General features: G+C 45.0%; 5 protein-coding genes across 7 annotated transcripts; 1 reads left to right on the forward strand and 4 right to left on the reverse strand.

Moving 5' to 3' along the window:
* Positions 1-24,330: 24,330 nt before the first annotated feature.
* On the reverse strand, positions 24,331-64,270 carry LOC117966786 (epsin-1-like). 2 transcript variants are annotated; one of them, XM_059018324.1, is made up of 11 exons: positions 64,057-64,269; positions 37,170-37,714; positions 35,061-35,219; positions 34,052-34,286; positions 31,149-31,333; positions 30,653-30,733; positions 28,816-28,899; positions 28,164-28,425; positions 27,915-28,055; positions 26,833-27,072; positions 24,331-26,604 (listed from the first exon to the last, which is right to left on the reverse strand). In XM_059018324.1, exons 2-11 carry the CDS (start codon positions 37,236-37,238, stop codon positions 26,159-26,161), a joined length of 1,902 nt encoding a protein of 633 aa, XP_058874307.1. In that variant the 5' UTR covers positions 37,239-37,714; positions 64,057-64,269; the 3' UTR covers positions 24,331-26,158. The 2 variants fall into 2 exon arrangements, with proteins under 2 accessions (XP_058874307.1, XP_058874308.1); XM_059018325.1 differs by lacking the exon at positions 30,653-30,733 and having other exon boundaries at positions 64,057-64,270.
* Positions 64,271-72,808: 8,538 nt separating this feature from the next.
* On the reverse strand, positions 72,809-82,261 carry LOC117968568 (zinc finger protein 628-like). Of its 2 annotated transcripts, none has more exons than XM_059018400.1 (5): positions 82,135-82,261; positions 79,636-80,404; positions 77,219-78,731; positions 76,809-76,982; positions 72,809-75,428 (listed from the first exon to the last, which is right to left on the reverse strand). In XM_059018400.1, exons 2-5 carry the CDS (start codon positions 80,098-80,100, stop codon positions 73,045-73,047), a joined length of 4,536 nt encoding a protein of 1,511 aa, XP_058874383.1. In that variant the 5' UTR covers positions 80,101-80,404; positions 82,135-82,261; the 3' UTR covers positions 72,809-73,044. The 2 variants fall into 2 exon arrangements, with proteins under 2 accessions (XP_058874383.1, XP_058874384.1); XM_059018401.1 differs by having other exon boundaries at positions 82,165-82,249.
* A 5,810-nt stretch (positions 82,262-88,071) lies between these two features.
* On the forward strand, positions 88,072-95,367 carry LOC117410143 (probable N-acetyltransferase 14). Its single transcript, XM_059018425.1, has 3 exons — positions 88,072-90,354; positions 93,438-93,538; positions 93,762-95,367. Exons 2-3 carry the CDS (start codon positions 93,458-93,460, stop codon positions 94,608-94,610), a joined length of 930 nt encoding a protein of 309 aa, XP_058874408.1. The 5' UTR covers positions 88,072-90,354; positions 93,438-93,457; the 3' UTR covers positions 94,611-95,367.
* A 10,796-nt stretch (positions 95,368-106,163) lies between these two features.
* On the reverse strand, positions 106,164-113,232 carry LOC117410120 (serine/threonine-protein kinase SBK2). Its single transcript, XM_059018437.1, has 4 exons — positions 112,777-113,232; positions 111,346-111,490; positions 108,866-109,068; positions 106,164-107,496 (listed from the first exon to the last, which is right to left on the reverse strand). Exons 2-4 carry the CDS (start codon positions 111,488-111,490, stop codon positions 106,558-106,560), a joined length of 1,287 nt encoding a protein of 428 aa, XP_058874420.1. The 5' UTR covers positions 112,777-113,232; the 3' UTR covers positions 106,164-106,557.
* A 13,952-nt stretch (positions 113,233-127,184) lies between these two features.
* On the reverse strand, positions 127,185-140,697 carry LOC117410079 (zinc finger protein 70-like). The gene is made up of 3 exons (XM_059018402.1): positions 140,497-140,697; positions 132,551-134,338; positions 127,185-130,381 (listed from the first exon to the last, which is right to left on the reverse strand). Exons 2-3 carry the CDS (start codon positions 134,212-134,214, stop codon positions 129,940-129,942), a joined length of 2,106 nt encoding a protein of 701 aa, XP_058874385.1. The 5' UTR covers positions 134,215-134,338; positions 140,497-140,697; the 3' UTR covers positions 127,185-129,939.
* Between the last annotated feature and the right edge of the window lie 3,482 nt (positions 140,698-144,179).

Consider the following 144,179-nt stretch of genomic DNA (forward strand, 5'->3'; position numbering starts at 1 on the left):
TGTAGACTTAAGAATTTAAAAACTCCATGAATTATTGATTAGCTTATGTGTTTGCATTAATAGGGGTGCTGTTTTAATTGCAATCCGGGGATACAGAGCAATAAACCGCGATGAGCTAGTTAGTCAGGGAGTTACTTTTTTCTGTGAGTAATTCTTTAGTGACAGAAAGATTGAAGTCAATTCGCTGTTTTCTGAATCATTAACTGCCAGAGAACTCCATCTCGATGCTTGTCGCCATGAAAGGGTATTCCTTGTCTGCCAAGGAGTCTGATTGAACCAAACAGCATACGCAGAGCTGCTTTTGCCATTGTCTGCTGTTGTACAACCCCTTCAGATAGAAGGGCACTAATCGGTGCAAGACCCAGTCCAGCGATCTTTTTTTACAGCTTCTGTGTGAAATTTTGCTCTCTCATGTTCGTTGAATTTTTCAGTTGCTTTTTGCCAGTTTATAAATCCATCCTTCACAAAAGTTAGCTCACGTCGCACCCCTTCACCTATCAGCGTTTCTTTGGGTTGCTTCCATGCATACAAAGCATAGCAGATGATCGTATTCCTTAACATAATGCAACCAAGTCCACTTTTCAAACAAAGCTGATTTACAGCATCGAGTGAATTTTTCATTTCCAAAGCAGCGAGTAGGAAATCTGTAGTCCTTTGGTTGAAATGCCTCATACAAAGGTTCAGTGGACACAGCTGGGGGTGTAGTTGCGGCAGTTACAGTAGGTATCGGTACTGGTGGAGCTGCAACCTCGGTTATTATATTTGGCAATGCATTTTCATATGGGGCGCTATGTGTAAAAAAAAACCGTTAATATTGTAACACGTCTTTTTTTCTAGGTTTAACTTAAGTATTTTTCCCAAGATTTATAAATGAAAATAAATAAATATATTTTTTTAAATGTGTACATTCAGATATCATTTATATATCTAAGTATAAGAATTAACACTTAGCTAAATATTGAACTAAATCTTAAATCTCTTAACAAGATTTAACATTTAGCTAAATCTTGTTTCCCTATTAGCATTACAAGGGCCAATCAAATCACGTGAAAGCACAAAATGGGTGGAGCTCATTTGCATACAATATTCAATATACAATATTGTCTTGGTAGAACTGCTTTGGCAGATGTGGTGGTGTGACAGAAACAGAATGATTCTTGGTGGCAAATCTCCTTCCACACCTGTGAGGGTGCTAAGGGAACAGAGTGGCAGCAGTGTGGAGTAGTGGTTAGGGCTCTGGACTCTTGACCGGAGGGTTGTGGGTTCAATCCCAGGTGGGGGACACTGCTGCTGTACCCTTGAGCAAGGTACTTTACCTAGATTGCTCCAGTAAAAACCCAACTGTATCAATGGGTAATTGTTTGTAAAAATAATGTGATATCTTGTAACAATTGTAAGTCGCCCTGGATAAGGGCATCTAAGAAATAAATAATAATAATAATAAAATAATAATGTACCCTGGACTGGATGGCCTGATAATCCATTCCCTGGGTTAAAAGGAAGTCGGTCATCTAGAAAGGGGGTGGAACTCCAGTACACAAATCATCGACCCGGAAGGGAAACGATGTGGCAGCCGCAGATTGGAGGAGAGGTTGCAATCATTAACCAAGGGGTCATGAGTGACGGTACAAACAGTGGACGGAGCAACGTGATCTGTTCCTTCGTTTATGGTTAAGAAATGACCCGGAAGGACCAGTATTTGTGAAACGTATCATGAGTGTTTTGTTTGTCTCTAATTGTTACTTGTTTGTACCTGTAGCACGATATCTTGTATTTGCACCACAAGCACTTCAGCACCCACCCAGGACTGGTGACTGTGTTTGTATTTTGTGGATGTAATAACTGTGTTTATTATTTGGGACTGCAAACCTGTTTTATAGAACAGTGCAGTACGCATTGCTGTGTGTTGCCTGGGATTATTGTTTCCTGTCACCAGACCTGGATTACAAATTAAATATTTTTCTGATTGGAGTATCCCTGTCTGTCTCTTCCTTGCACACTGCATCACTCTGTGGCGGAGTGTCCCGCCCCTATATATATATATATATATATATATATATATGCACTGTTTTATTATTATTTGTATTATTGTTTGCGGCGCGGATAAAAGAGCCGCGTATTTGTTATTGTTTTTATATTTTAAAAACCTCGTGAGGATGCGTGACTGATCAGCTAGTGATTTATTTAGCTAGCTGACAGTCATGCATCCTTATTAAACTCGTGCAGACGGTGACCATCTCCCGGTTAATTCATTGATTAATTGTTGCTAATCGGGAGATGGTCACTGTATATAAACCTGCAGCTCTCTACCCTAGCGGAGAGTGTACTGAGGAGAGTACGGGAGAGCGAGCTAGGAGAGCAAAAAACAACTGTTAAAAACAACTGCTAAGCACGATACTTATTTGTTTATTTGTTTGGCCAACGTGCCTTTTTGTTTTGTGTTTGTTTAAATCTTTTTTGTTTTATTATTTAATAAAATAGCTGAGCGCCGTAGCTCTCAGTTTCACCCGCTAATTCCTGAGTCTGTGTTTCTGGTCTGACGTCATCACTGAAGCCATCCTGTTCACACACTCCTACACCTGTACCCTGCGAACCCTGGTGTCAGGACATGGGATTATGGATTGCACTGCATTAGCGGACCTGCTGGAGGCGCTGGACAGCAGACTGGAGGCCGAGGAGAGAAGGAGAAAGGAGTGATACGCTGCGCTCATTGAGATGGTAGGGCTGGCAATAACGCCACACCCTGCAACAGCACCCGTGATGTCGGCCCCAAAGGCATGGGCGTTGAATTCGGAAGCGTACCTGGTCACCTTGAGCAGCTGACTACCACCGCATCATTGCCGCAGGAGTTGTGGGCGAGCCAGCTGGGACCCTGCCTGATCGGGGAGGCTCACGCAGCTTACCAGCCTATGACTGATGCTGAAGCCGCTGATTACGACCTGGTAAAGCTCCGTCACCTCAATATAACATCAGAAACTCACCGAGTACAGTTCAGGGAGTACCAAATGTCCCCGGATACACGCCTGTACGTATTATTTATTTATTTATTTTTGAAACGGGGTTCCCCCCTCCGCCCCTGTGCAGATTATTGTTTTGTGTTTGTTTGTTTTATGATTTAGTTGTATATTTGTCGGCGAAGCGTCGTATGTTTTGTTATTGTTTTGTTTAGTGACGGCGTAGCCGAATGTTTGTTTCATTCTGTTTGGTAGTGTGGATGGGAAGCCCCATCCACTATTATAAAAACCTCGTGCAGAAGGTGGCCATCTCCCGAATTAATTAAGTGATTAATTTGTTGCTAAATCGGGAGATGGTCACCTGCATAAAAGCCTGCAGCTCGCTGCACTCAGGGTGGGTGTTAGATCGGAGAGAGTGAGCGAGAGGAGTGAGAGAAAAACAAAACTAAAATGTAAAGGATCAGTGAAGGCTATTGCCCAGCCTGATCGTGTATTTTTTGTTCTTGATTTTGTTTCTGTTTAAACCTTTTATTTTGCTCTGTGAGCAAGTCTTTTTTGTTAAAACTTTTATTTATTTTTGTATTAAAATAAAACGGCGCACCGCGTCTTTATTATTTAAAACTGCAGACTTGGTGTCAGTATTTTTAGTTCCTGCCTGACGTCAATGCCCAGCCAGCCTACCACAACGCCCCAGGGTGGTCACGCAAAGGTTGTGTACACTGGTACATGGTACACTGGCTGACCCCCACCAAGAAAACCAATCTGTAAATGGGGGAGGCGATAGCGATGGAGCAGTTTTGCCATGTGGTCGGCGCTGAAACTCAAGCCACACCCTGGAAGAAGCCGTGAAACTTACAGAGGACTTTGAAGACTCCCTGGTCTCCGCCCGGACAGGCCTACTCATGGCTCCTGCCCACCGCAACAGCCGAGCAACACCACCTCTCTCTCTCACCACCACCACCAGTTCCAACACTGGCACCGGGATCGAGACCTCTAAGACCGCCGGCCCCAGTGGGCCCCCTTGCCTCCCCTTCTTGGAGACCAAAGTTGGCCCCCAGCTGGGGTAGAGCTTGCCATACCAGCAGCGGGACAGATACTTATCCACTGTTCCTGTATCCACTTCCAGATCTACATCAGTAAGCTCAGACGATGCTGCCATTCTGCACAGTGGTGAGTGCTATTCATCCACGCCTTCCCCTTGATTCTGATGGGCTTGATGGAATGCGTATGCCTCAAAATCAATATTCTTTTGTGGAGAGAAATATTTTGTCAACGCATCTTTGGCATTACTGTAGTAATCGTCATCAGCAGTGTCAGGTAGGGTTACAAAGACATCATAAACCTGCTCTCCAGCATAATGATGTTCTGATGGGGTCAATAATTGGAAGTGCTTCTGGATCCAATTGTCCATCTAGGTCCAGGGCTGTATGTGAACTATGCACTTCAAAGACTGGTAAATTGGGTAAAGTAGACCTTTTCTCTCTCTCTCTTTTTTAAATTTATTTATTTATGTATTTTATTTTTTGCTGCAGTCAGGACGCACAGTATACTGTGATCAATGATCACACAAGTCATTCAAAATTCAAACATTCAAAATCCTAAAAGGTATAGACAATGTCAACCCGGGGGACTTCTTTGACTTGAAAAAAGAAAAAAGGACGAGGGGTCATAAATGGAGATTAGATAAAGGGGCATTCAGAACAGAAAATAGGAGGCACTTTTTTACACAGAGAATTGTGAGGGTCTGGAACCAACTCCCCAGTAATGTTGTTGAAGCTGACACCCTGGGATCCTTCAAGAAGCTGCTTGATGAGATTCTGGGATCAATAAGCTACTAACAACCAAACGAGCAAGATGGGCTGAATGGCCTCCTCTCGTTTGTAAACTTTCTTATGTTCTTATGTTCTTAAGTCTGTTGCTAGGAGATTTGTTGCTAACCGAACGTTCAGAACAGCAGTTCAAAGCAGTGACGTAAAGCAAAATCAAAAACAATGGAGGCCTACTGTATTTTCGTGGAGTGCCGATCCTCGGTCTTGGGTGAGTTTCCAGGATGGATGGAGTTGCAGAGGCAGTTCAGCACACGGTCAGTCATCTGTGTGGATTTCATCCTCCGTTTTTTGTTTTTGAAGTGCTGAAAACTCGTTTGGTTTGGGTTGTGTTGTGTTGTTTGTTTTGTTTTTTTCAGTGGAGCAAATGTTGTTTTTGTTTTATCATTTTTTTTAAATTGTATTCTTTTTTTTATTTTTGTATTATTGGTCCGGTTGTTTCCTCGTCGCCAGTGTGGTGTCTTGCTGCGTACGTACAGAGAATGAGACAGACACCATGCTAGGTTGAACTGTATACAGGTTTACTGGCAGTACATTACAAGTACAAATGCAGCCATGCTGCTGGTTCGGTATCAGTGTGCAGAATGACCCCTTGAGCAGGAGGGAGGCTTATACTTCAGTACAGCTACATGCAACATATGGAGCTGGACTCCGGAGTTGACATGTCAACACTACAGTCAGGAGGGGCTCAATTCATTCTCCTGGTTTGTATAAAGGATTCACAACGGTGCTTTTTGTATATCTACATGAAATGGAGGTTTTTCCATTGCTTCTGGAAGCTAATGCAGCGCTCACGAGCAACCGAAACAGAGAAAGAATTTACCGATCTACCAGACGAGGACGTAAGGGTTAGGTTCAGACTAGACAAGGCTGCGATTGTGGATCTTTGTGATATCTTTGTGAGGCGATTAAGGATGATTTAGGGTGTCCATCAGAAAGGAATAGAGCTACCTGTCCATCTAAAGTGGTATCAGCTTTGGGTTTCTATGCCTCTGGGTTGTTTCAGCGTCCTGGGGGAGATAGGGTGGGCATAAGTCAAGCACCCATGTCCTGTGCTAGTAATGAAGTAACAAGGTTGACCCAGGGGACTTTTTCGAACTGAAAAAAGAAACAAGGACCAGGGGTCACAAATGGAGATTAGATAAAGGGGCATTCAGAACAGAAAATAGGAGGCACTTTTTTCCACAGAGAATTGTGAGGGTCTGGAACCAACTCCCCAGTAATGTTGTTGAAGCTGACACCCTGGGATCCTTCAAGAAGCTGCTTGATGAGATTCTGGGATCAATAAGCTACTAACAACCAAACGAGCAAGATGGGCTGAATGGCCTCCTCTCGTTTGTAAACTTTCTTATGTTCTTATGTTCTTACTGCATTGGTGAAGAGGACACAGGATTATATTGTGTTCCCTCACAACCAAAGGGTTTCCATCTGCCCTGGGGGTATAGATTGCACACACTTTGCTTTGCCATGTTTTTTTCAGTAGGAAGAACTTTCCTTGGTTAAACATGCAGGTGGTGTGCCATGCCAGGTGTATCATCACTCATGTGTGCGCCCGCTCTCCAGGATCTTGCCATGATTCATATATACTGCAAAATTCCAGTCGTCAAGGAGACGAGAAGAAATATTAATTGGTAAATAATACAGAGGCAGATAATAGATTTGATTTACTCCCTTGTATTCACAATCAAATATATTGATTATTTAAAAAAAAAAAAAAAACTGTTATCTAGCTATATATTATTTACCAGTTAATATCCCTTCTGGTCTCCTTGGTGACTTAATTGCTGAGCCTTTTCTTAATGAATATCATAAAAGCGTTTTTGAACATCTGATGCTTTTCTTTTGGCAGAAGTGGCTATGCTATCCCATATTTTACTTTTCTCTTTGGGTCCCGTCTGTCTGTTTAAACAGCGCGGTTTTATTTTGATTTGTTTTTATCATTTTCTAAAATGTGGTCGCTTCCTTCTCACTTTGACAACTTTGGGCTGCACATCTGGGGTATTACCAAGTGCTGATTCAAACCAATTCGAATGTTTGAGAATAGAGCCCACAGACTATGACAGATACGAGGAATATGTGCTGAGTCACCTGGCTGTGTTCCAAGACAGGCTTCTGGACTTCAAATCCAAATAAAATGACATCAAATTATTTGCAACACCCTTTTCTGTAACCGTTGAAGGCTTGTGAAAAGATTCAGCTTAAATGAATTGAACTGCAGTGCTCTATGGAGCTAAAGGACACATTTAATAGCGTTGCCCTGCTGGATTTTTAGGCTAGTTTTAGATGCCCGCTTTCCTAATCTGAAACAACACACGCAGAAAATGTTCACTGCATTTGGAAGCACATGCATTTGTGAACAAACATTCTCTCTTGATGAAACTCAACAAATGCCAGCACAGAAACTGCCTCTCTGATCCCCACCTGAGAGACATTTTCACTGTCTAATGGGAAGGCTGACGTTAACAAGATCATCAAGCAAACATGTCAAGTTCACAAGCCTCCCTGAAAAGAGGATTTTGCATTTTAAATCATGTTTTTTTTTTTCAATTACACAACAAACACATTTGAATTGGTACAAACAGTAATTCATATTTATTGCACGATTCTGACTGGTATAGCTTCCTTTAATTCACATGCATAGACGAAGCATACTATTTCTTGCTTTGCTGAAATGATTTCATGTAAATTGGACTGTCAGTGGTGTTCTAGAGTCTACAGTTATGAGATGAAACTGCCTGGTTATGCAAATTGTGAAATCCGTTCTTTTATTTATTTATTTTTTCTTTTATTTAAATTTAGTCGTCGCCAATCTTTTTACCCCAGTGTTCTCCCCAATTTAGCATGCCCGATTATTATCTGTATCCTCGGCTCACTGCTCGCAACCCCCCAATATTTTTGTATTATTGGTCCGGTTGTTTCCTCGTTGCCAGTGTGGTGTCTTGCTGCGTACGTACAGAGAATGAGACAGACACCACGCTAGGTTGAACTGTATACAGGTTTACTGGCAGTACATTACAAGTACAAATGCAGCCATGCTGCTGCTTCGGTATCAGTGTGCAGAATGACCCCTTGAGCAGGAGGGAGGCTTATTCTTCAGTACAGCTACATGCAACATATGGAGCTGGACTCCGGAGTTGACATGTCAACACTACAGTCAGGAGGGGCTCAATTCATTCTCCTGGTTTGTATAAAGGATTCACAACGGTGCTTTTTGTATATCTACATGAAATGGAGGTTTTTCCATTGCTTCTGGAAGCTAATGCAGCGCTCACGAGCAACCGAAACAGAGAAAGAATTTACCGATCTACCAGACGGGGACATAAGGATTAGGTTCAGACTAGACAAGGCTGCGATTGTGGATCTTTGTGATATCTTTGTGAGGCGATTAAGGATGATTTAGGGTGTCCATCAGAAAAGAACAGAGCTACCTGTCCATCTTAAAGTGGTATCAGCTTTGGGTTTCTATGGATCTGGGTTGTTTCAGCGTCCTGGGGGAGATAGGGTGGGCATAAGTCAAGCACCCATGTCCCGTGCTAGTAATGAAGTAACAAGGTTGACCCAGGGGACTTTTTCGAACTGAAAAAAGAAACAAGGACCAGGGGTCACAAATGGAGATTAGATAAAGAGGCATTCAGAACAGAAGATAGGAGGCACTTTTTTACACAGAGAATTGTGATGGTCTGGAACCAACTCCCCAGTAATGTTGTTGAAGCTGACACCCTGGGATCCTTCAAGAAGCTGCTTGATGAGATTCTGGGATCAATAAGCTACTAACAACCAAACGAGCAAGATGGGCTGAATGGCCTCCTCTCGTTTGTAAACTTTCTTATGTTCTTATGTTCTTACTGCATTGGTGAAGAGGACACAGGATTATATTGTGTTCCCTCACAACCAAAGGGTTTCCATCTGCCCTGGGGGTATAGATTGCACACGCTTTGCTTTGCCATGTTTTTTTCAGTAGGAAGAACTTTCCTTGGTTAAACATGCAGGTGGTGTGCCATGCCAGGTGTATCATCACTCATGTGTGCGCCCGCTCTCCAGGATCTTGCCATGATTCATATATACTGCAAAATTCCAGTCGTCAAGGAGACCAGAAGAAATATTAATTGGTAAATAATACAGAGGCAGATAATAGATTGGATTTACTCCCTTGTATTCGCGATCAAATATATTGATTATTTAAAAAAACAAAAAAACTGTTATCTAGCTATATATTATTTACCAGTTAATATCCCTTCTGGTCTCCTTGGTGACTTAATTGCTGAGCCTTTTCTTAATGAATATCATAAAAGCGTTTTTGAACATCTGATGCTTTTCTTTTGGCAGAAGTGGCTATGCTATCCCATATTTTACTTTTCTTTTTGGGTCCCGTCTGTCTGTTTAAACAGTGCGGTTTTATTTTGCAGGATCAGCTCGATTGTTTTATCAAAGATACGAGGAATATGTGCTGAGTCACCTGGCTGTGTTCCAAGACAGGCTTCTGGACTTCAAATCCAAAGAAAATGACATCAAATTATTTGCAACACCCTTTTCTGTAACCGTTGAAGGCTTGTGAAAAGCTTCAGCTTAAATGAATTGAACTGCAGTGCTCTCTGGAGCTAAAGGACACATTTAATAGCGTTGCCCTGCTGGATTTTTAGGCTAATTTTAGATGCCCACTTTCCTAATCTGAAACAACACACGCAGAAAATGTTCACTGCATTTGGAAGCACATGCATTTGTGAACAAACATTCTCTCTTGATGAAACTCAACAAATGCCAGCACAGAAACTGCCTCTCTGATCCCCACCTGAGAGACATTTTCACTGTCTAATGGGAAGGCTGATGTTAACAAGATCATCAAGCAAACATGTCAAGTTCACAAGCCTCCCTGAAAAGAGGATTTTTCATTTTAAATCATGTTTTTTTTTTAATTACACAACAAACACATTTGAATTGGTACAAACAGTAATTCATATTTATTGCACGATTCTGACTGGTATAGCTTCCTTTAATTCACATGCATAGACGAAGCATACTATTTCTTGCTTTGCTGAAATGATTTCATGTAAATTGGACTGTCAGTGGTGTTCTAGAGTCTACAGTTATGAGATGAAACTGCCTGGTTATGCAAATTGTGAAATCCGTTATTTTATTTATTTATTTTTTCTTTTATTTAAATTTAGTCGTCGCCAATTTTTTTACCCCAGTGTTCTCTCCAATTTAGCATGCCCAATTATTATCTGTATCCCCGGCTCACCGCTCGCAACCCCCCCGCCGACTCAGGAAACGGAGGCTGAAACACGCGTCCTCCGAAACGTGCTCCTGCCAAGCCGTCATTTTTCGCACTGCAGATCCACAGCAATGCCACCAGACCGATAGTGCCGGAGGACAACACAGATCTGGCGGCTCCGCTGCAGAACCACAGGCGCCCTATCGGCCACAGGGGTCGCTGATGCGCGGTGAGCCGTGGATTCCCCTGCCGACCTAAGCCCTCCCTACCCGGGCAGTGCTCAGCCAATTGTGCACCGCCCCCTAGGAACTCTCGGTCACGGTCGGCTGTGACATAGTCTGGATTCGAAGCTGCGATCTCCAGGCTATAGGGCACATCCTGCACTCTGCACGGAGTGCTTTTACTGGATGCGCCACTCGGGAGCCTATTGAAATCCGTTATTGTGTGTTGTACAGCCCTCTACCTTTCTTGAGTAAGCTAATGTGGCTGCAGTAGGAACAAGTTTGGCCAACCCTGCACTGAAGTCTTTCTCAGTGTCTTCAATGTAAATTCAGTGACAAGCGTTTCCACTGGAGGTCGTTCTCAGTGTCTTTAGTATAAATTCAATGACAAGCATTTCAACTAGAAGTCTTTCTCAGCGTCTTCAGTGTAAATTCAATGGCAAACGTTTCCACTAAAAGTCTTTCTCAGCATCTTCAGTGTAAATTCAATGGCAAACGTTTCCACTAGAAGTCTTTCTCAGCGTCTTCAGTGTAAATTCAATGGCAAACGTTTCCACTAGAAGTCTTTCTCAGCGTCTTCAGTGTAAATTCAATGGCAAACGTTTCCACTAAAAGTCTTTCTCAGCGTCTTCAGTGTTACTTCAATGGCAAACGTTTCCACTAGAAGTCCTCGGTGTAAATTCAATGGCAAACATTTCCATTAGAAGTCTTTCTCAGCGTCTTCAGTGTAAATTCAATGGCAAACGTTTCCACTAGAAGTCTTTGGTGTAAATTTAATGGCAAATGTTTCCACTAGAAGTCTTTCTCAGGATCTTCAGTGTAAATTCAATGGCAAACGTTTCCACTAGAAGTCCTCGGTGTAAATTCAATGGCAAACATTTCCACTAGAAGTCTTTCTCAGCATCTTCAGTGTAAATTCAATGGCAAACATTTCCATTAGAAGTCTTTCTCAGCGTCTTCAGTGTAAATTCAATGGCAAACGTTTCCACTAGAAGTCTTTCTCAGCGTCTTCAGTGTAAATTCAATGGCAAACGTTTCCACTAGAAGTCTCTCTCAGCGTCTTCAGTGTAAATTCAATGGCAAACGTTTCCACTAGAAGTCTTTCTCAGCGTCTTCAGTGTAAATTCAATGGCAAACGTTTCCACTAGAAGTCTTTCTCAGCGTCTTCAGTGTAAATTCAATGGCAAACGTTTCCACTAGAAGTCTTTGGTGTAAATTTAATGGCAAATGTTTCCACTAGAAGTCTTTCTCAGGGTCTTCAGTGTAAATTCAATGGCAAATGTTTCCACCAGAAGTCTTTCTCAGCGTCTTCAGTGTAAATTCAATGGCAAACGTTTCCACTAGAAGTCCTCGGTGTAAATTCAATGGCAAACATTTCCATTAGAAGTCTTTCTCAGCGTCTTCAGTGTAAATTCAATGGCAAACATTTCCTCTCCCCTCTCTCCTCTTTCTCCGCTCAATTCTCTCCTATCTCCTCTCCCCCACCCCCTCCCCCTCCCCCTCCCCCTCTCTCCTCCCCCCTCTCTACTCTCCCTTCTCTCCTCTCCCCTCTCTCCTCTCTCCTCTCTCCTCTCTAATTGTAGGGAGTAGTTTGTTTTCTCTTCCTGTTTCTCTGATAGATGTTAATTGCAGGTTTCCTTCAGTCTGGACTAATGGACTTAAAAAAACATTAAAAACAAAACAGCATTCTGAAGAGAGGATGAGAAAGAGGGAGGGAGGGAGGTTGGGGGTATAAGTAGACACTTCGGTCGTCAAGAATTTGAAAAAAATAAACGATAGAGGAGCGCAGAGAAATAATTTACAAAAAGAAAGAGAAGAAATAAAGAAGAAAAGAACAAAGGAATAAAGATAGAAAGAAAGAAAGAAAGAAAGAGAACAGAAAGAAAAGAACAAGAGACAGAAAAAGAGAGAAAGGAGGAAAAGAGAGAAAGAAAAAGAAAGGAATAAAGAAAGAAGAAAGAAGAAGAAAAGAGAAGGTAAAGAAGACGAAGCAGAAAGCAGACTCAGGTGAGTTTCTTTCAATAATTTTGTTTTGTTGTTTTTATTGTAATGAATTGGGAGTGTGAGAGAGCGGTGGCTTTCTGCCTCTCTCTCTCTAACCACTGAGATATTCAAAATCACTGCCTACCACACTGCAGCCCAGCAATTTCTTTCTTTCTTTCTTTCTTTCTTTCTTTCTTTCTTTCTTTCTTTCTTTCTTTCTTTCTTTCTCTCTTTCCTTTTCTGTCCTTTCTTATAGTATAGTATAGCATGGTATAGTAGGCTTGCTGGTCCAGTGGTTAAAGAAAAGATCTTGATACCACGAGGTTTAAATCCCGGCTCAGCCACTGATTCACTGTGTGTGACCCTGAGCAAGTCACTGAAACTCTTTGTGCTCCATCCTTCGAATGAGACGCAAAACAAACGAGGTCCTATTGGAAGTGACTCTGCAGCAGTTGTGATGCATAGTTCACCCTGAGTCTCTGTCAATTATCCATAACTTCAAATCACACAATAAAAAAATAAGGTAAAACTTCTAACTTACTACAGTAAGTTTGCACAGTAATGTTGCAGTATTTTTCCCATGCTTTTTCCATGGTACTTTACATTTACAATATTACAATTTGCTTTAATATACCTCTCTGTGCTTTACAATGCTTCCCTATGTTTTACCATACCTCTCCGTGCTTTACAATGCTTCCCTATGTTTTACCAGACCTCTCTGTGCTTTACAATGCTTCCCTATGCTTTACCAGACCTCTCTGTGCTTTACAATGCTTCCCTATGCTTTACCACACCTCTCTGTGCTTTACAATGCTTCCCTATGCTTTACCACACCTCTCTGTGCTTTACAATGCTTCCCTATGCTTTACCAGACCTCTCTGTGCTTACAATGCTTCCCTATGCTTTACCAGACCTCTCTGTGCTTTACAATGCTTCCCTATGCTTTACCAGACCTCTCTGTGCTTTACAATGCTTCCCTATGCTTTACCAGACCTCTCTGTGCTTTACAATGCTTCCCTATGCTTTACCACACCTCTCTGTGCTTTACAATGCTTCCCTATGCTTTACCAGACCTCTCTGTGCTTTACAATGCTTCCCTATGCTTTACCACACCTCTCTGTGCTTTACAATGCTTCCCTATGCTTTACCAGACCTCTCTGTGCTTTACAATGCTTCCCTATGCTTTACCACACCTCTCTGTGCTTTACAATGCTTCCCTATGCTTTACCAGACCTCTCTGTGCTTTACAATGCTTCCCTATGCTTTACCACACCTCTCTGTGCTTTACAATGCTTCCCTATGCTTTACCAGACCTCTCTGTGCTTTACAATGCTTCCCTATGCTTTACCACACCTCTCTGTGCTTTACAATGCTTCCCTATGCTTTACCACACCTCTCTGTGCTTTACAATGCTTCCCTATGCTTTACCACACCTCTCTGTGCTTTACAATGCTTCCCTATGCTTTACCACACCTCTCTGTGCTTTACAATGCTTCCCTATGCTTTACCAGACCTCTCTGTGCTTTACAATGCTTCCCTATGCTTTACCAGACCTCTCTGTGCTTTACAATGCTTCACTATGCTTTACCAGACCTCTCTGTGCTTTACAATGCTTCCCTATGCTTTACCAGACCTCTCTGTGCTTTACAGTGCTTCCCTATGCTTTACCACACCTCTCTGTGCTTTACAATGCTTCCCTATGCCAACAAGATGCTCAACAAAAAGGCCAACAAGATGCTCGGATATATTGTGAGAAGTGTTGAATTTAAATCAAGGGAAGTAATGTTAAAACTTTACAATGCATTAGTAAGACCTCACCTAGAATATTGTGTTCAGTTCTGGTCACCTTGTTACAAAAAGGATATTGCTGCTTAGAAAGAGTGCAAAGAAGAGCAACCAGAATTATCCTGGGTTTAAAAGGGATGTCGTATGCAGACAGGCTAAAAGAATTGAATCTATTCAGTCTTGAACAAAGAAGACTACGCGGCGATCTGATTCAAACATTTAAAATCCTAAAAGGTATTGACAATGTCGACCCAGGGGACTTCTTTGACCTAAAAAAAGAAACAAGGACCAGGGGTCACAGATGGAGATTAGATAAAGGGGCATTCAGAACAGAAAATAGGCTACTATTCTAGGTGGGTTTCATGTATTTTACTGTGCTAGGTGAGCTTTGTGTAGTTTACTATGCTAGGTGGGTTTCATGTATTTTACTGTGCTAGGTGGGTTTCATGTATTTCACTGTGCTAGGTGGGTTTCATGTATTTTCTGGAGCATCTGCTGCCTCATTTGCTGTGGTACTATCGGTTTTGATCCTTTGACTAGCAGTTGATCACAGTAAGTGATTTCTTCATGAAACGTCCAATAGTTCCTAATTTCTTTGGCTATTTTTTCTTTGTCTACAGGCCATCCATTTAGCACAACTTCTTTGAGTCTTTGTCAAGTCTTTGTCAGCGGCTGGCTGGAACTCCTGCAGTTTCTCTGCTGAGATGAATAGTTGAGTTACAATCAGGTTTATTTCCAGCTCTTCATCTACCAAATCCTCAGTCTCCTCTCTAAGATAAGCTCTGCAATGTGCATTTCTTTTCCTGGCTTGTAGTGAACTTGTAAGCTGCACCTCTGAAGTCACATGAGCATCCTCTGCAGTCTTGGAGATGCTTGTACTAAAGGTTTCTTGAAAATTGCCTCTAATGGACGATGATCTGACTCCACTTGCACTAGCTTCTCATATAAGTATTGGTGGAATTTTTCACATCCATAGATAGCAGCTCTTTTTCAATTTGAGCGGACCTCTTCGGGCAGTCAGTAAGAGCTACTGGTTTCTCTTCTTACATTACCACTGCCCCCACGCCTTCAGAGCTGGCATCCACAGACAGTGTTACTGGTTTAGTTACATCATAGTATTTGAGAACAGGCGCATTGGTTCGCAGAGTTTTAAGCTCTTCAAAGCTTTACTTTTGTTGCTCTTCCCAGTGCCACAGGACTCTGATCTCCAGCAATCTTCTCAGAGGTGCACTTACTTCAGAGAGATTGGGAATCGATTTTGCTAGGTAATGAACCAGCAAAATTGAACCTCATTAGAGCTGGATTGTCTTCTGGCTCCAGCATTTGCTGAAAACACTTTGGCATCCGGCACTCCAGCTTCTACTTCTTGCACTGTGCGCAGGGGCAGTGCTCTCGTTCAGGTCTTTTGGATCAATGCCTATTGTAAGTTTATTAGGCTTCACTACTGTTACCATACTGTTAACCCAGGCTGTAGGCTCGGTTTCTTTCGCAAGGACTTCTAGCTTTTCCATTCTGTGGAGGTCCGCTTTGATTCTGTCCTTCTGCAACACAGGCACTTTCCTGGATGGGTGCTCTACAGGTTTGACAGAGGGCTCTATTTGAATAAGGTGTAGTCCTGGTACATACCCTACACCTGTGAATCAGTCTTCATAGTTATGCAGTATGTTCACTGCAGACCACATACATCAAAGAGCCTCTTCAGCATGCCTAACTGCAAGCATGTAGAGCGACCCAATATTGCTGGTGCATCCTCCTGCTCAATTATTTGGAACTGGATGTCATATTTCTGGCTTTTGTAGTCAAATGTGAGCACCTATTGCTCTTTTGGAGTAATCTGGAGTCCTGAATAAGTCACAAGTTCATTATTATTATTATTATTATTATTATTATTATTATTATTATTATTATTATTATTATTATTATTATTATTTATTTCTTAACAGACGCCCTTACAATTGCTACAAGATATCACATTATTTTTACATACAATTGCATTATATTTTACACATTATTTTTACATACAATTCCCCATTTATACAGTTGGGTTTTTACTGGAGCAATCTAGGTAAAGTACCTTGCTCAAGGGTACAGCAGCAGTGTCCCCCACCCGGGATTGAACCCACGACCCTCCGGTCAAGAGTCCAGAGCCCTAATCACTACTCCACACAGTTCATACTTGGATTTGCTCATCTCATCATCTTTCAGATTCAGCATTTAAAAAAAAATTCGAGTGGATATTACATTACATTCAGTGCCAGCGTCGAGACTGAATTGACCTGTTTTATGTTTATTTGAAGGGTTTCTGTCCAATCCTGTCTATCATCAGTGAGCTCACTAACATTAACAGCCCCAATCTGCACTTTGCTTAATCTGAATTGTGCCGATAAACATTTCATCTGTGGTGTCGTCTTCGTCTAACGCGTGTATTTTCTTATGCTGTGTTCTGAACATTCTTGCAAAGTGTTTTTTCTTGAGGAAGGCCTTGCACGTTTGTCCAAAGGTAGGACATTTACCCCTTTCATGTGTATAACCACAGCTACCACATTTGCTTTCATCTTTTTTGTATTCAATTGTATTTCATGAGCTGTTCTGTTTAAAATGACTCTTGTCTGGCATAACTTTCTTAAGCTTGTGAACTTGTATTTCTGCTTCATCACTGAGCGCTTTCATTTGACTGTGGCTGACTTCACTAGCACGGCATATATCCACTGCTGTTTGTAGTGTGAGCTCTGCTCCTCTGAGCAGTGTGCCTCTGACCTGCCCATTCCTAATGCACTCACAATTCTGTCCTGTGTCAGTGACTCGGTTAGCTGCCCGAGATCACAACTCTTAGCTTTGTTTTTTTAGATCAGTCACGAATGCATCTATCGTTTCAGACAGTCCTTTGCTCTCATAAAGAATATGTGTCAAATAAACGGCATGTTCTTTCCTGGCTCACAATACTGTTCAGATGTTTCGTTCAGTACTGTTAACTCATCTTGGTCTTCTGCATCATGAAACTGGAGCGTATTAAATCCCGTATTTCTTCTTCTCCAGCGACGTGCAGAAACGTGGCACACTGTACCTTCTCCGTCTTCTCCACTATTCCGCTCGCCATCACAAACAGTTTGAATTTCTGTATCCATGTTCTCCAGTGTTCTGACAGTTTGAATTTCTGTATCCATGCTCTCCAGTTTTCTGACAGTTTTGATTTCTGTATCCATGTTCTCCAGTTTTCTGACAGTTTGAATTTCTGTATCCATGCTCTCCAGTTTTCTGACAGTTTGAATTTCTGTATCCATGCTCTCCAATTTTCTGACAGTTTGAATTTCTGTATATATTATATATATATTATTATTTCTTAGCAGACGCCCTTATCCAGGGCGACTTACAAGATATCACATTATTTTTACATACAATTACCCATTTATGCAGTTGGGTTTTTACTGGAACAATCTAGGTAAAGTACCTTGCTCAAGGGTACAACAGCAGTGTCCCCCACTGGGGATTGAACCCATGACTCTCCGGTCAAGAGTCCAGAGCCTTAACCACTACTCCACACTGCTGCCCTATCCATGTTCTCTAGTTTTCTGCCAGATCGCCATCTAGACACAGAGTATTTGGAGGTTTAAGTTTCTTCATTTATTTTTTCCCTTTGTCTAAAGAATTTTGTTCAGTTCTGACCCCATGTAATGGATGCAACTGCATGAGACTACGTAGCTTCAAGAACTGAACTTTATTGACAGGTGGGTCAAGAGCACAAACAATGTATTTTACATTTGTGGCTTTTGTCACAGCGCCACCAGCTGACAACCTCCCATGCAGGTTTCATTCCACTTTATCAAGCATAATTAGTTCATTCTATATGCAGAGTGATGACATTAGTTTCGGTGTCTCTCGACTCAACGCTGTTTCTCTATGAAGCGTGTTTATTTATTTATTTATTTAATCTCTTCCTGTGTCTGACAGGAAATGACCAAACAGGAAGCAGCAGCGCATTTCGACTCTCGACAGGAAGTTGTCACCCTGGGGGGCGTGGCCTCATCGTGGACAGGCATCGCCGTGGTGACAGGAGGGACGGAGTCCTCCTGGGGGGCATGTCTGCTGGCTTTCGGAATGTTCAGCATTGTGATTGGAGCCTGCGCCACAGGGGTGGGGCTCTGGAGCCAATCACAGAGTAGAGATGTGCAAGGGGGCGGGCCTGATGTGCTCCTGGCCCTGGGATTGGCTGTCCTGGGGGCGGGGCTGCTGTCCGTCATGGCAATCTGTCTGTGGAGGAGATTCCGTGGAAAAAGACAAGAGAAAAACAGAGAAGGGAGGAGCATGCTAGTGAGAGAGACGGAGGAGAAGAAATACACTGTGTGAACTGTACTAAATGCACAGATAGCCATGGGAAAAGCAATGCAGATTCACTGTGCTGAAGGATTTTATGTACACAGTTATATAAATATTACTTTTACCGTTAATATTCCCATGTGAAAAGCAGGAATACAAGTCTGGAGTACAATATTAGCCAGGCATGCTTCAAAAAGAATATAATTTCTATCTATCTATCTATCTATCTATCTATCTATCTATCTATCTATCTACAGACGTGCTCAAATTTGTTGGTACCCTTACAGCTCATTGAAATAATGCTTCATTCCTCCTGAAAAGTGATGAAATTAAAAGCTATTTTATCATGTATACTTGCATGCCTTTGGTATGTCATAGAATAAAGCAAAGAAGCTGTGAAAAGAGATGAATTATTGCTTATTCTACAAAGATATTCTAAAATGGCCTGGACACATTTGTTGGTACCCCTTAGAAAACATAATAAATAATTGGATTATAGTGATATTTCAAACTAATTAGTTTCTTTAATTAGTATCACACATGTCTCCAATCTTGTAATCAGTCATTCAGCCTATTTAAATGGAGAAAAGTAGTCACTGTGCTGTTTGGTATCATTGTGTGCACCACACTGAACATGGACCAGAGAAAGCAAAGGAGAGAGTTGTCTGAGGAGATCAGAAAGAAAATAATAGATAAGCATGGTAAAGGTAAAGGCTACAAGACCATCTCCAAGCAGCTTGATGTTCCTGTGACAATAGTTGCAAATATTATTAAGAAGTTTAAGGTCCATGGAACTGTAGCCAACCTCCCTGGGCGCGGCCGCAAGAGGAAAATCGACCCCAGATTGAACAGAAGGATAGTGCGAATGGTAGAAAAAGAACCAAGGATAACTGCCAAAGAGATACAAGCTGAACTCCAAGGTAAAGGTACGTCAGTTTCTGATCGCACCATCTGTCGCTTTTTGAGCGAAAGTGGGCTCCATGGAAGAAGACCCAGGAGGAATCCACTTTTGACAGAAAAACATAAAAAAAGTCCGACTGGAATTTGCTAAAATGCATACTGACAAGCCACAATCCTTCTGGGAGAATGTCCTTTGGACAGATGAGTCAAAACTGGAGCTTTTTGGCAAGTCACATCAGCTCTATGTTCACAGACGAAAAAATGAAGCTTTCAAAGAAAAGAACACTGTACCTACAGTGAAACATGGAGGAGGCTCGGTTATGTTTTGGGGCTGCTTTGCTGCGCCTGGCACAGGGTGCCTTGAATCTGTGCAGGGCACAATGAAATCTCAAGACTATCATGGCATTCTGGAACGAAACGTACTGCCCAGTGTTAGAAAGCTCTGTCTCAGTCGCAGGTCATGGGTCCTCCAACAGGATAATGACCCAAAACACACAGCTAAAAGCACCCAAGAATGGATAAGAACAAAACATTGGACTATTCTGAAGTGGCCTTCTATGAGTCCTGATCTGAATCCTATCGAACATCTATGGAAAGAGCTGAAACTTGCAGTCTGGAGAAGGCACCCATCAAACCTGAGACAGCTGGAGCACTTTGCTCAGGAAGAGTGGGCCAAACTACCTGTTAACAGGTGCAGAAGTCTCATTGAGAGCTACAGAAAATGTTTGATTGCAGTGATTACCTCTAAAGGTTGTGCAACAAAATATTAGGTTAGCGGTCCCATCATTTTTGTCCATGCCATTTTCATTTGTTTTATTATTTACAATATTATGTTGAATAAAAAATCAAAAGCAAAGTCTGCTTTCTATTAAATATGGAATAAACAATGGTGGATGCCAATTACTTTTGTCAGTTTCAAGTTATTTCAGAGAAAATTGTGCATTCTTCGTTTTTTGTGGAGGGGTACCAACAAATTTGAGCACGTCTGTATCTATCTCTCTACCTGTAGTGATACTATAACAATTCTAATACAACCACATGCTGACATAGAAAAATGATCATTTTACAGATTAAAATACCTTTTAAACCTGAAATTATGTTTATTTATGTATCTACAGCTCTGGCTAAAAGAGTAACAGCACCTAGAATTTTAGGATTGAAACATAATTTAAAAAAAACAAACAAACTCTATGAACATAATTTAGATGTTTTATTTAACATCATGTAATCAAAAAACTACCGAAAGCCATAATAGTAGTACAGTATTTCATGTTAGATTTCCAAATGTCACGTTTTTCGTTAACTTCAAAGCGGTGTGTAATTCAATATCTAAACAAGGTCACATTATTCAGCAGATTTTATTCCACTTTATGAAGCTCAATTAGTTCATTCTATATAGAGGATGATGATGCAACACTTTTGGCCAGAGCTATAGTCTAGTGATCTCAAACTGCAGTTACAGTGTGATTCTAACTGTCTGCCCCACAATCCTGTTCAGTTTGACGCTACAATATAATCCCTTCTTCTTGGTGTCTGTGTTAATTTACTACATTCTGAAAAGAGTTTAGTTTCATTAAAGCTGCAGACAGACAGACAGACAGACAGAGCCCCACAATCCTGTTCAGTTTGACGCTACAATATAATCCCTTCTTCTTGGGGTCTGTGTTAGTTTACTACATTCTGAAAAGAGTTTAGTTTCATTAAAGCTGCAGACAGACAGACAGACAGAGCCCCACAATCCTGTTCAGTTTGACGCTACAATATAATCCCTTCTTCTTTATTATTATTATTTGTTTATTTAGCAGACGCCTTTATCCAAGGCGACTTACAGAGGCTAGAGTGTGTGAACTATGCATCAGCTGCAGAGTCACTTACAATTACGTCTTACCCGAAAGACGGAGCACAAGGAGGTTAAGTGACTTGCTCAGGGTCACGCAGTGAGTCAATGGCTGAGGTGGGATTTGAACCGGGGACCTCCTGGTTACAAGCCCCTTTTCTTTAACCACTGGACCACACAGCCTCTTCTTGGGGTCTGTGTTAGTTTACTACATTCTGAAAAGAGTTTAGTTTCATTAAAGACAGACACACGCAAGTCTAGTAATCTTAAACTGAACTTCTAGTAGACTGATGATTTTAAAGTACAAAATTACAACTGAATCTGTATATTTGACAAAACCAGTCAAGTTACACTCTCTCCGTCTTCTCTCTCTCCCCTCTCCCCCTCTCCCTCACTCCCTCACTCACTCACAGGAAGTTGGTAATTCGTTCCCGGGGGGGGCGTGTTGACGGACGGACCCCACTTAAGCAATTCCTGTTGATCGAACTATTTCCTTCTTTTATCCGTTTAGGCGAAACTGAAACAAAAGGTGGCATTCCTGGAGACTAGTCTCTTGAAGCTGCACTTCGCACACTGTAACAGCTGCTTCGCACACTGATTTACACTTGCTGTTTTAAAAAAAAGAAAGACAGAAGACGCAGTCGTTGAGTATGATGCTGCAGTTGCGGTTTCGTACCACTAGAGGTCAGTGTTGCTTTATTATTTCTGGCCACGCAGTCAATTCTTTAGCTGCCGTAGTCGCATCTCAAAGTGCGCATTCTTGAACAATGAACATAAGAAGAACATAAGAAAGTTTACAAACGAGAGGAGGCCATTCAGCCCATCTTGCTCGTTTGGTTGTTAGTAGCTTATTGATCCCAGAATCTCATCAAGCAGCTTCTTGAAGGATCCCAGGGTGTCAGCTTCAAAAACATTACTGAGGAGTTGGTTCCAGACCCTCACAATCCTCTGTGTAAAAAAGTGCCTCCTATTTTCTGTTCTGAATGCCCCTTTATCTAATCTCCATTTGTGACCCCTGGTCCTTGTTTCTTTTTTCAGGTCGAAAAAGTCCCCTGGGTCAACATTGTCTATACCTTTTAGGATTTTGAATGTTTGAATCAGATCACCGCTTAGTCTTCTTTGTTCAAGACTGAATAGATTCAATTCTTTTAGCCTGTCTGCATATGACATGCCTTTTAAACCCGGGATAATTCTGGTTGCTCTTCTTTGCACTCTTTCTAGAGCAGCAATATCCTTTTTGTAACGAGGTGACCAGAACTGAACACAATATTCTAGGTGAGGTCTTACTAATGCATTGTAAAGTTTTAACATTACTTCCCTTGATTTAAATTCAACACTTCTCACAATATATCCGAGCATCTTGTTGGCCTTTTTTATAGCTTCCCCACATTGTCTAGATAAAGACATTCAACATAAACTCCTAGGTCTTTTTCATAGATTCCTTCTTCAATTTCAGTATCTCCCATTTATAATGCACATTTTTATTGCCTGCTTGCAGTATTTTACACTTTTCTCTATTAAATGTCATTTGCCATGTGTCTGCCCAGTTCTGAATGCTGTCTAGATCATTTTGAATGACCTTTGCTGCTGCAACAGTGTTTGCCACTCCTCCTATTTTTGTGTCGTCTGCAAATTTAACAAGTTTGCTTACTATACCAGAATCTAAATCATTAATTGTGACGTGCACAGCTGTGACCAAATGTTTAGCATCACCTAGAATGTGTTTCAATGTGTTTGACAGACCCGGGTAGTGTAGTTCTATGTTTGAATTGCCGCCCGTCCCTGTTTTCCCCGGATCATCCTGGCTTTGAGGACGATGTTTCCCAAGACTCTGAAAGATGCTGGTTTTTAATCTTCGGTTTCCACACGAATGTATATTATACAGCAACACCGTGTAGCCAGCGACCTAAACTGAGCACAAGTTACATCAGTCAACGCTGCCCGTGACTCGCCTGCCCTCAGCACCACGTTACTGGATCCTCAGCTGATGCGCTATCCTTGCACTGCTATCATGTCATTGTAGATATAACTGATTGTAATCCTAACTTGCTGCATCCTAGTTCATATTGTATTCTAGTAGTATTGTAACCCTGTACTGCCCTGTAACCCCTGCAAGTCGCCTTGGATAAAGGGGTCTGCCAAATAAACTAATAATAATAATTATAACAATAACAATAATAACAATAATAATGGAATAGATGCACAATATTAATTGTCAATAGTATAGTAGTGATATTATCAATGCGACCTGTTAGATACATCATATAGACCTGAATACAGCAGTAACCTGTAACACTCTGCTGCCCCTTGTGGATGAAAGAAATTCAGCAGTAATAAGTTGTGACCCCCCTCCCACCCCTTTCCCTGCTGTTGCCAGTCATTCCGAGCTCTTTGTATCATTGCACTCAAACTCAAACACTGTGTTTTGTTATTTGTTGCTCAGCCTGTGTTGCTTTGACTGTGCTCTTCAGATCTAGCGGCCTGTGTAACACCGGCTAGATCATCTTTATATAAGTGATAGCGCCGTCTAGTGCACAGCTAGAGTATTGCCAGCAACTCTAAAGGAGACTTGATCCAAAGTGTCAGACCACTAGATGGCGTTGGCTCTTACTAATTTCAAGATTATCTAGCATGTGTTACACATGTACGTGTTCTTTTAAGAGAGTCTCGTTTAAAATGTCACTTTAATTGTTTTTTAGGCCACTTTATTAGGACCTGCTCGTCTCTGTGTGCCTCAGTTTGTATGTGTGTGTCAGTGTCTCAGTGTGTTTGTGTGTCGGTGTGTCTCTGGGGGTGGGTTTGGGGGGGGGGGGGGGGGGGTTGTATTCAGTATTAAGCCCCTCCCCTGCATTCAGGATTGAGTTTCTGTCTTTATATAAGAACATAAGAAAGTTTACAAACAAGAGGAGGCCATTCAGCCCATCTTGCTCGTTTGGTTGTTAGTAGCTTATTGATCCCAGAATCTCATCAAGCAGCTTATTGAAGGATCCCAGGGTGTCAGCTTCAACAACATTAAAGGACACACACACTCTGTTATAATAGGAGGCTGTGTGGTCCAGTGGTTAAAGAAAAGGGCTTGTAACCAGGAGGTCCCCGGTTCAAATCCCACCTCAGCCACTGACTCATTGTGTGACCCTGAGCAAGTCGCTTAACCTCCTTGTGCTCCGTCTTTCGGGTGAGACGTAGTTGTAAGTGACTCTGCAGCTGATGCATAGTTCACACACCCTAGTCTCTGTAAGTCGCCTTGGATAAAGGCGTCTGCTAAATAAAAACAAAAGACTTTCCATCTCAACACCAATTTGATTATTATTATTATTTTTATTGATTTAATAATCCTTTTTGTTTGTTTTCATTTTAGACGTTTAAAAACATTTCATAGTGTCTCTTAATAACCCAATACTTCCATCCTGGAGAAAACAGTTTGCCAAAAAAAAAAAAAAAACAACTACAGCAACAAGAAACCATTCAAAATAATAAAAAAAATAAAAGCAATAATTTATGTGCAATGCGTGGAGATGTCCAGCAGATGGCGCCACTCTCTCATTAATTTTCTTGTTTTCACCCAAACAGTATTTTAAACGAAGTTAAAAGAAACAGTGTGATTTTTTTTTTCTTTTCTTGTTTTAATTTGATCAGTTTTGGCAAACCCCGTTCTCCTCTCCCCTTTCTAGTATCAATATTATTTGTTTAATTGAGCTCATATTTACAGTTTATTTTCTCAGCTATATATTCCTTTTATTTTAAATTCATTTTTTTTTGCACAAAGATTCAGAAAACAGCAACGATCACGACACACAGAAAGACATACAGGGAGAGCAGGGGGTTGTGGGTAATCAAGACCCCTCCCCCCCCCCAGAATACAAATAAAAATAGACACACTTCTTCTGGGAGCAATTCCCAGATGGACCAACACTGGGATGACAGGAGAGTTGAGAATGTGGGGTAACACTTCAGTGAACACGTTTCTCGCATGCTCGTTGTGGTTTGAATGATCATTTTAAAATCGCCCTCGTACACTTTAACAGCCAGTGGCACACCTGTCTGACAGGCTGTAGAGGCGTCTGCTCACAACTGGAATTGAGTAAAATGCGATGGGGAGACCGAATGCGTTTTGAAAAGGTTGTATTAGAGAGTTTGGCAGCACAGCAGGCAGGGAGATGAGGAGGCAACTCAGAGCTTACTGAAACTAGAGAGAGAGAGAGAGAGGAGGGGGGAGGGGGGACAGTAATGCTCTGATTTGTTATGTACAGTGTGGAGGAGTTTCTCAAACAGTCTGTTGACAGGCAGACAGACACACTGACAGACAGACACATACACACACACACAGGCAGACAGACACACTGACAGACAGACAGACACACACACACTTACAGACAGACAGACACACACACACACACACACAGGGAGGGAGACGCGCACACACACACTGATACACAGGCAAACAGACACACACACACAGGGAGGGAGACAGACAGACAGACAGACACACACACACACACACACAGGGAGGGAGACGCGCACACACACTGATACACAGGCAAACAGACACACACACACACAGACACACACACACACAGGGAGACAGACAGACAGACAGACACACACACACACACACACAGGGAGACAGACAGACACACACACACACACACAGACACACACACACACAGGGAGACAGACAGACACACACACAGGGAGACAGACAGACAGACACACACACACACACACACGGAGGGACAGACACACACACCCCGTTATCTCCTGTGTTGCATTTCATTCAGCACACTGCACACTATATTGAATCATCCAGACTCTTATTCCATCTAGAACTATTAAACACTCGATCGAACTGAATTTATACAACACTGAAACAAACGTAACTAATCAATTCAATGACTAACGTTTTCACTACAAGGCTTTCTGAGTGTCTTCAGTGTGAATTCAATGACTAACGTTTCCACTGACGACACTGAGAAAGACTTGCAGTGGAAACGCTAGTCGCTGAATTTCTTGTGTTTCTGAATTCAGTGCAATCGAGTGTAAAGACAATAACCTGGGTTCAGAACCCTAAATAGAGACCGAACGTTACATTGCAGGAGAATGATTTTAAACATGAGTCCCTCTCCCTCTCACAGCAGGAATGGGTTGGTGCTGCTGGCTCCTCCTCCTGTGCTGGTCTGGTTGTTACTGGGCAGACTGGTCATACTGGGAGGGGGCAGGCCCACTGGCATTCCCATCATCATATGAGGGGCCCCGATCAGAATGGGGCCCCCGGGACCCCCTAGGGGTGAGACAGTGGGATAGGGGAACCCAGGCTGAACCATTCCCATAGAGAGAGGGGGAACCCCGGGCTGAACCATTCCCATGGAGAGAGGGGGGGCCCCAGGCTGAACCATTCCCATGGAGAGGGGGGGAGGCAAGGGACTGGTGCGGAGCTGTTGCTGCTGCTGCTGGTTGAACTGGGATAACTGGCTCAGGTTGAGAGAGGATGAGGAGGGGGGAGGGGGCGAGGAGGAGAAGGGGTTGGGGGAGACCCCTCGGGAGGAAGGAAGGGGGGTGGTGCTGGTAGAGACACCTAAGAAAGAGAGAGAGAGAGAGGAGAGAGTGAAAGAAATATTAGTCACAGAGACAAACACACAGTACACACTACAACACAGACACACTTACACACACTGTACACACTACAACATACACAGTACATTCAGACACACACACACTCATTCACAGACACTTCCACACAGACACATTCACACAGACACACTTACACACACAGGACACACACACACACTAACACACATCGTACCAGTGTTGAGGAATGGGTTGGAGGCCGGAGCGGAGACTGCACTGGGAGCACTGGTCACACTGGTTTTGGGTTTCTGGGAGACGAGCGAGTCAAGATCCACCAGCGAGGCGTTGGGACCCAGGAAGGACTCCGGAGTTTTCCGGGCAGGGACCGAGGGAGGGAGAGAGGAGCCGATGGAGGAGAAATCGAACGAGTCCGGAGAAAGGGAGAGAGGGGGCGGAGCCTCACCCAGGTCAGAGTCTGCAAAGAGAATCACAGAATACAGCTCTGTACTGAGAGAGAATCATAGAACACAGCTCTGTACTGAGAGAGAATCACAGAATACAGCTCTGTACTGAGAGAGAGAGAATCACAGAATACAGCTCTGTGAGAGAGAATCATAGAACACAGCTCTGTACTGAGAGACAGAATCACAGAATACAGCTCTGTACTGAGAGACAGAATCACAGAATACAGCTCTGTACTGAGAGAGAATCATAGAATACAGCTCTGTACTAAGAAAGAGAGAATCACAGAATACAGCTCTGTACTGAGAGACAGAATCACAGAATACAGCTCTGTACTGAGAGAGAGAATCACAGAATACAGCTCTGTACTGAGAGAGAATCATAGAATACAGCTCTGTACTGAGAGAGAGAATCACAGAATACAGCTCTGTACTGAGAGAGAGAGAATCACAGAATACAGCTCTGTACTGAGAGAGAGAATCACAGAATACAGCTCTGTACTGAGAGAAAGAGAATCACAGAATACAGCTCTGTACTGAGAGAGAGAGAATCACAGAATACAGCTCTGTACTGAGAGAGAATCACAGAATACAGCTCTGTACTGAGAGAGAGAATCACAGAATACAGCTCTGTACTGAGAGACAGAATCACAGAATACAGCTCTGTACTGAGAGAGAGAATCACAGAATACAGCTCTGTACTGAGAGAGAGAGAATCACAGAATACAGCTCTGTACTGAGAGAGAGAGAATCACAGAATACAGCTCTGTACTGAGAGAGAGAATCACAGAATACAGCTCTGTACTGAGAGAGAGAGAATCACAGAATACAGCTCTGTACCGGAGCCCCCTCTCACCTGCAGTCCCGTTGCTGTGCTGCAGCCCCTCTCTACCCCCCCAAGGATCGGAACTGGGGGGCGTCTCTGAGCTCCAGGGGTCTCTCTGGGGGGGGCTCGCGGGGGTACCCCAGGGGTCCAAGCTGGGAGGAGGAGGGGTCACTGCAGAAAAGGAAGAAACAGAAATCCACACGTCAATAACGCAGCTGTGAGACATGCAGCAGTGAGACACTCATACAAATACACAGACACACAAACAATTTCTCTTACCGGCTGTGGAGCTCCAGGGGTCCCCCTTGCTGACAGCCCCCCCGCTCTCGCCCCAAGGGTCAGTGGAGGTCGCGGGGGCGTGGCTGGCTGGGACCGGCTGACCCCCCGACCCCCAAGGGTCAGCAGCAGAGATCGCGACCCCTCCGGAGCCCCAGGGGTCCGTGCTGGCCTGGCTCTGAGTGGCTCCGCCCCCCCAGGGGTCAGCTGGGCTCACAGAGGTTGCAGAGGCGGGGAAAACATTGGCCAGGTCCATCAGAGAGGACTGTGGGTAACAGACAGGAAGCAGGGGTCAGTGTGAGAGCAGGGGTTCCCCCTACATCTCTCTCTCTCTCCCCTCCTCAGGTTTGGCTTTCTCTCTCCTCTCCCCTCTCTGCTATCCTCTCCCCTCCCCTCTCACCTCCTCAGGTTTGGCTTTCTCTCTCCTCTCCCCTCTCTGCTATCCTCTCCCCTCCCCTCTCACCTCCTCAGGTTTGGCTTTCTCTCTCCTCTCCCCTCTCTGCTATCCTCTCCCCTCCCCTCTCCCCTCCTCAGGTTTGGCTTTCTCTCTCCTCTCTTCCCCTCTCTGCTATCCTCTCCCCTCCCCTCTCACCTCCTCAGGTTTGGCTTTCTCTCCCCTCTCCCCTCTCTGCTATCCTCTCCCCTCCCCCCTCACCTCCTCAGGCTTGGCTTTCTCTCTCTTGCTCTCCTCCAAGGCCATCTGCAGACGAAGATCATCACCTCGTCTCAAACGCTCCTCCTGAGAAAGACAGGAAAGAGCAAAGAAAGTGGAGAGAGGGAAGAGTGGAGCGAGGGAGGAGGGAGGATAGAGGGGAGAGTGGAGAGAGGGAAGAGGGAGGGGAGAGGAGAAAGGAGGGAGGAGAGAGGGAGGAGGGAGTAGGAAGAGAAGAGATAGGAGAGGGAGGTGAGAGGGGAGAGGGGAGAGAGGGAGGAGGGAGTGAAGAGATAGGAGAGAGAGGGAGGAGAGAGGAGAGGGGAGAGGTGGGAGGAGGGAGGAGAGAGGGGAGAAGGGAGGAGAGAGGAGAGAGGTGGGAGGAGGGAGGAGAGAGGTGGGAGGAGGGAGGAGAGAGGTGGGAGGAAGGAGGAGAGAGAGGGGAGAGGAGATTGGAGAGAGACGCACATTAAGACCACAGCCTTTGTTTTCAGTAACGTGTTTTCAGAACAAAAGCGTTTTAAACAAATAATGAGTAATAAATCAATCCAGAAAATGTACAAAAAAGAGAATAAAGAGAAAGAGAGGGGGTTGAGAAAGATGGGATAGAGAAAGATGGGATAGAGAAAGAGAGGGGGTAGAGAAAGATGGGATAGAGAAAGAGAGGGGGTAGAGAAAGATGGGATAGAGAAAGAGAGGGGGTAGAGAAAGATGGGATAGAGAAAGAGAGAGGGTTAGAAAGGGACAGAGAAAGACGGGGATAAAGAAGGAGAAAGGGTTGGGAGAGAGAGAGGGATAGATAGAGGAAGAGAGGGTTAGGGGAGAGAGGGAGAGAGGGATTTGAGAAAGAGGGGGATAGAGAGAGGGAGAGATGGCTAGGAAGGGACAGGGGGGATAGAGGGTTAGGGAGGGACAGAGAGAGGGGGACAGAGGCAAGGAGAGAGATAGAGGGACAGAGAGAACGTGGGGTGATTACACCCAACGCCCACATGTTGCTCAGCGCTGGTCGATACTCGATTCTGATTGGTTCATTTTGGAGCATGGAAATATGAGGAGAGGCTTCTGATTGGTTGAACTGTTAGTGCTCATTTGTTTAATTAATTAGAGAGAGAAAAACGACAGAGAGAGAGAGAGAGAGAGAGAGAGAGAGAGAGAGAGAGAGAGAGAGAGAGAGAGATGGGGGGTAACCCATCACCTTTGAACCCTTCCATCTACCAATACAGAGCTGAGAACAAAACCAGAGTTCCCAGTTTGTCTGCAAACCATCTCCACCGTGCCCGAATATCACCCAGCACTCCCAATTAATACCCAAGAGCGTGTCTCTCTCATTGACTGCTGTTCTGAAAAGACTCCCAACAGAAAAGCTGTGTTTCTGTGCTCCTGCGAGTCTCTGTATGAAATCCCTCCTGTCCTCTTCACTGGTTTTTCTCTTCAATCGTTCCAGTGTGGAGAATCCTAGCTGCCAGACACACTTTCTCTGTATAAAAATCTCCTCACTTCAGAAACAAATCCTATCAGGAGTCTTTTCAGAAGCAGCAACTAGCAACCTGTACAGGGTTTGAACCATTCAGAGGCACAATCAGAAAAAAAAAACAACCTACAACTCCCATCATGCCTGCTCAGCGGCAGCACCAGCGAAGGATGCTGGGAGTTGTAGTCTTTCACATAGGGCGGCTGGGAATGGCATTGACCGCACCCTCCTCCCTTCGATTGAGCCAGCACTGAAACAGTGTTTCAGTGGAGTCTCTGTTTGCATCGACAGTTTCCATTCTTTTTCTCTCTCCTCCTCCCCCTCTCCCTGCATCCCCCCTCCCTCCCTCCGTGACCCCTGACCCCTGACCTTGTCATGCTCCTCGCGACTCAAACTGAGAGCCACTCGCAACTGCAGCTCATCGTCCGTCCGAGGGGGCGGAGCCGACAACTAGGGAGAGAGAGAGCGTGAGAGAGTGAGAGGAGGAGGAGAGGAGAGAGGGAGTGAGAGGAGGAGAGGAGAGAGGGAGTGAGAGGAGGAGAGGAGAGAGGGAGTGAGAGGAGGAGAGAGAGGAGAGAGGCAGTGAGAGGAGAGGAGAGAGGCGAGAAGAGAGGGAGTAGGGAGTGAAAGGCGGAGAGGAGAGAGAGTGAGAGGAGAGAGAGAGCGTGAGGAGAGTGGAGAGACAAGAGGAGAGAGGGGAGAGACGAAAGGAGAGGAGAAAACACATTTATAAAATAATACATACATACATAAATAAATAAACGATCGCTGGTCTCCTGAGTGCAGCATGTAAAACAATGTTTAAAACAACGACCACATAGAGATAATTCAAATCCAGCACCCAGCTCTCCTCTCCTCTCATTACCTGTTCTGCCTCCTCTTTGCTCATGGCCAGTGCTAGTTGAAGCTGCAGATCTTCCTCTCCACTGCTCTGAGGCCACGCCTGCTCTGGGTCTCCGGGCACGCCCCCGGCCACGCCCCCTCCTCCAGACACGCCCCCTGCCAACGGGGCACTCGCGCTGACTCCGGACAGCGTCGGCGCAGAGGATGCTGGGAAAATAAACAAGAAAATGTTTTCAAAAAAGCGATCCAAAAACACTTAACTTAGTAATAGAGCGACGTTTAAAAACTGCTTCAGCAAAACGATTCTCAGTCACGGAAAAATCACAGAAATTTTCTTTCAAATTCACAGCAGCGTCACGGGTAAAGTATCGTATTTCACGGAATGTGTACGGAACTATTTTATAAATTATTTGTACAGATTATTATTTTTTTTTAAACATCAAATATAGAGATAAATGCACTGACATCAAAATCAACATCAAAGTTACTCAAGCACTTTACAATAGCTTGTGAAACGGTGTTGTAATTAACAGCCTGTAGGTAAAGTGGATCTGCAAGGGCAGCTTTCAGTTCTAGTACGTGAGATGCATGTTCACCATTTAGGTCTTGCAAAACAAATATGTGTAACCCATACTGATCTTGTGTATCAGTCGACTCGTCAGTGTGACCACTGAAAAGCATAATCTCCTGCTTGTGATACTCGGCAACTTTAGCTAAGTATTCACGTCTCATCTGGGCTGATGAAGGAATCGCTCCACCATGTGCTACACTATGAAGAATTTACATAAGAAAGTTTACAAACGAGAGGAGGCCATTCAGCCCATCTTGCTCGTTTGGTTGTTAGTAGCTTATTGATCCCAGAATCTCATCAAGCAGCTTCTTGAAGGATCCCAGGGTGTCGGCTTCAACAACATTACTGGGGAGTTGGACGTAACCTTTGGTGGTCCAATATTTCAAGAGGGATATTTGTGCAAACAAACGCCTCTGTCAGGTCAAAACTGAATGTGTTCCGTGCTTCACAGTTTTCAGTGGACTTTTGGAACATGGAAGTCACCGGTTTTTATTTCTGTGCAAGTAAAGCAGTCGCAGTACTGCTCTGGATTTCCACCTCTCTCTTTCGGTGAATACTTGAATCTAAATGCCTGTCAACCGCTGATTCTCATGTGTGATCTACAGCAGGGGTTTTCAACCAGGGGCACTTCTAAGGGTCATAGGGGGTGCACAGGAGAAATGCACAAATAAAATGAAAGTAAAAGAAAATAATGATCTTGAATTTTTTTTAACGGTATTATATGTTCTCTAAAACATGGTGTTTTTTTTAATTTTTAATTTTTTTTTATTTATACGCAGGCAATAAAAATGTGCATTATAAATATCATATGGGAGATACTGAAATTGAAGAAGGAATCTATGAAAAAGACCTAGGAGTTTATGTTGACTCAGAAATGTCTTCATCTAGACAATGTGGGGAAGCTATAAAAAAGGCTAACAAGATGCTCGGATATATTGTGAGAAGTGCTGAATTTAAATCAAGGGAAGTAATGTTAAAACTTTACAATGCATTAGTAAGACCTCAGCTAGAATATTGTGTTCAGTTCTGGTCACCTCGTTACAAAAAGGATATTGCTGATCTAGAAAGAGTGCAAAGAAGAGCGACCAGAATGATCTTTTAAAAGGCATGTCGTATGCAGACAGGCTAAAAGAATTGAATCTATTCAGTCTTGAACAAAGAAGACTACGCGGCGATCTGATTCAAACATTCAAAATCCTAAAAGGTATAGACAATGTCAACCCGGGGGACTTCTTTGACTTGAAAAAAGAAAAAAGGACCAGGGGTCATAAATGGAGATTAGATAAAGGGGCATTCAGAACAGAAAATAGGAGGCACTTTTTTACACAGAGAATTCTGAGGGTCTGGAACCAACTCCCCAGTAATGTTGTTGAAGCGGACACCCTGGGATCCTTCAAGAAGCTGCTTGATGAGATTCTGGGATCAATAAGCTACTAACAACCAAACGAGCAAGATGGGCTGAATGGCCTCCTCTCGTTTGTAAACTTTCTTATGTTCTTATATTCTTCTTATGTTCTTAATCTTTGTTTCGCAGCTCAACGTGAACCGCTAATGAAAAAAAAAAACACAGAATCTATCACGTCCACATTTTCCACCTGCACGCATGTGCGATTTCGATAGCGTGGATTTCCACTCTGATATTTAAGTGAAGCAGGCGTCTGGTGATTGTGCCTGGAGAGCGCTCTGTGCTGCTCATGATCCTTGCTGTTTTCAAACTATGAAAAGTGTTAAAGACAAGTTTGGAATACTGTGGGATTTGAAACAAATGCCTAAGGAGTCGTAAAGCGAACACTGCAATAACTTTAAAAACTATCTGAGCTCCGAACATGAATCAGAGCTCAATGGAAACAACCTTTTCCAAGATATTGCAAGCATATACAGTTTGTTTCCAAAGAAAATGACAGCTTTTGAAGTCCTTTCCTTTATACACAAAAAAAACAAATTAAAAAGAGATCTATCCTAACCTTTGGATGGCTCTGAGAATTGCTGTAACACTCCCAGGAACGGTAGCTTCTGCAGAGAGGAGCTTTTCACAGCTGGTAAAAACATTCTTGCGCTCATCTATGGCTCAGGACTGTTTGTCTGGATTGGCAATTCTAAGCATCAATCATGATTTAGGAAGACAACTGTGACAATGACGTGACTGATGACTCTGACACCCAAAAAGTGCCGGAGACAACGCTTTTAATGAAAGCAAGGCACTGTTTATGTGTTTTATCATTATTTACTCTCAATACCGTTCACCTTATTTAACGTGGATTAGTATGTGCTGTGTGTGGTATGTTTTCCTGCTTAGGGCCCCCAATGGGCTACCCCCACCCCTACCCCCCTTCCACCCCTCTCCCCTCTCTCACCCATCTTCTCCTTGGTTTTCAGGGCGTGCACTCTCTCCTCTTTCAGCCTCTCCTCGTCCTTCAGCAACGTTACGAGTTGCTTTGCTTTCTCGCGCACGTTCACACCCTGGTCCTTCCCGTCCCGGTCGATGTACTGGAAGTCCTTCAGCGTCTGCACCGCGTAGATATTCTCCCTGCACTGTTGAGCCACGCGCTCCGACCCAGTCTTAATGAGGTACTCCATCAGAGTCATCGCCTGGGAGTCGAAACCAAAGAGAAGAGTCAATGTAATACATACTGATCAATACTAACATTGACAAGTTAACAGAACTCCCCCATTCCCAATATAGACAGTTTAAGCCCTCCCTCCCTCTATACAGAACATATCACACATGCTCCCCTCCCTCCATCTCTCACCCCCTCCATCTCTCATCCCTCCAATTCTCTCCCCCAACCCCTCCTCTCATCTTCTATTGATTATTATTATTTATTATTATTTATTTCTTAGCAGACGCCCTTATCCAGGGCGACTTACAATTGTTACAAGATATCACATTATTTTTGCATACAATTACCCATTTATACAGTTGGGTTTTTACTGGAGCAATCTAGGTAAAGTACCTTGCTCAAGGGTACAGCAGCAGTGTCCCCCACCTGGGATTGAACCCACGACCCTCCGGTCAAGAGTCCAGAGCCTTAACCACTACTCCACATTATTATTATTATTATTATTAGTATTATTATTATTATTATTATTATTAGTATTATTATTAATGAGTCATTCAGCAGACGCTTTCATCCAAAGTGACTTCGAGACCAGGGGGTAACTAAGCTTCATCAACAACTGTTGCTGCTGCAGAGTCACTTACAATAGGATATCGTTTGTTTTACATCTCATCTGAAGGACGGAGCACAAGGGGGTTCAGTGACTTGCTCAGGGTCACACACAGCGAGTCGGTGGCTGAGCTGGGATTTGAACCTCCTGGTATCAAGACCCTTTCTCTAATCGCTGGACCTGCAAGCCTCTCACCTTGTACACGTGTCTCCAGTTTTTGCCATGGTCGTTCAGTCTCTTCCACACCATGCTCATGATCTCGGAGAAGGCCACCACGTTGTAGGTGAGGTCAGCGATCTCGGACATGAGAGAGCTGGACGGACCCCATGGGTCATTCGAGGTGGCTTCACGGACCTGAGAGGAGGGAGGAGAGGGGAGAGAGGAAGGGAGAGGAGCGAAAGGGGCTGTTATTTTGTAAATATATTTAGGAATCTCTTTATAATCCACATAGTTAACTGATTATATCGACTTAATAAAGTTCAATTAGTTCTTTTGAAGAGGAAAAAAGAAGATTTTAAAAATATGACTTGACAAAGATATCCCGTTTAAGGATAGCTGTTGTTTTTTCTAGAGTTGTTTTTTGTTTGGGTGATTAAAAAAGAGCGCAATGAGAGTTGTAGTTGTATGTATGATACAGCTGGATTTAGTTTTATGTTAATATAATAAAGGTCAAGTATTTGGTAGAATTGTGTTTTTGAGTGTGTGTGTGTTAAGTGTAAATATAAATCACACTGCCTTACAGAATCACAGGATTAATACAATCACACTGCCTTGCAGAATCACAGGATTAATACAATCACACTGCCTTACAGAATCACAGGATTAATACAATCACACTGCCTTACAGAATCACAGGATTAATACAATCACACTGCCTTACAGAATCACAGGATTAATACAATCACACTGCCTTACAGTCACAGGATTAATACAATCACACTGCCTTATAGAATCACGGGATTAATCCAATCACACTGCTTTACAGAATCACAGGATTAATCCAATCACACTGCTTTACAGAATCACAGGATTAATACAATCACACTGCCTTACAGAATCACAGGATTAATACAATCACACAGCTTTACAGAATCACAGGATTAATACAATCACACTGCCTTATAGAATCACAGGATTAATCCAATCACACTGCCTTACAGAATCACAGGATTAATCCAATCACACTGCCTTACAGAATCACAGGATTAATACAATCACACAGCCTTACAGAATCACAGGATTAATACAAACACACTGCCTTACAGAATCACAGGATTAATACAATCACACTGCCTTATAGAATCACAGGATTAATACAATCACACTGCCTTACAGAATCACTGGATTAATACAATCACACTGCCTTACAGAATCACTGGATTAATATAATCACACTGCTTTACAGAATCACAGGATTAATACAATCACACTGCCTTGCAGAATCACAGGATTAATACAATCACACTGCCTTACAGAATCACAGGATTAATCCAATCACACTGCCTTACAGAATCACAGGATTAATACAATCACACTGCCTTGCAGAATCACAGGATTAATACAATCACACTGCTTTACAGAATCACAGGATTAATACAATCACACTGCCTTACAGAATCACAGGATTAATACAATCACACTGCCTTGCAGAATCACAGGATTAATCCAATCACACTGCCTTACAGAATCACAGGATTAATCCAATCACACTGCCTTATAGAATCACAGGATTAATACAATCACACTGCCTTACAGAATCACAGGATTAATACAATCACACTGCCTTACAGAATCACAGGATTAATACAATCACACTGCCTTACAGAATCACAGGATTAATACAATCACACTGCCTTATAGAATCACAGGATTAATACAATCACACTGCCTTACAGAATCACAGGATTAATACAATCACACTGCCTTACAGAATCACAGGATTAATCCAATCACACTGCCTTACAGAATCACAGGATTAATACAATCACACTGCCTTACAGAATCACAGGATTAATACAATCACACTGCCTTACAGAATCACAGGATTAATACAATCACACTGCCTGTATAGTGTGTGTCTTACAGCCTTTTTTAAATCACCTGGGGGGGGGGGGGGGGGCTGCTGCTTCTGAAAAGGCTCCTAATAGAAGCATGGAGGGTGCAGTTTCAGAAAACACCACTAGGGGGGTGCAGCTGGGATTCCTGTACCCTCTGCCACTGGGAGATTGTGAAACACAGTTCAACACCACTACTCCCAGTTCAATCCTAGTATTCCCAGTCCCTCCCAGTGTTCCCAGTCCTCACCTTGATCTCTGCCTCAGAGTAGTTGTGGACGATGTTCTTGACCTGCCGTCGCAGCGAGGAGGTCGACATGGCAACGAGGAGAGGGGGGAGCGAGGGGGGTTACACACACACAGAGGAGTGAGAGAGAGGGGGTGACTGTCTGTCTGAGCGTCTCTGTGTCTCTGTGTGTGTCTGTCTATCTGTGTGTGTGTGTGTGTCTCTCTGTGTGTCTCTCTCTGTGTAAATAAATATATTAAAATACTTCTTCAGTTAGTATCTATGGCTAATGTTGGTCCTTTCTGAAGATTTCCTTTCTTCTTCTCTGTTCTGTTTTAGTTTCCTTCTCTTCTCTCAGTTTCTCGTGTGTTCCCCTTGTATTCCCTCTCTCGCTCCCTCTCGTTCCACCTGTACTGCGGGCCGTTCCTCTTGTTCTCTTCGCTCTGTCGTTCTCTCCACAGCGGTCAGCCTGGTTTGTGACTCGCAATTGATTTACCGGAGGGCTGTTTCGCTCTTTCTTTTTCTCACGTTGTTTGAGTGGCACCCTGGAGACATCGAGTCAGAGAGACCTGAAGAGAGAGAGAGAGAGAGAGAGGAGAGGTTTGTAGTTTGTGATACAAGACCAAAGCATAAAGAACTACAGCTCTCAGCATCCCTCACCATTGCTGCAGGCACAGAGGCATGCTGGGAGCCGTAGTCATAGCCAGGGCTGTACCGATTCACTGTGTATCAATGTATAATACAGGTCTGTATCGTTTGTGATTAAGAGGCAAGAGAATGGATTTTAAAGATGGTCAGCGCTCCTTTAAAGGGAGGGACCAGTGATCATGTTAATAAAGCTAATAAGAGGTGAGAGAATGGATTTTAAAGATGGTCAGCGCTCCTTTAAAGGGAGGGACCAGTGATCATGTTAATAAAGCCAATAAGAGGTGAGAGAATGGATTTTAAAGATGGTCAGCGCTCCTTTAAAGGGAGGGACCAGTGATCATGTTAATAAAGCTAATAAGAGGTGAGAGAATGGATTTTAAAGATGGTCAGCGCTCCTTTAAAGGGAGGGGCCGGTGATCATGTTAATAAAGCTAATAAGAGGTGAGAGAATGGATTTTAAAGATGGTCAGCGCTCCTTTAAAGGGAGGGGCCGGTGATCATGTTAATAAAGCTAATAAGAGGTGAGAGAATGGATTTTAAAGATGGTCAGCGCTCCTTTAAAGGGAGGGGCCGGTGATCATGTTAATAAAGCTAATAAGAGGTGAGAGAATGGATTTTAAAGATGGTCAGCGCTCCTTTAAAGGGAGGGGCCGGTGATCATGTTAGTAAAGCTAATAAGAGGTGAGAGAATGGATTTTAAAGATGGTCAGCGCACCTTTAAAGGGAGGGTCCGGTGATCATGTTAATAAAGCTAATAAGAGGTGAGAGAATGGATTTCAAAGATGGTCAGCGCTCCTTTAAAGGGAGGGACCAGTGGTACTGTTAATAAAGTCAATCAGAGGGAAGAGAATGGGGGCACAAAAAACGTTCTGTGAATAATACTGTGATAGAGCCCCAAAACTAAAGTGTGATCAACCAATAAACCCTCCTGTTTTTGTGTTACTAGTTTGGCGTGAACGCTGAAATAATTCCAGCGCTCGTATCGTCCTGCTCACTGTGTGAATGGAGTCGCTGCTGCTATAGAATTCAGGGAGGAATGCATTTTATTTGACCTGCCAACCGTTCACAGTTTCATTATTCTGCAGTGATTTTTTTATTTAGCTATGATGAGCATGCTCCGAGTGTAAAGTGTCTTTTTCACCGTCGTCTGCGCGTATAGGAACACCTCCTGAGAGAACACGTCACCCGATGCATCTTTTCCACTGTACACCCGAGCCCTCACGGTGCGGTTAGAGTCTGGGTTGTTTTTCCACTGCAGAGCCGAGCCGTGCTACTGACGTCATACACAATGAAAGACAGTTGATATTAATTACTGTTATTAATTAACTCAGTTTGCCAAAAGATGCGGAAACAAATGGTGTTCAAAAATAATTAGACCAACGGTACAGCTGTATCTTGTATCGCTATATTTTATAAATATGAGAGAACACTTCACCCAAGAGAACACCCTTGTGGCGAAACAGATTTTTCCCCATTGTAAATGCTCCGCCTAAAGGAACAGGAACTTCGCTTAAAAGAACACCTTCTTGACACCGCTAGCGATCCGTTGTTGACCGATTCAAAACTGATCAAGCAACCTTTTTATAACCTGATAACTCATCATCATCGTCATACTCAAAATGGTTCAGTCTTTTCGACACTGGCTTGTCTTCACGAGAGTAAATCGAGAGCGGCTGCAGCATTTTTGTGTTCAAATTCAGTCTCTTATTTATAAATTACTGTTATGGGTGTTTTGTTAATGTTAGTTTTTCAGTGAGTTTATTATTATAGTTTATTAACATACGCTTGCCTGTTGCTTTTCTCTTGCTTATTCTGTTCATTTCATATAATTTAGAGAGAGAGCGAGAGCCAGGTTTTCCGTGCATGGTTGAAATGGTTTATTTACATATTATGTAAAACATCAAGGTCCTATTGTTAGTGACTCTGCAGCAGCAGTTGTTGTTGATGCATAGTTTCAACCTCTCGTCTCCAAGTTGCTTTGGATAAAAGCGTCTGATAAATGACCCATTAATTAATAGCTGTGATATTTATAACAGAATTATCACAAGCAGGACAGGCTCTTGGCCTGGGCCGGGGAGGATACAGTTGTTGTTGTTGTTCACATAAGAACAAACGACATAGTGAAACAGAGTCAGGGGGTTCTGCAAAATACATTTATAGAGCTAGGGCAAGGATTAACCCTTTGCGGTCCTATGTCAGACCCGGTCGGACATCGCAATTTTCCCTTTCCGGTCCAATGTCGGACCCTGTCCGACACGTTCAAAAAGACGCAAAAAACAGGTCTCTAGTCGTTTTTTCTCAGGAAAAAGACGAGAAAACCATTCAATGGCCGAGTGAGACCGATAGGAGCCGAGAGAAGCCGAAAAAAAAGGGGCGTATCTCATGAATACACACAGCCCCGACACCACATAGATAACACGGACATAAACAAACAAGATAGCTGCTTCTGCATCCAGCGCTCAGAGAATATCACAGACATTTGCAGAGGTTTTTTGAGATGTTATAGTAATAAAATAACGACTTGGATCGCATTATTGAGGAGTTTGGTGGTAAGACGAGTGATCAGGAGTTGATTTATCGGTATGCACGACTATGAAGAGGTATGTGAAAAATACAGCGAACAAGGGGTGGGGCGGGGCTGGAGATGCAGTACTGAGTGTCCTGTTGATATGCAGTGCCTTTTAAACCTGTTTTATTGTGAAAAAAAATACTTTTAAACAGTGCGTCTAAAATAAACTGCGCGTGTGAAAATAAACTGGACCAGACGCGTCTGAGACACACTGAATGAATGGACCGATAAGGGTTAAAAGCAGAGCCTCTACGGTAGTTTTCTCTGCCGGTGTCATGCGCAGGGCCAAGACGACAAGCGATGATTAGAAGATTTAACACGTGGCTAAAAAACTGGTGTAGGCAAAAGGGGCGCAGGGTTATGGGGCACTGAGGAACCTTCTCAACGGGGCGAGGTCTGTACAGGTGGGACGGGCTGCACCTGAACAGGAGGGGGTCCAGTGCACTGGGGGTAGACAGTTAACAGAGTAATCAGGCAGAGCTTCGACTAGGGAACTGGGGGGCAGGGAGGATAGAGCCAGGGGGAGCTACACTACACAGCAAAGTGCAACCAAATTGTTGCCAATGTTTATGAACTGAAATGCCTCTATTTAAATGCAAGAAGCATTAGAAATATACCTCTAGAATTAGAAGCTGTAGTCAATGTGGATAGCTATGATATTATAGGGGTAACAGAATGCTGGTTAACTCCAAAAGATGGAGATGAGTTTAACACGGAAGGCTGTAGGTTAATCAATATGGATTGAATGAAGTCAAATCAAATCTAAAGGTTTAACCCTTTGCGGTCCATTTATTAATCGTGCGTCAGGCACGCCAGGTCTAATTAATTTTCACACGCGCAGTTAATTTTATACGCGTTGTTTAAAAGTATTTTTTTTCACAGTCAAACGGGTTTTAATGGCCCTGCATATCAACAAAGCACACACTAGGCATCTCCAGCCCCGCCCCACCCTTTTGTTTGCTATAGCGTTCACCTATGTAAGAAATAAATAATAATAATAATAATAGTCGTGCATACCGATCGATCATCTCCGGATCACTCGTTTTATCACCAAACTCCTCAATAATGCGATCCAAGTCATTATTTTATTACTTTAACATCTGAAAAAAGCTCTGCAAATGTCCATGATAGCTGACGCACTCAGCCAGCTTGTTTACTATGAACGCCCCGTTATCTGATACCTGATACCATGTATGACTATTCATGAAATACGCCTTTTTTTTTTCGACTTGTCTCGGCTCCTGTCGCTCCCACTCGGCAATTGAATGGTTTTCTCGGCTTTTTCCGGAGAAAAAACGACTAAACACCCGTTTATTGCGTTGCTATAATGATGTCGGACCCAGTCCGACAAAGGACCTGTGAGGAATAATTGCAATGTCGGACCCAGTCCGACAATGGACCGCAAAGGGTTAATAGTGGGAGTCTGTTATAGGCCCCCAAGTTCTGATGAATCACTAAATGAAAACTTATAATCAAAAAAATAAGTAAGGAAGGGGAGACTTTAATTATGGGAGACCTAACTTCACAAACATCAACTGGGCCCACATGACCTCAGCCAACAGTTCAGACATGGGAATGATAGAGTTAGTGCAAGATTGCTTGTTATCACAAATGGTGAATGCCCCGACTAGATACAATTCATGTCTAGATTTGGTATTAACAAACAATGAAGCAAGGATACACACAGGTAAAGGAAACACTAGGAATAAGTGATCATAATATGATAAAGTTTGTGGCAAATAAATCAAAGACAATGGTTTACAATTTCAGGAGAGCAGATTACAAAGGAATGCGACAGGAGCTTCTAAACATAGACTAGATAGAACACTAATGATAATGAAGTTGAAAACAATTGGATTCAATTTAGGAATATAATGTTAGAAATGCAGGATAAATTTATCCCAAAAATGAGAAAAGGTAAACTTAAGAAAAAGAAACCACGATGGGTAAATCGTTTTGTTAAGCTGGGTATTAAAAATAAAATAACTATATCTTTCTATTAAATCAAAGGGAGCAGACTCACAAACAGAATACAGAGAGGCCTGTAGAGACCTTAAAAAGCAGACCAGGAGAGTGAAAAGGGAATTCGAGAGACAAGTGGTGGCAGATAGTAAACTCAAACGTAAAGGGTTTTTTCAGTATGTTAATGCTAAAAGGAAACTGAAAGAGGAAGTCAGTAGTTTGTGACAGCAGTGGTGACTTAGTGACTAAAGACAACCACATCAAAGATGACTTAATACTCTGTACAAGTATTTACAAAAGGAGGATTTATACAATATACCAAGGTTAACACAATGTACACAAACATCATTACTAGAGTTTGTTATAGAAGAGAATGAAGCACTAAGAGAGCTAGCAGCACTTCAAATAAACAAATCCTCAGGGCCTGATGGACTCTGTCCAGGAGTCCTTAGGGAAACTAGATAACAGATTTTTATTATTATTATTATTATTTGTTTATTTAGCAGACGCCTTTATCCAAGGCGACTTACAGAGACCAGGGTGTGTGAACTATGCATCAGCTGCAGAGTCACTTACAACTACGTCTCACCCGAAAGACGGAGCACAAGGAGGTTAAGTGACTTGCTCAGGGTCACACAATGAGTCAGTGGCTGAGGTGGGATTTGAACCGGGGACCTCCTGGTTACAAGCCCTTTTCTTTAACCACTGGACCACACAGCCTCCAATAAACCAATATATTATATATTCAATAAATCTACAAATAACGGAACTATCGCACTGGATTGGAAAATTGGCAATGATGATGTGATCTGCAACCCATTCACAACCCTGCTCAGCACATCCGATCTGCAACCCATTCACAACCCTGCTCAGCACATCCGATCTACAACCCACACAACCCTGCTCAGCACATCCGATCTGCAACCCATTCACAACCCTGCTCAGCACATCCGATCTGCAACCCATTCACAACCCTGCTCAGCACATCCGATCTACAACCCATTCACAACCCTGCTCAGCACATCCGATCTACAACCCATTCACAACCCTGCTCAGCACGTCCGATCTGCAACCCATTCACAACCCTGCTCAGCACATCCGATCTGCAACCCATTCACAACCCTGCTCAGCGCGTCCGATCTGCAACCCATTCACAACCCTGCTCAGCACATCCGATCTACAACCCATTCACAACCCTGCTCAGCACATCCGATCTACAACCCATTCACAACCCTGCTCAGCACGTCCGATCTGCAACCCATTCACAACCCTGCTCAGCACATCCGATCTACAACCCATTCACAACCCTGCTCGGCACATCCGATCTACAACCCATTCACAACCCTGCTCAGCACATCCGATCTGCAACCCATTCACAACCCTGCTCAGCACATCCGATCTACAACCCATTCACAACCCTGCTCAGCACATCCGATCTACAACGTGTTCACAACCCTGCTCAGCACATCCGATCTACAACCCATTCACAACCCTGCTCAGCACGTCCGATCTACAACGTGTTCACAACCCTGCTCAGCACATCCGATCTACAACCCATTCACAACCCTGCTCAGCACATCCGATCTACAACCCATTCACAACCCTGCTCAGCACATCCGATCTACAACGTGTTCACAACCCTGCTCGGCACATCCGATCTGCAACGTGTTCACAACCCTGCTCAGCACATCCGATCTGCAACCCATTCACAACCCTGCTCAGCACGTCCGATCTACAACCCATTCACAACCCTGCTCAGCACGTCCGATCTGCAACCCATTCACAACCCTGCTCAGCACATCCGATCTACAACCCATTCACAACCCTGCTCAGCGCGTCCGATCTGCAACGTGTTCACAACCCTGCTCAGCACATCCGATCTACAACCCATTCACAACCCTGCTCAGCACATCCGATCTACAACGTGTTCACAACCCTGCTCAGCACGTCCGATCTGCAACCCATTCACAACCCTGCTCAGCGCGTCCGATCTGCAACCCATTCACAACCCTGCTCAGCACGTCCGATCTACAACCCATTCACAACCCTGCTCAGCACATCCGATCTACAACGTGTTCACAACCCTGCTCAGCACATCCGATCTACAACCCATTCACAACCCTGCTCAGCACATCCGATCTACAACGTGTTCACAACCCTGCTCAGCACGTCCGATCTACAACGTGTTCACAACCCTGCTCAGCACATCCGATCTGCAACCCATTCACAACCCTGCTCAGCACATCCGATCTACAGCGTGTTCACAACCCTGCTCAGCACATCCGATCTACAGCGTGTTCACAACCCTGCTCAGCACATCCGATCTGCAACCCATTCACAACCCTGCTCAGCACGTCCGATCTACAACCCATTCACAACCCTGCTCAGCACATCCGATCTACAACGTGTTCACAACCCTGCTCAGCACATCCGATCTACAACCCATTCACAACCCTGCTCAGCACATCCGATCTACAACCCATTCACAACCCTGCTCAGCACGTCCGATCTACAACCCATTCACAACCCTGCTCAGCACATCCGATCTACAACGTGTTCACAACCCTGCTCAGCACATCCGATCTGCAACCCATTCACAACCCTGCTCAGCACGTCCGATCTGCAACCCATTCACAACCCTGCTCAGCACATCCGATCTACAACCCATTCACAACCCTGCTCAGCACATCCGATCTACAACCCATTCACAACCCTGCTCAGCACATCCGATCTGCAACCCATTCACAACCCTGCTCAGCACATCCGATCTACAGCGTGTTCACAACCCTGCTCAGCACATCCGATCTGCAACCCATTCACAACCCTGCTCAGCACGTCCGATCTGCAACCCATTCACAACCCTGCTCAGCACATCCGATCTGCAACCCATTCACAACCCTGCTCAGCACATCCGATCTACAACCCATTCACAACCCTGCTCAGCACGTCCGATCTGAAACCCATTCACAACCCTGCTCAGCACATCCGATCTACAACGTGTTCACAACCCTGCTCAGCACATCCGATCTACAACCCATTCACAACCCTGCTCAGCACATCCGATCTACAACGTGTTCACAACCCTGCTCAGCACATCCGATCTGCAACGTGTTCACAACCCTGCTCAGCACATCCGATCTGCAACGTGTTCACAACCCTGCTCAGCACATCCGATCTGCAACCCATTCACAACCCTGCTCAGCACGTCCGATCTGCAACCCATTCACAACCCTGCTCAGCACATCCGATCTGCAACGTGTTCACAACCCTGCTCAGCACATCCGATCTGCAACCCATTCACAACCCTGCTCAGCACATCCGATCTGCAACCCATTCACAACCCTGCTCAGCACATCCGATCTACAACCCATTCACAACCCTGCTCAGCACATCCGATCTACAGCGTGTTCACAACCCTGCTCAGCACATCCGATCTACAGCGTGTTCACAACCCTGCTCAGCACATCCGATCTGCAACCCATTCACAACCCTGCTCAGCACGTCCGATCTACAACCCATTCACAACCCTGCTCAGCACATCCGATCTACAACGTGTTCACAACCCTGCTCAGCACATCCGATCTACAACCCATTCACAACCCTGCTCAGCACATCCGATCTACAACCCATTCACAACCCTGCTCAGCACGTCCGATCTACAACCCATTCACAACCCTGCTCAGCACATCCGATCTACAACGTGTTCACAACCCTGCTCAGCACATCCGATCTGCAACCCATTCACAACCCTGCTCAGCACGTCCGATCTGCAACCCATTCACAACCCTGCTCAGCACATCCGATCTACAACCCATTCACAACCCTGCTCAGCACATCCGATCTACAACCCATTCACAACCCTGCTCAGCACATCCGATCTGCAACCCATTCACAACCCTGCTCAGCACATCCGATCTACAGCGTGTTCACAACCCTGCTCAGCACATCCGATCTGCAACCCATTCACAACCCTGCTCAGCACGTCCGATCTGCAACCCATTCACAACCCTGCTCAGCACATCCGATCTGCAACCCATTCACAACCCTGCTCAGCACATCCGATCTACAACCCATTCACAACCCTGCTCAGCACGTCCGATCTGAAACCCATTCACAACCCTGCTCAGCACATCCGATCTACAACGTGTTCACAACCCTGCTCAGCACATCCGATCTACAACCCATTCACAACCCTGCTCAGCACATCCGATCTACAACGTGTTCACAACCCTGCTCAGCACGTCCGATCTGCAACGTGTTCACAACCCTGCTCAGCACATCCGATCTGCAACGTGTTCACAACCCTGCTCAGCACATCCGATCTGCAACCCATTCACAACCCTGCTCAGCACGTCCGATCTGCAACCCATTCACAACCCTGCTCAGCACGTCCGATCTGCAACCCATTCACAACCCTGCTCAGCACGTCCGATCTGCAACCCATTCACAACCCTGCTCAGCACATCCGATCTGCAACCCATTCACAACCCTGCTCAGCACGTCCGATCTGCAACCCATTCACAACCCTGCTCAGCACATCCGATCTGCAACCCATTCACAACCCTGCTCAGCACGTCCGATCTGCAACCCATTCACAACCCTGCTCAGCACATCCGATCTGCAACCCATTCACAACCCTGCTCAGCACATCCGATCTGCAACCCATTCACAACCCTGCTCAGCACATCCGATCTGCAACCCATTCACAACCCTGCTCAGCACATCCGATCTGCAACCCATTCACAACCCTGCTCAGCACATCCGATCTGCAACCCATTCACAACCCTGCTCAGCACGTCCGATCTGCAACCCATTCACAACCCTGCTCAGCACATCCGATCTACAACCCATTCACAACCCTGCTCAGCACATCCGATCTGCAACCCATTCACAACCCTGCTCAGCACATCCGATCTACAACCCATTCACAACCCTGCTCAGCACATCCGATCTACAACCCATTCACAACCCTGCTCGGCACATCCGATCTACAACCCATTCACAACCCTGCTCGGCACATCCGATCTACAACCCATTCACAACCCTGCTCAGCACGTCCGATCTGCAACCCATTCACAACCCTGCTCAGCACATCCGATCTACAACGTGTTCACAACCCTGCTCAGCACATCCGATCTACAACCCATTCACAACCCTGCTCAGCACATCCGATCTGCAACCCATTCACAACCCTGCTCGGCACGTCCGATCTGCAACCCATTCACAACCCTGCTCAGCACATCCGATCTGCAACCCATTCACAACCCTGCTCGGCACGTCCGATCTGCAACCCATTCACAACCCTGCTCGGCACATCCGATCTACAACCCATTCACAACCCTGCTCAGCACGTCCGATCTGCAACCCATTCACAACCCTGCTCAGCACATCCGATCTGCAACCCATTCACAACCCTGCTCAGCACATCCGATCTGCAACGTGTTCACAACCCTGCTCGGCACGTCCGATCTGCAACCCATTCACAACCCTGCTCAGCACATCCGATCTGCAACCCATTCACAACCCTGCTCAGCACGTCCGATCTGCAACCCATTCACAACCCTGCTCAGCACATCCGATCTACAACCCATTCACAACCCTGCTCAGCACATCCGATCTGCAACCCATTCACAACCCTGCTCAGCACATCCGATCTACAACCCATTCACAACCCTGCTCAGCACATCCGATCTACAACGTGTTCACAACCCTGCTCAGTGTCAGCTGGCCCGTTCTGTCACAATTGAATTTAATTGTCTAATCTCGCCCCACGGGAAAATGACTCTCATAATGTATTATTGTTGCCATTCTTTTTACTGTGCACCTCCCAGCACTAAGCCTCAAGAAAGACGTACCGTATCATTGGTTAATGACGGGCAAACAGAGGGAGGGACGTTGTTAGGCTGAGCTCAATATGATCACGCCTCCAGGAATTTTCAATCACACGTGTTCACTTGCAGTGTTGCTGTGTGATTTTTGCGTCTGTGAGCTCCATGCTAACTCAAAAACGTTTAAAAAGAAATAAGGAAGAGCTGTCTAAAGCGGCAGTGAAGTGTTCTAGGATTTACCTGAAGTTCAGGTAAGACATGGGTGCACAACAATTCATCCTGACAATGATAATATTAATGTGAACTCACATCAAGTACTGCAGAAATTGGCTGTGCTTTCACGTTAAGAGCCTCTTGCACAGTTTGCAATCCACTGTGTTTGGATCATTTAGTCACTTCACAAAAAATATCAAACAGCAGAGAGTTTTCAGGCCATTTCTTTAAGATGCAATTTAATCTGTTTGTTTTCGATGCTTCGCTGTCCGCTATTTCACATGCAGGTGAACATCCTTCAAGTAATGTAGACCTATATTTAAATTTCCTTTTTTAATTTACAGCTTAGTAAAAAAAAAAAAAACACATAACATACACCACATTACACAATCACATATTCTATGATCATATATGGTATTAGGAGATCTGATTCTGTGATTAAAATTGCAACACTTTAAAATGCAACAGTGCAATACACATTCTGACTCCTTCCACATCTTCAGTGTACATACATTGCTAATTTATACAGACATTTCAGTGAATGTTGCTGTTTGTAATTCGGTGTTATTCCTCCCAAAACATCAACGCTAAAAATGCACACAAACAGGTAGTTAGTTTTGCTCAAATACTTACATGGTTCAAACAGCAGCTCCCTGCGTTATGAAACGAGTAGGAGAGATAACAGAATAGAGAACGAAACACGATAGAGAAGTGGATCAATTTCTGTTTTCATTTACTTGTGTAATACCTTCTCACTACCTACATAGTTCTGCCTTTTAACAAGTAAAACTGGGCTTTCAGAAAAGGAGTTAAATGTGTGTGCTTTAAAACAGCATACCTTTCTTATTCTGAATCGAGGGTCCAGCAATGCACCATAACAAAACTGTAAATCCTTTGCAACTGTAAATTTCAAGAACTGTGAAACTATATAAAGTCTCTGAAATGTAAACATCTAACATTATGTACATGCAGCTGTTCATCATTGTGATGAACAGCTGGTATAGACAATGTCGACCCAGGGGACTTTTTTGACCTAAAAAAAGAAACAAGGACCAGGGGTCACAAATGGAGATTAGATAAAGGGGCAGAAAATAGGAGGCACTTTTTTACACAGAGAATTGTGAGGGTCTGGAACCAACTCCCCAGTAATGTTGTTGAAGCTGACACCCTGGGATCCTTCAAGAAGCTGCTGGATGAGATTCTGGGATCAATAAGCTACTAACAACCAAACGAGCAAGATGGGCTGAATGGCCTCCTCTCGTTTGGAAACTTTCTTATGTTCTTCTTATGTTCTCAATTGCTTGACCAAGTTTCTACTTAAAGTTTTTGTTTTTTTTCGTTTCAAAGCCGCGTTCTTTGTACAGGTTACAGTGGTTAGTAAACTACAGTTGCGCAGACACACTGCAGACTGATTTCACCACTATCATTATCACACTCCAGCCATGGGTAAATCTTCAGCCAGTTTGCCTGAAAATCTATCTTTCCCTTCAGACATCGCTTATTTGTGCCGTGTAATAATAATATCCAATTCTCCATGCAAATCAAATTTGTGAAAGAATACTATTTTTAGCATTTGAAAACGCATTGATTAAACGTTCGCTTCACCAGCGGACAGCATGTTATAGGAAATCCAGTTGAACTTGCTTACCCTAAATGATGAAACACACGGCTAGAGGGTTTTAAAAAAGCTTTAATTACAGACACAGACAAGCACTATATTTAACTCTTGTTAACAGGGTGACAAAGACTTTACTAAAAATACCCTGAATATGTATTTGTATGGCAATTACCCTTTGTATTTTTCAATTATGGAAGCTTGTTTTTAAATTGGATTTTTACAATGGAAAAGTGACCGATATTTTATTTTTGTAACAATTAGTGTGTGACTCACTCAGAAAACATTTTGTCTGTTTGAATTAACATTTCATCAACATAATAGTCTCTCTGTATTTATTTTATGTTGTTTTAAAAATGAGTATGAAATCGCCATGGTGCCCTTGGATTGGATTTATAATTTGCCTTTCTGCTCCCTAGAACTGCCTTGGTGCCCCTGAATCGTCACGCCCAACGAAGGCAACATTGCCTTGCCCTTCATGACCTTAACTTCATGACCTGAGTTTAACATCAATCATATGTAAAATCATGGAAACTAGAATAAGGACCAAAATGGAGGAATATGTATATAATAACATTATAGAGACAGCCAGCATGGCTTTAGGAAGGGTCGATCCTGTTGCACTAATTTACTGATTTCTTTCAGGAGGGGACTACTAGAGTGTACAAGGATAGTGCGTGTGACATCATCTACTTAGATTTTCAAAAAGCATTTGACAAAGTACCGCACGAAAGGCTGTATCTAAAGATTAAATCAGTAGGAATAAATGGTAGAGCAGCAGCATGGATTCATAACTGCTTACAAGTTAGGAAGCAGAGTTATCATTAGAGGCCAGGCATCAAACTGGAGTAACGTAACAAGTTGGGTACTACGGGATCAGTATTGGGGACCATTGCTATTCTTAATCTATATAAATGACTTGGACCAAGACATAATCAGTGAGCTATGCAAATGTGCAGCAACACAAAACTGGGAGGGGTAGCCAACTCCCAATCAGCAACTTCAATAATACAAAGAGATTTAGACCAGATTCCAGCTTGGGCTGACACATGGCAGATGGAATTTAATGTGAACAAAAGTCTTGCACTAGGGAACAGGTACAGAGGAGAGCAACGTGATTAATTCCAGGATTGAAGGGCATGTCATATGAAGATAGACTGAAAGAGCTGAATCTGTACAGCCTAGAAAGAAGGAGAGCCAGAGGCGACTTACGGTATTTAATTGTCAAGGGGTTTAGCAAAGTAACTGCTGAGAATTATTTCTCACAGGTCAGAGAGAACAGAACCAGGGGCCACAGGTGGAAGCTGAAGAAGGGCATATTCAGAACCGAGGAGAGAGTGTGGTAAGTAAAGCAATTTATTTGTATCACAGTCGACTCCTCTTATTTGCATACATTGTTTAATTGCATAGCATGCAACTGGTCCCGTTTTTTAATGCATTGTTTTCTATGATTATATGATACGGTTAAATGCATATCGTCTAAATGCATAATTCGCTTTATTGCATTATTATTATTATTTATTTCTTAGCAGACGTCCTTATCCAGGGCGACTTACAATTGTTACAAGATATCACATTATTTTTACATACAATTACCCATTTATACAGTTGGGTTTTTACAGGAGCAATCTAGGTAAAGTACCTTGCTCAAGGGTACAGCAGCAGTGTCCCCCGCCTGGGATTGAACCCACGACCCTCCAGTCAAATGTCCAGAGCCTTAACCACTACTCCACACTGCTGCCCATATATCAAGTTTGCTTATTGTTTTGAAGTTGTATTTATGTTACGTGCAATCAAATAAGGAAATGGAAAATAATGTTGTGAATCTGATTCAGGCAAGTCATATATACATGTACACGATGCATAGACCCATTGTATCCCATTGTATTCCCTCACTCCTGTTATCTGCATACTCCAGCTATGTGCATAGTGTCACACCGGTCCAGAGCCTATGCAGTCTGCTAAATAAACAAATAATAATAATAATACAATCATCGATATTTAGTCGAACAATTTAATTTTGTGTGCCCAATTAATCACTTGCTATATTTGGAGGCTTAACTGATATCCCTACTATGCTTCAACCTGTGTAGCTTCAAATTTTCCTTATTCTTACTGTGGCTGCAAAGACAACAGGGCTAGCCAGAGTTTGGATAATGTTTGTTGGGTTGTTTTTTCTTGTGTAGTTTCCTAGTAAGTGAAGACATTGTATTCTGGGAGATGTTGTTATTAGTGGGAGTTTTAGGGGAGGCAGACAAGATGTGCAGCAAAATTGCAATGCATATTTTTACGCTTTAAAAACGGCAGGTACGCAGCTTATCTGGACCGCTGGGTGCATCCCATGATGCACTGTGAAGCACAGCGGCTTCTGGAATTGGATTCAAGAGCAATGGCGGGGAGCGACTCAAAGCTTGGTGAAAATAAAACTCAAGAACCTGGAATTGAGAGTCCTTTGGCGCATTATACAATCACCAGTGTGGACCTACTATGCGTTTCCTGTCACTGAAGAGAACGGCTCAGAAGAAACCTAACAAATGAAATGCAAAACATACCCTGGAAACACAACGAACAAGTCGACACATATACACCAGCATCATGCAGAGAAAACAGAACAACACGGTCAAGAGAACCAGCCTTCGACTTCCAGGACTCGCAGCTCATTTTTCCAGTTCTAACATTTAAAAACGTTATCATCTATCTAACGTCAGCTGTACATGAAGTACAGCAGCAGGACGATATTCAAAGCTCAGCTCTTCCAAAGTTAAACAAAAGTACAAACAATTTGTTTACAGCAATTATTTTAACTAAAATTAACTATTTTAATGTTTCATACGCCAAGATTTACAAAAAAACTGTAACAAAGTTCCCAAAACAATATTAATACACAAAGCACAACTTTGTCGTTTCAAAACAGTTGTAGTCAAGTTGGGTCAGTTAAGCCAAAGACATCTGGAGACACAGAAAGTAATTTTTCATGTTTTTAAATTATAATAATAATAATAATAATAATAATAATAATAATAATAATAATAATAATAATAATAATAATAATAATAAAATATATTAACTGCTTTAAACTCAAGCAAGTGGCATATTCTTGATTGGTAAATACATGTGCTTTTGTTGAAATGGGTCTATGTCTGTTGATTAAAAAAATGACTAGTTATTTTAGTCATTGAAACAGATGTGTGTGCATCGTCTCCCCTTATTCATTCAGCGGACACTTTTTCCTATGCTTCATCAACAAATGCTGTTGCTGCAGAGTCACTTCCAATAGGAGCTTGTTTGTTTGACGTCTCATCTGAAGGACGGAGCACAAGGAGGTTCAGTGACTTGCTCAGGGTCACACACACACAGGGAGTCAGTGGCTGCTGCAAAGTCACTTCCAATAGGAGCTCGTTTGTTTGATGTCTCATCCCAAAGGACGGAGCACAAGGAGGTTCAGTGACTTGCTCAGGGTCACACACACACAGGGAGTCAGTGGCTGCTGCAGAGTCACTTCCAATAGGAGCTCGTTTGTTTGACGTCTCATCCCAAAGGATGGAGCACAAGGAGGTTCAGTGACTTGCTCAGGGTCACACACACACACAGGGAGTCAGTGGCTGCTGCAGAGTCACTTCCAATAGGAGCTTGTTTGTTTGACGTCTCATCCGAAGGACGGAGCACAAGGAGGTTCAGTGACTTGCTCAGGGTCACACACACACACAGGGATTCAGTGGCTGCTGCAGAGTCACTTCCAATAGGACCTTGTTTGTTTGACGTCTCATCCGAAGGACGGAGCACAAGGAGGTTCAGTGACTTGCTCAGGGTCACACACAGCGAGTCAGAGCCGGGATTTGAACCTCCTGGTAACAAGCCCCTTTCTCTAACCACTGATCGAGCCTGCCAATGTTAATTCAGTTAGTAGGGTTTGATTTTGACTGTGTGTGGATCTGCTTGAATTACTGCCCAGCAACCTCGGCAGAATCATAACTAACCACTCAATATTCTACAGCAATTTGAATCCTAATGTTTTTAATATGTTATAGCTTAAAGCTTTCAGCGGGAAATAATAGGAGTTGTTTAAGCATACTACACACAACAGCCAGTAGTTCTTAGTTTGAACTCTGAGGGTGCTGGTCACCCTGGCACCAGCCCTTCTCTTAAGCACACAGTGGATTTTGGCCCTGCCTGGTTCTGGGTGTTTTCCAGTCCTGCTGTTTAGTTTTAAATGTCAGATAACGAGATAAACGAGAGCAACTCTTTCAAGATCAGCTTAAAACAGGCTGAGCAAACAAGCTGCAGCACTGACCAGAGTTCAGATACACACAGAGAGGGAGGGAGGGAGGGAGGGAGGGAGAGGGAGAGAGAGAGAGAGAGAGATAGAGAGAGAGAGAGAGAGAGAGAGAGAGAGAGAGAGAGAGAGAGAGACACGCACACATGGCTGTTCTTTTGTGATCTCCAACACAGTGTATCTTTGGCAATACTTGTTGAACTTGTCATGCCAATAAAATATTGGAGCTTGAACTTGAGACAGGGAGAGAGAGAGTGCGAGAGAGAGAAACTAATAAAGGAAACATATTCGCCTGCTATATTGATTTGAAAAGGCATCTGATTCAACTTCCTTATTCCTTAAACTCCTTGAAAGTGGCGTAGGTGGTAAAGTATTCGACATTGTAAAGTCAATCTATTCTGAAAATAAATGTGGTGTGAAAATTGGTAACAAAAGAACAGAATTCTTCACACAGGAGCGTGGAGTGAGACAGGGCTGCAGTCCAACACTATTCAACATCTATATCAACGAGCTGGCCACAGTGCTGGAGCAGTCTGCAGTCCCTGGTCTCACTCTACATGACACAGAAATACAATTCCTGCTCTATGCAGATGACCTGGTCCTGCTGTCGCTCACAGAGCAGGGTCTTCAGCAGAGCCTGTCACTGCTAGAGCAGTACTGTCAGACCTGGGCCCTGGCAGTAAACATGGATAAGACCAAAATGATGATATTCCAGAAGAAAGCTAGATCTCAGGGAAACAAATACCACTTCACTAAGCAACACTACCCTGGAACACACCAGCAACTACACAAACCTGGGTCTGACCATCAGTGTGTCAGGGAGCTTTAACCTGGCAGTGAATGCATTAAATCAGAATGCATGCAGGGCTTTCTACACCATTAAGAGGAAGCTGTATAACATGAATCTCCCACAAGAATATGGCTAAAAATATCTGAGTGTTATTCAGCCCACTGCCCTGTATGGTAGTGAAAGCGTGGGGTCCACTCACACACCAGGAGTACACAAAGTGGGACAAACACCCAATAGAAATCCTGCATGCAGAATTCTGTAAAAATATACTAAAAGTGCAGAGAAATACAGCGGATCATGCATGCAGGGCTGAAATAGGCCGCTACCCACTGATTCTTAATATTAAAATAAGAGCACTAAAATACTGGGTTCATTTAAACCACAGCCACCCAAAATCCTCCCACCTCAAAGCCCTGACAAGCCAAGAGCTCAGCCAGCTGGTCCTGAAGCTCACTGCACTGAGAGGCACCAACATCAGCCAGCTTCAGGGCAGCACTGCTAATCAGAGTCAACCACATAATATCTCACCTCAAAAACTCATACCTCAGTCACTGGGACAAAGAAACTCAAACACAAAACAAGCCTGAATGCTATCGGGCCCTAATAAGAGACTTTACCAGAATACCTGCTCAGGGTGAAAGACACAAACAGAGGCAGATCCTGACTAAGTACAGACTCAGTGCCCACCACCTGGCCATCGAAACAGGACGACACAGACAGTCCTGGCTGCCCAGAGACAGGAGACCATGTGGTCACTGTGAACTGGGAGTAATCAAGGCAGAGATGCACTTTCTATTACACTGCAGTAAATCCACCAGGTTACCAAGTAAACTGGGGGGTCGTGTCGAATGAAATGCTGCAGTAAATACACCCAAACAAGGGACACATTCTTTAAAAAAAAATTGCAATTTCTCTCCCGCAATTCCCACACATCAGAGAGAGTGGCAGTCCTACTGGGGAAGGGACACACAGCCCCAGTGGCTGCCCAGTATGTGTGTGCCTGTCACAGGCTGAGGGACAGGGAGGGTGGGGGAAGGGCTGGGGAGCAGCAGTTCCTCGAAGGCTGAAATGTGTGCATTTTTCACAATAACTGGCAACGACCTCCGAACTTCGTTTACTAACTTTCCAAGGTATCACAAACATCAACCTCAATCGAGATCACTTTGAGAGCATTCTTGCAAAGCATTAACATAAGTATATTCTCGTCTGTGTTGCAGCCGATTCTCTGATTTCCCTGTTAAAATGCACGTCACATTCGTGCTGAGCTCACTCGGGCTCCAGTGAATCTGGCACAGGGCGGGTGAAGCAGGCGTCTGGTGACTCTATAGAGAGCGCTGCTCAGTGCTGCTCATGGACTTTACAGTTCTGAACTCGTCGTGGAATTGAACACTAAATCAGTGAAACACAATCTTTTTGGATTCTTTAGAAGTATAAATACGCCTGTAAACATAAATACAAATCACAATACTGACAGTTTTTGTTTTTTTCAGAAATATCATCTGAAGCGTTTTAAAAACTGGTAAAAACGTAATCAGAATATTAGAGTCGAAAATACCCATTTAACACACTGAAGTGAACAGTAACTGAAGAAGACAATGTGCATTATTGAGTTTATTCATCATGTGACTTCACCCTCTTGTTAAATATGGCTGTAACAGGGCGAGGTGCCCTGTACATTGATTTGTTTATTTTATTTTAGAACGGGGTCCCCCTCTGCCCCTGTATTATTTTGTATTATTATTTATTTATTTATTTATTATGTATAGAAGACGGTGAAGCGCCGCAGGTTTTGTTATTGTTTATTATTGTATTTATCGATGACAGCGTAGCCGTGCGGTTTTCTTTATTTTAAAACGTGTTCTGGCAGAGGCGAGATTGGTGCTCATCCTCTGCCAGGAATAATTAATAAACTCGTGCAGAAGGTGGCCATCTCCCGAATGAATTAAGTGATTCATTTTGTTGCTAATCGGTCACCTGCATAGAAGCCTGCAGCTCTCGGCACTCGAGGTGGGTGTACGAGAGGAGCGTAGAGAGCGAGGAGAGCGAGAAAGAGGAAAACGAAACTTAACAAAACCACAGGAACAGTGAAGGCTACAGCCCAGCCTGACCTGTATTACATATTATACTTTGTGTTTGTGATTATTTTTGTTTACTGTTTTATTTTTTAAGTCTTTTTGTTAAAACTTTATTTATTTTTGTATGTTCCTGCTTCTGCGGTGACGTCACCGCCCAGCCACCCTGTCACAATGGCAAATTACAAGAATGCAGAATTAGCAAAGAAACAACTGGGAGCATTAATTCTGTGTTCACGTTAAAAGGGGCGCTATTTAAATTACAATGGGGTGACACACAGCACTGAACCTGTTTAGAGCAACGAGTCACTCAACACACCTTTATCAGTGTTTCATGTTTTATCCTGGTTATTATTATTATCATTTATTTCTTAGCAGACGCCCTTATCCAGGGCGACTTACAATTGTTACAAGATATCACATTATTTTTACATACAATTACCCATTTATGCAGTTGGGATTTACTGGAGCAATCTAGGCTTGCTCAAGGGTACAGCAGCAGTGTCCCCCACCTGGGATTGAACCCACGACCCTCCGGTCAAGAGCCCAGAGCCCTCTATTTAATTATTCCTTTTTATTATTTATTTTCTATTGATGTTCATAATGTTGATATTATATACTGTACTTCTAACTGCTTTGGCAATACCGTGCTAATGTTGTCATGCCAACAAAGCACCTTTGAATCTGAATTTGAGAGAGAGAGAGAGAGACACGACACACAGGCACACACAGGCATACATATGGGCAGCAGTGTGGAGTAGTGGTCAGGGCTCTGGAATCTTGACCGGAGGGTCATGGGTTCAATCCCAGGTGGAGGACACTGCTGCTGTATTGAGCAAGGTACTTTACCTAGATTGCTCCAGTAAAAACCCAACTGTATAAATGGGTAATTGTATGTAAAAATAATGTGATATCTTGTAACAATTGTATGTCGCCCTGGATAAGGGTGTCTGCTAAGAAATAAATAATAATAATAATAATAATACTACAGACCCTTAGAAATATTTTTCCCATGGTAATGCTACACATTTTCCAGTTCCCAGGGGTTGGCCATGTTTATTAATATGCTTTCCCACACCTCTGCTTCAGAACTTCTCTATCTGTTGACCTTCCTTAGTTTGATTAAACGTCATTCAAACACCAAGCTGAGAATATCGCAACAGAATCGTATTAACAGCATGAAAAGCACTATAGAAAACTGGGAAAACAGTGAGCCCTGGATTCAAGACCCCCCTGTACTCAACACACACACACGCACACACAGATACACACACACACAGAGATGCACGCACACAGACACACACACACAGATGCACGCACACAGACACTGAGACCCGCACAGACAGGCACAGGCACACTGTTTAATCAGTGACTGGTACATCATTCCCTGCTAAAGCAGCCCTGTGCATCCTCCCTCGTGTAATATGAACAGCTTGTGAATCCAGTTTCCTCCCTGTGACGCTGCACTGCTGCAGGACTCTCTCAACGCACCTCCACAGGATCTCATATTAACAACATCTAATCAGAACACCACCACCAACATGTTTAAAGCTCTCTTCAGTCTTAAGATAAGCAGCAGTCTTGCTGAGGTTGTATTTAACAGCAGTCCAATATAATAAAATTCCAGAAGCTAATAAAACCATAAAACTATAAAATCAGCATTATCACACACCACACACCACACCCCCCCGACACACATACTGAGACACACAAACACACGCACGGGCACACACACCCACCACACCCCTGACACACACACACACACACCCAACCCCCCCGACACAAGCACGCACGCACACACACACACACACACGCACACACACACACACGCACACGCACACGCACACACACACACACACACAACCCCCCCCGACACAAGCACGCACGCGCACACACACACGCACACACACCCCACCCGACACACACACACACACACACACACACACAGACACACACACCCCCCAACACACACACACACACACACACACACATACCCCCAACCCCCCCGACACAAGCACGGACGCACACACACACACACACCCCCCACACCCCGACACGCACACACACACACCCCACCCCCGACACACACACACACACACACACACACACACTCCACCCCCGACACACACACACACACACACACACACACACACACACACTCCACCCCCCGACACACACACACACACACACACTCCACCCCCGACACACACACACACACACACACTCCACCCCCCGACACGCACACACACACACTCCACCCCCGACACACACACACACACACACACACACACACACACACACACACTCCACCCCCGACACACACACACACACACACACACTCCACCCCCGACACACACACACACACACTCCACCCCCGACACACACACACACACACACACACACTCCACCCCCCGACACACACACACACACACACACACACACACACACCCCACCCCCGACACACACACACACACACACACACACTCCACCCCCGACACACACACACACACACACACACACACACACACACACACACACACTCCACCCCCGACACACACACACACACACACACACACACTCCACCCCCGACACACACACACACACACACACACACACTCCACCCCCGACACACACACACACACACACACAAACACACACACACACACACACACACACACTCCACCCCCGACACACACACACACACACTCCACCCCCGACACACACACACACACACACCCCACCCCCGACATGCACACACACACACACACACACACACTGACACACCCCCCACCCCCCGACACCCCTCGACACACATTACAAAAAAATGTAAATACCTTAAGTTCAAAAGATTGGTCTGTGCTGCCAGAGGCTCGCTTGGCAGCCATTTCTGGGTTTCTTTGTAACCAATAGAAGATCAGCTTTTCCCACAGCTAGCCAATCAGAAGTGACAGGGGTGGGTGGTAAACACTTTTTAAAATGTGTGTGTTTCGATGCTAGACTTCCACAATTCTGTTTTCAGAAACTTGCGTGGCTCTCTACAAATATACCCGGAGTGTCTTTCTAGCAACAGAACCAAGAGAGGAAAAATAAAGAACGGCAAATCTTGTTCTCCCGGGTGTCGGGCGATACGTAATGCACACACCTGGAGACACACACACCCTGACAGATACAGACACTACGACTACTGATTTTCCACGATCGCGGAATCACGGACGGAATCGCAGAATCAGGATTGGGAATGGAATTCTGCTTTGCAACGGCACCTTTAAAAAAAATGTGCAAACTGCTGTTATTCTCCTACAAAAAATAATGGATTGCTTTGAAAACTACACTACTGGGGCTCCCGAGTGTCGCATCCAGTAAAGGCGCTCAACGTGGAGTGCAGGATGCGCCCTATAGTCTGGAGGTCGCCGGTTCGAGTCCAGGCTATTCCACAGCCGACCGTGGACGGGAGCTCCCAGGAGGCGGCGCTCAATTGGCCGAGCGTCGCCCAGGGGGAGAGGGAGGGTTAGGTCGGCCAGGATGTCCTCGGCTCACTGCGCACCAGCGCCACCTGTAGTCTGGCCAGGCGCCTGCGGGCTCGCCTGTAAGCTACCCGAGAGCTGCGTTGTCCTCCGACGCTGTGGCTCTTGGGTGGCTGCACGGTGAGTCCGCAGTGTGAAAAAAAGCAGTCGGCTGACGGCACACGCTTCGGAGGACAGCGTGTGTTCGTCTTTGCCCTCCAGAGTCAGCGCAGGTGTGCTGTGAGCTGAGCCTAAAAATAATTGGCGATTCCAAATCGGGAGAAAATAATAAAAATAACTGGCAACGAAGAAAAGAAAACTACACTACCCAGAAGCCCAGTGATGACTCGTGTATAAAACGTTTTGGTATGTTTATTTGGATCATTGGATAACGAGAATACAGGTGGTTTTGTGGGCGTTACGCTGATGGCTGTTTGTCTGTTGCGGCGCTGCGTGTGCTGTGTGACTTGAGTTGTTTTGTGAGTTCTATTCTGTGGAATAATTTTGGAGTTGTGCATACAGAAAAGTATTAAAAAAAAAAAACCATTGTCAACCCCCCCCCCCCCCGATTAAAATAAACTTGATTTATTTAGTTATTATCTCAAATCCGTTACTCCGTCACCCGCTCAACACAAGGAAACGGCACAGTGGCTGAGGTGACACCTTTAATTTTATAACTTCTCATTCTAATTTATCATTAACTTCTTAATAATACTACGTACTCTGAGTGATTTTTACTCGTGTTGCTATATTATTATTATTATTATTATTATTTATTTCTTAGCAGACGCCCTTATCCAGGGCGACTTACAATTGTTACAAGATATCACATTATATTTACATACAATTCCCCATTTATACAGTTGGGTTTTTACTGGAGCAATCTAGGTAAAGTACCTTGCTCAGGGGTACAGCAGCAGCGTCCCCCACCTGGGATTGAACCCACGACCCTCCGGTCAAGAGTCCAGAGCCCTGACCACTACTCCACACCGCTGCCCTATAACATGGCTCTCTCTACTCTAGCTATTGTAGTAAGAACAGAAAATGATGACAATTGTAGATTCAACAATGAGCGGACCAATAAATTCTTATTTATTTTACCAACTGTACCGAACACAAAGCCAATGTGTTTATTGTGCAATGGATGTGTGTCAGTAGTTAAGGAATACAATATGAAAAGGCATTTTGAAACCAAACAAGGAGCTTTTAGAAATACGTATCCAGAGAGCACAGGAGATAGAAGCTCAGAAGTAGAGGCGCTGATCTCTTCTTAACAGTTATGCTATTAATGTGTCACGTACATTTTAAAATGTTTCTAATGGTACTCTGTTAAATTCTCACACTGTTCTATTACTAAAGTACTATTCATATGGTAGAATGTGTAAGTCTTGTTCAATATATGAACATTAAGTTATGTGATATTTATTATTACTTAAAAATGTGCAGAGTAAAATACTCTGGCACGCCTACTCCTAACTTTTTTTCCCCAATCTGGCCCACTTAAATTTAAAAACTAGTTGAAGAGCTCTGCTCTAAGTAAGGCACCTCTGTCTGTCCAGGGTATACGAGAAACGCAAGCAGCTTCACAGCATAAACCAGTCTGCGTTGTTGAAGATGAAACTACAGGATGGGAGAGGTAAGTGTCCTGAACATTGTATTTAAATTGTAGCTATATGAAAATGGTATATTTTTGTAATGATGCCCCTCGTTTTTGACTGGTCTGTATATTGTAATGCCAGCAATAGGCTGTTTTTTCAAAACACCTTTATTTGTTGACTGACCTCTCAGGGACTTAAATAAAAAAAAAAAAAAATAATATAATAGATTTTTTAATGTAAAAATGTTATTTACGTTCAAATTACGTTGGAAAAAAAGGGATTGGTCATTTTGAAAAACGGAATTTGCCATTCCCAAAATGGAAAATCAGGAGCCCTAAAATACACCCACACACACAGATACACTCACGGACACAAACTGACACACACACTGAAACATACACACTGACACACACACTCACACAGACACAGACACAGACACACACATACACACTGATACACACATTGATAGTCACCGAGACAGACACAAATACACACACACTGACACACAGACTCACTGAGACACAGAGACAGAATCACAGACACACTGACACACACACACAGAGATAGAGACACAGAAACACACTCACCGAGACAGACAGATACATACACTGACACACACACACATACATATGCACTGACACACACACACAGATAGAGACACAGACACACACTCACCGAGACAGACAGATACATACACTGACACACACACACATATGCACTGACACACACACTGATACACACACTGATACAGTCACCGAGACAGACACAAATACATACACACTGACACAAACACACTGTGACTCAGAGACATACACTCTGACACACACACACACAGAGACAGACACACAGATACACCAACTGACACACACTGAGACAGACACACAGACCCAGATACACCAACTGACACACACGCAATGAGACAGACACACACACACACACACACACACACTGAGACAAACAAACACACACACACACACACATTAACTGACACACATACATTGAGATTCGCAGTTCAAACAGACACATGAACCGCTGCTGAAAACAGCCACCAGTTTAAAAACACGAATTTGCAATCTGACAGAAACAGCGCGCCTGCGCGTTTAAAAATCTAAATGACCGCGTCAGACAGCAGACGGGGCATTACTATTATTATTTATTTCTTAGCAGACACCCTTATCCAGGGCGACTTACAATTGTTACAAGATATCACATTATATTTACATACAATTACCCATTTATACAGCTGGGTTTTTACTGGAGCAATCTAGGTAAAGTACCTTGCTCAAGGGTACAGCAGCAGTGTCCCCCACCTGGGATTGAACCCACGACCCTCCGGTCAAGAGTCCAGAGCCCTGACCACTACTCCACACTGCTGTGAGCAATGTAACAAGTAGAATCACCATCATAATCATAGTAATAGTCCTAATCATAATCGCCACTAATGATATTGCGTACGGTATCTGGGTTTGCAGTCGTCATATTATTATTATCATTATTATCATACCAACCCATTGAGAAGTGAAGGTCCGGCGGGTTCTGTGACTAGAATACTGTAACTAAGCTGGCATGTGTATTCATTCAATAACCCTGTGCAGGGCAGGGCAGGGTACAGTATGGAGATCATCAATACACCGGAGGAGAGTGTGTGTGTCAATATTTGTTTGGATCACTCGCTAAGCGATCTGTTAGAAAATACGCGCAACTCTCTCGCCGTACTGTCTGCGCGAATACTGGCAATCAATCGAGGTACAGTCACTGTAATAATAATAATAATAATAATAATAATATCGATATTAATGAGAGACGGACGTGTTGGGTTCTGCCTCCCGGCGCGACTCACCATCCCTCCCGGCTCTCAGCTGCACCGGGCCGCCATCTCCCCGCTGGATGAACAGATCAAGCCGATATTTGGGTGTTTTTTAAGTTTTTTTTTTTCCACCGAGTTTAATTCTGATGTATCCCGAGATTTCTCGTCTCTCAGATTCTGACCCTTTCCTCCAGAAACACTGTGAAACAGGAACAAGATGGCACCCCGTTTCCGCTTCCGGGATCGTCATGTCAGGATTATTAATAAGGTGGGCGGGACTAACCGGAAAGGGCGCGCCGGGTAATATTAATCAGAGGTGACGTCACACAGTCCGCTCGGGTTATTGGCTGTGAAAGGACGCCACGGGCATGTCGTTTATTTTCAGTGTTGTTCTTTGTAAGCTGTTAATTTATTGCTTTAGCTTCTAAGTTATTTTTTTAGTTTCTTCACGTTGCGTCCAGATTTTACAGGGTTGGAAATAAGACTCCTGTTCCACAGCAGTTTGATCCATTCCTGGTTTCACTATGAGTTTGATAATAAGAAACACCTGAACTTGTTACCTATACACACTGTGGCTAATCAAACTGGTTAAAACATGGAATGGGTGACACTGCTGTCTTATTCCCAGCCCTCCTGTTGGAAGGTGTGTTAGTTTATAATACCACGTCACTGATCCATTACACTTCAATCACACATTGAACCCACATCACTGATCCATTACACTTCAATCACACATTGAACCCGCATCACTGATCCATTACACTTCAATCACACATTGAACCCGCATCACTGATCCATTACACTTCAATCACACACTGAACCCACATCACTGATCCATTACACTTCAATCACACACTGAACCCACATCACTGATCCATTACACTTCAATCACACATTGAACTTGCATCACTGATCCATTACACTTCAATCACACATTGAACCCGCATCACTGATCCATTACACTTCAATCACACATTGAACCTGCATCACTGATCCATTACACTTCAATCACACACTGAACCCGCGTCACTGATCCATTACACTTCAATCACACACTGACCCATCACTGATCCATTACACTTCAATCACACATTGAACCCACATCACTGATCCATTACACTTCAATCACACATTGAACCTGCATCACTGATCCATTACACTTCAATCACACACTGAACCCACGTCACTGATCCATTACACTTCAATCACACACTGAACCCGCATCACTGATCCATTACACTTCAATCACACATTGAACCCACATCACTGATCCATTACACTTCAATCACACACTGAACCCGCGTCACTGATCCATTACACTTCAATCACACATTGAACCCACATCACTGATCCATTACACTTCAATCACACATTGAACCTGCATCACTGATCCATTACACTTCAATCACACACTGAACCCACATCACTGATCCATTACACTTCAATCACACATTGAACCCGCGTCACTGATCCATTACACTTCAATCACACACTGACCCATCACTGATCCATTACACTTCAATCACACACTGAACCCGCATCACTGATCCATTACACTTCAATCACACATTGAACCCACATCACTGATCCATTACACTTCAATCACACACTGAACCCACATCACTGATCCATTACACTTCAATCACACACTGTACCCGCATCACTGATCCATTACACTTCAATCACACATTGAACCCGCATCACTGATCCATTACACTTCAATCACACATTGAACCCGCATCACTGATCCATTACACTTCAATCACACACTGAACCCGCATCACTGATCCATTACACTTCAATCACACACTGAACCCACATCACTGATCCATTACACTTCAATCACACATTGAACCCGCGTCACTGATCCATTACACTTCAATCACACACTGACCCATCACTGATCCATTACACTTCAATCACACACTGAACCCGCATCACTGATCCATTACACTTCAATCACACACTGAACCCACATCACTGATCCATTACACTTCAATCACACACTGTACCCGCATCACTGATCCATTACACTTCAATCACACATTGAACCCGCATCACTGATCCATTACACTTCAATCACACATTGAACCCGCATCACTGATCCATTACACTTCAATCACACACTGAACCCGCATCACTGATCCATTACACTTCAATCACACATTGAACTTGCATCACTGATCCATTACACTTCAATCACACATTGAACCCGCATCACTGATCCATTACACTTCAATCACACACTGAACCCGCATCACTGATCCATTACACTTCAATCACACATTGAACCCGCATCACTGATCCATTACACTTCAATCACACATTGAACCCGCATCACTGATCCATTACACTTCAATCACACACTGAACCCACATCACTGATCCATTACACTTCAATCACACATTGAACCCGCATCACTGATCCATTACACTTCAATCACACACTGAACCCACATCACTGATCCATTACACTTCAATCACACACTGAACCCGCATCACTGATCCATTACACTTCAATCACACATTAAACCCACATCACTGATCCATTACACTTCAATCACACATTGAACCCGCATCACTGATCCATTACACTTCAATCACACACTGAACCCACATCACTGATCCATCACACTTCAATCACACACTGAACCCGCAGCACTGATCCATTACACTTCAATCACACATTGAACCCGCATCACTGATCCATTACACTTCAATCACACGCTGAACCCACATCACTGATCCATTACACTTCAATCACACGCTGAACCCGCATCACTGATCCATTACACTTCAATCACACATTGAACCCGCATCACTGATCCATTACACTTCAATCACACACTGAACCCGCATCACTGATCCATTACACTTCAATCACACACTGAACCTGCATCGCTGATCCATTACACTTCAATCACACACTGACCCATCACTGATCCATTACAATTCAATCACACACTGAACCCACATCACTGATCCATCACACTTCAATCACACATTGAACCCGCATCACTGATCCATTACACTTCAATCACACATTGAACCCGCATCACTGATCCATTACACTTCAATCACACATTGAACCCACATCACTGATCCATTACACTTCAATCACACATTGAACCCACATCACTGATCCATTACACTTCAATCACACATTGAACCCACATCACTGATCCATTACACTTCAATCACACACTGACCCATCACTGATCCATTACACTTCAATCACACATTGAACCCGCATCACTGATCCATTACACTTCAATCACACACTGATTGAATCTGCATCACTGATCCATTACACTTCAATCACACATTGAACCTGCATCACTGATCCATTACACTTCAATCACACATTGAACCCGCATCACTGATCCATTACACTTCAATAACACATTGAACCCGCATCACTGATCCATCACACTTCAATCACACATTGAACCCACATCACTGATCCATTACACTCCAATCACACATTGAACCCACATCACTGATCCATTACACTTCAATCACACATTGAACCAGCATCACTGATCCATTACACTTCAATCACACATTGAACCCGCATCACTGATCCATTACACATCAATCACACATTGAACCCGCATCACTGATCCATTACACTTCAATCACACACTGACCCATCACTGATCCATTACACTTCAATCACACACTGAACCCACATCACTGATCCATTACACTTCAATCACACATTGAACCCGCATCACTGATCCATTACACTTCAATCACACACTGAACCCGCATCACTGATCCATTACACTTCAATCACACACTGACCCATCACTGATCCATTACACTTCAATCACACATTGAACCCGCATCACTGATCCATTACACTTCAATCACACATTGAACCCGCATCACTGATCCATTACACTTCAATCACACATTGAACCCACATCACTGATCCATTACACATCAATCACACATTGAACCTGCATCACTGATCCATTACACTTCAATCACACATTGAACCCACATCACTGATCCATTACACTTCAATCACACATTGAACCCACATCACTGATCCATTACACTTCAATCACACACTGAACCCACATCACTGATCCATTACACTTCAATCACACACTGAACCCACATCACTGATCCATTACACATCAATCACACATTGAACCCGCATCACTGATCCATTACACTTCAATCACACATTGAACCCACATCACTGATCCATTACACTTCAATCACACATTGAACCCACATCACTGATCCATTACACTTCAATCACACACTGAACCCACATCACTGATCCATTACACTTCAATCACACATTGAACCCACATCACTGATCCATTACACTTCAATCACACACTGAACCTGCATCACTGATCCATTACACTTCAATCACACACTGAACCCACATCACTGATCCATTACACTTCAATCACACATTGAACCCGCATCACTGATCCATTACACTTCAATCACACATTGAACCCGCATCACTGATCCATTACACTTCAATCACACATTGAACCCACATCACTGATCCATCACACTTCAATCACACATTGAACCCACATCACTGATCCATTACACTTCAATCACACATTGAACCCACATCACTGATCCATTACACTTCAATCACACACTGACCCATCACTGATCCATTACACTTCAATCACACATTGAACCCGCATCACTGATCCATTACACTTCAATCACACACTGATTGAATCTGCATCACTGATCCATTACACTTCAATCACACATTGAACCTGCATCACTGATCCATTACACTTCAATCACACATTGAACCCGCATCACTGATCCATTACACTTCAATCACACATTGAACCCGCATCACTGATCCATCACACTTCAATCACACATTGAACCCACATCACTGATCCATTACACTCCAATCACACATTGAACCCACATCACTGATCCATTACACTTCAATCACACATTGAACCAGCATCACTGATCCATTACACTTCAATCACACATTGAACCCGCATCACTGATCCATTACACATCAATCACACATTGAACCCGCATCACTGATCCATTACACTTCAATCACACACTGACCCATCACTGATCCATTACACTTCAATCACACACTGAACCCACATCACTGATCCATTACACTTCAATCACACATTGAACCCGCATCACTGATCCATTACACTTCAATCACACATTGAACCCGCATCACTGATCCATTACACTTCAATCACACATTGAACCCGCATCACTGATCCATTACACTTCAATCACACACTGACCCATCACTGATCCATTACACTTCAATCACACATTGAACCCGCATCACTGATCCATTACACTTCAATCACACATTGAACCCGCATCACTGATCCATTACACTTCAATCACACACTGACCCATCACTGATCCATTACACTTCAATCACACATTGAACCCGCATCACTGATCCATTACACTTCAATCACACACTGACCCATCACTGATCCATTACACTTCAATCACACATTGAACCCGCATCACTGATCCATTACACTTCAATCACACATTGAACCCGCATCACTGATCCATTACACTTCAATCACACACTGACCCATCACTGATCCATTACACTTCAATCACACATTGAACCCGCATCACTGATCCATTACACTTCAATCACACACTGACCCATCACTGATCCATTACACTTCAATCACACACTGAACCTGCATCACTGATCCATTACACTTCAATCACACACTGAACCCACATCACTGATCCATTACACTTCAATCACACATTGAACCCGCATCACTGATCCATTACACTTCAATCACACATTGAACCCGCATCACTGATCCATTACACTTCAATCACACATTGAACCCACATCACTGATCCATCACACTTCAATCACACATTGAACCCACATCACTGATCCATTACACTTCAATCACACATTGAACCCACATCACTGATCCATTACACTTCAATCACACACTGACCCATCACTGATCCATTACACTTCAATCACACATTGAACCCGCATCACTGATCCATTACACTTCAATCACACACTGATTGAATCTGCATCACTGATCCATTACACTTCAATCACACATTGAACCTGCATCACTGATCCATTACACTTCAATCACACATTGAACCCGCATCACTGATCCATTACACTTCAATCACACATTGAACCCGCATCACTGATCCATCACACTTCAATCACACATTGAACCCACATCACTGATCCATTACACTCCAATCACACATTGAACCCACATCACTGATCCATTACACTTCAATCACACATTGAACCAGCATCACTGATCCATTACACTTCAATCACACATTGAACCCGCATCACTGATCCATTACACATCAATCACACATTGAACCCGCATCACTGATCCATTACACTTCAATCACACACTGACCCATCACTGATCCATTACACTTCAATCACACACTGAACCCACATCACTGATCCATTACACTTCAATCACACATTGAACCCGCATCACTGATCCATTACACTTCAATCACACACTGAACCCACATCACTGATCCATTACACTTCAATCACACATTGAACCCGCATCACTGATCCATTACACTTCAATCACACACTGACCCATCACTGATCCATTACACTTCAATCACACATTGAACCCGCATCACTGATCCATTACACTTCAATCACACATTGAACCCGCATCACTGATCCATTACACTTCAATCACACACTGAACCCACATCACTGATCCATTACACTTCAATCACACATTGAACCCGCATCACTGATCCATTACACTTCAATCACACACTGACCCATCACTGATCCATTACACTTCAATCACACATTGAACCCACATCACTGATCCATTACACTTCAATCACACACTGAACCTGCATCACTGATCCATTACACTTCAATCACACATTGAACCCGCATCACTGATCCATTACACTTCAATCACACATTGAACCCGCATCACTGATCCATTACACTTCAATCACACATTGAACCCGCATCACTGATCCATTACACTTCAATCACACATTGAACCCACATCACTGATCCATTACACTTCAATCACACACTGACCCATCACTGATCCATTACACTTCAATCACACATTGAACCTGCATCACTGATCCATTACACTTCAATCACACATTGAACCCGCATCACTGATCCATTACACTTCAATCACACACTGACCCATCACTGATCCATTACACTTCAATCACACATTGAACCCACATCACTGATCCATTACACTTCAATCACACACTGACCCATCACTGATCCATTACACTTCAATCACACACTGAACCCGCATCACTGATCCATTACACTTCAATCACACACTGATTGAATCTGCATCACTGATCCATTACACTTCAATCACACATTGAACCCGCATCACTGATCCATTACACTTCAATCACACATTGACCCTGCATCACTGATCCATTACACTTCAATCACACATTGAACCCGCATCACTGATCCATTACACTTCAATCACACATTGAACCCGCATCACTGATCCATTACACTTCAATCACACACTGACCCATCACTGATCCATTACACTTCAATCACACATTGAACCTGCATCACTGATCCATTACACTTCAATCACACATTGAACCCACATCACTGATCCATCACACTTCAATCACACATTGAACCCGCATCACTGATCCATTACACTTCAATCACACATTGAACCCGCATCACTGATCCATTACACTCCAATCACACATTGAACCCACATCACTGATCCATTACACTTCAATCACACATTGAACCCGCATCACTGATCCATCACACTTCAATCACACATTGAACCCACATCACTGATCCATTACACTTCAATCACACATTGAACCCGCATCACTGATCCATTACACTTCAATCACACACTGAACCCACATCACTGATCCATTACACTTCAATCACACACTGACCCATCACTGATCCATTACACTTCAATCACACATTGAACCCACATCACTGATCCATTACACTTCAATCACACATTGAACCCACATCACTGATCCATTACACTTCAATCACACATTGATTTGACATGCAGTCATTATTCTCGTATCAGTGACCATGTATTTGTTTGAAGTAAATGTTCTCTAGTATGCTTGTGTATTTGTACCTGTGGTTATTATTGCTGGTTATTTACAATGAACACAGTGAACATGGCAATAATGTGGGCAGCTGTGTGTTACTTTTCAGTGTAATTGTAATTCTAACTCTAATAACTGCAGTGTAATTAAAAGTGTAATTGTAATTGAACAAAATAGCTTTGGAATTGCAATTTCAGCCTGTCAGTGACGTCATCCATCCCCATCCCAGCAATATAAACCAGCCTGTCAGTGACATCATCCACCCCCCATCCCAGCAATATAAACCAGCCTGTCAGTGACATCATCCACCCCCCATCCCAGCAATATAAACCAGCCTATCAGTGACATCATCCACCCCCCATCCCAGCAATATAAACCAGCCTGTCAGTGACATCATCCACCCCCCATCCCAGCAATATAAACCAGCCTGTCAGTGACATCATCCACCCCCCATCCCAGCAATATAAACCAGCCTGTCAGTGACATCATCCACCCCCCATCCCAGCAATATAAACCAGCCTGTCAGTGACCTCCTCTCCCCATCACCACGGCTGCACATTCACAATCAGAGCTCTCAGTGAGAGAGAAACGTCGATGACCGTGACGTGTATCAACAGCATGTACAGAACAGTAGAGAATAAGAATTAGCAATGAAATGTTTAATCACAACATGATAAGTGGCTCTCCAGAGATGCAAAAGAAAATTGATGGACAGACAGACAGACAGACAGACAGACAGACAGACAGACAGAGTAGCACTGGAACGGTAAATTCATTTTCAGCAATCAATCCAGCTGTAATTGTAATTAAAATTGTCCGGGTCTGGTACAATCAAACACAATGGCGTAAGATTCAACGCTGCTCCCGCGAGAGCGAGCGCTCACGAGCTGCTCAGATCAGAGTCCCTCTCGCAGTGCTGAGCTGCACTACCTCCTCCTGCCCTCCAGGGGGCAGTGTTGACAGTCTCTGTGCTCCTGGGGGAGCTGGCTGCAGTGGCGAGGCTGTGTGCCCCAGGGGTCGCAGTGGAGCTCTGCAGGACGAGGGTGTCAGTGTCCGTGTGTATGATGTTAGCAGAGTCAGTGTGTATGATGTCAGCAGAGTCAGTGTGTATGATGTCAGCAGAGTCAGTGTCGGTGTGTATGATGTCAGCAGTGTCAGAGTCAGTGTGTATGATGTCAGCAGTGCCAGTGTCAGTGTGGTTCTCAGTGTGGCTGCAGGTCTCAAGTATCTGCAGTGTGTGCGGTTCTCCCTCGGCACTCCGAATAATCAGCAGTTTCTGTTCCAGGGGTGTCGGACCCACCCCGGTGTTCCCAGGTACCCCCAGCTCCTCCACACAGAGTCGGGTCTGGGCCCCATCGGCACCCCTCAAAACCAGAACGTTCCTGAGCCCCCCCGCTGTTTGCACCGTCTCAATGTGCAGGTCCTGCAGCACTTCCTGTTCCTGCTCCTCCACTTCCTGTGGATGCACTTCCTGTTCCTGGTGATGCACTTCCTGTTCCTCCACGTCTTGTTGACACACTTCCTGTGGCTCCACTTCCACTTCCTGGTGATGCACTTCCACTTCCTGTTCCTCCACTTCCACTTCCTGGTGACACACTTCCTGTTCCTCCACTTTCACTTCCTGTTCCTGGTGACACACTTCCTGCTCCTCCACTTCCACTTCCTGTTCCTGTGGCACCGCCTCGCCCGTCCAGTTAAGCTCCGAGTCGGTCGAGTGCTCGATTCTCACCCCCTCTCCTGCCTCTATGGACTGTTCCCGCTCCCCTCCCCCTGACCCGGGCTGGTTCTGACACGGTTCCCCGCAGGGCTCCGGTACAATCTGGATCTCGATGTTCTGGACTGTGGGGCTCCTCGTCAGTATCGGGGTGTCTGGTGTGCGGAGGCAGGGTTGTCCCAGCTGGTTAGTGACCGCGCCGCCCTCATTAACATGGATATCATCACTCCTGCCCTGCTCACCCACACCGACACTGGCACTGCCGGGACTGGTGGCCCCAGACTGGTTAGACTGGGGCTGGCTGCTACTCCCAGTCAGGATGGTTTGTATAAGGGGGGCCGGGCCAGCGCTAGGACCGTTACTCCCCCCTCCCCTTCCCCCTCCAACGCTTCCCACAAGAACCAGCTTCCCTGCAGGCTTGGCCCCCAATCCGCTCCCTGGATTCGAAGTCTGGGCGCTGGCCGCAGGGTTCGGGGGTAGCTCCCCCTTCCTGGCCTGCCTCGTCCTCTTCCTGGGGTTCCTGGTCTTTCCCGGGGAACAACCGCTCCCCTCCAGACCGCCCAGCCGCGGCGCAGCCCCCAGTGCAATCACTGCCCCCGATACTGGCTGCAACACAGCGGTGCTCTGCTGCTGGGGCTGGGGCTGGGGCACCAGCAGGAGTTTGGGGGACCCCCCGGGGGTCGTCGGGGGGCACTGCAGGAGGAGGAACTTTTGGGGTGGCGGAGGAGGCGGAGGCGGGGGGGGCTGAGGAATGGGTACGAGCTGCAGACCCGTGGGCGTCTGAATCAAGAAGTAATTCTGCTGTTGCTGCGGCTGCTGCTGCTGTATCTGCTGGGTCTGCAGATTGAAAACCTGGGGCTGGACCGGAGCCGGGCTCGAACCCAGGATCAGGGCCTGGCTCCCAGCAGCAGCAGAACCAGCAGCAGAGTTAAACACCAAAGTGGCGGTGGTGTGAGCTGAAGCAGGGCAGGAAGAGGAGGAGGAGGAGGAGGAGAGGGGGTTGAGAATGACACTGTGCCCAGTGGAGCTGTCCCTGATGCTATTGGTATTACTAGCATGACTATTATTGATATTATTATTATTGTTATTGCTGATGCTGTGACTCTTGCTCTCGCCGGCGGTGGTGCCGCCCTGGTGGGTGCGCAGGTGCCTCTGCAGGTAGGAGTTCATCACGAAGCCCTTGCCGCAGAGCTGGCAGCGGTAGGCCCGCTCAGTGGAGTGCGTGCGCTGATGCAGCTGCAGGTTGGAGGAGTGGGTGAAGGTCTTGCCGCACTGCGGGCAGCCGTAGGGCCGCTCGCCGGAGTGCGTGCGCTGGTGCTGCCGCAGGTTGGAGGTCTGGGTGAAGGTCTTGCCGCAGGTGGGGCAGGCGTGCGGCCGCTGGCCCGAGTGCAGCTGCGAGTGGCGGCGCAGGCAGGACGTGTTGCGGAAGGTCTTGCCGCAGGTCTGGCAGGCATAGGGCCGCTCGCCCGTGTGCAGCCGCAGGTGGTACTGGAAGTGCGAGCTCCACTTGAAGGTGAGGGCGCAGTGAGGGCAGGTAAAGGCGCGCACACCTGCAGAGGGGGAGAGGGGAGAGAGTGGAAAGGGTTAATGTGTGTGTCAGTGTATCTCTCAGCGTGTCAGTGTATCTCAGTGCATCTCACTGTGTCTCTCAGCGTGTCAGTGTATTTCAGTGTATCTCAGCGTATTTCAGCGTGTCTCAGTGTGTTTCAGCGTGTCTCAGTGTGTCAGTGTATCTCAGTGTGTATCTCACTGTGTCTCAGTGTATCTCAGTGTGTCAGTGTATCTCAGTGTGTATCTCACTGTGTCTCAGTGTATCTCAGTGTATATCTCTTAGTGTGTATCTCATTTCCATTTACAATTCATATTTATTTATTTACATCTTTATAGTGTTTTGTAGCCTATATTATTGTATTGGATTGTATTTACTGGTGTGCATGCACTGGTGGATTGTGCAGTATTTGTATTGTATTGTATTTACCGGTGTGCACACGCTGGTGGATTGTATTGTATTGTATTGTATTGTATTGTATTGTATTGTATTGTATTGTATTTACCGGTGTGCACGTGCTATTGTATTGTATTGTATTGTATTGTATTGTATTGTATTGTATTGTATTGTATTGTATTTACCGGTGTGCACACGCTGGTGGATTGTATTGTATTGTATTGTATTGTATTGTATTGTATTTACCGGTGTGCACACGCTGGTGGATTGTATTGTATTTGTATTGTATTGTATTGTATTGTATTGTATTTGTATTGTATTGTATTTGTATTGTATTGTATTGTATTGTATTGTATTTACCGGTGTGCACGCGCTGGTGGATTGTATTGTATTTGTATTGTATTGTATTTGTATTGTATTGTATTTACCGGTGTGCACGCGCTGGTGGATTGTATTGTATTGTATTGTATTGTATTGTATTTACCGGTGTGCACACGCTGGTGGATTGTATTGTATTTGTATTGTATTGTATTTACCGGTGTGCACGCGCTGGTGGATTGTATTGTATTGTATTGTATAGTATAGTATTGTATTGTATTTACCGGTGTGCACGTGCTGGTGGATTGTATTGTATTGTATTGTATTTGTATTGTATTGTATTTACCGGTGTGCACACGCTGGTGGATTGTATTGTATTGTATTGTATAGTATAGTATTGTATTGTATTTACCGGTGTGCACGTGCTGGTGGATTGTATTGTATTGTATAGTATAGTATTGTATTGTATTTACCGGTGTGCACGTGCTGGTGGATTGTATTGTATTGTATTGTATTGTATTGTATTGTATTTACCAGTGTGCACACGCTGGTGGATTGTATTGTATTGTATTGTATTTGTATTGTATTGTATTGTATTGTATTTACCGGTGTGCACGCGCTGGTGGATTGTATTGTATTGTATTGTATAGTATTGTATTGTATTTACCGGTGTGCACGCGCTGGTGGATGTTCAGCAGTGACGAGCGTTTGAAGGTCTTGCCGCACTCAGTGCAGCGGTACGGCCGTTCCCCGGTGTGATCACGCACGTGATAGCGTAGCCCAGACGAGCCCTTGAACGCCTTGCCACACTCTGAGCAGCGGAACGGGCGGTCCGAGGGGCCTGGGGAGAGGAGGGGGGTAGAATTCATACACTCTGAGCAGCGAAACGGGCGGTCCAGGGGAGAGAGGGGGGTAGGGGGGGTGGCGATATTCTACACAGAACACACAGTCACATATCTGTACAACAACAAAAAAACACCAGCGATCCCCCCCCAACTTTCTCCTCCCTCCTCTCCCTCCTTCCCTCTCTCCATGTGAGCACACTCCCCCACTCCACTGCCCTCTCTCCTGACTCACCTCCCTGCTGCTGCTGTTGCTGCTTCCCAGTCCTCCCCACCTGCTCTGCTCCAGCCAGCTGGCTGCTGCTCCGGGTCCCTGGGGTGGGGTTCGAGGGGGGGGGCGAGGCCGGCACGGCCACCAGGCTGACGTTGGCCCCCACGCTGCCCAGCTGGCAGGGGATCTCCCCCTCCAGCAGGGGGCAGTGTGCGCCCGGGAGCAGCGCCTGCCCCTCGCAGTGTGAGCGCTGGTGAGACAGCAGGCTGGGCAGTGTGGAGAAGCTGCACTCACAGGAGGCACACTTGAACCTGGCACCCCCCCCAGGGGAGGGGGAAGGGGGCACGGGGGGGTCGAGGGGGAGCAGAGGCTGGCTAGGGAGGGGTCGGTGCGCCTGTGAGCGGTGCCTGGCGAGCCCCGACGCGTTTTTAAAAGTCTTCCCGCAGACCAGGCAGCCGTTGGCGATGCCCTGTATAGGGTTAGCCCCGCCCCCAGCGACCACCGAAGCCCCGCCCCCTCCTCCGCTGGTCTCCACGACGACCTCCGGGGCGGAGGACAGGTGAGAGGTCAGCTGGTGCTTCTCCAGCTCAGCTTCCACCCGGAACGTCTCGCCACAAACCCCACAGCGGTACAGCGTCTCCACCACCGTCTCCACAAACACCCCCTCTCCCGTGGGCTCGGGCCCCCCAGCCTGCGCGTAGGCCTGCTCGATGGCGTGGCTCTGCAGGTGCTTCTGCAGGAAGGGCTGGGAGATAAACAGCTTGAGGCAGAGCGGGCAGCAGAGCCGCTGGGGCGGGGCGCTCAGGGCAGCAGCGGCATCGCTGGGGGGGAGTCTGTACAGCAGGGTGGGGCTGTCAGTGTTACCAGCGTTGCTGCCGTCGTTCGCATGGCTGTGAGTGAGTCTGTACAGCAGCGCAGTGTCGTTACTGCCAGCGCTGTAGTTCAGGAGTGTGTTCTCATCACTGACGCTGCTATCGTTAGCATGGCTGCCGACACTGTGAGTGAGTCTGTACAGCAGCGCGCTGCCCTCGGGATTGCCAGCGCTGCCTCTGTCTTCACTGCCCTCAGGATTGCCAGCGCTGCCTCTGTCTTCATTGCCCTCAGGGTTGCCAGCGCTGTAGTTCAGCCCCGCGTTGTCACTGCCGACGCTCTCGTTGTGAATGAGTTTGTAGAGCAGCGTGGCGTTGCTGTCCTCAGCGCTGTCTCTCTGCTCGTTGCCGTGGCCCCGGGGCCGGGGGGCCCGGCGGGGGGGCCTCTCCTCCCCGGTGTGTGTGCGCTGGTGCTGCCGCAGGTTGGTGGACTGGGTGAATGTCTTGGCGCAGGTGGGACAGGTGTAGGGCCGCGCCCCCGAATGCACGCTCTGGTGCCGGCGCAGGCTGGACGAGCTCTTGAAGCTCTTGGGGCAGCTGCTGCAGGCGTACGGGCTCTCACCGGAGTGCTGGCGCAGGTGGTACTGGTAGTGAGAGCTCCACTTGAATGAGAGGCCGCACAGAGCACACTGGAACGCACGCACACCTGTGTGCACGCTGCGGTGGACCTGAGGGGGGAGAGACATCAATATGAGCAAGGACAGAGGAGAGACATTAATATGTACAGTTTGCCTTGTCATTTCCATCTGATACAAAGACATTTCATTGCATCAATATCTGGGTCTAGTGCTGTATATTATAAAGACATTTCAGAGGGCTGGACCACATCAATATCAGGGTCTAGTGCTCTATATTATAAAGACGTTTCAGAGGGCTGGATTGCATCAATATCAGGGTCTAGTGCTATATATTATAAAGACATTTCAGAGGGCTGGATCGCATCAATATCAGGGTCTAGTGCTGTATATTATAAAGACATTTCAGAGGGCTGGATCGCATCAATATCAGGGTCTAGTGCTGTATATTATAAAGACACTTCAGAGGGCTGGATCGCATCAATATCAGGGTCTAGTGCTGTATATTATAAAGACATTTCAGAGGGCTGGATCGCATCAATATCAGGGTCTAGTGCTGTATATTATAAAGACATTTCAGAGGGCTGGATCGCATCAATATCAGGGTCTAGTGCTGTATATTATAAAGACACTTCAGAGGGCTGGATCGCATCAATATCAGGGTCTAGTGCTGTATATTATAAAGACACTTCAAAGGGCTGGATCGCATCAATATCAGGGTCTAGTGCTATATATTATAAAGACATTTCAGAGGGCTGGATCGCATCAATATCAGGGTCTAGTGCTATATATTATAAAGACATTTCAGAGGGCTGGATCGCATCAATATCAGGGTCTAGTGCTGTATATTATAAAGACATTTCAGAGTGTAGTAACGCACAGTAAAAACACCGCAGAGTGTAGTAACGCACAGTAAAAGCACCGCAGAGTGTAGTAACGCACAGTAAAACCCTGGTGAATCTCGTGTAGATGTCGTTTCTCTCGCGCTCTCTCTCACCTGCAGTAGGCTGGCTCTCTTGAAGCTGCGCCCGCAGTCGCTGCAGTGGTAGGGCTTCTCCCCCGTGTGGCCGCGCTGGTGGTACAGCAGGGCGGAGGAGCCCTTGAAGGCCTTGGGGCAGTGGCTGCAGCGGTAGGGCCGCTCACTGGTGTGGCTGCGCAGGTGATGGCTGAGCCGCGACGACCACTTGAACGTCTTGCCACACTCCAGACACTGGAACGGGTTCCCCTCCGCCACCGCAGCCCTGCCCGAGGCCGAGCTGGGGGCCCCGCTCTCACCGGCCAGGGAGCTCACCGCTGCCTCCAGCACGCTCAGCTCCTCTCCCCCCACCCCCGGACCCAGGGAGCTCTGCAGGGCGGTGAGGGAGGAGAGGGGGGCCAGAGGGGTCAGGTCCTGCAGGGAGGAGGGGGGCACAGTCAGGGAGAGGGGCTGGAGACCCCCCCCCACTACGGAGCCGGCAGACATGGGGAGGAGGGAAAGGAATGGATGGAATAGGAGGGGGGGGGGTAGTGTGTGGTCCAGCTCTCTGCCTCTCTATATCTCTCTCTCTCTCAGTTCATTCCTGTTGCTGTAGAGAGAGGTGTTGTTTTCTGAGAGTTCTGTTCAGTGTCGCTTCAGAAATATCCTTTTAAATACAGTGAACTTTCTCTCTCTTCTCCGATACACTCTCTCTCTCCTCTCCTCCGATTATTTTTCTTTCTCTCTCTCTCTCTCTTTCTCTGTGTTTTCAGGTCTCCCCTCATTTCTCTATGCCATGTCAGCGCAGGAGCTGGAACAAAAAAACAATACAGACCAACATGTTAAAATGAAAGCAGAACAGACAGACAGACAGACAGACAGACAGACATGTGCTCCTCTAGATACATGTGAAAATGTATGTGTGACAGACAAACAGCCTCCACACACACCCAGATTCTGATACTCTCAATAACTTGTGCTAAAAAAAAGTCCTTAGCACCCTTTATAAAAGCTGACCCTAGTAAATCTGTCCCTCTCTGTGCTTTCCTATGCTTTACCATACACCTCTGTGCTTTACAATGCTTCCTTATGCTTTACCAGACCTCTCTGTGCTTTACAATGCTTCCCCATGCTTTACCAGACCTCTCTGTGCTTTACAATGCTTCCCTATGCTTTACCAGACCTCTCTGTGCTTTACAATGCTTTACCAGACCTCTCTGTGCTTTACAATGCTTCCCTATGCTTTACCAGACCTCTCTGTGCTTTACAATGCTTCCCTATGCTTTACCAGACCTCTCTGTGCTTTACAATGCTTCCCTATGCTTTACCAGACCTCTCTGTGCTTTACAATGCTTCCCTATGCTTTACCACACCTCTCTGTGCTTTACAATGCTTCCCTATGCTTTACCAGACCTCTCTGTGCTTTACAATGCTTCCCTATGCTTTACCAGACCTCTCTGTGCTTTACAATGCTTCCCTATGCTTTACCACACCTCTCTGTGCTTTACAATGCTTCCCTATGCTTTACCAGACCTCTCTGTGCTTTACAATGCTTCCCTATGCTTTACCAGACCTCTCTGTGCTTTACAATGCTTCCCTATGCTTTACTACACCTCTCTATGCTTATAAATGCTTCCCTATGCTTTACCAGACCTCTCTGTGCTTTACAATGCTTCCCTATGCTTTACCAGACCTCTCTGTGCTTTACAATGCTTCCCTATGCTTTACCAGACCTCTCTGTGCTTTACAATGCTTCCCTATGCTTTACTACACCTCTCTGTGCTTTACAATGCTTCCATATGCTTTACCAGACCTTTCTGTGCTTTACAATGCTTCCCTATGCTTTACTACACCTCTCTATGCTTATAAATGCTTCCCTATGCTTTACCACACCTCTCTGTGCTTTACAATGCTTCCCTATGCTTTACCAGACCTCTCTGTGCTTTACAATGCTTCCCTATGCTTTACCACACCTCTCTGTGCTTTACAATGCTTCCCTATGCTTTACCAGACCTCTCTGTGCTTTACAATGCTTCTCTATGCTTTACCACATCACTGTGCCTTATTACACTTTGCTGTGCTTTTACTGCGGGGCACTTTTAACGGCTGGTTTACCAGTTTGTTTTTAATATGCTTTACTATAACATATGCATATACACATCAGAACTGTAGTGATAGTAGAATTGCTTTTTACTATTCTAGTTCACAATGTGTGTGGTACCGAGTAATTCAGCTGAATTATAGTAATTAAACGCAAGGAACTGAGCGATTTCAACAAGACCGACTCTGCGTAAATCATTAATATTAAACATTTTCTTTGTTAATCTGCGGCTAGAGTGGCCGCCGGGTTTTAACGCTTATTTACGACAACAGCGGCAAAGAGCGGAAATTCATCGCTTACATAACAAAACAAAACAAGGCTTGCCCTTTAATAATAAGTGTCAGCCGACACCCCACCCCCTCGCCTGCCCCTTTAAAAGCCCCCCTCGCTCGTCTCGCTCAGCGCGGCTCTTCGCGCCGCCTCCTCTGTCTAACAAATACCTCAGAAAAAACTAGAAGCCCGAACCGAACCTGGTCGTTCCGAGTCCACCGGGGATTCAAAGCGGCAGAACCGACGGGGGTTTGAAATTTTTACTCAATTAATTTTAAATGTTTCTTTGTTTTTTTTTCTCCTTCCTCGCTGCGGTGCGAGACACACAACCTTTACGATCAGCTCGCGCAGACAAACAGGCAATCGCCGTCCAGCAACGCCGCTTCTCATTGGCCGGCGTCGCCACCCGGCCGCGTCTGTGATAGGACGCGGAAAACAGGGGACGTTTTTCTAGTCCAAATTCGTTTAAAAATCGGTTTGGATCTCGGTTTACACGAAACCGACCCTAGAAACCAGTAAATCGGCGGGTTCTGGCGGATAAAAACGGCCTGAAACTGGTCGAATTTGAGCTGGAAATGAACAACAATGGGTGTGGCTTTCTGCCCCTTTGCGCGGAGCATCTTGGGAGATGAAGTCTTTTTAGGCTTTGTAGTTCGTGCCGTAAAATGGAAGCGGCTGGGAAACCCGTTGATAGAAAATAAACCATTCGCAAAACATTGGGTGTATCTGACAGGACCGCATCTGAGTTCAGCGTGGAGATTAGACCCGGGGTCCCGGGTATTTAAAACCAAGATTTGCAATATGGGGAGTTTTTCTCGTTTGTATTTTATTACTGTAGGCATGACCATGTTGTTGTTGTCTATGTATTTGGCAGAAGCCTTAGTCCAGTACAGGGTTACAATGCCGTAGTCCTATCTAAATGCAGTAGTTTACAGTAAGTGCAAATAATTATTAGTTTATTTAGCAGACGCCTTTATCCGACTTACAGAGACTCGGGTGTGTGAACTATGCATCAGCTGCAGAGTCACTTACAACTACGTCTCACCCGAAAGACGGAGCACAAGGAGGTTAAGTGACTTGCTCAAGGTCACACAGTGAGGGAGCCGGGATTTGAACCTGGGATCTTCTAGTTACAAGCCTTTTTCTTTAAGTGCTGGACCGCACAGCCTCCTAATACTACTGGTACTAGAGTACAATATGAACGAGGATGCAGCACGTTAAGATAGCAAGTGATATCTACAGTGACAGATTAGTGGTGCAGTAATCCATGTGGAAGATGTTTACTTCGTCTTAGTTTACTTTCCTTGTTTTAGCCGTTCATTTTCTATATATATATATATATATATATATATATATATATATATTAGCTCAAAGAGCCAGCTGCCCTATATATATATATATATATATATATATATATATATATATATATTAGCCCTATATATATAATTAGCTTATACAATTACACGTTTTACAATAACATCACACAACATACATTTATTGTCTTTTAATTGGGGCAGCAGTGTGGAGTAGTGGTTAGGGCTCTGGACTCTTGACCGGAGGGTCGTGGGTTCAATCCCAGGTGGGGGACACTGCTGCTGTACCCTTGAGCAAGGTACTTTACCTAGATTGCTCCAGTAAAAACCCAACTGTATAAATGGGGAATTGTATGTAAAAATAATGTGATATCTTGTAAGAATTGTAAGTCGCCCTGTATAAGGGCGTCTGCTAAGAAATAAATAATTATGACAGTTAGGAAGTAGACATTGACAGACTGCGTTCAGAGTGTGTACAGTAAGAACGGAGATTTTCTTTCGTCAAGCAGGAAAAGGTCAATAATATCTGAATCGAGTACATACTGTAGGGCTGCAGGATGTGTTTTTATAATATCTGAAGCGAGTACATACTGTAGGGCTGCAGGATGGGTTTTTATAATATCTGAATCGAGTACATACTGTAGGGCTGCAGGATGTGTTTTTATAATATCTGAATCGAGTACATACTGTAGGGCTGCAGGATGTGTTTTTATAATATCTGAATCGAGTACATACTGTAGGGCTGCAGGATGGGTTTTTATAATATCTGAATCGAGTACATACTGTAGGGCTGCAGGATGTGTTTTTATAATATCTGAATCGAGTACATACTGTAGGGCTGCAGGATGTGTTTTTAATATCTGAATCGAGTACATACTGTAGGGCTGCAGGATGTGTTTTTAATATCTGAATCGAGTACATACTGTAGGGCTGCAGGATGTGTTTTTATAATATCTGAATCGAGTACATACTGTAGGGCTGCAGGATGTGTTTTTATAATATCTGAAGCGAGTACATACTGTAGGGCTGCAGGATGTGTTTTTATAATATCTGAAGCGAGTACATACTGTAGGGCTGCAGGATGTGTTTTTATAATATCTGAAGCGAGTACATACTGTAGGGCTGCAGGATGGGTTTTTATAATATCTGAAGCGAGTACATACTGTAGGGCTGCAGGATGTGTTTTTATAATATCTGAAGCGAGTACATACTGTAGGGCTGCAGGATGGGTTTTTATAATATCTGAATCGAGTACATACTGTAGGGCTGCAGGATGTGTTTTTATAATATCTGAAGCGAGTACATACTGTAGGGCTGCAGGATGGGTTTTTATAATATCTGAATCGAGTACATACTGTAGGGCTGCAGGATGTGTTTTTATAATATCTGAATCGAGTACATACTGTAGGGCTGCAGGATGGGTTTTTATAATATCTGAATCGAGTACATACTGTAGGGCTGCAGGATGTGTTTTTATAATATCTGAATCGAGTACATACTGTAGGGCTGCAGGATGGGTTTTTATAATATCTGAATCGAGTACATACTGTAGGGCTGCAGGATGTGTTTTTATAATATCTGAATCGAGTACATACTGTAGGGCTGCAGGATGGGTTTTTATAATATCTGAATCGAGTACATACTGTAGGGCTGCAGGATGGGTTTTTATAATATCTGAAGCGAGTACATACTGTAGGGCTGCAGGATGTGTTTTTATAATATCTGAATCGAGTACATACTGTAGGGCTGCAGGATGGGTTTTTATAATATCTGAAGCGAGTACATACTGTAGGGCTGCAGGATGTGTTTTTATAATATCTGAATCGAGTACATACTGTAGGGCTGCAGGATGTGTTTTTATAATTGAAGCGAGTACATACTGTAGGGCTGCAGGATGTGTTTTTATAATATCTGAAGCGAGTACATACTGTAGGGCTGCAGGATGTGTTTTTATAATATCTGAATCGAGTACATACTGTAGGGCTGCAGAATGTGTTTTTATAATATCTGAATCGAGTACATACTGTAGGGCTGCAGGATGTGTTTTTATAATATCTGAATCGAGTACATACTGTAGGGCTGCAGGATGTGTTTTTATAATATCTGAAGCGAGTACATACTGTAGGGCTGCAGGATGGGTTTTTATAATATCTGAATCGAGTACATACTGTAGGGCTGCAGAATGGGTTTTTATAATATCTGAATCGAGTACATACTGTAGGGCTGCAGGATGTGTTTTTATAATATCTGAATCGAGTACATACTGTAGGGCTGCAGGATGGGTTTTTATAATATCTGAAGCGAGTACATACTGTAGGGCTGCAGGATGTGTTTTTATAATATCTGAAGCGAGTACATACTGTAGGGCTGCAGGATGGGTTTTTATAATATCTGAATCGAGTACATACTGTAGGGCTGCAGGATGGGTTTTTATAATATCTGAAGCGAGTACATACTGTAGGGCTGCAGGATGGGTTTTTATAATATCTGAAGCGAGTACATACTGTAGGGCTGCAGAATGTGTTTTTATAATATCTGAAGCGAGTACATACTGTAGGGCTGCAGAATGTGTTTTTATAATATCTGAAGCGAGTACATACTGTAGGGCTGCAGGATGTGTTTTTATAATATCTGAAGCGAGTACATACTGTAGGGCTGCAGGATGTGTTTTTATAATATCTGAATCGAGTACATACTGTAGGGCTGCAGGATGTGTTTTTATAATATCTGAATCGAGTACATACTGTAGGGCTGCAGGATGGGTTTTTATAATATCTGAATCGAGTACATACTGTAGGGCTGCAGGATGTGTTTTTATAATATCTGAATCGAGTACATACTGTAGGGCTGCAGGATGTGTTTTTATAATATCTGAATCGAGTACATACTGTAGGGCTGCAGGATGTGTTTTTATAATATCTGAATCGAGTACATACTGTAGGGCTGCAGGATGGGTTTTTATAATATCTGAATCGAGTACATACTGTAGGGCTGCAGGATGTGTTTTTATAATATCTGAAGCGAGTACATACTGTAGGGCTGCAGGATGTGTTTTTATAATATCTGAAGCGAGTACATACTGTAGGGCTGCAGGATGGGTTTTTATAATATCTGAAGCGAGTACATACTGTAGGGCTGCAGGATGTGTTTTTATAATATCTGAATCGAGTACATACTGTAGGGCTGCAGGATGGGTTTTTATAATATCTGAATCGAGTACATACTGTAGGGCTGCAGGATGGGTTTTTATAATATCTGAAGCGAGTACATACTGTAGGGCTGCAGGATGTGTTTTTATAATATCTGAAGCGAGTACATACTGTAGGGCTGCAGGATGGGTTTTTATAATATCTGAATCGAGTACATACTGTAGGGCTGCAGGATGGGTTTTTATAATATCTGAATCGAGTACATACTGTAGGGCTGCAGGATGTGTTTTTATAATATCTGAATCGAGTACATACTGTAGGGCTGCAGGATGGGTTTTTATAATATCTGAATCGAGTACATACTGTAGGGCTGCAGGATGTGTTTTTATAATATCTGAATCGAGTACATACTGTAGGGCTGCAGGATGTGTTTTTAATATCTGAATCGAGTACATACTGTAGGGCTGCAGGATGTGTTTTTATAATATCTGAAGCGAGTACATACTGTAGGGCTGCAGGATGTGTTTTTATAATATCTGAAGCGAGTACATACTGTAGGGCTGCAGGATGTGTTTTTATAATATCTGAATCGAGTACATACTGTAGGGCTGCAGGATGTGTTTTTATAATATCTGAATCGAGTACATACTGTAGGGCTGCAGGATGTGTTTTTAATATCTGAATCGAGTACATACTGTAGGGCTGCAGGATGTGTTTTTATAATATCTGAAGCGAGTACATACTGTAGGGCTGCAGGATGTGTTTTTATAATATCTGAAGCGAGTACATACTGTAGGGCTGCAGGATGTGTTTTTATAATATCTGAATCGAGTACATACTGTAGGGCTGCAGGATGGGTTTTTATAATATCTGAATCGAGTACATACTGTAGGGCTGCAGGATGGGTTTTTATAATATCTGAATCGAGTACATACTGTAGGGCTGCAGGATGGGTTTTTATAATATCTGAAGCGAGTACATACTGTAGGGCTGCAGGATGGGTTTTTATAATATCTGAAGCGAGTACATACTGTAGGGCTGCAGGATGTGTTTTTATAATATCTGAATCGAGTACATACTGTAGGGCTGCAGGATGTGTTTTTATAATATCTGAAGCGAGTACATACTGTAGGGCTGCAGGATGGGTTTTTATAATATCTGAATCGAGTACATACTGTAGGGCTGCAGGATGTGTTTTTATAATATCTGAAGCGAGTACATACTGTAGGGCTGCAGGATGTGTTTTTATAATATCTGAATCGAGTACATACTGTAGGGCTGCAGGATGTGTTTTTAATATCTGAATCGAGTACATACTGTAGGGCTGCAGGATGTGTTTTTATAATATCTGAAGCGAGTACATACTGTAGGGCTGCAGGATGTGTTTTTATAATATCTGAATCGAGTACATACTGTAGGGCTGCAGGATGTGTTTTTATAATATCTGAAGCGAGTACATACTGTAGGGCTGCAGGATGTGTTTTTATAATATCTGAAGCGAGTACATACTGTAGGGCTGCAGGATGTGTTTTTATAATATCTGAATCGAGTACATACTGTAGGGCTGCAGGATGGGTTTTTATAATATCTGAATCGAGTACATACTGTAGGGCTGCAGGATGGGTTTTTTTGTTTGTTTTTTTCAGGTAGAATTTAAGGGCGGCTACTTTTTACTTCTGATACTTGAGTGCTCTTAAGATCTGATCCTTTTGTACTTTTACTCAAGTCTTTTTCTAGAAGGATACTTTGACTTTTACTTAATTACATTTTTTTCCAAGTAACAGCACTTTTACTCAAGTAACACGTTTGAATACTTTTTCCAGCCCTGCATTTTAGTCGTGTGTGTGTGAAGCCTCGTTGAACCTCTGCTTCACCGACCGCTTCACTGATCCGAATCACGTGCAGCGCTCCGCAGGGCCATCTAGCGGTAGATCTGTGCAGCCCACTGCCTTTGAAATCAAGGCATTATTCAAATATAACAGAACTATCAATAATGAAGTGGCACGACGGGCCACTGCACCATTAGTTTACACAGAAAGCAATGATCTACATTATTAAGCAATTATTAATGGTTTCAGTTATACCGAGAATGTGTGATTTAATAAATCACTATAGAGGTTGTCAGTTTGTAGGTATATTTCAGTGTAATCATGTCTTTATAGAAAATTGATAAATGCTGAATTCGTGTACTTCCTATTGGAATCACAGGAGCCCCAGTCAAACACTGAACCACTGGAACTGTCTGGAGCTTTCTCTTTCTCTGAACCACTGGAACTGTCTGAAGCCATCTCTTTCTCTGAACCATTGGAACTGTCTGAAGCCATCTCTTTCTCTGAACCATTGGAACTGTCTGAAGCCTTCTCTGTCTCTGAACCATTGGAACTGTCTGAAGCCTTCTCTATCTCTGAACCATTATAACTGTCTGAAGCCTTCTCTCTGAACCATTGGAACTGCCTGAAGCCTTCTCTCTGTCTGAACCATTGGAACTGCCTGAAGCCTTCTCTATCTCTGAACCATTGGAACTGTCTGAAGCCTTCTCTATCTCTGAACCATTATAACTGTCTGAAGCCTTCTCTCTGAACCATTGGAACTGCCTGAAGCCTTCTCTATCTCTGAACCATTGGAACTGCCTGAAGCCTTCTCTATCTCTGAATCATTGGAACTGCCTGAAGCCTTCTCTATCTCTGAACCATTGGAACTGTCTGAAGCCATCTCTTTCTCTGAACCATTGGAACTGCCTGAAGCCTTCTCTATCTCTGAACCATTGGAACTGCCTGAAGCCTTCTCTATCTCTGAACCATTGGAACTGCCTGAAGCCTTCTCTATCTCTGAACCATTATAACTGTCTGAAGCCATCTCTTTCTCTGAACCATTGGAACTGTCTGAAACCATCTCTTTCTCTGAACCACTGGAACTGCCTGAAGCCTTCTCTATCTCTGAACCATTGGAACTGCCTGAAGCCTTCTCTATCTCTGAACCATTATAACTGTCTGAAGCCTTCTCTCTGAACCATTGGAACTGCCTGAAGCCTTCTCTATCTCTGAACCATTGGAACTGTCAGAACCTTTTGGGATGAACTTGAGAACCTTTTGAGATGAACATTCTATGACGAGGCTGTACTTGGCTTTATTTAAAAGGAATTCTTTAAAACCATCAACTTCCACTGGAGCTGATGAAGGAATCTCAGCTCTAAACAGTTACAGATTTCAAGTTAGCTATAACATTTTACAAGTAACAAACTATGCACATTTTAAGAGCTGAAAACAATAAAAAAGAAAGGTCTAATTAAGCAAATGATGAGTTCATTTTAGAGTCTAGTTAAGTAATTGAGAGCTCAGGTGGAATGAAAACCAGGGTTGGGAAGCCCTGTATTATAGGCTTTAATAAAGGAAACTATACACGTTTTTGTTTCTTTGTTATAGTGTGCATTGCGTATATTAGAGATCTTTGATTTCTCAATACAATATTAAAACAGTACTTCTTCACCATGCAAATGCCTAGTTTCAGAATACATTGGGGCTCCAGTTTGAGTTGTATCGCTTTCTGTAACTGTCCTTCCTCACATTGAAAAAGAAAGCAGTTTGCTCAAACAGCGCAGCCCTACGGACAGTATATTTCAGCCCACATTAAAATGAATGAATATAAACACATGTCGAACTAAATGTATTGATGAACATATTGACATTTATTTATTTACACATTCACATGCTATGCACGTTACATATCGTCCATACAGAAGCGCCGTCCGTGTATTCTTTTCACGCAGTATTGATATTCCCGAACGCTCCGCACGCCGCCAGCGTGAGTGAGCTGCTCTTTAAAGAGGTGTGGGCGGCGCACGTATACGCTTCTAACGCAGCGCTTGAGGATAGCGGATGAAATCTGGAGGGGATAGACTGCATTTTGTGATCGCTTTTTCCCGGTTGAGGTATTGTTTTGAGTCTGGTTGAGCACGGGGTGGAGGTGCTGATACGTGTAAATGCTCAGGGGGGTCATTATTATAATTGGGGGGGGGGGGGGGGGCGGTATATTGTTGTTTGTAACAGGTCGGGGGGTAGTGGGTCCTTAAAAGGACAGACCAGGAACTGTGTGTCAGCCAGGGCAAACATGTTGCGCACACATTTCTATAATGAGTTGTTTTTAACACACAAACAAACAGAAATGCAACGGCCGCGAATCTGTATTAACACATGTTTAACTCATCCTTGTTTTATCATTATTAATTTAAAAAGCTTCTGCAGCGGGGTGTCGGGTTACAAAGAGTAATGTTACCGCTGTGTGTGCGTCAGTGTGTCTGAGTGTGTGTGTGTGTGTGTGTGTGTGTGTGCGTCTGTCTGTCAGTGTGTGTGTGTGTGTGTGCGTCTGTCTGTCAGTGTGTCTGAGTGTGTGTGTGTGTGTGTGTGTGTGTGCGTCTGTCTGTCAGTGTGTGTGTGTGTGTGTGTGTGTGTGTGTGTGTGTGCGTCTGTCTGTCAGTGTGTCTGAGTGTGTGTGTGTGTGTGTGTGTGTGTGTGTGCGTCTGTCTGTCAGTGTGTCTGAGTGTGTGTGTGTGTGTGCGTCTGTCTGTCAGTGTGTGTGTGTGTGTGTGTGTGTGTGTGTGTGTGTGCGTCTGTCTGTCAGTGTGTCTGAGTGTGTGTGTGTGTGTGCGTCTGTCTGTCAGTGTGTGTGTGTGTGTGTGTGTGTGTGTGTGCGTCTGTCTGTCAGTGTGTGTGTGTGTGTGTGTGTGTGTGTGTGTGTGTCTAGGCTAGCTATGTGTATATTTAGAAGCCATTATTGTCAATGTAGTCGCGTACAATAAGAATACACACAGCTGCAACACGGAGAGGATAGCGAACCTCCGCATTGTCAAAGTGCACTGCGGTATCTGACTGCGGGTCAGGGTAAAAGCGCAGCACAGTGTAGGAAAGAGTACCGTGCATAAACGCACACGCTTAGGACTATTTGTGTGAGTTAAAATAGAAGACAGATCTATTAATAACATGTTACTGCTGTGCAGTGATTAGTGTTGAGTGTAATATACAGGTGTGGTAAAGCATAGGGAAGCATTGTAAAGCACAGAGAGGTGTGGTAAAGCATAGGGAAGCATTGTAAAGCACAGAGAGGTGTGGTAAAGCATAGGGAAGCATTGTAAAGCACAGAGAGGTGTGGTAAAGCATAGGGAAGCATTGTAAAGCACAGAGAGGTGTGGTAAAGCATAGGGAAGCATTGTAAAGCACAGAGAGGTGTGGTAAAGCATAGGGAAGCATTGTAAAGCACAGAGATGTATGGTAAAGCATAGGGAAGCATTGTAAAGAACAGAGAGGTGTGGTAAAGCATAGGGAAGCATTGTAAAGCACAGAGAGGTGTGGTAAAGCATAGGGAAGCATTGTAAAGCACAGAGAGGTCTGGTAAAGCATAGGGAAGCATTGTAAAGCACAGAGAGGTCTGGTAAAGCATAGGGAAGCATTGTAAAGCACAGAGAGGTCTGGTAAAGCATAGGGAAGCATTGTAAAGCACAGAGAGGTATTGTAAAGCAGAGAGAGGTGTGGTAAAGCATAGGGAAGCATTGTAAAGCACAGAGAGGTCTGGTAAAGCATAGGGAAGCATTGTAAAGCACAGAGAGGTGTGGTAAAGCATAGGGAAGCATTGTAAAGCAGAGAGGTCTGGTAAAGCATAGGGAAGCATTGTAAAGCACAGAGATGTATGGTAAAGCATAGGGAAGCATTGTAAAGCACAGAGATGTATGGTAAAGCATAGGGAAGCATTGTAAAGCACAGGGAGGTCTGGTAAAGCATAGGGAAGCATTGTAAAGCACAGAGATGTATGGTAAAGCATAGGGAAGCATTATAAAGCACAGAGATGTATGGTAAAGCATAGGGAAGCATTGTAAAGCACAGAGAGGTCTGCTAAAGCATAGGGAAGCATTGTAAAGCACAGAGATGTATGGTAAAGCATAGGGAAGCATTGTAAAGCACAGAGATGTATGGTAAAGCATAGGGAAGCATTGTAAAGCACAGAGATGTATGGTAAAGCATAGGGAAGCATTGTAAAGCACAGAGAGGTGTGGTAAAGCATAGGGAAGCATTGTAAAGCACAGAGATGTATGGTAAAGCATAAGGAAGCATTGTAAAGCACAGAGATGTATGGTAAAGCATAAGGAAGCATTGTAAAACAGAGAGGTGTGATAAAGCATAGGGAAGCATTGTAAAGCACAGAGAGGTGTGGTAAAGCATAGGGAAGCATTGTAAAGCACAGAGATGTCTGGTAAAGCATAGGGAAGCATTGTAAAGCACAGAGAGGTCTGGTAAAGCATAGGGAAGCATTGTAAAGTACAGAGAGGTCTGGTAAAGCATAGGGAAGCATTGTAAAGTACAGAGAGGTCTGGTAAAGCATAGGGAAGCATTGTAAAGCACAGAGAGGTCTGGTAAAACATAGGGAAGCATTGTAAAGCACAGAGAGGTGTGGTAAAGCATAGGGAAGCATTGTAAAGCACAGAGAGGTGTGGTAAAGCATAGGGAAGCATTGTAAAGCACAGAGAGGTCTGGTAAAGCATAGGGAAGCATTGTAAAGCACAGAGAGGTCTGGTAAAGCATAGGGAAGCATTGTAAAGCACAGAGAGGTTTGGTAAAGCATAGGGAAGCATTGTAAAGCACAGAGAGGTTTGGTAAAGCATAGGGAAGCATTGTAAAGCACAGAGAGGTCTGGTAAAGCATAGGGAAGCATTGTAAAGCACAGAGAGGTCTGGTAAAGCATAGGGAAGCATTGTAAAGCACAGAGAGGTGTGGTAAAGCATAAGGAAGCATTGTAAAGCACAGAGAGGTGTGGTAAAGCATAGGAAAGCATTGTAAAGCACAGAGAGGTCTGGTAAAGCATAGGGAAGCATTGTAAAGCACAGAGAGGTCTGGTAAAGCATATAAAAAACAAACCATGGTAAACTAACCCTGATCAGTGTGTAGCACAGTAAAGTGTAATAAAGCACAGTGAAAGCATGGCAAGTCTAGTGTATTACACTGTCTGTGTGTCTCTCTCTCCCAGTGCTCCCAGTGCAGTGAGTCATGCCCACACTGGATCTCAGCACCGTGCTGGTGAGGGAGATGAGGGAGGATGAAGCTGAATTCGTGACAGAGCTTTTGAAGGTGGGTCTGTCTGTCTGTCTGTGTCTGGGTCAATGTGTGTCTGTGTCACTGTGTGTTGTTTGTGTGTCTATCTGTGTGTCTGTGTATATGTCTGTGTCACTGTGTGTCTCTGTCTGTGTGTGTGTCTGTGTCTGCCTGTCTTTAATGTAGAAAACTGTCCTTACTGTATACATTCAAACAGATGATCTCCTCTCTGTCCCCTCTCCCCTCTCCCCTCTCTCAGGATTGTTTTCGTGGTTCTGAGAATCGATTGGTTCTGTACCTGCTGACCCGCCCCTGTTCTCTGCTCCTCTTGGCTGTGGGGAGTTCCGCCCTGCGCTTCGTGTTTAACTCTTTCATGGCCGCGCTGGTGGTGCCGGTGTTGCTGGCTCTCTGCTTTCTGAAGCTGAGCTGCCGGGGAGCCGGTGGGCTGCGAAACGCCAGCTACTACAGGCAGGGTGCAGCGGGGAGCAGCGACTCCAGAGAGACCACAAAAGACAGTGATACCAGCAAAGCAGGCAAAGTCAATGAACACAGCAAGACCAACACGGCCAGAAAAACCAGTGCCCCCAGTGACACCAGCAAGACCAAGCCAGGGGCAGAGAAGGGGGACAACACCCCCGGCTGCTCCAAGCCCGGTTCTGAAGACTCGGACTCTGACTCGGACTCTGAGTGGAGCGAGGGGGAAGGGGAGGGGTGGGCAGGCTGGGGGCGCCTCTTTCCCGGGTCCAGCTCCAGCTGCAGCCCCCCCACCCCCGCCCCCGCGGGCCCCCGCGCTCTCTGGGTGTGTGAGAGTCAGGGGGAGGTGTTGGGCTGCGTGGCCCGTGATGCGGGCCCCCTGCCTGGGCAGGCTCTGCTCTGCTGTCTGGCTGTGAGCTCCTGGCATCGCCGGCAGGGGCTGGGCTCAGCGCTGGTGACCCGCTTCGAGCGGCAGGCCCGGCGGGACGGCTTCAGCAGCGTTGGGGCCCGCGTGAGCGCGGGGAGCAAGGTTGGGGCGGCCTTCTTCCAGAAACTGGGGTACGAGAGCTGGGGGGCTGGGGAGAGGGGCTGGCTGGGGTACAGCGTGACTCAGGAGTTCAGGAAGCAGCTGTAGAGGAGATAGAGACCAGGGGGGAGTCAATACAGAGGAGATAGAGACCAGGGGGGAGTCAGTACAGAGGAGAGAGAGACCAGGGGGGAGTCAATACAGAGGAGATAGAGACCAGGGGGGAGTCAATACAGAGGAGAGAGAGACCAGGGGGGAGTCAATACAGAGGAGAGAGAGACCAGGGGGCTGTATTGACTTCTCCACTTCAGAGCTGTACTGAGAGAGAGGGAGAGTTCTGTTTAATTGAAGAGGAAGTGTATAACCCCTTCATGCAGGGCGACCTCACGTGGGGACGGATATAAGACCTCTCTTCTTGTCTCTCTATATAAGTGGACATACAGAAGATCAGTGAGCAAAGAGCCTCATATGAGCCGATGCTGTCCCCCTGATCCCACCATATAAAGCAATGGAAAAACATTGAAATCATTTTCAATGAAAAATATCTTCAATATGTGCCCAAAACTACTATTTTTCCAGCTGTTTTTAATATTTCCATGCATGAACAGGCTTGAAAAAATGTTGCCCCCTGCTGGTCAGAGAGCTAGAGAGAGAGAGAGAGAGAGAGAGAGATGTGTTTGTTACTGGTATATATAAATGACTGACTCAGTGCGACTCTGTATAGATACTGGGTTTTGAATCAATGTGTGTTTCAGAACGGTTGATTTTCTAATACATATATAAATCCACGCGCTCTGCTGGAATGCTTTTGTAGTTTCTGAAGAGTTCGATTCAGTTTTAATAAAATGTGTCTTTGGGGTTAAAACCTGTCTGTCTGTCTGTGAGACACACACTTACTGAGAAACACTCACTGAGACACAGACACACACACACACTTTCCACTGGTAATCCCTGAATTTCACTCTGTGTTTCAAACAGGACTGTGTGAGTCTATAGATAGCCTGCAGTCCAGAACTCGCAGTGCCCTGTTAGATAAGAAGAGTCTCACTCAGCACCTCTGATAAACGAGAGAGCAACTCACTGACTCAACAAACAGCATGGAGAACAGAAACACACTGCGCTTCAAACACACTGACACAAGACCAGAAACACACTGCGCTTCAAACACACTGACACAAGACCAGAAACACACTGCGCTTCAAACACACTGCGCTTCAAACACACTACGCTTCAAACACACTGCGCTTCAAACACACTGACACAAGAGCAGAAACACACTGCGCTTCAAACACACTGTGCTTCAAACACACTGACACAAGACCAGAAACACACTGCGCTTCAAACACACTGACACAAGACCAGAAACACACTGTGCTTCAAACACACTGACACAAGACCAGAAACACACTGTGCTTCAAACACACTGACACAAGAGCAGAAACACACTGCGCTTCAAACACACTGACACAAGACCAGAAACACACTGCGCTTCAAACACACTGACACAAGACCAGAAACACACTGTGCTTCAAACACACTGCGCTTCAAACACACTGACACAAGACCAGAAACACACTGCGCTTCAAACACACTGACACAAGAGCAGAAACACACTGCGCTTCAAACACACTGACACAAGACCAGAAACACACTGTGCTTCAAACACACTGACACAAGACCAGAAACACACTGCGCTTCAAACACACTGACACAAGAGCAGAAACACACTGCGCTTCAAACACACTGACACAAGACCAGAAACACACTGCGCTTCAAACACACTGCGCTTCAAACACACTGACACAAGACCAGAAACACACTGCGCTTCAAACACACTGACACAAGACCAGAAACACACTGTGCTTCAAACACACTGACACAAGACCAGAAACACACTGTGCTTCAAACACACTGCGCTTCAAACACACTGACACAAGACCAGAAACACACTGTGCTTCAAACACACTGTGCTTCAAACACACTGACACAAGAGCAGAAACACACTGCGCTTCAAACACACTGACACAAGACCAGAAACACACTGCGCTTCAAACACACTGCGCTTCAAACACACTGACACAAGACCAGAAACACACTGCGCTTCAAACACACTGCGCTTCAAACACACTGACACAAGACCAGAAAAACACTGCGCTTCAAACACACTGACACAAGAGCAGAAACACACTGCGCTTCAAACACACTGACACAAGACCAGAAACACACTGCGCTTCAAACACACTGCGCTTCAAACACACTGACACAAGACCAGAAACACACTGCGCTTCAAACACACTGACACAAGACCAGAAACACTCTGCGCTTCAAACACACTGCGCTTCAAACACACTGACACAAGACCAGAAACACACCGCGCTTCAAACACACTGTGCTTCAAACACACTGACACAAGACCAGAAACACACTGTGCTTCAAACACACTGACACAAGAGCAGAAACACACTGCGCTTCAAACACACTGACACAAGACCAGAAACACACTGCGCTTCAAACACACTGTGCTTCAAACACACTGACACAAGACCAGAAACACACTGTGCTTCAAACACACTGACACAAGAGCAGAAACACACTGTGCTTCAAACACACTGACACAAGACCAGAAACACACTGCGCTTCAAACACACTGACACAAGACCAGAAACACACTGCGCTTCAAACACACTGACACAAGACCAGAAACACACTGCGCTTCAAACACACTGACACAAGACCAGAAACACACTGTGCTTCAAACACACTGACACGAGCAGAAACACACTGCGCTTCAAACACACTGACACAAGACCAGAAACACACTGCGCTTCAAACACACTGCGCTTCAAACACACTGACACAAGACCAGAAACACACTGTGCTTCAAACACACTGACACAAGACCAGAAACACACTGCGCTTCAAACACAGACACAAGACCAGAAACACACTGCGCTTCAAACACACTGACACAAGACCAGAAACACACTGTGCTTCAAACACACTGCGCTTCAAACACACTGACACAAGACCAGAAACACACTGTGCTTCAAACACACTGCGCTTCAAACACACTGACACAAGACCAGAAACACACTGCGCTTCAAACACACTGACACAAGACCAGAAACACACTGCGCTTCAAACACACTGCGCTTCAAACACACTGACACAAGACCAGAAACACACTGTGCTTCAAACACACTGCGCTTCAAACACACTGACACAAGACCAGAAACACACTGCGCTTCAAACACACTGACACAAGAGCAGAAACACACTGCGCTTCAAACACACTGACACAAGACCAGAAACACACTGCGCTTCAAACACACTGACACAAGACCAGAAACACACTGCGCTTCAAACACACTGACACAAGACCAGAAACACACTGCGCTTCAAACACACTGCACTTCAAACACACTGACACAAGACCAGAAACACACTGCGCTTCAAACACACTGACACAAGACCAGAAACACAGTGCTTCAAACACACTGCGCTTCAAACACACTGACACAAGACCAGAAACACACTGTGCTTCAAACACACTGACACAAGACCAGAAACACACTGCGCTTCAAACACACTGCGCTTCAAACACACTGACACAAGACCAGAAACACACTGCGCTTCAAACACACTGCGCTTCAAACACACTGACACAAGACCAGAAAAACACTGCGCTTCAAACACACTGACACAAGAGCAGAAACACACTGCGCTTCAAACACACTGACACAAGACCAGAAACACACTGCGCTTCAAACACACTGACACAAGAGCAGAAACACACTGCGCTTCAAACACACTGACACAAGACCAGAAACACACTGCGCTTCAAACACACTGACACAAGAGCAGAAACACACTGCGCTTCAAACACACTGCGCTTCAAACACACTGACACAAGACCAGAAACACACTGCGCTTCAAACACAGACACAAGACCAGAAAAACACTGCGCTTCAAACACACTGACACAAGACCAGAAACACACTGCGCTTCAAACACACTGACACAAGACCAGAAAAACACTGTGCTTCAAACACACTGCGCTTCAAACACACTGACACAAGACCAGAAACACACTGCGCTTCAAACACACTGACACAAGACCAGAAACACACTACGCTTCAAACACACTGACACAAGACCAGAAACACACTGTGCTTCAAACACACTGACACAAGACCAGAAACACACTGCGCTTCAAACACACTGACACAAGACCAGAAACACACTGCGCTTCAAACACACTGACACAAGACCAGAAACACACTGCGCTTCAAACACACTGTGCTTCAAACACACTGACACAAGACCAGAAACACACTGCGCTTCAAACACACTGTGCTTCAAACACACTGACACAAGACCAGAAACACAGTGCTTCAAACACACTGCGCTTCAAACACACTGACACAAGACCAGAAACACACTGCGCTTCAAACACACTGACACAAGACCAGAAACACACTGCGCTTCAAACACACTGACACAAGACCAGAAAAACACTGCGCTTCAAACACACTGACACAAGAGCAGAAACACACTGCGCTTCAAACACACTGACACAAGACCAGAAACACACTGTGCTTCAAACACACTGCGCTTCAAACACACTGACACAAGACCAGAAACACACTGCGCTTCAAACACACTGACACAAGACCAGAAACACACTGTGCTTCAAACACACTGACACAAGACCAGAAACACACTGCGCTTCAAACACACTGACACAAGAGCAGAAACACACTGCGCTTCAAACACACTGACACAAGACCAGAAAAACACTGCGCTTCAAACACACTGACACAAGACCAGAAAAACACTGCGCTTCAAACACACTGACACAAGACCAGAAACACACTGCGCTTCAAACACACTGACACAAGAGCAGAAACACACTGCGCTTCAAACACACTGCGCTTCAAACACACTGACACAAGACCAGAAACACACTGCGCTTCAAACACACTGACACAAGACCAGAAACACACTGTGCTTCAAACACACTGACACAAGACCAGAAAAACACTGCGCTTCAAACACACTGACACAAGAGCAGAAACACACTGCGCTTCAAACACACTGACACAAGACCAGAAAAACACTGCGCTTCAAACACACTGACACAAGACCAGAAACACACTGCGCTTCAAACACACTGACACAAGAGCAGAAACACACTGCGCTTCAAACACACTGCGCTTCAAACACACTGACACAAGACCAGAAACACACTGTGCTTCAAACACACTGACACAAGACCAGAAACACACTGCGCTTCAAACACACTGACACAAGAGCAGAAACACACTGCGCTTCAAACACACTGACACAAGAGCAGAAACACACTGCGCTTCAAACACACTGACACAAGACCAGAAACACACTGCGCTTCAAACACACTGACACAAGAGCAGAAACACACTGCGCTTCAAACACACTGACACAAGACCAGAAACACACTGCGCTTCAAACACACTGACACAAGAGCAGAAACACACTGCGCTTCAAACACACTGCGCTTCAAACACACTGACACAAGACCAGAAACACACTGCGCTTCAAACACACTGACACAAGACCAGAAACACACTGCGCTTCAAACACACTGACACAAGACCAGAAACACACCGCGCTTCAAACACACTGACACAAGACCAGAAACACACTGCGCTTCAAACACACTGACACAAGACCAGAAACACACTGTGCTTCAAACACACTGCGCTTCAAACACACTGACACAAGACCAGAAACACACTGCGCTTCAAACACACTGACACAAGACCAGAAACACACTGCGCTTCAAACACACTGACACAAGAGCAGAAACACACTGCGCTTCAAACACACTGCACTTCAAACACACTGCGCTTCAAACACACTGACACAAGACCAGAAACACACTGCGCTTCAAACACACTGACACAAGACCAGAAACACACTGTGCTTCAAACACACTGACACAAGACCAGAAACACACTGTGCTTCAAACACACTGCGCTTCAAACACACTGACACAAGACCAGAAACACACTGTGCTTCAAACACACTGCGCTTCAAACACACTGACACAAGACCAGAAACACACTGCGCTTCAAACACACTGACACAAGACCAGAAACACACTGCGCTTCAAACACACTGACACAAGACCAGAAACACACTGTGCTTCAAACACACTGACACAAGACCAGAAACACACTGCGCTTCAAACACACTGACAAATTCTTGGAATCAAAGTAACTCGGCTGTTTTTTTTTTTGTCTTCCAGTTTTTACATTTTTTATTTTGATATTCAGGATGATTCAAAGATAAGCAGCTGTATTAAGAAAATAAAACAGAATCCATATTTTATTGAAGACATCAGGTTTAATTTCACGTCATTTAACACACCTCATCCACTAAAACCTCTTTAAAACTCACCCTAAACACACAGCAAGACACCTGAATGCACATCATGAACCCCAAGGCTTGCTGGTCCAGTGGTTAAAGAAAGGGGTCTTGATACCAGGAGGTTCAAATCCCGGCTCAGCCACTGACTCCCTGTGTGTGTGTGACCCTGACCCTAAAATTCAAGATTAAGAACTTGAGGTTTTTAAGGTTAAGGTAATTGAATTATCTCCCAAAACAAATGAAGAAAGCGCTTAGGGGGTCATTCAGGCTTTAAATTAGCCAGGCAACCTCCTTGTGCTCCGTCCTTCGGATGAGACGTCAAACAAACGAGCTCCTATTGGAAGTGACTCTGCAGCAACCACTGACTCCCTGTGTGTGTGTGTGACCCTGAGCAAGACACTGAACCTCCTTGTGCTCCGTCCTTCGGATGAGACGTCAAACAAACGAGCTCCTATTGGAAGTGACTCTGCAGCAACCACTGACTCCCTGTGTGTGTGTGTGACCCTGAGCAAGACACTGAACCTCCTTGTGCTCCGTCCTTCAGATGAGACGTCAAACAAACGAGCTCCTATTGGAAGTGACTCTGCAGCAGCAGCATTTTTTGATGATGCATATTTCACCCCCTAGTCTCTGTAAGTCTCTTTGGATAAAAGTGTCTGCTAAATGACTAAATAATAATAATAATAATAATAATAATAATAATAATAATAATAATAATTATTATTATTATTATTATTATTATTATTATTATTATTATTATTATTATTATTATTATTATAACTTATACACTATCTCACTCTGGGTCTTTACAAGGAATCCAGTAAATAAATATTCACTGGGTTTGAATCAGTGTGACTGGGAGACAGGCCACTGCAGAATATATATATATATATCTTCAGCTCTGCTCCAGTGATCAGGCTCCTCCTCTCACAGCTGTTAGTAAAACCACTTCAACTGCTACTGAGGGGTCACACATTTCTGAGCTCCTCCAGCAGCAACTTAAAAACCTTAAAAAATAGTTGTTTAAACTTTTTATTTTTCAAATCTTTTCATATATTTCTTATCACTTGAATACTTTTTTTGTGTTTTGTTTCTTTTTTCTTTTGTTCTCCCTACCCTTGAATTTGTTTATCAGTGTAGGAGGGCGGCCATTTTGCCTTTGTTTGTTTTTGTTTGTGTCTATTTTTAATTTTTTCTTCATTTAACAATTAATTTTTATTTATTTATTAAAAAGCACTTTCTTTTGTTTCTTTAAATTTTAGTTTTGATCACAAACCTGTTAGTTTTTGTTTTAAAAATCGCTTTGTTTTAATCCCCTGCTTCTGCCTTGTGCAGAGTGGGGGAAGGAGAGACACATATTTTCTTATTTTTTAGTTGAAGGTTTTTAATAACTTTTAATCACCTTTAACTTTGTTTTGTTTTTCCTTTATTAAGGGAAAAAAACCATTTGTGTTTGTTTTGTGTTTTGTGTACCCTGCTCTGGTAGTTTTTACAGTGTGTGTGCATGTGCGTGTGTGTGCGTGTGCGTGTGCGTGTGTGTGTATTTTGTTAATTTATTTAAAAATAAATATTTTATTTTTTGAAAATAAAATAAATACATTTTTTTGTGTGAGTACCCCAGCTCTGTGAATTGTTGTCAGTGCAGGGGTGTGTCTGTTTTGTTTATTTAATGAAAATAAAATAAAAACAATAAACACACTTACAAAATAACAACAAACAATTAAACAAATAAACGAAATAAACAAATAAAAATAACCAAATAAATAAGCAAATTTAAAAAAAGGGGGAGAAATGAGTGGACAAGCCCCAAAGCAATGGGCAAGCAGTGCAGCCCCCCCTAAAAACGTTACCAGGAGGCACGGGGTCAGGTGCCTCCTGAAGGACTCCCTTCGTCAAGGCTATGGTGAAGGTAGTGGGACCAGCAGCTATCGTGGTGGCCTCCTCAAGTCGCCGTGAACACCGCAATCGAGAGGGGTCTTACCGTCAGGAGGATGTTCATCCCCATCGAACCCCTCGTGGGGCTGGGCAGCAGGGTTATCCTGTCCAACGTGCCACCGTTCATACAGGATGCCCTGCTTATGCCCCACTTGCAAGCCCTAGGGGAGCTCAAGACAGCAATCCACACCATCCCCCCGGGCTGTAAGGACCAGCCCCCTCTCCTGAGGCAGATGTGGGCTCCGCAGACAACGCGGAGCCCATGCAAGCGACCCCCACTGAGGGGCCGGAGGGGAGGGGGTGGGGAGAAGAACCCTTAACACAAGAGCTGCCTCAGGCTTCCTCTCCTGCGGCGACAGGAGTCCCGGCCCTTGTGCTGCCAAGGGGGGGAATCGGAAACCATCCCCTGAGGCAGACCTGGGCTCCGCAGAGAAGGTGGTGCCCAAGCAGACAAAGGCCACTGAGGTGCCGGAGGGGGGGAAAGAACGCAGGAGGGCGGAAGAACGTGGCACCCTCGGGGTAGATCCCCTCCCCGACACGCAACAGGGCCACTAAACCGGTCCCCAACCCACCACTGAGGGTCCGGTTCTGGCCACGGTCACTGAGGGGGTGCAGGAGGAGCCCCCGAAACAGCAACTGCCTCAGGCTTCCCCCTCTGGCGGAGACGAGGGTCCCGGCCCTGGTGCTGTCGCTGAGGGGGAAACGGCAACATCGCCTGAGGTGGTCCCGGGCACCGCAGAGCCCGGTCTGGTGACCGCCACAGAGGGAGGGGAAGAACCCAAGAGGGTAGATTCCCTCCCTCCGAAGACTGAGGACGGGCTTGAGACCATGCCTCGGTCCTGCAAAAAGGCGCCCAAACCGGGGACGAGACTATATAGTGTACTCCGAGCGCCCGTCTGCGCCCCCTAAATTGAGGGTGCAGACAGTCCCCATGAGGGTCCCTCCACCAGTCTCTCCTGCCGCGTCCCCTGGGAGTGGGGAGCAGGGAGAGACGATGAAGTTAAAGATAAGGCGCAATGCGCTCACGCAACAACGTGAGTGCGTTGTGCTTCTCCATCGCGAGGGTGTCAAGGTCTGATGCCTTATAACAAATTGCCAGGAATCGACGGGCTGACTGTGGAGTTCTATAAGAAGTTCTGGGACTCGCTGGGGCCCGCCTTTGCGCAGGTCCTGGCGGAAGCCTACGAGGCCGGGGAGATGCCCCTTTCAATGAGGCAGGCAGTAATTACGCTGCTGCCCAAGAAAGGGGATCTGCGCTTCCTCAGAAACTGGCGCCCGGTCTCGCTGCTGTGCACAGACTATAAAATCATGGCTAAGGCCGCCTCCCTGAAGCTCAAGTCCGTGCTGGCAGACGTGATCCACCCCGACCACTGCAGGAGGACCGGTCAGTCGGTCGCCTTCCTGTCTATGGACCAGGAGAAGGCACCCAGCCGGATGGATCACAAGTATCACTTCGGAACCCTACGAGCATTCAGATTCGTACGCCTCTGTCGAGTGCCTTTTGAAGGTTAACTGGTCCCTGACCACACCCCTCACTTTCAGGAGAGGAGTATGTCAAGGATGCCCTCTGTCCGGTCAACTGTATGTGCTGTGCATCGAGCCCTTCCTCTCCTCCTTCACAGGAGGCTCACAGGGATGGTGCTCTGCATGCTGGACATGAGGGTGGTCCTGTTGGCTTACAGCGTGCTCCTAATGGCCTCTGATCCGGTTGATCTGGAGAGGATGCGGAGCTGCCAAAGTGTTTAGTCTGCCGCGTCCTCTGCCAGGATCAACTGGAACAAATGCTCTGGGTTACTAGTAGGTCCATGGTGGGTCGACTCCAGCAATTCCAGTGGAGCGTGGACAGCTTCAAATACCTGGGAGTTCACCTGAAACCTTGGTCACAGCCAACTAGGTGGAGTTGGAAGACAAGGTTGCTGCGAGACTGAGGTCGTGGTCGGGTCTGCTGAAATTGCTTTCCTTCAGGGGCAGGGCTCTTTTCATAAACCAGATGGTGGCGTCGATGCTCTGGCATCTACTCACCATCCTGAGCCTGCCCTCTGAGTTTGTCGTCAGGGTCCAGAGGACGCTGACGGACTTCTTCTGGGTCGAAAAGCATTGGGTCTCTGTGGGGGTTCTGTGCCTTCCTCTGGACGAGGGAGGGCAAGGATTGGTGTGCATCAGGAGCCAGGTGCACACCTTCTGCCTACAGACCCTGCAGAGATACCTGTACGCAGACCCGGCCCCGCAGTGGTGTGCGCTGGCCTCCCTCCTATTGCACCAGTTGTACAGCCTGGGCTACGACCGGCAGCTTTTCTGGATCGATCGCTGGTCTTTTACCAGGACCTGTTCAAGACCCAGAGCATGTTCAACATTGGCTGAGACGCGTTCCGACCGAGGGGGAAGAATTCCTACCCATGACTCTCAGGTCCTGCTGATTGAACCAAAGGCACGGGACCCCCCTCGGCCTCCCCTCGAAAATAACCTGAGCAGGATCTCGCAGTTCTCCTCGACCCCCCTCTGATCCGTGTCGAGGAAGACCCTGTACGTGATGGTGCTCCACACCCTCCACTTCCAAGACACCGCTTGGCGGGAGCCCCTCCAACACCCAGGAGGGTGAGAGTCCCCAGTGGGAGGCCCTGTACTCCCCGCTGGTCCCTAGAGGAGCTGGGGACTTGGGATGGAGGGTGCTGCACAGAGCGCTCGCGTCAGGAGGACCTGCATCACTTTACCGACTCAGACACCGCATGCCCTTTCTGTGGTCAGTCCGAGTCGGTAGCTCACATTTATTTTTTCTGTGCCAGACTGTAGTTCTTCTTGCTACTGAAGAACCTCTTGCTGCAGTTCTGGCTGCATTTTTCCCCAACCCTGTTAATTTTTGGGCACCCTGTTCGTGGTTCCACCAAGAAGAGAGACCTCCTGGTGAATCTGCTCCTGGCTCTTGCAAAACTAACCATTTACAAGACCAGGAAGCACAAGATCACCGGGGAGGGGCTCTTTGATTGCGGATCCATGTTCAGGGCCCTGGTCCGGTCCCGGATTGTTTTAGAGCATGCCCACGCGGAGACCGCTGGCGACATGACGGCTTTTATCAACCAGTGGGCTCTAAGTGGCGTGCTCTGTACCATCCCCCCCCCCCTTTTCTGAATATTTAATTTACATCCCTTTAATCAGTTTTTTAGTTAAAATTAGTTCATGGCCAGTCTTTGTTGGCACCCCTTTTTGTTTAGGGGTTCTAAACTGAATTTTTTCACCGGCTGTCTTTGGGCAGCCTGTGCCAGCTGGTGTAGCCCCCCTACTGGACATTAAATAGGACTAATAATAATAAATCTGGGACAGAGTCAAGGTTTTTAATTAGGGACAGGAGGGAAAAAACGACATAAAAAACTGTCCTGTGGAGCTGAGAGGTTACATCATGCCAGGATGTCACTCCTCCAATCTGTACTGCAAATCTTCACAGTGAATCTCTATGCCTAAAGTAAATCTTTACAGTGAAGCTTTACAGTGAATCTTGACAGTGAATCTTTAGTAAATCTTTACAGTGAATCTTTACAGTGAATCTTTACAGTGAATCTTGACAGTGAATCTTTAGTAAATCTTTACAGTGAATCTTTGGTGACTTTTTACAGTGAATATTTCGAATGAATGTTTACTGTGTATCTTTAGTGTATCTTTACTGTGAATCTTTACAGTCAATATATACAGTACATCTTTACAGTGATGTTTACAGTCAGTGTTCACAGTGAATCTCTAGGACTGGCTCCACACTGAGAGAGATGAAGGGCTGAGTCTTAGCAGAGTTCCCCACTCCCTCTCCTCTCTCTTCTTCCCTCTCTCCTCCTGTCTCTCCTCCTCTCTCGCCCTCCACCCCTCCCTCTCCCTCCCCCTCTCTCTCATTCACCCAGGGGCCTCTCAGGTATTCAAGGGCTTCTCTGGGCGTGGCCCTGACCTGGGGGTTGGGGGTCAGGAGCCCCCGAAAGAGTGAGAGAGCGAGAGGGGTGAAGCTACGGAACTGAGCAGGGGGGAGGTGGGCAGAGCCCCATTTCTCATTCTCATCCTCATCAGCAGGCAGTTCAACTCCAGAGCTCCCAGTCCTCCCAGTCCCCCCAGCAGAGTCCCGGCTCTCGAACCAGCGGATGAAGTCCCTGTAGAGCGGGTCGGAGGGGCAGCTCCTTTCCCAGGGGAAGCACCCTGTGAGCAGGCAGAAGGTGAGCACGCCCAGGGCCCAGGAGTCGAGACTGGGGAGAGCCAGCCGCCACGGCCCAGGGGAGAGGGAAGCAGCAGGGACATTACCTTTAGCTTTAGCATTGCCACTAACATTAACATTGACATTAGCATTAGCATTGCCATTGATATCAGCAGTCGCAGTGACATCACTCCCGATGTCACTGAGTCCCTCCCCCTCATCGCCTCCCCCCTCCCCCTCACCTCCCTCTATAGTCAGCTCGGGGGCGCTGTAGGGCACGGGTCCCCTGGTCCCCCGGACTCGGGACCCCCTGTGTTTCGTCAGCCCGAAGTCCGACAGCTTGATCCGCCGGCACTCCGGGCCGCACAGCAGAACATTCTCGGGCTTCACGTCGCGGTGAACCAGAGCCTTGGAGTGAAGAAAATCAAGAGCTAGAGAGAGCTGAGAGAGAACACGCTGAGCCCAGAGAGGAGGCACTCCCACCTGAAGAGAGGAGAGAGGAAAGAGGAGAGAGCTGAGAGAGAACACGCTGAGCCCAGAGAGGAGGCACTCCCACCTGAAGAGAGGAGAGAGGAGAGAGGAGAGAGGAGAGAGGAGAGAGGAGAGAGAGGAGAGGGTAGGGGAGAGAGAGAGGAGAGAGGAGAGGAGAGAGAGGAGAGAGGAGAGAGGAGAGAGAGAGGAGAGAGGAGAGAGAGGAGAGAGGAGAGAGGATAGAACAGAGAGGAGAGAACAGAGAGGAGAGAGGAGAGAGGAGAGGAGAGAGGAGAGAGGAGGAGGAGAGAGGGGAGAGAGGAGGGGAGAGAGCAGAGAGAGGAGAGAGGAGAGAGGAGAGGAGAGGAGACAGCAGAGAGAGGAGAGAGAGGAGAGAGAGAGAGGAGAGAGGAGAGAGGAGAGAGAGAGGAGAGAGGAGAGAGAGGAGAGAGGAGAGAGGAGAGAGGATAGAACAGAGAGGAGAGAACAGAGAGGAGAGAGGAGAGAGGAGAGGAGAGAGGAGAGAGGAGGAGGAGAGAGGGGAGAGAGGAGGGGAGAGAGCAGAGAGAGGAGAGAGGAGAGAGGAGAGGAGAAAGAGGAGAGAACAGAGAGGAGAGAGGAGAGGAGAGAGATGAGAGAGGAGAGGAGAGAGGAGAGAGGATAGGAGAGGAGAGAGAGGAGAGAGGAAGAGAGGAGAGAGAGGAGAGGAGAGAGGAGAGGAGAGAGGGGAGAGAGGAAGAGAGGAGAGGAGGGGAAAGAGGAGAGAGGAGAGGAGAGAGGAGAGAGGAGAGAGGAGGAGAGGAGAGAGGGGAGAGGGGAGACAGGAGGGGAGAGAGCAGAGAGAGGAGAGAGGAGAGAGAGAGGAGACAGAGGAGAGGAGAGAGGAGAGAGGAGAGGAGAGAGGAGAGAGGAGGAGAGGAGAGAGGAGGAGAGGAGCGAGGAGAGAGGAGAGAGAGGAGAGAGGAAGAGAGGAGAGGAGAGAGGGGAGAGAGGAGAGAGGAGAGGAGGGGAAAGAGGAGAAAGGAGAGGAGAGAGGAGAGAGGAGGAGAGGAGAGAGAGGAGAGAGGAGAGAGGAGAGAGGAGATGAGAGAGGAGAGAGGGGAGAGAGGAGAGAGGAGAGGAGGGGAAAGAGGAGAGAGCAGAGAGGAGAGAGGAGAGAGGAGGCGAGAGAGGAGAGAGGGGTGTCAAAAAGGAGGTTGATATACACTGAAATAGACAATCAGAGCCAGACAGACACACATACACAGACAGATATACACACACACATACAGACAGACAGACACACAGACACACACACAGACAGACACACAGAGGGAGGGACTGACACACACACAGACAGACACACAGAGGGTGGGACTGACACACAGACGGAGGGACGGACCTGGGGCAGGATGATTTGGAAGAGGTCTCCCCACGCTGCCACCTCCTGAGCGAAGCCAAAGAGCAGCGGAGTCTGGAACACGATCCCAAACACACCGATGATGGAGGGATGAGCGGAGAGAGAGAGAGACACGCAGTACTCACGCAGGAACGAGAGCTTGGAGCTGGATCTGCGAGGACAGAGCTTCAGAGCCATCGGAGTACCTGAGAGACAGAGATGCCCTTCCTGTTACACTGCCCCCAATTCAAACAAACCAGGGACACGTAGGAATTGGCCAATCAAGTCACAGAATTTACTTTAAGAACATAAGAAAGTTTACAAACGAGAGGAGGCCATTCAGCCCATCTTGCTTGTTTGGTTGTTAGTAGCTTATTGATCCCAGAATCTCATCAAGCAGCTTCTTGAAGGATCCCAGGGCGTCAGCTTCAACAACATTACTGGGGAGTTGGTTCCAGACCCTCACAATTCTCTGTGTAAAAAAGTGCCTCCTATTTTCTGTTCTGAATGCCCCTTTATCTAATCTCCATGTGTGACCCCTGGTCCTTGTTTCTTTCTTCAGGTCAAAAAAGTCCCCTGGGTCGACATTGTCTATACCTTTTAGGATTTTGAATGCTTGAATCAGATCACCGCGTAGTCTTCTTTGTTCAAGACTGAATAGATTCAATTCTTTTAGCCTGTCTGCATACGACATGCCTTTTAAACCCAGGATAATTCTGGTCGCTCTTCTTTACACTCTTTCTAGAGCAGCAATATCCTTTTTGTAACGAGGTGACCAGAACTGAACACAATATTCTAGGTGAGGTCTTACTAATGCATTGTAAAGTTTTAACATTACTTCCCTTGATTTAAATTCAACACTTCTCACAATATATCCGAGCATCTTGTTGGCCTTTTTTATAGCTTCCCCATATTGTCTAGATGAAGACATTTCTGAGTCAACATAAACTCCTAGGTCTTTTTCATAGATTCCTTCTTCAATTTCAGTATCTCCCATATGATATTTATAATGCACATTTTTATTGCCTGCGTGCAACACTTTACACTTTTCTCTATTAAATGTCATTTGCCATGTGTCTGCCCAGTTCTGAATGCTGTCTAGATCATTTTGAATGACCTTTGCTGCTGCAACAGTGTTTGCCACTCCTCCTATTTTTGTGTCCTCTGCAAATTTAACAAGCTTGATTACTATACCAGAATCTAAATCATTAATGTAGATTAGGAATAGCAGAGGACCTAATACTGATCCCTGTGGTACACCACTGGTTACCTCTGACACAGAGAAAATATCAGTCCTGCTGAACTCACTGCCCAGTATGGAGCCTCCTGCCACAACCTGAGAGATAGCCTAACACTATGCATGGAGACCAGACATTATTGTTCATGGTTGCTACTGTAAATATGGAGAGGGATGGGATGGAACAGGGGGGGGAGGGGTTGTAGGTGGAGAGTAATGTAGGTGGGTGTATAGGGGAGGGAGGGAGGGAGGGAATAGGATATACAAGGGGAAGGGAGGGCAAAAGGAAGGGAGGGGGGAACAGGAGGGTTATCTGTTAGTATTGTGTCTGTATTGATGTTTGTTGTCTAAATGCTTAGGCAAAACTTAATTTAATCTTCTTTATTATTATTTTTTTATATATTATAGCACATTTCATAGTGGACCACCATCACAAAGTGCTTTACAGAGGTAGGCTGTGAACTGCGCATTATATGCAGAGTCACTTCCAATAGGGCATTGATTTAACATCTCATCCACAGGATGGAGCACAAGGAGGTTAAGTGACTTGCTCAGGGTCACACACAGTGAGTCAGTCAATGGCAGAGGTAAGATTTGAACCAGTGACCTTCTGGTTACAAGCCATAGATTGTAACCATTGGACCACACTGCACTTTTTATGAGTTTAAGAACATAAGAACATAAGAAAGTTTACAAACGAGAGGAGGCCATTCAGCCCAATTTGAATTTGAGAGGAGAGAGAGATGAGAGAGGAGAGGGGAGAGGAGAGAGGAGAGAGGAGAGAGGAGAGGGGAGAGAGGAGAGGAGAGGAGAGAGGAGAGAGATGAGAGAGGAGAGGGGAGAGGAGAGAGGAGAGAGGAGAGGGGAGAGAGGAGAGAGGAGAGGGGAGAGGGGAGATAGGAGAGGAGAGGAGAGAGGAGTGAGGAGAGAGGAGAGAGGAGAGGAGAGAGAGGGGAGAGGGGAGAGGAGAGGGGAGAGGAGAGAGGAGTGAGGAGAGAGGGGAGAGGAGAGAGGAGAGAGGAGAGGAGAGAGGAGAGAGGAGAGGAGAGAGGAGAGAGGAGAGAGGAGAGGGGAGAGGGGAGAGGGGAGGGGAGAGGAGAGAGGAAAGAGGAGAGGACAGAGAGAGAGTTTGTTATAAGAAGGGTTTTACAGTGAAGTTAAACTGTATTTCAAAATATATCAAAATCTATTTTGGAATGCAGAAAGATACACGGACACAGAGTCAGACAGACAGTTGATCCCGGACCTTTTTCCTTGTGTATGGCAAGCAGGACCTCCCCATACGACCCCTCACCCAGCTGCCTGATGACGCGGAAGTGATCGCGGAGCTCTAGTGAGGTCAGAGACTGTGCGGTCAGGTGACACAGCTCCTCCAGCGCCAGCGAGGACATCTGGAAACAAACCAGAGAAACCAGTTAAACCAGTGAAACCAGTGAGGACAAGCCAGAGAAACAGAGAAACCTGTGAGGAAAAACCAGTGAAATCAGAGAAACCAGTGAGAACAAACCAGTGAAACCAATGAGAACAAACCACTGATTCACAGTGTTATATTAAATGTGAATCTGCTTGTTATATTCAATGTGAATCTGCTTGTTATATTCAATGTGAATCTGCTTGTTATATTAAATGTGAATCTGCTTGTTATATTAAATGTGAATCTGCTTGTTATATTAAATGTGAATCTGCTTGTTATATTAAATGTGAATCTGCTTGTTATATTAAATGGGAATCTGCTTGTTATATTAAATGTGAATCTGCTTGTTATATTAAATGTGAATCTGCTTGTTATATTAAATGGGAATCTGCTTGTTATATTAAATGTTAATCTGCTTGTCATATTAAATGTGAATCTGCTTGTTATATTAAATGGGAATCTGCTTGTTATATTAAATGTGAATCTGCTTGTTATATTAAATGGGAATCTGCTTGTTATATTAAATGGGAATCTGCTTGTTATATTAAATGTAATGTGAATCTGCTTGTTATATTCAATGTGAAATGGTTTACCACAGTGAGAAACAAACCAGTAAAGCCAGTGACAACAACCCAGTTAAACCAGTAAAACCAGTTAAAGCCAGGGGTGTAATGGCAGCAAAACGGTCCTAAAATAGATAACGGTACATTATAAACCGCTAACCAGGCAACTAAAATCAAATGAAATATTAAAATAAACTCACAATAATTTTAGCGTCACCCTCCCTAACAGAATCTGCTTGATAAATTGGAGTGATACCTGCTGAACAATGTTATGTTAACACACTGAATTACACACCGCTTTGTAGTTTTCCATAAACTGTACTTAACGAAAAACTGACAATAATTGAAAAAATGTGACATTTCGAAATCTAACATGAAATACTGCACTAATATTATGGCTTCCTGTAGACTTTTTTTGCGATATAATTGTGTAGTTTCTTTGATTACATGATGGTAAATGACAGTAATCTAAATTACGTTCATGCAGTTTTTAAAAAAAAAAAATTGTATTCTGTCGCAATCCTAAAATTCTAGGCGATGCAAAACTTTTGGCCAGAGCTAAACTCCGGTGTCTCAGTTAAACCTCTCAATATAACAGATTAATGTTGCCAGCGGGCGCTGTTTCATTATTACTGAACGGCGACCCCGCGCTTCAGTGCTGCGTGTCGAAACAGGCGTCTGTTTACACTAATAGACTCACGTTTGCAGCGCGATCACTTTTGGTTCCGTGTCCAGTGATTCAGCATCTTGCAAGGTGGCAGTGAAGGCGAGGTCTTGATCCGGTCGGGTTCGGTTTGCTTGTGATCGAGTCCGTGGACAGGAGCTGTGGCTCTACTGTAACATTGAGGTGCAAGCGAGCCTCTTACAGATATATACTCTCTCTCTCTCTCTCTCTCTCTCTCTCTCTCTCTCTCTCTCTCTCTCTCTCTCTCTCTCTCTCTCTCTCTCTCCTGTTCCCCTCCTCTCTCCTCCCCCTCTCCTCTCTATCTCTCTCTCAGGTTCAAGTTCAAATACTTTATTGGCATGACAAGTTCAGCAAGTATTGCCAAATGCTATTCCTGATTTCTTTTCTCTCTCTCTGTCTCTCATCCCTTCTTTCTCTATTCTTACTGTAATTCAGCACCACTGACACATCTGTTCTTTCAGCTCTGTCTGCCTGATCAATGCTGCTGTAAGAGACATCACTGACAGAGAGAGAGAGAGAGAGAGGGAGAGAGAGGGGGGAGAGGGAGAGAGGGAGAGAGAGAGAGAGAGAGAGAGAGGAGAGAGAGAGAGGAGAGAGAGAGAGAGAGGGGGGGAGAGGGAGAGAGGGGGAGAGGGAGAGAGAGAGAGAGAGGGAGAGAGAGGGGGGAGAGGGAGAGAGGGGGAGAGAGAGAGAGAGGGAGAGAGGGGGGGGAGAGGGAGAGAGGGGGGAGAGAGGGAGAGAGGGGGAGGGAGAGGGAGAGAGGGGGAGAGAGAGAGAGAGAGAGGGAGAGAGAGGGGGAGAGGGAGAGAGGGGGAGAGGGAGAGAGACAGAGAGAGAGAGAGAGAGGGAGAGAGAGGGGGGAGAGGGAGAGAGGGGGAGAGGGAGAGAGAGAGGGAGAGAGAGGGAGAGAGAGAGGGAGAGGGGGGGAGAGGGAGAGAGGGAGTGTTCCTGCCCTGCTCCCCTCCTCTCTCCCCTCTCCCTCTCTCTGCAGGATAGTGATTAGGACAGCAGGTCCTGTCATCACTGACTTCAGGTTTCACTCTGGCAGCAAAAACAAAAATCCTGCAGAAACATTGTAGAGGCCTGTCGAGCACGATACTGAACTAACTGCTTAACATTCACACCGTAGCCTGAGCACAGCATCACTAAACACTAAACACAGTCCCGAGACACGCAACTACACAAATACTGACACTGGCTCACCATCCAACACAAACCACAGCGTGAACACAGTCAACAACTAGAACACAGCCCTCCCCTCCACTCCCCCTCCCCTCCCCCTCTCCAATATCCCTCTCCCAATCTCCCTCTCTACCCCCTCCCCTCCCCTCTCCTCTCCATATATCGAAAATGTTTGGCTAGAGTTGTACCAGGCAGTGGAGATGAGGTGCTGGAGAGATGATCAGGAGCCAGGAGTTTGAGCAGGGTTAGAAACACACTAGCGCTGCATGGAGGGAGGGAAAGGGAGAGAGCAGGCAAGAGAGGGGGAGAGGGAGGGAGAGAAAGAGGGAGAGAGGGGGGAGAGGGAGAGAGAGTGGGAGGGAGAGGGAGGTAGAGATTAGGGGATTAGGAGATGATGGTTTGCAGTAAACACAGATCTCAGAGGTGTTTATGATTGTGTGTAGCTATGTGGTTCAGTGTGTTATAGACAGATAGACTGATAGACGGTCGTGTAGCTATGTGGTTCAGTGTGTTATAGACAGATAGACTGATAGATGGAGTCGTGTAGCTATGTGATTCAGTGTGTTATAGACAGATAGACTGATAGACTGAGTCGTGTAGCTATGTGGTTCAGTGTGTTATAGACAGATAGACTGATAGACTGAGTCGTGTAGCTATGTGGTTCAGTGTGTTATAGACAGATAGACTGATAGACTGAGTCGTGTAGCTATGTGGTTCAGTGTGTTATAGACAGATAGACTGATAGACTGAGTCGTGTAGCTATGTGATTCAGTGTGTTATAGACAGATAGACTGATAGACTGAGTCGTGTAGCTATGTGATTCAGTGTGTTATAGACAGATAGACTGATAGACTGAGTCGTGTAGCTATGTGGTTCAGTGTGTTATAGACAGATAGACTGATAGATGGAGTCGTGTAGCTATGTGGTTCAGTGTGTTATAGACAGATAGACTGATAGACGGTCGTGTAGCTATGTGGTTCAGTGTGTTATAGACAGATAGACTGATAGATGGAGTCGTGTAGCTATGTGGTTCAGTGTGTTATAGACAGATAGACTGATAGACGGTCGTGTAGCTATGTGATTCAGTGTGTTATAGACAGATAGACTGATAGATGGAGTCGTGTAGCTATGTGATTCAGTGTGTTATAGACAGATAGACTGATAGACGGTCGTGTAGCTATGTGATTCAGTGTGTTATAGACAGATAGACTGATAGACTGAGTCGTGTAGCTATGTGATTCAGTGTGTTATAGACAGATAGACTGATAGACTGAGTCGTGTAGCTATGTGGTTCAGTGTGTTATAGACAGATAGACTGATAGACTGAGTCGTGTAGCTATGTGATTCAGTGTGTTATAGACTGATAGACGATAGATGGAGTCGTGTAGCTATGTGATTCAGTGTGTTATAGACAGATAGACTGATAGACTGAGTCGTGTAGCTATGTGGTTCAGTGTGTTATAGACAGATAGACTGATAGATGGAGTCGTGTAGCTATGTGATTCAGTGTGTTATAGACAGATAGACTGATAGACTGAGTCGTATAGCTATGTGGTTCAGTGTGTTATAGACAGATAGACTGATAGACTGAGTCGTGTAGCTATGTGGTTCAGTGTGTTATAGACAGATAGACTAATAGATGGAGTCGTATAGCTATGTGGTTCAGTGTGTTATAGACAGATAGACTGATAGATGGAGTCGTGTAGCTATGTGGTTCAGTGTGTTATAGACAGATAGACTGATAGATGGAGTCGTGTAGCTATGTGGTTCAGTGTGTTATAGACAGATAGACTGATAGATGGAGTCGTGTAGCTATGTGGTTCAGTGTGTTATAGACAGATAGACTGATAGATGGAGTCGTGTAGCTATGTGGTTCAGTGTGTTATAGACAGATAGACTGATAGATGGAGTCATGTAGCTATGTGATTCAGTGTGTTATAGATAGACTGATAGACGGTCGTGTAGCTATGTGATTCAGTGTGTTATAGACAGATAGACTGATAGACTGAGTCGTGTAGCTATGTGGTTCACTGTGTTTTTATTTTTCAAATAACTTTATTGTATCAATAAAATCTATTACATTTGCAATACTATACAAGAGAAATAAATTCTCAAGCAAGTCAAGGTTAATACATTACAGAAATGCAAAGTCCACACAGTCATCCCACACTCCAGTCCTGTACTCCATACCTCCCCCACACTGCCACATTAAGTCTGGTTTTCCTACTCTTTAAAATGGCCATTTTCGCCTGGCCCAGTAGAAAGTTAGCCAATTGACATATATTTTTATTCCCTTTGGTGCACTTCACCCCAAAGATCCAAGTAATTTGGGTAAAGTTCAACAGCAAATCATTTAGGACTTCAAACAAAGGCTGTAACCAGGAACAAGACAGAAAGTAATGAAATACTTGTAAAACTACTGGTGTGTGTGTGTGTGCTTGTGTGTGTGTCAGTGTGTGTGTGTGTGTGTGTCAGTGTGTGTGTGTGTGTGTGTTTCAGTGTGTGTGTGTGTGTGTGTGTCAGTGTGTGTGTGTGTGTGTGTGTCAGTGTGTGTGTGTCAGTATGTGTGTGTGTGTGTGTGTCAGTGTGTGTCACTGTGTGTGTGTGTGTGTCAGTGTGTGTGTGAGTGTGTGTGTGTGTCAGTGTGGTGTGTGTGTGTGTCAGTGTGTGTCACTGTGTGTGTGTGTGTCAGTGTGTGAGTGTGTGTGTGTGTCAGTGTGTGTGTGTCAGTATGTGTGTGAGTGTGTGTGTGTGTCAGTGTGTGTGTGAGTGTGTGTGTGTGTCAGTGTGGTGTGTGTGTGTGTCAGTGTGTGTCACTGTGTGTGTGTGTGTGTCAGTGTGTGAGTGTGTGTGTGTGTCAGTGTGTGTGTGTCAGTATGTGTGTGAGTGTGTGTGTGTGTCAGTGTGTGTGTCAGTGTGTGTGTGTGTCAGTGTGGTGTGTGTGTGTGTCAGTGTGTGTCACTGTGTGTGTGTGTGTCAGTGTGTGTGTGTGTGTGTGTGTCAGTGTGTGTGTGTCAGTATGTGTGTGTGTGTGTGTGTCAGTGTGTGTCACTGTGTGTGTGTGTGTGTCAGTGTGTGTGTGAGTGTGTGTGTGTGTCAGTGTGGTGTGTGTGTGTGTCAGTGTGTGTCACTGTGTGTGTGTGTGTCAGTGTGTGAGTGTGTGTGTGTGTCAGTGTGTGTGTGTCAGTATGTGTGTGAGTGTGTGTGTGTGTCAGTGTGTGTGTGAGTGTGTGTGTGTGTCAGTGTGGTGTGTGTGTGTGTCAGTGTGTGTCACTGTGTGTGTGTGTGTGTCAGTGTGTGTGTGTGTGTGTGTGTGTGTGTGTGTGTGTCAGTGTGTGTGTGTGTGTCAGTGTGTGTCAATGTGTGTGTGTCAGTGTGTGTGTGTGTGTGTGTGTGTGTCAGTGTGTGTGTGTGTGTCAGTGTGTGTGTGTAAGTGTGTGTGTGTGTGTCAGTGTGGGTGTGTGTATGTGTGTGTGTGTGTGTGTGTCAGTGTGTGTGTGTCAGTGTGTGTGTGAGTGTGTGTGTGTGTCAGTGTGTGTGTGTGTGTGTCAGTGTGTGTGTGTCAGTGTGTGTGTGTGTGTCAGTGTGTGTGTGTGTGTCAGTGTGTGTGTGTGTTGCAGCAGTCAATGACCAGTCTTTGTAGAGTAACTCAGGTTTATTTACCAGAACCATCAGAAACATACACCATAGGTCTCCGCCCTCACTATCTTCTACAATACTGTCTCTCTTTTCAAGCAAAATAAACAGTTATCATCCACCCCTGGCTTAATGGTGGCGAGAAAGGAGTTTGTGGCCACAATGGTGTGCAATTGTCTCCACTGTAAATCAGCCAGTCTTTTTGGTATTGGTGTCCTGTACAGACTCCTGCATGCAGGTGTGAGGGATTCCTCTACTTGCAGCCTCTCTCTCCAGTGTGTATCAGGCATGCCCTTTAGTCTTTTGAAATGCAGCACTTTCACACATACAAGTCTCCTTTTTTCAGTTGACCCAAACTGCACCCTGTACAATTTCCCAACCTGCAGAATTTACCCTGTGGTATCACTGGTCTGCTCTATTGCGGATCCAATCTGCAGGTCCAATTCTAGAGGTTCTGACTCCAGCGTACTTTTTCCTGTAAAAAACGGGCTCAACTGGCGTAATCCCTCTCCAGACAATGCAGCTCTGAGCCGCATTAGAAACCCTCCCACCACACGCACTGACTTCACCCCCAGCTCACTCACTAGTGACTCAGGGCTTTTCCAGATTCTGTTGTCAAAATCGATTAAGTTCCCAACCTTCACTACTCCTCTGGAAATTAAGAGTGAAATAAAACTATTTGATTCTATATTTGACTCTTCAAGCATTGCGAACAGCCCTACTGACTTAAAATCTCTGTGAGTCTTAAAAACCTTCCAGGTGTTCAGCATCTCCTATAAAACACTGGTAAAACAGATAGGTTTAACTGTCCACTGTCCATTAAAAACAGGTGCCTATTAAAATGCAGCCTCCCCACCAAGTGAAGGAAAGCAAAAGCCAACGCTCTCCAGGGCAGAAGCTCAGGAGTGTTCAGCAGTCTCAGGAGTGTTCAGCACTCTCAGGAGTGTTCAGCAGTGAGTGTTCAGCACTCTCAGGAGTGTTCAGCAGTGAGTGTTCAGCAGTCTCAGGAGTGTTCAGCACTCTCAGGAGCAACTGGATTTGAAAAGCCGCTACTCTGCTCTTTATGCCCATAATACAGGTAAGTACAATACCCCCTGCTTTACCCAATGCAGACCATCCCAAAGAAAACTTAGCAATAACTTCTGAACTTCTAACAGGAGGGGTGGAGGGGGGTGGAGGGGGGTCTCCACACATCAGCCTGTGCCAAAGCATGGACGTGACTAAGTTATTGATGATTAGCACTCTGCCTCAGTAGGAGACCTTGGTTAGACGCCAACGCCAGTTTTCTAGTCAGCCTTTTACCTCTTCCTAGTTCACTTTCGCTATTCCCTGTCCTCCCAAGTAGACTCCCAGGTACCTTAAAACCACCCAGTTCCATTTTAGCCCTGGTGGTAATTCTGGTGGTCGGCTGCCCTCCCACTCCCCAATCAGAAAAGCATTACTTTTAGCCAAGTTTATCCTAACTGAGGACACACTTTCAAACACCCTCAAGCTCCAGCTATTGTTTGAATGTCATTCTTATTTGTTATTAACACAGCAAGGTCATCAACATAGGCCACCGCCTTAACAGGCTCCATTCGGGATGGACAGCACAGTCAATATTGTTCTCAATTTTAACATTAGGGGTTCAAATGAAAGAGAGTACAACATTCCTGATATAGAACAGCCCTGGCCAATTCCATCCTCGACCTTAAAAGGACAGCACAGACCACCACTGATTTTAAGTACACTAAAAATGTTACTGTAGAGCAACTTAATTTTTCCCAAAAAATTAGGACCAAAGCCAAATGCCCCAACTACATCCAATAATTAAATGTGGTATACCTGGTCAAAAGCTTTCTCTTGATCAAAGGAGAGCAGACCAGCTTTAAAACCAAAGAGCTTGGAGGCTGATATTAAATCCTAAATTATTATTATTATTTTTTTTTTATCAAGTCTTGATTGCAATGCATTCCTCCATCATGCCCAGCAGATCACTCCCCAACTCAGATCAGAACGTTTTATAAAAGTCAACAGGCAGTCCGTCGATTCCAGGTGGCTTGCCCATGTTGAACCCTTCCTTCTGGAACCTGTGTCAGCCCCTGGAGGAACTGTTGAGCTCCCCCAGACCTGTCCACATCCTCTGCTGTGTAGAGCTCTGAACAGATCCCCACAGTGTGCCCCCTGATGGCCTCAGGCTCACAGCTGACCGGCTGCTGTTCGCAGGCAGTGTATTATTTTACTCTGTGACACTTGTTTTTCCAAAGCGAAGAAACACTGAGTCAGAGCATCCATCTGAGAGAGACTGAGAAACCGTGAGCGTCCCAGTGCTCCCGGTACCTGCGATTCCAGCAGATCATTCAAACTACTCCTTTTAAGCTTCAGGTCTTGGTATAGCCTGTCGCTATAACTGAACAGAGCCCTATGGAGTTCAGGAATATCCTCCTCCAGCTCTCTCACTGCCTCTCTAGTGCTCTTGGTAGTATGTTTAGTGTACTGCTGGCAGAATAATCGGGTCTGAACTTTACCCACATCCCACTGTTGCTTTACTGATAAAAAATCCACATTTTGCCTCCTCCATCATTCCCAAAAATATGTAAAACATTTCATTAAAATGCCAATAGGAAGAATAGACATGAGGTAGGAATAATTGTGTTCAAACTGACCAAACTATGGTCAGATAGACCTGTGGGGTGAATAATGCATTTAGTAAAATAATTTAAATGATGCTTAAAAACATAAAAAGTATCAAGTCGAGCTAGACAGGTATTCCCAGCGCTCGCTTTACTCCAGGTGTACTGCCTAACATCAGGATTCACTGATCTCCACACCTCTGCCACATCATGCGCTGTTACGACAGTAACCAGCTCCCTGACGGACCTGAAGTGGAGCTCTGAGCATTTCTGTCCAGCTGGTCGTCAACTGTATAATTAAAATCTCCAGCTAATAAAACTATTTCTTCAGGCTAATGATCTCACTTACTGTGATACAGTCATGCTTAAAACCTTTAGCAAATAACATGGCAACTCCAGCACTAAAATATGTACCATGACTAACAATAACATCCCCTCCCAATCATGAGTCCATTCTGATCTATTGTTCTCATCAGTGTGTGTCTCTTGGAACATGGCAACACTAACTTTGTTTTATATATTCAAAAAGAGCTGCTCTCTTCACTGCATCTGTGCCCTGTTTATATTTAAAGGCCCCAAGTTAAGAGTCTGCATTGTAGTGTTAAAAAAGGAGAGGAAAGTACAGACGATGATGGAAACGTACACAGAAAAGAGGAAAAATGCTTTTGTAAAATGATTGCTCTTTAAGAGAGACCTGCACGTTGTTTATCACATTTTTCAATTGATCGCTTTCTTTTTTTTCCCCATGCCCAGTACTATTGTATTGCATCTCACTTGCTGCGCAGAATTTATGAACAATTTTAAATAGGGAAATTGCTCGATCACACGAATCCCTCTTTTCCCTTTAACTACTTGTAGAAGTACCCGAATGCTTTCAGCAGTGTACCCCCCTCTCGCTTGCTGACTAGCTGACAAATCAGAGCTAAATGAGGAGTCAGTGTTGTTGCCCCTGCCTTCACTAAAATTGCTAAATAACACTGACCGCTATGCTCTGTGGTTCAGTGTGTTATAGACAGATAGATAGACTGAGTCATGTAGCTATGTGGTTCAGCGTGTTACAGACAGATAGATAGCTATGTGGTTCAGTGTGTTATTGACAGATAGATAGACTGATAGACTGAGTCAATCAACATAGTTCATATGAAACCCATTCGTTGCTAATTATTGACAATTATCATGATTCAAAACTTACACCTGATGACAATTAAAGAAAAATTATAGAAAAGCACTGTGTGGGCTATTACTGACAAACACAGGAGAACAGGAACTACTGCAACTAGCTCCAGGTGTGGAAGACCAAGAAAGATTTCTGCAAAATCTGAGAATCTGAAAATCGAGCAGCCCGGCAAAATCCTCGGATTACTGCAAAAGATTTGACACAAGAATTGAGAGAAGATAGTCAAGACATTCCCAAGCGAACAATTCAACAATACCTTAACAAGATGAATGTGCATGGGCAACAACCAAGATGCAAAGCTTTGTTATAGACAATACACAAAAGAAAACGATTGGAGTTTTCCATTGAATACTTTGGTCAGACTAATTAAAAACATAACTGCTGTTTTGTGCTTCAGTGTGCTTCACAGCTGCTCCCTCGCTCTGTTCTGTTGATTGTTTTTACAGTTGCCAAGGAAACATTTTCTCTCCCCTTTTCCAGCGCACGCTCCACAGTGACATGAGAGCAGGTGTGCCTGTCCGTATTAATCCTGCAATCTATCTACCATTCAATCTATCATCCTATCTAACCTTCTATCAGTGTGTCTGTGTGTGCCTGTGCGTCCCTCAATGACATGAGAGCAGGTGTGCCTGTCTGTATTAATCCTGCAATCTATCACTCGATATATCTATAATTACAGCTCTCTACCATTCAATCTACCATTCAATCTACCATTCAATCTACCATTCAATCTATCATTCAATCTACCATTCAATCTATTATTATTATTATTATTATTATTTATTTCTTAGCAGACGCCCTTGTCCAGGGCGACTTACAGTCGTAAACAAAAATACATTTCAAGAATCACAGTACAAGTATTAATACTTGTAAGAACAAGATAAATTCAATAATACAGCAGATAACAGTGTCAGTGATAGTTACATCAGGATATGATTAAATACAAAATACTACAGATTAAATAACACTTGGCAGATTACAGTACTCTAAAGTACAGGATTAAATGCAGTAAAATAGGGAGCAGATAAGAGCAAGTAAAGCGCATTTAAGGAAGGGTGATAAGTGTCCCAGGGGAAAAAAAAGAGGAGTTCTACAGGTGCTGTCTGAAGAGGTAAGTCTTGAGGAGGCGCCAGAAGGTGGTCAGGGACTGGGCAGTCCTGACATCTGTAGGAAGGTCATTCCACCACTGCGGGGCAAGGGAGGAGAAGGAGCGGGCTCTGGAGGCAAGGGAGCGTAGAGGAGGTAGAGCCAGTCTTCTAGTGCAGGAGGAGCGGAGAGGTCGAGTGGGGGTGTAGGGAGAGATGAGGGTCTGGAGGTAGCTGGGTGCAGTCTGGTCAAGGCATCTGTAGGCTAGTACAAGAGTCTTGAACTGGATGCAAGCGGTGATGGGGAGCCAGTGGAGTGAGCGGAGCAGTGGAGTTGTGTGGGAGAAGCGAGGCAGAGAGAACACCAGGCGGGCAGCAGAGTTCTGGATGAGCTGGAGCGGATGGGTGGTGGACGCAGGGAGGCCAGCCAGGAGGGAGTTGCAGTAGTCTAGGCGGGAGAGTACCAGGGCCTGGACCAGGAGCTGGGTGACGTAGTTGGTGAGGAAGGGTCGGATTCTTTGTATGTTGCTCAGGAAGAATCGGCAAGTGCGTGCCAGAGTGGAGATGTGCTGGGAATAAGAGAGGCAGGGGTCCAGGGTGACTCAGAGGTTCTTAGCTGAGGAGGGAGAGAGTGTGGTAGATTCCAGAGGAATGGAGATAGAGAGATCAGAGGGGGGGGGGGGGAGGGAAAGAACAGGAGATCAGATTTAGAGAGGTTGAGTTTGAGGTGATGCGAGTGCATCCAGGAGGAGATAGCAGACAGACAGGTAGAGATGCGGGAGGGGATGGTGGAGTCAGAGGTGGGGAAGGAGAGGAAAATCAGAGCATCTGACCCTTGGGGGATTCCTGTTGAGAGGGCGAGGTGTGGAGGTTGCTCCACGCCAGGTTACCTGGTAAGTGCGGTTGGAGAGGTAGGAGGAGAACCAGGCCAGAGCAGTGCCAGAGGTCAGCGAGAGAGGATAGTAGAATAGAGTGATCGACAGTGTCAAAGGCAGCAGAGAGGTCGAGGAGAATTAGGACAGAGGAGAGAGAGGCAGCTCGGGCAGAGTTTAGTGAGTTGGTGACAGACAGGAGGGCGGTTTCAGTGGAGTGAGCAGAGCGGAAGCCAGATTGGAGAGGGTCGAGCAGAGAGTGGTTGGACAGGAAATCAGAGAGCTGGCGTTGTACAGCCCGCTCGAGGGTTTTGGAGAGGAAGGGTAGGAGGGAGACAGGACGGTAGCTCTGGAGGGATTGAATGGTAGATTGAATGACAGATTGAATGGTAGATTGAATGATTGAATGGTAGATTGAATTATTGAATGGTAGATTGAATGACAATGACAGAAGATTCAGTCATTCAATCTACCATTCAATCTTCCATTCAATCTGTCATTCAATCTATCATTCAATCTATCATTCTGTCATTCTAGATATCTGTAATTCTAGGTATCTATCATTCTATCAATCTAACTTTCAAAATATATATATATCAATCTGTCTATCCTTCTATCAGTGTGTGTGCGTGCGTGCGTGTGTGTGCGTCCGCTTCTTGACCAAGCTGATCACCAGTACTTGGCCGTGTTTTTTTGGCTCAGATTCAGGTTCTCTATTGTAACATTCTCAGCCTGCTGAAGATCAGAGGGTAACTGCGTGTACCTTTCCTTTCCAGAGAGGCATTAGTCAAGGCTGCCCCTCTCAGGTTTATCATTCTCCCTGTCCAGACAGCCTCTAATGTGAGGCGGGTTTTCACAGGGCTCACAACACCCCATTGCAATGGACACCCATGCTGATGACACAAGAACCAAATCTAAAGGAAATGTGTTTCAGTCAGGCCTGATTTGAAAAAATCTCCTCAGCGAGAATTAACCGGGCAAAGAGCAGTGCAATACTGATAGTGGGCAGGGGTTTAGAGGGGTTTAGTCCTCCAGTCCTACCACAGGGGTTACAGTGGAACAGGGGGTGTTTTTAGGGGGACGAAAACATTTCCCAAAAGAAATAGGAGGGAGCGAAGGGGTGTCTGGAGAGGTGGCGTTGGCTACTGCCTCAATTCTCTTTCAGAGGGCAGGTTTTAATGGTAAATAACCTGGTAGAATCAATGCTCTGTCACGCACTGATCTGTGTGGAACTGCAGCAGCACCTGTTACAAATGCTCCAGAAAGTGATCCTGGATTTCTTCTGGGACGGACTGCACTGGCTGAGACAGAGTGTGCTGTACCTGCCCTGGAAGAGGCCGAGCAGGGCATAATTTACATCACCAGCTACCATACACCAAACACAGGACAGATATATACCAACTGGCAAACTTTATGCTGGGACAAGCTGAATGAGCAACTTAAAAAAGCAGGAAACACAAGGTGTGTGGGACTGTAGCTTCTGATATTTTTAGAGTGCTGGTTTTGTCCAGCGTTAGACTCGATTTAAACTTGTACTCTATGATGCACGACCTGGACACTTGGCATGTGGGTGGGTTTGTGTGTATAATGGAGGAGGAAACACTCAGATTGTCTGTTTTTGTGATTTTAATGCACTTTCTTGACATTTTAGGGCGATACGATATTTGAATTGCATTTTGTATCTCATGTGTGGTAATAGTACGATGAATGTGTTTCTGTTTTTTTCTGTTTTTCTTTTGGTATTTGTTAAAATAAAGTATTTTTTAAGTAAAATGTTTTAAAAGAATCTATCATTCTATTTAACTTTCTATCAGTGTGTCTGTGGTAACAGTATCCTGGGAGACAGTCAGCATGGTTTTAGGAAAGGGAGATCGTGTCTAACTAACCTGCTTGATATTTCTGAGGATGCAACATCGACAATGGATAATTGCAAAGCATACGACATGGTTTATTTAGATTTCCAGAAAGCTTTTGACAAAGTCCTGCATAAAAGATTAATTCTCAAACTGAACGCAGTAGGGATTCAAGGAAATGCATGCACATGGATTAGGGAGTGGTTAACATGTAGAAAACAGAAAGTACTGATTAGAGGAGAAACCTCAAAATGGAGCGAGGTAACCAGTGATGTACCACAGGGATCAGTATTAGGTCCTCTGCTATTCCTAATCTACATTAATGATTTAGATTCTGGTATAGTAAGCAAACTTGTTAAATTTGCAGATGACACAAAAATAGGAGGAGTGGCAAACACTGTTGCAGCAGCAAAGTTCATTCTAAACAGCATTCAGAACTAGGCAGACACATGGCAAAAGACATTTAATAGAGAAAAGTGCAAGGTACTGCACACAGGCAATAAAAATGTGCATTATGAATATCATATGGGAGAAATTGAAGAACTGAAATGGAAGAAGGAATCTATGAAAAAGACCTAGGAGTTTATGTTGACTCAGAATGTCTTCATCTAGACAATGTGGGGAAGCTATAAAAAAGGCCAACAAGATGCTTGGATATATTGTGAGAAGTGTTGAATTTAAATTAAGGGAAGTAATGTTAAAACTTTACAATGCATTAGTAAGACCTCACCTAGAATATTGTGTTCAGTTCTGGTCACCTCGTTACAAAAATGATATTGCTGCTCTAGAAAGAGTGCAAAGAAGAGCAACCAGAATTATCCCGGGTTTAAAAGGCATGTCGTATGCAGACAGGCTAAAAGAATTTAATCTATTCAGTCTTGATTCAAGCATTCAAAATTCTAAAAGGTATAGACAATGTCGACCCGGGGGACTTTTTCGACCTGAAAAAAGAAACAAGGACCAGGGGTCACAAATGGAGATTAGATAAAGGGGCAGAAAATAGGAGGCACTTTTTTACACAGAGAATTGTGAGGGTCTGGAACCAACTCCCCAGTAATGTTGTTGAAGCTGACACCCTGGGATCCTTCAAGAAGCTGCTTGATGAGATTCTGGGATCAATAAGCTACTAACAACCAAACGAGCAAGATGGGCTGAATGGCCTCCTCTCATTTGGAAAGGTTTTTGTGTTGTTATGTCTCTCCCCCCTCCCTCTAGAGAGCGGCAGGAATTCAATTCCAGGAATCTGTATTGTGTCACTGCATTTCTCCCTCTCCCTCTTTATCTCACTCCCTCTCGATCCCCCTCTCCCTTTCATCTCCCTCTCACTCTCTCCTATATCATGAAAGCGCTGGACTAGATAAGAATAGAATAGACACTGCCTCTCTCTCTCTCTCTCAGCCTGTGCTCCTCTGCCCTCTGCTGGTGTCATGCTGCATCGACACCCCTCCCTTCACAGCTTGACAGACAGGCAGACACACAGATAGACAGATACACATACATACACATAGAGAATCACATAGACAGACAGACAGACAGACAGATATATATATCTATATATCAGATACATATATATATAGATAGATAGATAGATAGATAGATAGATAGATAGACACACAGATACATACACACAGAGACAGACAGATAGATAGACACACAGATACATACACACAGAGACAGACAGGCTAATAGATAGACAGACAGACATGCCGCTAGACAGAGACAGACAGTGGATGGAAACAGGCAGACAAGCAGAGCTTCAGTGCCTAAACTTAAATATATAACATTCCCCCCCACAGTCCAGCCTTCTGTGCATGCCACTCTACCAGGGAACAGCCCCTGCTGTTGACAGTCCAGTTTGTTTCCATTCCCTGCAGTTAGTTTGAGCTCCAGGGACACACAGGGACAATGGAAATGAACTGGAGCGTCCACACAGTCTGTAACACACATGGACATCAGGGCAGGTCACAGGATTCTTAACGGCTTGAAAAATGAAGACCAACACAACATCCATTATTATAATTATTAACACATTAACTTATAGCTTCATAGTGACTACAGTGTTATAGTTCCTTAACAGCTACAGATTAATTGGCAAAGAGCAAACCCAAACAAAATGAGATCATTACTATGATTATGATTGCTGTTATGATGATGATGATTTTTGTAACACTATCCAGGTTAAATATGATTCACAGTTGGGACTGAAATGCCCTCCCAATCAATCCTAATGCATCCATTCTGAGGGATTGAAAACTGACCCATACTTGGGATCATATTTGGGGAGCACTGAACTTGTGAGTTCGGTCCAGTTCAGTTCGGTCCTGTTTAGATATCAGTTGGAAGTCTTTCTCTTTTCCTTCTGGGAGTTTTCTCCAGGAGTTTGGTTGTTTGTTTGATGAAAACTTTGGTTCATTAGAAAATAGCGTGTGTGTGTGTGTGTGTGTGTGTGAAGGTATGTGTCTGTGTGTGTGAAGGCATGTGTCTGTGTGTGTGTCTGTGTGTGTGAATGCATGTGTCTGTGGGTGTGTGTGTGTGCAGGCATGTGTCTGTGTGTGTGTGAAGGCATGTGTCTGTGTGTGTGTGTGAAGGCATGTGTCTGTGTCTGTGTGTGTGTGAAGGCATGTGTCTGTGTGTGTGTGAAGACGTGTCTGTGTGTGTGTGAAGGCATGTGTCTGTGTGTGTGAAGGCATGTGTCTGTGTGTGTGAAGGCATGTGTGTGTGTCTGTGTGTGTGTGTGTGTGAAGGCATGTGTGTGTGTGTGTGTGTGAAGGCATGTGTCTGTGTGTGTGTGAAGGCATGTGTCTGTGTGTGTGTGAAGACGTGTCTGTGTGTGTGTGAAGGCATGTGTCTGTGTGTGTGAAGGCATGTGTGTGTGTCTGTGTGTGTGTGTGTGTGAAGGCATGTGTGTGTGTGTGTGTGAAGGCATGTGTCTGTGTGTGTGTCTTAATTGAGAAGTGACTGGAATGTATAGGTGCGTCTACACCAGCAGCGAGCGACGCGGGCAGCCAGTTTGGATGAAGCGAGCAACTCCACAGGAATAGAAATCTGTTCTGTTTTTCCTGCCAGTCGTGAGTGACTAGAGTGAAATGGACCAATCAGAAGCAAAGTCAGTTCCCAGCCCAACCAACCCGCTCACAAAACCACACCCAGGATCAGCTTCAGCCCTATTTCCAGACACAACCCAGTTCCAGGATAAGCCCCACCTGCAACAGCTGTAATGCAGTATGGACTGCTGGGACTACGGGAGAGTGTGGACGAGAAGGGGAAAGTATGTAAATAGTTGTGTATTGTGTTGTATTACTGCGAGCGTGATTGCGTGTGTTTACCTCTTCCTCCTGTCAGCGGGACCGCTCTCCCTCTCCTGGGTGTGTGGCGACTTCGCTCTCTCTTTGGTGTGTGTTGGCTTTGCTTGCTTGTTCTGTAGTCTATGTGCTGCGTGAGTGGTGCTGTGAATGGGCCGCCTCTGTCTTGCATAGGATTGGGTGGGAGAACAGCGAGAGGGATAAGGACAGGGTCACGTGACAGTTTCTGCTAAAATATTCACTTTTGATGTAGCTAGAAAATTCGCTAGCATCGCTTGCTTCCAGTGTAGATCCACCTTCAGTGTTTGTGCGTCTCTGTGTGTCTCTATGTATGTTTGTGTGTTTCTGTGTGTGTGTGTGTATATGTATGCGTGTGTCTCTGTGTGTGTGTTTGCTTGTTTGTTTGTTGTTGCTATCACACAGATCAGTTTAATATCTAGATTCTCACATTTTGGATTCCCACAGTTCCCAGTCCAGCCCAGTCAGTCTCAGTCCAAGGTGTGTGTGTGTGAAGCCTCAGAGAGCCGCTGTGCTTCTGCTCCCACAGTGACTGTAACAGGGAATCCAGAACGCACACGCGAACCGTGAACAAGCAAAACTGACACCATGGTGGCTCTGACACGGAGCCAGCATTCATTATAAACCATAGCGTGTCAGAGCCAACATGGCTGCCACAAGGCCGCAGTATCACACGCTATAAAACAAGTCCTGCTTGCAAAGCTCTCTCCACCCCCTCCTTTCTCCAGGCACGATCAGGAAGGGCTATTCAAAATTCAAAGTGCTTTATCATTTCATATATGATCACATATCTCTGTCCTGTGTGATTATTGATCACATTATTAACACTGGAAGGCAGTCACTGCTCTGGGCTGCTGGACTGGACCACACTGGATCGTTTTCATGGAGTTTCCACTGGAAACTTTTGTACAGTTCAGAGTTTAACAAGAGCCTGACTGAGGTGGAGAGAGAGAGAGAGAGGGACAGGGAGAGGGGAGGAAATGGAGAGGGGAAGAGAGAGAGGACAAGGGAGGGAGAGTGAGAGAAGGTTCTGTGTCAGCTGAGCAGCAGTGATATCTGCACTTGAAGACTTCAATGACGGAGCAGAGTAGACTGGAGTTCAAGAGCATTATTCCAGGAGCTGAGCGGGAGACAGGATTGCTATTCCGGGAACAGCACAGTGTCTGTGTGTCTCTCCCACCTCCCTCTCCCTCTCCTCATTGATACAGCAGTGTCTGTGTCTCTCCCCCCTCCCTCTCTCTCTCCTCATTGATACAGCACACTGTCTGCGTCTCTCTCCCCCTTCACCCTTGCCTCATAGATACAGCACAGTGTCTGTGTCTCTCTCCCCCCTCTCCCTCTTCTCATTGATACAGCACAGTCACTGCGTCTCTCTCCCCCTTCACCCTTGCCTCATAGATACAGCACAGTCTCTGTGTCGCTCTCCCCCCTCACCCTTGCCTCATTGATACAGAACAGTCTCTGCGTCTCTCTCCCCCCTCTCCTCCGCTCCTCCTCTGTCCCGGTGCACTCTCTGGTGCTGGATCAGGTTGGAGGGATGAGCAAACCCCTTCCCGCAGGCCTGGCACTTGTAGGGCGTCTGTCCCGTGTGCACCTTCTCGTGCAGCCGCAGGTACTGGCAGTCCTTGAAGGCCTTGCCGCAGGCCCCGCACTGGTAGGGGCGGGCGGGGCTGTGTACCCGGCGGTGCTGCAGGAGCAGCGAGGGACGGGCGAACGCCTTGTCGCACAGCTGGCAGCGGTAGGGTCGCTCCCCTGTGTGGGCGCGCTGGTGGATGGCCAGATAGGAGCTCTGCTTGAAGGCTTTCCCGCAGGTGGGGCAGGCGTAGGGCCGGGCGCCGGTGTGGACACGCTCGTGGCTGGCCAGTGCGTTGCTCTGCTTGAAGCTGTGGAGGAAATTAATGATAAAATAACACCTGAACTTAGAGCAAGAGGTGCGACTGTCTCTGTCAAATTATTTATTTATTTTTTTTTAATTTAGTCGTTGCCAATTATTTTTATTATTTTCTCCCAATTTGGAATGGCCAATTATTTTTAGGCTCAGCTCACCGCTACCACCCCTGCGCTGACTCGGGAGGGCGAAGACGAACACACGCTGTCCTCCGAAGCGTGTGCCGTCAGCCGACCGCTTTTTTTTACACTGCGGACTCACTGAGCTACAGCGTCGGAGGACAACGCAGCTCTCGGGCAGTTTACAGGCAAGCCTGCAGGCGCCCGGCCAGACTACAGGGGTCACTGGTGCGCGGTGAGCTGACCTAACCCTCCCTCCCCCCGGGCGACGCTCGGCCAATTGTGCGCCGACCCCTGGGAACTCCCGTCCACGGTCGGCAATGGAATAGCCTGGACTCGAACCAGCGAGAGCTCCTTTACCAGATGCGCCACTCGGGAGCCCGTCTCCGTTAAATTATTGGTATTATTGAGTCATTCAGCAGACGCTTTTATCCAAAGTGACTTGGAGAGACCAGGGGGTGAACTACGCATCATCAACTGCTGCTGCTGCTGCAGAAGCACTTACAATAGGTTTGTTTTACGTTTGAACACAAGGTTAAGTGACTTGCTCAGGGTCACACACAGCGAATCAGCAACGGAGCCGGGATTTGAAACTCCTGGTAATAAGCCCCTTTCTTTAACCACTGAGCCACAAGCCTCCTTAAAGAGCATGTCTCCCTGTTGCACATTGAAATGATTCTGGTTTTAGGATAGATATTATTGTGTATGTACTGGAATGAATATGCAGCAAAATACTCCCAACATGTTGGATTGACAAGAGCGTAACTCGCCCTGTTCCTATAGAGCAGTTCTATAGTTTCCTAGGACACACCTGAAGGATCGGAGTGCTACGCGGAGGACCCCGATGGGAAGCTTTCAATTGGCTGCCCATGGACTGGGTTAAAGAGTAAGAACCGGGGGTTCCGGAAAATACAGCGTTTTACATGTGCAGACTGGGGCCAACATGGCTCCTAATGGAGGTGAATATACTGATCTAACTACTGTTTAAAAGCTAGGGTAACTGCTTTAATTCACCTTTTCTGTCTAAACTCTGTTTAATAAAGTGTGCAACCCTGTTGAATATTCAGTATAATCTCTGTTTAATAATGTGTGTAACCCTGTTGAATATTCAGTATAATCTCTGTTTAATAATGTGTGTAACCCTGTTGAATATTCAGTATAATCTCTGTTTAATAATGTGTGCAACCCTGTTGAATATTCAGTATAATCTCTGTTTAATAATGTGTGCAACCCTGTTGAATACTCAGTATAATCTCTGTTTAATAATGTGTGTAACCCTGTTGAATATTCAGTATAAACTCTGTTTAATAATGTGTGTAACCCTGTTGAATATTCAGTATAAACTCTGTTTAATAATGTGTGTAACCCTGTTGAATATTCAGTATAAACTCTGTTTAATAAAGTGTGCAACCCTGTTGAATATTCCTGTCTAAACTCAATAAAGTGCCTGTCAATCACAAGTCATTTGAATTGTGATTATACTTTTACTAACAATTATGTTATGTTTAGGAGGAGAATAAATAAATAATTATGTGCAGGAGTAAGACTAGGACGTCAGCAGTGTGGAGTAGTGGTTAGGGCTCTGGACTCTTGACCGGAGGGTCGTGGGTTCAATCCCAGGTGGGGGACACTGCTGCTGTACCCTTGAGCAAGGTACTTTACCTAGATTGCTCCAGTAAAAACCCAACTGTATAAATGGGGAATTGTATGTAAAAATAATGTGTAAAAAATAATGTAATTGTATGTACTGTAAGTCGCCCTGGATAAGAAATTAATATTAATAATAATAATAATAATAATAATAATAATAATAATAATAATAATAACAAATTCATAAACATAGTCAATGAAACTGAGGTCCTATTGTATGTGATTCTGTAGCAGCAGCAGCAGCAGTTGATGATGATGCATAGTTCACCCCCTAATGTCTGTAAGTCGCTTTGGATAAAAGCATCTGCTAAATGACAAAATGCTACTACTACTACTACTACTAATAATAATAATAATATTAATAATAATAATAAACACAGCACTTTGGTACACACCCTTTCCCGCACAGCGGGCACACGAAGGGCCGCTGGTCCGTGTGCACGCGCTCATGGACCTTGAGGCTGTGTCCATAAGCAAACCTCTTCCCGCAGACCGGGCAGACGTGAGGCTTGTCATCGCAGTGCTGCCGTCGGTGTGCCAGGAGGGTGGCGGTGGTGGGGAAGCCCTTGCCGCAGTCCTCACACTGGCAGGGCTTGTCAGTGGCGTGGACCAGGCCGTGGCGCTGCAGCTCGTAGGGGGTCTTGAAGCTCTTGGCGCAGCGGGGGCAGGGGTGCGGGCGCGCGCCCGAGTGGCTGCGCCGGTGCTCCTGCAGGTTGGAGGAGCGCTTGAAGGTCTTGCCGCAGGACTCGCAGCCGAAGGGCCGCAGCTCCGTGTGCACCATGCGGTGGCTCTTGTAGTCGGAGTGGCGCTTGAAGCGGGCGGGGCAGGCGTGGCAGCGGAAGGGTCGCTCCGAGTTGTGCACCACCTCGTGGCTCAGCAGCTCCCAGGCACGCTTGAAGGTCTTCTCACAGGCGGAGCAGCGGTACGGCTTGTTGTCGATCACCACCTCGGGGATCTCCAAGGCGGAGGCCCTCTCCCTCTCCTCCTGCTTCTGCTCCTCCTCTCTGTCTTCACAGGGCACCAGCTTGGTGCTGGCGTATCCTCCAGTCTCATCGATCAGTTGAACGAACTCCACCAGGGGAGCGGCTCTCCTCATAGGCTCGGCACCCCCCTTGCTCCTCCTGCTGCCCCCCCTCTTGTCTCCTGTGTCCCCGGGGTCTGTCCCTCCCTCAGAGGAGGAGGAGCAGGAGGACTCTGTCTCGTCTGTGTCTCTGTCCCCCTCTCTCTGCTCTCCATTCGCTCTTATCTCATACAACAGCTGTTCTGAACCTCTATTCTTCCTTCTGCTGCTAGTGGAGGGGTTACTCCCGGGGTTTGGGGTGCACAGGGGGGTTCTGGCTGCCCCCCCTATCAAGGTGCGAATCAGACTCCCCACTTTCCTTACCGGATTTCCAGCTGTTCCGAGGTCAGGAGCGCATGTCTGGGATCGACTCTGTGGGCCGACAGGAAGCAGGTACCGGGTGGGCGATGACAGCTTCCTCCTCCTCTTCCGGTCTCCGGCAGGAGGGGGTGGAGGCGGCTCTGGGAGCAGTGCATGCTGGGAAGGTGCAAGGCTCTTGCACAGCAGTTTGAGGGGGACGGCTTTCTGATTCGAGCTGACAGAGGAGCTCCCTGCCACTGCACCTCTTTCAACATCCAGCCCCCTCTCTCCTTCTCCTTTACCGCTGTCCCCCCTTCCTCTCTCTCCATGTCCCTCTCTCACTCTTCCCTTGAGAAGCTGCAAGCATCTCTCTCTGGGGTGCAATGAAATTCTCCCTCTCTCTCCCTCTCCCTCCTGCTTCACTCCCAAGAGCTGTTTCCCCGACCCTTGCCTGGCTCCCAGTCTTCTCCCTTGTGAGCTCCTAGTAAACCCAGTCTGAGTGGATCCAGGAGAGAGACCCAGCATTTCAAAATCATATCCTCCCCCCCTCTGTTCTGCGAGTCGCTCACTCCCTCCATCCCACTTCTCCTCTCTGTTCTCTTCAATCACCATTTGTATCACTTCTTCCTCCTCGCTGTCGCCTCTCTCCATCACTCGTTCCTCTGCTCCCTCACCCCCCCCACCTCGGTCAACCTCCATCAGAGCCAATCTCAAACCACCCTCTCTCTCCCCTCTTCTCTTTCTCCCCCTCTCTCTGTCTTTTTAAATCTGGAGTTTTCGTTTTCTCTTCCAGATGAGTCAGTTGGATAGAAATTCCTGTCACCTGAAAAATAAAGAAATTAATGAATGAATGAATGAATGAATGAATCAATCAATCAATTATTATTTATTTCTTAGCAGACGCCCTTATCCAGGGTGACTTACAATTGTTACAAGATATCACATTATTTTTACATAGAATTACATTATTTTTTACACATTATTTTTTACGTACAATTACCCATTTACAGTTGGGTTTTTACTGGAGCAATCTAGGTAAAGTACCTTGCTCAAGGGGTACAGCAACAATGTCCCCCCACCTGGGATTGAACCCACGACCCTCCGGTCAAGAGTCCAGAGCCCTAACAACTACTCCACACTGCTGCTGCAATAAATCAAATCTGTCAGTGACATCATCCATCCCATATCCCAGCAATATAAACCAGCCTGTGAGTGACATCATCCACCCCCCATCCCACCAATATAAACCAGCCTGTCAGTGACATCATCCACCCCCCATCCCAGCAATATAAACCAGCCTGTCAGTGACATCATCCACCCCCCATCCCAGCAATATAAACCAGCCTGTCAGTGACATCATCCATCCCCCATCCCAGCAATATAAACCAGCCTGTCAGTGACATCATCCACCCCCCATCCCAGCAATATAAACCAGCCTGTCAGTGACATCATCCACCCCCATCCCAGCAATATAAACCAGCCTGTCAGTGACATCATCCACCCCCCATCCCAGCAATATAAACCAGCCTGTCAGTGACATCATCCACCCCCCATCCCAGCAATATAAACCAGCCTGTCAGTGACATCATCCACTCCCCATCCCAGCAATATAAACCAGCCTGTCAGTGACATCATCCACCCCCCATCCCAGCAATATAAACCAGCCTGTCAGTGACATCATCCACTCCCCATCCCAGCAATATAAACCAGCCTGTCAGTGACATCATCCACCCCCCATCCCAGCAATATAAACCAGCCTGTCAGTGACATCATCCACTCCCCATCCCAGCAATATAAACCAGCCTGTCAGTGACATCATCCACCCCCCATCCCAGCAATATAAACCAGCCTGTCAGTGACCTCCTCTCCCCATCACCACGGCTGCACATTCACAATCAGAGCTCTCAGTGAGAGAGAAACGTCGATGTCCGTGACGTGCATCAACAGCATGTACAGAACAGTGCAGGATAAGAAATGACAATGAAGAGTTTAATGGAAATGAGATAATAGTAATTTAAAAGTAATCTAAGACCTAGGTGTTCTTAGTAAGCAAATGAGGGGTTAGTATCACGGTCAAGTACAGCTAAGGTGATGTAACATCAAGTACTTTTAAACATTTTAATATACTTTAATATACTTATAATAATCACATCATAATACACTCTTTCTAGCTGAGAACTTAACTATTTTATGCATGCAATGTTCTTTGCCAACAAACTCATGAGTTAAGTAAGGAGTTGACTGCCTGCCAAGTCAAGATAGGCCAGAACATATTCAAGGTCTATTTTGGAGACAGGAGAGATAATGAAGGGTACACTGAATATTTGTGGGACTGTGAATCAGCAGAAATAATTGAAAGATCAACACAAAGATCAGTGGTTAAAGAAAAGGGGCTTGTAACCAGGAGGTCCTTGGTTCAAATCCCACCTCAGCCACTGACTCATTGTGTGACCCTGAGCAAGTCACTTCACCTCCTTGTGCTCCGTCTTTCGGGTGAGATGTAGTTGTAAGTGACTCTGCAGCTGATGCATAGTTCACACACCCTAGTCTCTGTAAGTCGGATAAAGGCGTCTGCTAAATAAACTAATAATAATAATAATAATAATAACCCGCTGCCACCTATTAGCTGCTTGGGGATGACGCAACTAAGACAGGAAGTAAGGCCAGGGGAGTGCAATTAAAAAAAAATCTACTTAAGCGATAGTGTCCGTCGATCAGGGCTCTACCATGTGATAACTGACCGCGACGGGAGTCATCCGTCCTGAGCCGAAGGCGAGGGCGCTAACGAAAGTCAGTGTTTGTGGTCTTAAAAAATATGCTGTTTATTGCAGCCGTGAGAAATGGTTTCCTCTTGGTTTCTTAGTAAGAGATTTCTTAGGTGTTTGTTTTTACAGATATTCATTTTTTAAGAACAGTAATGGCACCATTTAGAAGCGAGTGCAAAGTTTGCCCTATTTTTTCTGAAAAGAAGAAAAACATTTTAAGATTGTAAAAAAACAATAAAAAAGAATAATGTAATTGCTCTAACCTGCAACAAATTAGTTTCTTGATAGTCAGCAGTGTGGAGTAGTGGTTAGGGCTCTGGACTCTTGACCGGAGGGTCGTGGGTTCAATCACAGGTGGGGGACACTGCTGCTGTACCCTTGAGCAAGGTACTTTACCTAGATTGCTCCAGTAAAAAAACCCAACTGTATAAATGGGTAATTGTATGTAAAAATAATGTAATTGTATGTAAAAATAATGTGACAATTGTAAGTCACCCTGGATAAGGGCGTCTGCTAAGAAATAAATAATAATAATAATAATAATAATAATAATAATAATAATAATAATACTCATAATATAGATGATGTTTTTGCTGTTCAGAAAAAAATGTGGGAAAACTCTGCAATTACTTCAAAATCGGATGTGTATATCGCGATACTCGACATATCACGGTAATTTCTAAACTACTATCGTGATAATGAAAAAGTTAATATCGTGACATCCCTAATTTCCAGCAAGTTGGGCACCGTTTAAGCGATGCATTTCAGAGTGACGTGTTGCCTTTTGTCTGTCCCATGAGATTCTGACTCACTCTAAAGCAGCACAGTGCATTTCTGACCCAGATGGCCTTCTATAGAGATCACAATGCATGCACGTGCATAGTCTGATTTGCTTACTTTTTGCTGTCTAAAACTTTTAAATAGAGGCTCAAGAGCTGCTGTGTTGATCTTGTGTGTTTTTTTTTTAATATATTAAATCTCACATATCACACAGAGCTCTTTTTCATTTGCCATTTATTAAACTGTTGCATAGTTCCTTCTCCTTCTCCACCCTCGCTCCGCAGTGGTGGAATGACCTTCCTACAGATGTCAGGACTGCCCAGTCCCTGACCACATTCCGGCGCCTCCTTAAGACTCACCTCTTCAAAGAGCACCTGTAGAACTCCTCTGTTTGTATCCTGGGACACTATCACCCTTCATGTAAATGTGCTTTATTTTGCTCTTATCTGCCCCCTGTTTTACTGCATTTAATCCTGTACTTCAGAATACTGTAATCTGCCAAGTGTTTAACCTGTAGTACTTTGTATTTAATCATATCCTGATATAACTATCACTATTTAATCATATCCTGATGTAACTATCACTATTATCTGCTGTATTATTGAATTGTGGTTTGTCACACTTGTACTTTGCTTGAACAAAAGTTATTGTATTTCTTGCTCTTATTGTATTACTTGTATTGTAACACTTGAAATGTATTTGCTTACGATTGTAAGTCGCCCTGGATAAGGGCGTCTGCTAAGAAATAAATAATAATAATAATAATAATAACATTAGATATTATTATTATTTATTTCTTAGCAGACGTCCTTATCCAGGGCGACTTACAATTGTTACAAGATATCACATTATTTTTTTACATACAATTCCCCATTTATACAGTTGGGTTTTTACTGGAGCAATCTAGGTAAAGTACCTTGCTCAAGTGTACAGCAGCAGCGTCCCCCACCTGGGATTGAACCCACGACCCTCCGGTCAAGAGTCCAGAGCCCTGACCACTACTCCACACTGCTGCCCGGATGATGCCAATGACGTGACAAACACTGTAAGGAGGTGGCAACACACACCATGAGGGTGTATTACTTATTGCAGTTTTTATGCCACGTTAAATGGTTCAACTAAGACTAATTTGTTAGCAGATTTAGTGCAAGACCATACATGAACATTACTAAAGATTAAACCTTTTGACCTGCTCATTCCTTGAACTCAGTTTATGACATTACTTAAATATTTCTCACAAAATACACTGAAGCTACTGTATAACCGATATTAATCACATTGCCCTATTGGCACTGATTGGCACCTTTTCAATTAAAGCCTGTGTAAGTTAAGGTTAGTCTTAATTGAGCTAATTAAAACACTATTCATCAGTTAGAAACCACTACTTATCAAGTTAGCAATATTATAAAACCATCAGCTGTAAAACACGCCCCTCAACTGAAGCAAAGGTGTTTGTGGTCTTAGCACAGCGTGGTCAAAACAAAGGAGTCGGATCAGGATGTGAGAAAAACGTTTGTTACAGTAACTACTACAGCAGGGGAATCGAAAAACAGCGTTGCAGAAAAAATAACTGTAATACAAAAATCCACAATACTCAAGAAGTATTTGAAGACTTATTCAACTGGAACGATGGAAAGAAGTGGACGTCCCAGAAAAATTACAACTACAGCCAGAAGAATTGTTCGAGCAGCTTGCAAAAATCCACCATTAACAGCCAAGGATTTACAGAAACATCTGGCACAGCAGTGCATGAAATAACTGTACAAAGTCACCTAAACACAAAGGCTTATACGCACATAGACCTTGAATGATCTGTTTAGTTAAGGGTGCCAGTGACTTTTGTCTGCCACTGGATGTGTAACCATGACAACTGCCCGATCATTATTATTATTATTATTTATTTCTTAGCAGACGCCCTTATCCAGGGCGACTTACAATTGTTACAAGATATCACATTATTTTTTACATACAATTACCCATTTATACAGCTGGGTTTTTACTGGAGCAATCTAGGTAAAGTACCTTCTTGCTCAAGGGTACAGCAGCAGTGTCCCCCACCTGGGATTGAACCCACGACCCTCCGGTCAAGAGCCCAGAGCCCTAACCACTACTCCACTATATATATGCATAGCAAGACTAAACATCAACAGACTGGGGCTAATGGTTGCAAAGGCGACAATAAATAATGTAAACAGTCTTTTTGTGGTTAGGCGCATTGGCGCCTGTGTAACACAAAAATGCTTCCTCTCCTTAAAAGCACGGTCAATATTTATGACATGAGTCTGTATGGCAGAAAAAAATCAAATCACACATTTTATCGTATCGTGACCCTCGTATCGCGAAGACACTGTCGATACACTGCCCTACAAGTGACTCGTACGCTGACATGTCACATGACCCGGGGGGGGGTGGGGTAAATTTGGCAGGGGGGTCGGATTTGCTGAGACACCTCCACACAAACCTAACGCATGTCGTGTAATGGTGGTCTGAGTTCAGTTGTTAGTTTAAACAGGGAGTCACTCACTTCAGTAATGAAAGGTGTGTGTGTACAACATAAACCCACAGCGAGTGCCGTTTGTAAATAGGGCTGTTGCGCTAACCGTGGTGTGTGTGTAGGAGGCCTTACTTAAACCATATGTTTTAACATTATTATTATTATTATTATTATTATTATTATTATTATTATTATTTATTTCTTAGCAGACGCCCTTATCCAGGGCGACTTACAATTGTTACAAGATATCACATTATATTTTACATACAATGCCCCATTTATACAGTTGGGTTTTTACTGGAGCAATCTAGGTAAAGTACCTTGCTCAAGAGTACAGCAGCAGTGTCCCCCCACCTGGGATTGAACCCACGACCCTCCGGTCAAGAGTCCAGAGCCCTAACCACTACTCCACACTATCAGTACAGTACAGTTCATATTATTATTATTTGTTTATTTAGCAGACGCCTTTATCCAAGGCGACTTACAGAGACTAGGGTGTGTGAACTATGCATCAGCTGCAGAGTCACTTACAACTACGCCTCACCTGAAAGACGGAGCACAAGGAGGTTAAGTGACTTGCTCAGGGTCACACAGTGAGTCAGTGGCTGAGGTGGGATTTGAACCCGGGACCTCCTGGTTACAAGCCCTTTTCTTTAACCACTGGACCACACAGCCTCCTCCTCCACTACAGGCGGCCCGTCTAGTACTACAGATAGCCATCTCTGATTAACCCAACATGAATATAAATCCGATCCGAGCTCAGTCTGTTTCAAAGAGCGCCGGAGAGTCTGCGAGCAGGTTTAATAATAATGATGCGCTGCTGTGTCTGCTCGAGTCTCGCATCAAACTCGCCGTCCTCTATATAATATAAACACATTACACCCCCCCGAACCACACACGGGGTTCCCAGCGGGTGCAGTGCATTCAATCCCAGTAACTCACCGCTCTCTTTCTTTCTCTCTCTCTCTTGTATTCCTCCTGTTTTCTCTTGTCTTCCTCTCTAAGCATCTCAGACAATGGGACCCCCGGTTCTGACGGCAGACCCTGGTGTCACACCACATCCTGTCTGCTCCGGGTACCTCGCATCGGGTGAAACCAGCGCCTACATGCTGTTCAGTACCGGTTTATAACAAAACGTGTTTAGTGAAAGGAGTTTGAACCAATTCCTCGAGTAAAATAGGACGCATTTGTACACACGGTGATAAGCTCTGAAAAGCTAAAGTAATACCTCACTTGGGGCTCACGCCAGGGACCACTCCCATTAACAGACTATATAAACCGCAGTGAAAACAAACACGAAGAGAACTTGCATTCACAACAAAAAATAAATCTATTGTAACTGTAGTGTACTGTCTGTAACAATCACAGTCATCCTCATTGACTACCCGTGTCACTACCTCTAACCCCCAGGATGAATGAACAGGAACCACAAACCAAGTTCAATATTTTATTACACATACACACAATATTATTATTATTATTATTATTATTATTATTATTATTATTATTATTATTATTATTATTATTATTTATTTATTTCTTAGCAGACGCCCCTATCCAGGGCGACTTACAATCGTAAGCAAATACATTTCAAGTGTTACAATACAAGTAATACAATAAGAGCAAGAAATACAATAACTTTTGTTCAAGTGTGACAAACCACAATTCAATAATACAGCAGGTAATAGTGACAGTTACATCAGGATATGATTAAATAGTGATAGTTATATCAGGATGTGATTAAATACAAAGTACTACAGGTTAAACACTTGGCAGATTACAGTATTCTGAAGTACAGGATTAAATGCAGTAGAATAGGGGGCAGATAAGAGCAAAATAAAGCACATTTAAATGAAGGGTGATAGTGTCCCAGGATACAAACAGAGGAGTTCTACAGGTGCTGTTTGAAGAGGTGAGTCTTAAGGAGGCGCCGGAATGTGGTCAGGGACTGGGCAGTCCTGACATCTGTAGGCAGGCATACTAAGTCTAAATCAACATTTAACAATTACAATGTAGGCGATGCTGAATTATCCCCAACAGGTAAGTATATGCAATACTAATACATCTTTATAATTCTATCAAGCAAACATATTTATTTATTGCATTTATATAGCACTTTTTATACAAAACTATCGCACTGCACTGTACAGTACATAGCAGAGAAAAAACACAATACATTTGTATAGCATGTCACACATACAACTGCCACAGTCAGACCATTTAAATAACAGCATTAAAGTTACATTAAAACCCACTGAGATAAGAAAGCCATTTTATGAAATGATAGATCAGGATCAAAGATGACCCCCAAACTCTTAATTTCTAGTTTATGTTTTGATGAAAGACTGCAAGGGTCGAGCTCTGTAATCCCACATTTCCTTTTAAGAACATAAGAAAGTTTACAAACGAGAGGAGGCCATTCAGCCCATCTTGCTCGTTTGGTGTTAGTAGCTTATTGATCCCAGAATCTCATCAAGCAGCTTCTTGAAGGATCCCAGGGTGTCAGCTTCAATAACATTACTGGGGAGTTGGTTCTGTGAGCCCACTAGCATAACCTCTGTTGTATCTGAATTCAACATTAGACAATTCTGTGACATCCAATGCTTGATAGCAAGTAGCAAATAACACCCAGGCTAGATATTCCTGGCTTTAGGGACACATATAGCTGGGTATCATCAGCATAGCAATGGAAGGTCACTCCGTGTCTGTGGATAATGTCACCTAACGGTAGCTGTAGTGAATTAGGTATACCATTTATTTAAATATAAATTAGTCTCTAGTCGCCCTGTTTAAGAACATCAAAATGTAAGAAATGAGACAGACCATATTTAAGTTCTGGACCATGTAGAACTCGGATTCCCTTTACAATAACCGACATTCACACAATGAGTCAGAAATATAAAACAATAGTTTATTTAAGAATAAACAGGGGCGCACAACTAATATTACAGAAAGGAAAGGTTATTGGTTAGATGTATGCATTAATAGTGTACAGTTCATTGATTGCATAGTCAGAAGATTACAACGACCATAACAACATTAACATACATGGTTAATATACTAATATTAAATATGGTTTATCACACAAAGTGTCTACTTTGTATTAGTATTCTCAATACCCGTTTCTCGTTGTAATCGATCTATAAAAAAGGCCAACAAGATGTTTGGATATATTGTGAAAAGTGTTGAATTTAAATCAAGGGAAGTAATGTTAAAACTTTACAATGCATTAGTAAGACCTCACCTAGAATATTGTGTTCAGTTCTGGTCACCTTGGTACAAAAAGGATATTGCTGCTCTAGAAAGAGTGCAAAGAAGAGCGACCAGAATTATTCCTGGTTTAAAAGGCATGTCATATGCAGGCAGGCTAAAATAATTGAATCTGTTCAGTCTTGAACAAAGAAGACTACGTGGTGATCTGATTCAAGCATTCAAAATCCTAAAAGGTATAGACAATGTCGATCCAGGGGACTTTTTCGACCTAAAAAAAGAAACAAGGACCAGGGGTCACAAATGGAGATTAGATAAAGGGGCATTCAGAACAGAAAATAAGAGGCACTTCTTTACACAGAGAATTGTGAGGGTCTGGAACCAACTCCTCACAATGTTGTTGAAGCTGACATCCTGGGATCCTTCAAGAAGCTGCTTGATGAGATTCTGGGATCAATAAGCTACTAACAACCAAACGAGCAAGATGGGCCGAATGGCCTCCTCTCGTTTGTGAACTTTCTTATGTTCTTATGTTCTTATGTTCTTATGAAGGGTGCTTCGGTGTTCTGCACTTTTTTGCCACCGCCACTTTTTGCTTCCTTCAGGAACTGCATGCTCTGCACATGTTCTTTTGCTACCTTTGCACACTGCGCATACTCAACACATTTACTATGCCAGAAATAGCAGCCCAACCCAACCAAGAGACGAAAAATATTTAGGAGGGCGGCCACTTGACTTTAATTTCTGTAACTGTGTGATGGAGAATATGCCTCCAGTTATGCCTCCAAACCCACTCCAGTTTGATTGAAACCTGTAAAAAGAAATATGTTCGCATGAGTTTTGAAGTTTCGCGATGACTGTTTGTGGAAGGTGTGACAGGACGGCTGATATTGGTAAAACACTGTGACGGAGAGCGAATGAATCCGAATCAACAATCTCCCTCTTGACCGGTGAGGGCACTGTACAACAGGAACTGCGGGCTTCGTACTGAATGGTTGGGCAGTTCATTCCAGGGGACAGTCGGAAGCCGGCCATTCAGGAAGAAGGCGGCGTTACGGTACCTGGAGTCATCGCCCTAGTACGGTGAGCGAAGTGTCAGTCATGAATTGGAGGAGACGTGATTGAACTAGCTATCGGAGGGGGCGGGGCTTAGGGTACTTTAGGGGGACGTGACGCCGTAATCGGTTCCTTTGTTGTGGTTAATGGGAGGAGACAAGGACGGAACCTTGAATGAAGTGTGGTTCCATTGATTAAACGGTTGTGTTTGTTTTGCCAGACGGCTGATACGAAGCCGGAGCTGCAGCGAGAAGCCAGCCCGGACCTGAACACACAAGAGCACCAGCACTCAGAGCACCGCACCTGCACCAGAGCACACAGTCCGGAGACGTGTTGTTTGTGACTGTGTTACGTGTTTT

Source organism: Acipenser ruthenus, chromosome 59 (assembly GCF_902713425.1).
Source record: "Acipenser ruthenus chromosome 59, fAciRut3.2 maternal haplotype, whole genome shotgun sequence".
NCBI lineage: Eukaryota > Metazoa > Chordata > Actinopteri > Acipenseriformes > Acipenseridae > Acipenser > Acipenser ruthenus.

Bases quoted from the DNA above. Each gene is read 5' to 3' on its own strand.
- LOC117968568 (XM_059018400.1), bottom strand. From the start codon at position 80,100: ATGTCTGCCGGCTCCGTAGTGGGGGGGGGTCTCCAGCCCCTCTCCCTG. The intron at 78,732-79,635 runs GTGAGAGAGAGC...CTCCCCCCTCAG, and splicing joins AGAGAGCCAGCCTACTGCAG to GTCCACCGCAGCGTGCACAC. The intron at 75,429-76,808 runs GTAAATACAATA...CCCCCTCTGCAG, and splicing joins CCACCAGCGCGTGCACACCG to GTGTGCGCGCCTTTACCTGC.
- LOC117410120 (XM_059018437.1), bottom strand. From the start codon at position 111,490: ATGTCCTCGCTGGCGCTGGAGGAGCTGTGTCACCTGACCGCACAGTCT. The intron at 109,069-111,345 runs GTCCGGGATCAA...TCTGTCTCTCAG, and splicing joins TGCCATACACAAGGAAAAAG to GTACTCCGATGGCTCTGAAG. The intron at 107,497-108,865 runs GTCCGTCCCTCC...TCCTCTCTTCAG, and splicing joins TCCAAATCATCCTGCCCCAG to GTGGGAGTGCCTCCTCTCTG.
- LOC117410079 (XM_059018402.1), bottom strand. From the start codon at position 134,214: ATGGAGGTTGACCGAGGTGGGGGGGGTGAGGGAGCAGAGGAACGAGTG. The intron at 130,382-132,550 runs GTGTGTACCAAA...TTTCCTCCACAG, and splicing joins TGCCCGCTGTGCGGGAAAGG to CTTCAAGCAGAGCAACGCAC.
- LOC117410143 (XM_059018425.1), top strand. From the start codon at position 93,458: ATGCCCACACTGGATCTCAGCACCGTGCTGGTGAGGGAGATGAGGGAG. The intron at 93,539-93,761 runs GTGGGTCTGTCT...CCCCTCTCTCAG, and splicing joins TCGTGACAGAGCTTTTGAAG to GATTGTTTTCGTGGTTCTGA.
- LOC117966786 (XM_059018324.1), bottom strand. From the start codon at position 37,238: ATGTCGACCTCCTCGCTGCGACGGCAGGTCAAGAACATCGTCCACAAC. The intron at 31,334-34,051 runs GTGAGAGAGGGG...TTATTTTCCCAG, and splicing joins GAAAACCAAGGAGAAGATGG to CATCCTCTGCGCCGACGCTG. The intron at 26,605-26,832 runs GTACGATGTGTG...TCTCTTTCTTAG, and splicing joins CAACCCATTCCTCAACACTG to GTGTCTCTACCAGCACCACC.